The sequence below is a fragment of the Dermochelys coriacea genome, chromosome 3 (assembly GCF_009764565.3).
Source record: "Dermochelys coriacea isolate rDerCor1 chromosome 3, rDerCor1.pri.v4, whole genome shotgun sequence".
NCBI lineage: Eukaryota > Metazoa > Chordata > Testudines > Dermochelyidae > Dermochelys > Dermochelys coriacea.
In genome coordinates, this window is record NC_050070.1 from 174,275,470 (window position 1) to 174,419,648 (window position 144,179).

General features: G+C 42.5%; 1 long non-coding RNA gene across 1 annotated transcript; it reads right to left on the bottom strand.

The window, feature by feature from the left end:
• Nucleotides 1–50,811: 50,811 nt before the first annotated feature.
• On the bottom strand, nt 50,812–99,155 carry LOC122459533. Its single transcript, XR_006280292.1, has 3 exons — nt 98,952–99,155; nt 52,763–52,856; nt 50,812–52,358 (listed from the first exon to the last, which is right to left on the bottom strand). It is a non-coding gene; the product is annotated as an uncharacterized LOC122459533 (long non-coding RNA).
• Between the last annotated feature and the right edge of the window lie 45,024 nt (nt 99,156–144,179).

The following is a 144,179-nucleotide window of genomic DNA, read 5'->3' on the forward strand; positions in this document are numbered from 1 at the left end:
AAAACCCTAGTGAAGACATGGTACAGATAGTCATTACCTCAGCATAGCTAGCTGAGATAAATCCCAGGTTTGGGTATAGATTTGACCTCAACTAGCTACATCAAGATACAAATAAGAAGAGTTATTAGTTAAAACTAAGGAGACAGTGGGCCAGAGAGAGCGCGTGTGCACAAGCACGAGAATGACTCTATAGCCTGTGGTTAGAGCACCTGCCTGAGAGGTGGGAGATGCAGGGTCCAGTCCCTTTGCTCCAATGACTATTTATCCACAGTGAAACAGTTTCAACGGGAGAGAGTGAGGGAGTCCCACATCAGAATATTCCAGATTCCTACTCATCTGAGAGATGGCAGAGACCTGTTCAAATCTCTTCCTCTCATCGGGTGAAGGGGGCACTTGAACCCAGGATCTCTCAAATCCCAGGTAAGTACTCTAACCACTGGGCTAAAAGTTATGAGGGAGATGGTCCTCCTACTCTCCCATACCCAATGACTATCTGTTTTGTGTGAACTAGCCTGGGGTGGGGAGTGATCCAATAGGAATGCTCTAAGCACATCTGATGGATCAGACTGCACATGCAAGTTAGGGTGATGAATGCCTATTCTCCCTGATTGCAATTACTTTGGGGCTTAGCTATAGGGTGACCAGATAGCAAGTATGAAAAATCAGGACCCTTTTTTTTCCCCCAGGGATTGGGTGGGGGAGGATAGTTGCGTATATAAGGCAAAGTTCCTAATATCAGGATGGTCCCAATAATATCAGGACACCTGGTCACTCTACTTAGCCAGGAGATATGCACCCAGATGCTTAGAGTGAGGCAGCAGTGTGTATGCACAGAGGCACAAATTAGATGCTGAGGGAACTTTTAACTGAAAAAATGTAGAAGCTGAGTGCGTTTAGGTGCCTATAGGATTCAGTGAGAGTTTTGTGAGTAGCTGTGGAGCCTAAAACTGGGACTTAGGTGCCTCAACCCACACTTAGGTTTAACCCACACCCTCAACCCACACCTAAGTACCTTTGTGAATCTAGACCTTAATCCTTGCAACACTGAGCAAAGAAATACCTAAACACCTTTAAAAATCTGAGCCTATTTCTCCTTCTGCCTTGACCAACTCGTTTAGCTGTTCTTTAGTCTGTCTCAAAGAACAGCTGGTAGCTGTGCTCTGCATGGCTTGTTTTCTATTAGCTGACCATTGGTTTATGGTAATGGTCTTTTATTAGGAAGAAACCTCCGCCTAATTTGGCCTCCCTCTTTATGCTGTGCAGGATATGAGTCAGTCCCACAGAAGTCACTTGGACTAAATGGGAGTTACTATTATCCTTAAGGGGGATAATTCAGGTCCTACTCTACACGACAGTCTTTTCATTGACTTCAGTGGGGTTTCGATCAGGCCTTATTTTAAGAGCATTCACTTTATAATACTGATACGAGCACAATGGAATCAACAAATATTTATGGCCCATTTGGGGTGATTCTGTTGGAAAATATTTTTTCCAGAAGTTTCAAGAAACCTGTTCAACTTTTTTCTATACTTCTAATGTTCTCCAAAGCCCAAATTTCTCCTGGTTCTGCCATCTCCTATTGAACACATTTAACAGCATGTCAGAGAGAGAGAGACTGCCTTGAAATAAATAACTTTTCCTTGAGAGGAGGGACACTTGGCTGCCCTGCCTAGTTCAAGAGCAGACTTCAACTGAACAAACTATTTGAGTGTTATAAGATAAAGGCTAAATGTAAACAGTGTCCAAAAGGAGCCAAAGTCCTAATGTAAAGAGTTCATTTGTGTTTTAATGAACCGGTTCAGTAAGCAAGAGGACTTGAAAATTCAGAACTCATCCAATAAGCTCACAGTTGAACTGGGGGCTGTTAGCAACTAATCTCATGAGGACTAGCCTGATGGTATCAGTAAAACATAAAGAAACAAATAGGATCTGTGTGTGCATTCCCTGCTCACCAGCCAAGGTCATTTCAGAAGCTTGTGGTACAGAGTTGTTCTCTTTGCTGTTGTTTGCTGTGAATGAGTAAGTCACAGCCATCATTGAATATCACCAGAATTGTGTATATTTCGGGTACACAGAATATTATAATTGAAAGATGACTAGCATCTCACTAAAGACAAAAAATATATGAAAGTCCATTATATTATAATACAGTATCTATAAACACAGCAGTTATACACCAGAGCTATTAGATGCACAGGAAGAAGAATAAAATATATGAAGATAAAAAGTAAACATTGCATTTGGAATGACCTTTCTAATGTGCTCTCGCTCAGCTCTGTAGGCCACCAGCCAAGGCCTACATAACTTTTCTGGCAGCAAGCGGGTAGGAAAAAAATCAAAATCCATTTTTTTCCTTTCTTAAGGAATTCCTTAAGGGCACTATGGAAACAATTCTCACTGGCCTGTCTACCACAGTTAAGAGTCACCTAGCGTCCCTGGCTGCCAGCTATTATAACACTAAGCATAGAGAATCAATATATCCCTTTTCTGCCATGATGTTCAGGGATGTCCCTGAATTCACCTCAAAATATTTCCTCTCTACTCTCCATCCCCCACTGCCCCATACCAAATACTGGAATACTTAAAGTGTAAAGAAACGTCAAGAGACACTACCAAAAAACTGTAATGCTGTACATGGCCTTGCTCTTGTAAACATGTGGGTAATTTTACTCACACAACTCAAGGCAAAGTTTGCATGATCAGGGTCATGCTGACTGTTTCCAATGGTAAAACGCAAAGGGACAGACTGTGACCTTCTTCACAGTGGTGAGTTCTTACTCACAGGAACTGTCTCATTTATTTCAGTGCTGTCAGCCAAGTTCCTAGTGGAGAGGTGTCTACATTACAGAAAACCCTACCACAGCTGAGAATGGTTGTCACTTTTCTTGTAAGACTCATCAGAAAGGCCAAGATTTGAACTGGGGTCCAAAGCATCCACAGAGGATGTAGGAACAATTGGGCCTTTGTGAGTAACCTCCCATTAACACTGTAGGTATGGCAACATTGCAATCAGAGGTGTGACTGCAGCTGTTGTAGACATACCCAAGCTAGATTTGATCTAGCTAGCTCAAACAACAACTATATCGGTGAAACCTCAGCAGCACAGGGTAGCCATTCAAGTACATATCCAGGATCCTGGGTGGACTTGTATCGTTAAAGTCTCATTGACATCTATTCCAAATAAATACATCACAATCAACTTCACTACCATAATTTTAATTACTCTTTAGTGTTTTACATACATATAAAAAAACTAAAATAATTTGCAGTGGTAGATGGGATAGATCATTCCCTTACAAACTGTAAAAGCGCCTATATGTGGTTATTTGTTATATTGCATAGCTTCTCTAGAAAGCAGGAATTATTCTGTAAAGTATGTTGGTATTGTCCAGCACTCTATCACAGATTAGGAAATTTTAGGCCTCAATCTAACAAAACAGGTAGGCCCAGTGGCTTCAGTGGGTTTCAACAACTGAGATTTCACAACAAATGCTTAGGTTTCTAACCCATAACTTTGCAAATTAGACAGACATATTGGTTTGGTAACAATAACAAAGTGAGAGACATAACTTCAAAGCAGATTAGAGTTGCAGAACTGATTGCACTAACAAGCAGACTGGATCAGGTATGTCCCATTAATCTTCAGATTCATCAACTGTCTGTTCTGAGCCGCAGGAATCAACTAAATGGTGACGCACTTCCAATAAATCATCTGCAGAGTGAGTAAAGCAGCAAGATTTTCACTTTATACAAGTTGTTCATTTAATGAAGTGCCTCCAAATTTGGAGATAATTGTTCCTACCAAAAAAGCAATTTTTGCACTCTCCCTTTTATAAACATAAAGGGCAAAATGATTAATTGTGTTGGATTATTTCCACTTACACCAAAATATTGTTGTGCACTAGTTATACTTTGCAGTCATGGATAAAATTTTTCTAAACTATGAAGTTCTGGACGGAACATATTTTAAAACTTTTCTGTGTTGAAACTGTGTCCCAGTTACCTAGGTACCACAGTTTTCTAGATTTATTTTGAAAAGGCTTTTCCCGTATTGATATTGGCCCATTTCTTACCTTCAGGTAATTTATTTGCCCTTTGTTGTTTATGTTTCCACCATAAGGGCTTCTTTCGTTTTCCAAATTACAAAGCAGAAGGACTTTTGGGCCCTGATTCTACAAACATCTATACATGTGAGTAATGCAAGAAAGAAAGAAAGAACTACTTTATATAGACTAATATTTAGGAGAGAGGATCACTAATTTGAAGGTGGGGGAAAGAGAGGAAGGAAAATTCTTTCCATTCTGTCCCACTAAAAAACACATCTCCTGCAATGTTTCAGTGGGAGCTAAAAGTGTGTCCAGAATTTTCCCTTGAAAGCCTATTAATTGCTTTTGAATATTGGCATCTGCATACTGATGAAAATTATAATATAAAATATAATATAACCTATAAATATAAAACTAGGATTTATAGGCCAGTTTTGTAGGTATAAACCCAATCCCTTTCTCTGCCAGAAAAACCACACACAGAAAAAACAAGATAAACCAGCTCTAATCTGCACCTAGTAGCAGCTTCTGAAAACCACATTGTGCGTAAACTATTTGTAATAAGCAGGTACATCTCAGAATCTGCTGATCCCATTTAGATCTCAAGGTCGATTTGTATCAACATATCTGCTGCACACCAATAGTACAGCTTGGGAGACAAGTTCACAGACATATTTTTTCTTTTTCAAACTGAATATTAGATGTAAAACATGTTAACTATGCCCCACTGCATTGGTATTATCTGAAGCCTGTTCACAGTTTATTTCACCGTAACCACAGTGGTGTACACATGACTGTGTGGTTACTGGAGCTGCTGCTAAATACTCAGAATGAAGCAGTTGAAATCCATAAAGCAGAAGAAATGTGTGTTGTGTGTTCAAAATCTTTCATGGCAGCATTTTCTTTTTATCAAGAAAAAAGAAAAAGCCTGTAAAACCAATCCTGAGATCCTTGAGCACGAAAAATTCAGAGTGACGTCAATGAGGACTGGTATATGCGATTGAAAATAGTCTAAGCACCAGAGTAGAAGAGAGAAAGTCTCCAAGCTTCAGAATGTGTTGATAATTGTATAAGTATTAAAGATGAAAAGAAGCCTGGATGCCAAATTTCTGAGGGTCAGATTTCATATCCTGACTTGAGTTGAATAGCACCTTATGTCATTAGTATTTCCATTTAAATCAAGAGGATTACCTGTAGAGTAAGGCATTGCTTATTCTGAGGAAGGGTCTCTCAATCTGGCCCTTAGGGGATTTCATCCATATACTTTAGACAGGAACAGGAACTCTCATATCACGAAGACAGTTTGGCAAAGGATAACTGGGTAGAAAACTAATCAATAAAATGAATTAATAGAAAGAGCTGCCTGCTAAGGTTTTGGCACATATATAATAATTAATTAAGCCCTACTCCTGCATTTCTATTCACTGCACTCTGTGGGAGTTTTGCCTGGGAAGACACTTAGCACTATACTTTAAGATGCAAAGCACTATTACAGGGCCAGATCCTCAGCTGTTTAACTATGCCATTTTATGCCATCTGAGGATTTGGCCCTTTATATGACCCTCAATTATTATAGTTATCTAAAAACATATCATTAACCTTACTAAGGCATGTGGCAGGGGGGTGGGAGGGCAGGGCTGGAGGCAGCTGTGTTGCTGGTTGTGTCAGAGCAACTCTTTACAATGACAATTCATTACTGTTGGCAGTTTATGTGGTCTGCTTTTGCTTAGTCTAGGTTTGAGACTACAGGTAGTTTCAGACTTTTCTATCAGCCTGTTTTGTGAGAGTGACTGCGTCGCTTTCACAGATTGAAACACACACCGTTTACGACTATGAAAGCAAAGATCCATTTCCCCAGCATGTGACAGACTAGAGTAAACATGATCCCCAACTCAGCAGTAGGCAAAAGCCTATCTGAAGAAATGATTAAAGTCACTTCATGGTTTCCTGCAGCTGTCATAAGAGCAGACTCATCCTGTTGTCAGCTGGGCAACTGTCTTTTTCTCTGAGGTCTACAGATAGCAGCTTTCTCTTGAAGCATATTTGCCGCCTGTATACCAGACACATCAGGCATCTTTGCCATCTCAACAGTGTCAGCTCAAATGACTTCCTAAGCAGTTCCTTTTCTGCCAGCTCTAAAAGATTGATTTGTTTGCTCATCCAAACTTACTAAACTAGCTAATTTTGGCAGTGAGTCAGGAAACACACTAGATTTCTTTAATAGCTTCTTCCATGTGAAATCATGTGATGAACAAGCATTAGGCTTGCACAAATCTGCCTGTGTTCATTGGAAAGAAATAACTGTTTCTAGAGTAATGCTAATGGGATCCACAGTGACATGTAGCCCATGAACAGCACTATATTGACCTGTCAACTATTCTTTATGTTTGCTTATCAGAATCCATTCCGTTCTTGTGCTTCCCTTAAATCATACAAACCACAGATGTTAGGGGAGGAGAGGGAGATAGACAGTGACCCCAAAAGGAGCAAATTATCCTTCCACTTTCTATAGATTTGCAGAGGTCTACAAAAACAAATAGTGAGATAAGAGAAGTAATGTGTGTAAAGAAAAAATGGGAGGGCCGATGAAAGTGCGACTATACTCCAGCAAACGGCCACTCATGGCAGACGCACCGCCATAACATCAATTTACACAGAATAGAAAAACCCCTGCTTAGACACAAAGGTCCTTTATTCCATAGAACACTATAAAGGATTGTTAATGCATCTTGGAGTCCATAATCTCAACAATTATATCTGAATACCCAGCCTTTCTTCCTGCCATACAGTACTGTGCTTTGCCTGAGCAATGGGTGAGATTATTTCACTGTACGCCCTATTGAGATAGGTAGGTGGCATACAGTCCACAGATGGAAAATGTGAGAATGTGGTCGGCTTACTTAAAATATAAGCACTGAAAAATTCAGATGTTTTATTAGAAGTTCATTTAAATTTCCCCTTTTGCAAGTCTCTTTCTCTCTCTTTGCCCTGCCTCCTTAATATTCCCTGGCTCCTCCTCCCTATGACAGGTTCCCAGCAACCTGCAAACGCCCACTGCTCCCCTCACGCTCCACCTTTTGAGTTTCCTAACATCTGCACAAATCACCCAGACTTTGACATTAAGTTTCAGGGCCCATCAGCTTTGGCAGCCTTTCAGCAGAGATTGGATTCCAAGCGGAATATAAATATTGCATGCCAGACCACATAAATTTCCATTCAGAATAACACTAGGCCACCATAGAGAGGCCGCCCCAGCCGGCTGCACTACAATTTTAGTAGCAGTGGTACATGTGTATGGGTGAAGCGGGAAGGCTATGCCAACCAACACTGAAACTAAAAGAAAGGTTGGTTCAGATCAAGAATAGGACAGAGGTTCAGACCAGTTCTTATTCTGGTCCCACGTTTAAACGTTTCACTTGCTGTACTGTTAGCTCTATACAGCTGCACCAACACCAATAACAAGCCACAAAAATTGCACGGAATCTAGCAACATTTTCTCAACTAAGTTCTTCAGTCAAGTGAGCTTCATAGCAAGGGGACAAAAGGGGGCTTTAGTAACAAGCTTATTTTGGGTACCTCAGGGCTACTGAAAGAACCATGCTAGCGATGACTTTGCTGCTGCAGTTATTACCTCGCAAAGGATTTCCTTGTTTGCATTGGCTGAAAATATGGAGACACGTCATCAGCTAGTGTAAATGGGCACAACTCCAGCGTACAACCACGTTATAGTCCCGTTTTAACCCGTGTAGGGGTGATAATAATGTTTTAAACCCGTGTCTGGACAAAGAGTTGTGTGCAACACTGTCCTTTTGGAAATGCAAATCAGTTCTAATATTACTGTGCCCATGGTATAGGGCCTGATTACTTCTTACTTGTGCTCTAGTTTTGAATGTTCTTTGGACTCCTGCTGTCATGATTCTGGGCAGAAGGAACTCAAGATCCCTTCAGTTATTTATCAGTGAAATTCTAGAGGAAAATAAATCAAAAAAGGCCTCAAAGGTTAATAGTGTTATGTTAGGGGTTGGGTGAAGTCTCGTGGAAACTGGTGGGTATTACAGCTACCCTTCCTATAAGAAGCAGTTAAGATCCTTTTGGAGCAAGTTAGCTAAAACAATAGGAGCCTGTACTCAAAACTCAGGCAACATGCAAGGCCAGTCAGGAGCTGAGCTATGTGGGGAGAGGGGTTTCACTGGGGGCTGAATACAAACACAGAGGACTGGGTATTGTTTCAGTGTTACTATGTGATAGAGAATAGACACAGCCAGAAACACCAACTAAGCAGACTAAGAAGGCAAGAGAAAGCCAAAGGCATAGAGGTTAACAGCATTTGGGATCAAATACAACATGGTTTTACAAAAGGTAGATCATGCCAGACCAACCTGATCTCTTTCTTTAAGAAGATAACAGATTTTTTAGACAAAGGAAATGCAGTAGATCTAATCTACCTGGATTTCAGTAAGGCATTTGATATAGTTCCACATGGGAAATTATTAGTTAAATTGGAGAAGATGGGGATTAATATGAGACTTTAGAGGTGGATAAGGAACTGGTTAAAGGATAGACTACAACAGGTCATATTGAAGGGTGAATAGTCAGGCTGGAGGGAGATAACTAGTGGAGTTCTTCAGGGATCGGTCTTGGGACCAATCTTATTTAGCATTATTATTACTGACCTTGGCATAAAAAGTGGGAGTGGCTTAATAAAATCTGTGGATGACACAAAGTTGGGAGGCATTGCCAATACGGAGGAGGACTGGAATATCATACAAGAAAATCTGGATGACCTTGAAAATTGGATTAATAGAAATGGGATTCAATTTAATAGTGCAAAGTCTTGCACTTGGGCACTAACAACAAGGTTTTTTTTTGCTATAAAATAGGGATTTATTCCTAGTCATTCCAAATTCTGTGGTGCTTTTTATAAATGTGTTAACCCCAAATTCCAACTCAAATAATTGCATTCTGGTTACCTAAATTCCCCCTTCAGTTTCTCTTAGGAAAGTTATTCTTCATACCTATTCTAAACTGTTGTATAGGGCTTCTCTACACAGTAGAAAACAGTCACCAGAGGATATGAAATAATCTCTGCATATAGCAGACCTGGTTGAAAATCAGAATTTTCATTCTGCAGGAAACACTGATATTTCAACATTTGTTTTCATCCCAAACTGGGACAAGAAGTCAAAAATTCAAATTTTTTCATGGAATGGAAAGTTCTGAAAAATTTCAAATCAGAAATGTTTAAACATTTGGTTTTGCCTAAGCTGCCTCAGTGCCTGATGGGAGTTGTAGTTCAGGTACTTCATACCCCATTCTCCTCTCAGGGCTGGGCTCCCCAACCAGATTATAGTTCCCATGATACATTTTAGTTATGGGACTCCTATGAGGTATTATGGAAGTTCAGCCAGAGATCATGCCACAGTGCATCCTGAGAAGTCATGGCACCTGAACTCCAAATCCCATGAGGCACTGCAGCAGCTCAGGCAGACACAAATTAGTGTCATATTAACTCAAAATGAAACGTTTTGATTTGGTTCAACACACCAACATGTTTCGTTATGAGATAATATGAACCAAAATGAAATATTTCATTTAGATTTTATCAATGGAAATTTGAAAAATATCAGCAAAATCAAATTTTCCCTGTGGAAAATGTTCATTTCGTGGAAACTGCATTTTCCATCAAAAAGTGGACTGTTCCTGACCAGCTCTAGTGCATAGGTAGCCTATTAGTTTGATAAGGGCCTAGTGCTGTGTGATACTGAGCAGCAGAGCCAGATGAATCCATCAGTGGGCCCTCGGCAAAATACACTTACGGACTCATGAACTACAACAAAGAGACATACAATATATTCGCTGTGGCTTAGCTGCCATGCTGTGGATCTGCCTCACTGGCTGCACATCCCAATCCTGCTCAGGGCCCTACTCATCATGATGGGAGTCACAACACAACCACTCAAATTTGGCCTAGGGGCCCCCCTCCATCATGACATGGGTGGGGAGTGGCCAGGCCAAATCTGAATGAGTGACATTGCACTTCCCCATCATGATGAGCAGTGCCACAAGAAGCAGCAAGAGGCGCAGCCAGTCGTGGCAGATCCACAGTATGCCCAGCCCAGCCACGGTGAGTATACTGTGCAGCTGTTTGTTTGCCTATGTATTAATCTGGCCCAGCTGTAGTTTACAATGGCTTCAGAGGAAACTGAGGACACTTAGAGCCAAGATACTTTGAGATGAGAGGCCCCATATAAATACAATATCGTCATCTGTCAGTGCTGTCAAACATCCTAGCTGTTTCTGGTCGTGAATGGGACCTGGATAACTGACGGGGGTTCATTTTGGGTAAGCAATAGTAGTAAATTCAGAGAAACAGTCAGAAGAGAAAGCAAGGATTAGATCTGTCCCTTGAACTGAGGATGAATGCTTGCCATTTGTCACTCGAATTCACAATTCCATTTAGGGATGTGGTTGAATCCCCAGCTGCAGTTAGATTATCATAGAGCAACAGTACCCATGAGTTTTCCAAAATTTAATTGTGTAAGTCATACAGTCTAGACTTAAATAAATAAAATTAATCATGAGATTAAAATAATAAATAGGACAAGTGAGTTCCATTACCTTAAACGTAGATGCCTGGTGGAAAACAAGGCAAAATATTCTATTTCAAAATAATTCCGCTGATGCGTCATATTTTATGTCGTTCTCTTTCTTGCTTCATTAGACGTGGATGAAAATAAGAACTTTGATTCTTAAGCATGAATATCTTTCCTTTTTGCTACCCCCTCCACCAACATTACACCCCTCTCTGACACTCCAATAATCAACGGAGTAGCCACTTTCGATTACACAAACACAAACATGATGACTTTGGGTAGGGAATAAACAATTTTAGCTGATGAACCCTTAAGAAACAAAGATCCTGTTTTCTTTCAACAGTCATTAGTAATAAAGTAAAGGGGGTGACAAATGCAGGAACATATTGCTTTGATTATAAGCTAAATTCTTTCTAAATCAAATGTTTTGCAAAGTTTTCTATGAGCTTGCAGCAGCTCTTTCTGACTCCGGTTTTAACTTGTACAAAGTGTCCACATTTTACTGACGCTACACAGATTCTCCTCCGTATTGGTCACTGTAGTGTAAAGAGTAGAAAATACAACATATTATCAGCCAAAGGGCCTAGAGATCTTGCATACGGAGGGGCTTGTTCCAGGGAAGAATTACTACCACCATCTTCCTTTGCAGTTTACACCAGGAAGGTAGAGTGGCCCAGCTTTGAATTACACAGGAGTACCATATAAGCTCCCGGGGCAAAAAATGTCAAGGGGAGGTACCAAATCAGTGTTCTCCTTACCTGCATTCATCATATCCCCTTCCTGACCACTTCATCAGCTGCATTGACTTCCTATGGCCCCACAGCTGCAAACCCATACCCTCCTGGATTTTCCACTGCCATTGCTCTCTGCCACAGTCCATACCTAAAAAAGTCGGGGTATCCCCAGATGTGAATCTGTATCTGTAAACTATCACCCACAATCATCCCACACACACTGCTCTGCTCCTACACTGTAATACCTATGACTGGATTTAGAATAAATGCTCATAATGAAACCTGGTTTCACCGCTCACCTGAAACTCCTGCCATGTTCACCAAAAGGTGATCTGATCGTCCAATCAGATAAGGCTGAGTTTCCAGTAAATTAGGATAATCTGTGTTTTTAAGCAGAAGCCATGAGAAGCTAAGTGATTTTTACATGGGTTGGATCCCAAGCCAAGCAAAAACCCAGCAGTCTCATCTTTGGCTTTGATTTCAAGGGATTGTGTGAACCCAAAACTCAAAGCAAAACGCAAAAACCCCCAAGCTAAAAGGAGAAAAGGCTTGCTTGGCCCCTTGCTAATTTAGATCACCAAGGTCCACAGTTTTACTCTAGAACCTATAAATCACACTCCCTGTCTATTCATCTCATCAGACCACATCAAGTCACAGCGCCCGTTAAGTTGTTCACCTGCTTGTACATAGGCCCCAATCGAACAAAGCATTTTAGTACATAAGAAATCCCATTTAAATCAGTAATCTTGGGTTTGTTCAAACAAAATCATGGCTAAAAAGAGTGATTGTATTCGTTTCTGGTTAGTGAGACTATCTCCCTGTGGCTGGGTTACATGGTTCATCTTTAAACAGAATGCTACGTCTGAGTGCAATAACAGAAATATTAATTTGCCGTCTGCTATTCTGGACAAAACAGCAACTCTTTGTCTATCGAGTTTCCATTAATAATTTTGCTCCCAGCACATGTGTTTACTGCCCTCTGTTTGATCAGTTTAATGGCCTCTTGTATAAGCTTTCCAAGGCTATTATTACTCTTACTTGGTGTGTGGAAAAGGCAAAGACTCATTAAATGGCCTGTATTCCTAGAGTCAGTTGCCTTTAGGCAGGAGTGCTCCTGATTTTCAACTCTGGCAACAATATCCAGTACTGCAAAAATAGAATAGCTTGCAATTGCAGTGCAGCAGATTGGCTGGCTAACTTAGGCCAAGAGAAATGCAGTTTGTTATTATAACCGCAATGATAGTTGCCTATGCCAGTTCAAATCTCCAGAAGAGGAATTTATATAGATACTGATAACTGGCCAAATAGACTCTACCTTCAGTAATGGTAAACTCATATTATTATTGCAGTTCTGTGTATAATAAAGATGGAAGATCTTTTTAGTAACATACTGGAAATCATTATAGCAACAGTCCAAAAACAATTGCCAGTGGGTAGTGTGCTGTCAACTCCTCTCAGTTCATTGCTTCATCATTTCACATCATTCATGACCAACAAGAATTATTTCTTCTTCCTCAACATTGCAGCAGTTTAGTTTCCATGCTCATTAATGACTGGTGCCTCTTACAGTTACAGTTCCCAGCAAATCCAAAAGTCATAAACCATCCTAACATCTGTGAAATTCTATATTTACCATGACCATGTGGTACTGAACTCTTATTGTATGTTAAATCTGTTAAATCTAGGTTGTGAAATGATACAACATACTTGGCCCTGGAAACACCAGAGACTGATGCAGATGGGATGTCCCATTTGCTAAGAAAACAGAAACAAAATTAATCCTGTATTGGCAGGAGAACAAGCTGGGAAACATAATTAGACTGCAGCCTAATCTGCAAAGTTTAGATTCACGCTTCCCCAAATCTGTGGTTCTGAAGTCCGGTTCAGCTTGGAACCTGATGCAAATTTTGGGACTGTTTAGATCCATAGTTTAGGCACAGACCCCCATCTAAACCTATTAGGTCTTTTCTACCTCTTTAATTCTATGTTTTTGCCAATTATTTCATGTTGTTACAGTGACATTCATTTTTATCATTAACGTTTAATAGACAAGACATTTGAATAAAGGGATGTGTAGATGTCAAAGCATTCAACTACTGTGCCTTCCCTGCCATGTGCTAGCCCATGCTGACCTACCATGCTGAAATCATACTGGGAAGTATCATCTGGCTGGTTCTACCAATGATGTTAGGTGACTTAGCATTTTTCAGCACTGTAGTGTCCTTCTGGAAACAGCATTTTAAAATACAGCAATGATTGCTGTATATGCTCTTTAGGGCAGACAAAGGCAAAAGAATGAAAAATCTCTCTCAACTATGTGTGAGTTATTCATAGCCTCTAGGTTCAGAGATATTTGAATTTCACATTTCTACTTTAAGGTCTCATAATTTTTTACTGTCTAACTGCCTGTGAGAAATATATGTATTATCACCTACAAATGGAGAAATTGGCCATTTTTGCCATGCAAACTCAATTAAATCTCCCACATTTTTGTTTGGTTTAGATTGGACCCCATTGGATGAATTACATTATATCTAGTGCACTATACTCCTCTTTGAGTGCTTTCAGTAGTTTTGTCCGGACGGGCCTGTTCAATTTGTTCCCTGAAACTCCCAACTCTGCCTCAGATGTATTCCTCTCGCAAATTGAGCCAAGTTTATACCCACAAATGGAAGAAGAGTATATTGAATAGACTGAAATGGAAAAAGAGCATAACATATCATTTTTACTCTCTTGAGCCAAACCAGAATAACATGGGGTCTTTAAAAGCAGTGTGCTATTACCTGATTTTGATCACTCAACAACAGTATTCTTCTTTCTGGATCACCAAGGACATTTTAAAAACAATTGCAGCACAAAAGATAGATCAGCACAGAAAGGCAGCTGAGACAAGAAATGTGCCTGTATATCACAAATATCTATCTGTTTCACAATAGTGTAAAAGGCTCCCTTTATGTATACTCTGCCCATTGGCACTAACAATGGATGTAATTGATTTATATATTTATTTAGATTTCATACTTACACAAACTCTACACAAAAGGGACAATAAGAAAAAAGTGCTTTTTTGTTCCATAGACATTCTGTTAGTCATTATACAACGTGACTATGCAGTGCAATGATTCTTTGTCTGCAAGGATTTTACCGAAAGAACTGCCCTAAAACTATAATGGACTGGATGATTATTTAATGTATTTTGGCTAGAAACCTTGACAAGTTAACCTAGCCAGTCCTATGAAACCTCTACTTCCAGACTCAGCTGTGCTCAGGAAGTGCAGTCACATGAAATTTTGAAGTAACTGAACTTATTCAAAACTCAGAACAGGTTCAAGCCAGTTCTTAGTGAATCCAAGCTGGTTTGCTGATTCTTACGAAAAACAAAATTACATTTTAATGGGAGGGAAATAGTAAATTTCAGTATTCATTACAGAGGGACGGTCCAATACTTACTGTGGGGGAAAAGATTTAATTATTTTCATTTATTTTTTAAATAAAATAATCACTTTTCATGAATACAGTTATAATTAAGTCCCTTTATTTTTTGAAAAATTCCTTTCATTTAAAAATGTAACAAAACTATATTTAAAATCCCAAACAATATGCAACACCAAAGGATAAGGGGACAAATTTAGAGGGTATATATGGAGGTAAGTTACAGGTCAAATAGAGCAAATATAAATACATTTATTTTACATGGTAAGGCAGACCTTTTTTACTGCTGTCCTGGCTTTTTAAAAACCAAAAAAAACAAAACAAAACCCTCTTAGTGATTGATTTACCTGCTTCAACCCTGCCCTTCCACCCCACTTTGTGTGTTAAACCAATTTATCATCATTCACACCCACCTACTCTGACCTACTAACTTGTCCTATATACCACACCCTCAGGTGCAGTTACTGAGCAGAGCAGTAGAAATTATTGCACTTTGTGTGCATGTGGTTGCAGATTCACATACCAGCAAGTCTGTTTTAGGAGTGGTGACCATCCTCTTACAATATGACCTCAAGTTGGCCCAGGATGTGTGGCTATAGAAGATACTTGTGTTGAGAAGCACAAGGTTGAAAGCAGAGTGCCTTGTAATGAAGCAGAGGGTATCCAGTAGATCCACCCACTATTATGTGTTATATAACTCACGGTGGAGTGAAAAGGAAGTTGTGAGTATGTATGGTCATCGTTAATGAATGAAAAGAAATGTGCTACCCTGAGGCACACGTTCTTACACATTCACAAAGCAGTTGTTCTGAGGGCATCTTTGACTATAAACTTGTAGGCATTAGTTGCCATTATTACAAAACTAGTATGATTTATTTATTGGTCTGATTTCCCATATGTATATCAGGAATGTGTGTTCACAACAATGTGCAAGCACATGTCAAAAAATCCCCCTTCTTGTCAAAGCATCTCATCTTTTTACAGCAGAAAAAAGGCTAAACAGAGAGGGAGCTATTTTTAGTGTTCCTGAAGGAGTTTCTTCCAAATGTTCACATGCTCTAGGATGAATAAATCACATCTCTGAATGCTCACTTTTGAATAGAGGACAAAATGAATGACTCCAGACTTCAGCCTCACCTATACCCGGTGGAATACTGCATCCTCTGCACCAGAATAATGCATCTGATCAAAAATGGCTTGTTTCTCAGTTAAGGGACATACCACCATAATTTACTATTTCCCTTTAAATATCTGAGACAGAATAAATCTGAGCTGGTGGAGGAAGTGTGCTTTTAAAGTCTAGTCTGATATTGTGTCACCTGTTTCCTGGAGCTTCCTTCCTGTAGATTCAATAGCTAATTTTGCACCATTGTGCTGATGAAGTGGCCAGAGCAAGAGGAGAGGAAAATACCCAAAGGAGTGTTAACAAAAGTTACATAAAATGAGTCAAGAAGTTGATTTTGGTTTCATTGGCTTGCAAACCACTTACACTTCTGCATCCCAAAGGAAAGCAAAGATTGCTTTGTAAATAATAACATTATAATCATTCACATTTTCCATCTATAGAGCACTTCCATTTATCATACTGCTAAAGATCTCAAAGCAATATGTGAAATTAGTGCCAAATTCCCCCTTGTCAGTGGTGGGAGATATAAAGTAAGTCTTCCTGTGTTTACAAAGTTCCCTGGATCCTAGAAGGTTCATCCCAAAGCAGAGCAGGTAAAGGAAAATTCTTACCATCCTCACCCTCCGTTGGGTTTCTTCCTGGAGGGTAACAGGAGTATAGTTTTACAGGAGCTGTACCTGCAGAAAGTGCATTGAATCGGTACACCCCCTGCCACCTTAGTCATGTTCTTCTCAGCCAAGGCAACATTTGGGCTGCACTGCTTCCCATGGCCCCCAATGGGGAGATAAAGGGAAGCTGTGGCTATGACTATCCATGCCCATCTAGCAGGGGGGTTATGCCACCAATAAACCTGAGCTGAATCTATCCCTGAAACTGGTCTCTAGAGAGGGGTTACAGATGAGATTTTTCAAAAGCCTTCAGCCAATAACAAAAGCACTGACTTCAATGGAAGCAGCATTACAGCAGCCCAGGGTGCCTCTGAAAACCCCATCCATTAATTAACTGATATATAACTAAATAGGCGTGCATGCACATACACAGATTAAATGGATCATTTCACCCTCTCCTGAAATCCAGCCACCTCTGGGGGGAAACGTGGCTCCTGATTAACAGCACACCACAACCACAAGCTTCACTGTACACTTTCCTTATGGGAAGTGACATGGGATCTTTAATGACTGAAACAATCAGGTCTTGGTGTTATATCTCATTGAAAAACAGCACCTCCAGCCGCACAGTGACCACTAGCCCATGCTGGGGCATTAATTCAGATGTGCAGTCTTAAAAAGAGTCTTCTATTTCAATAAAGTGATTACAAAACCCAGAAACAGCTGCATCCATTTCTGGGGTACTGTCCCCAGACAACATGAGTCTGTAATCACTAAATTACACATACAGTTAAGACTATGTTGTGAATGTAAAGGAGATGTGCAAACAGAGCTGTGTGATGCAACACATTTTGTGAATAATTCATATCCAGGAACTCCAGTTTCTAAAACACCTGCTTTAGCAAAGACACAAAAAGATGATATTTTTCACTGTTCTTGCCTGTGACGAAAATGTTCTTTGCATAGTTCAGTCTGTGAGTTATGTACATTTTCTCCATTTCACTTTTCTGGTTGAGTTGCCGGAGGGGCTGCTTTGTGAAAACAGGCACTTATACTTTTCATTACAGACTGCATTCTTTCTGTACATGCCAGTGGATGCCTCACTGCTGGTGCAACTAATTAATAAAACTCCTAATAGTATATGGTGCAGGCTCTTTTGTCTGCAAACTAGTGAGCAGACTAGCGCAGGCTTAACCAATTAGCAGAGTTTCCCCCTATGATGCACTCTATATATAAAGTAAAAAGAAAAGGAGTACTTGTGGCACCTTAGAGACTAACAAATTTATTAGAGCATAAGCTTTCGTGAGCTACAGCTCACTTCATCGGATGCATTGCTGTAGCTCATGAAAGCTTATGCTCTAATAAATTTGTTAGTCTCTAAGGTGCCACAAGTACTCCTTTTCTTTTTGCGAATACAGACTAACACGGCTGCTACTATGAAACCTGTCTATATAGAGAGTGTGAATATAATGTAACTAAAATATGCTTCATGCAAAAGGTCTCTTGTAAGGTATCATTACAAAGCTTATAATCTACTGAGTGTGGTCACCCTATTTGTATAAATGTATCACTCTTGTATCTGAAACTAGAAATATGAAATATAACTCTGAGGGCCTATTGTAGTTATGCAAAGTGTGGGCCATTAATGGTGGTTTGGAATCTTGATGGCTCCCATCAACCAGGACAATTGACTGTGGATGGCTCTGTTTGCAGGCAGGCCTTCCTGTGAGTCAGGCTGGGAGGAATGAAGGCTTGGGGTCTCACAGGACATGTGATCATGTCACCTGAACTGGAATCCATCTTTAACCTGGTGCTTTTCCACCGAGAAGGAGGGGTGGGAACCCAGAGAGACAAAGGATTCCTGCCTTAGGCAAAAGATATATAAGTGGGAGAAACAGAACAAGGGAGGCAGCCATCATGAGGAATCCCCTAGCTACCACCTGAGCTGGAACAAGGGCTGTACCAGGGGAAAGGATTGTGCCCAGACCAGGAAGATGTCCCATTCCACTCTGTGAAAGAAACTTATTGAAACATCTCTAAGGGTGAGATTTTATCTGTTTTCAGTTTTTATTACTGTACCAGACAGACTGGAATGTTTTATTTTATTTTGCTTGGTAATTCACTTTGTTCTGTCTGTTACTACTTGGACACTACTTTCTACATTTAATAAAATCACTTTTTACTTATTAATTAACCCAGAGTATGTATTAATACTTGTGGGGGGCATACAGCTGTGCATATCTCTCTATCAATGTTATAGAGGGCAAACAATTTATGAGTTTACCCTGTATAAAGCTTTATACAGGGTAAAACAGATTTATTTAGGGTTTGGACCCCATTGGGAGTTGGGCATCTGAGTGTTAAAGACAGGCACACTTCCGTAAGCTGCTTTCAGTTAACAGCTGTTAGGGGACGTGGTTCAGACTTGGGTCTGGGTTTGCAGCAGGCTAGCGGGTCTGGCTCAAACCAGGCAGGGCACTGAAGTCCTGGACAGGAAAGCAGCAGCAGAAGTAGAATCATAGAATCATAGAATCATAGAATATCAGGGTTGGAAGGGACCCCAGAAGGTCATCTAGTCCAACCCCCTGCTCAAAGCAGGACCAAGTCCCAGTTAAATCATCCTAGCCAGGGCTTTGTCAAGCCTGACCTTAAAAACCTCTAAGGAAGGAGATTCTACCACCTCCCTAGGTAACGCATTCCAGTGTTTCACCACCCTCTTAGTGAAAAAGTTTTTCCTAATATCCAATCTAAACCTCCCCCATTGCAACTTGAGTAATCTTGGCACATCAGGTGGCAGCTCCCAGCGGGTTTCTGTGATCCAACCCGTCACACCCCCATCCAATGGCTAAGTGTGCATCCTGCCCATCCCATCATCCAAGACTTAGTCCAGTGCCCATGCAATATGAAGCCAAAAGCTTTATGAGGTGAGTCTAAAGGCAGCCTCCTTCCCGTTAAGCTGGAAAGAGCTGTACTAAGCTCCTCTCAGCTGGAGGTTGTTCTTTGCATAGCTCACGCGGCATACCAGTACCCATGTGAAATAACAACATTGTTCAATGATTCCATGTGCAATATGCTTGGACAGTTCACCTTCTTGGTGGCGGCATTTGGCATCAGAAATAATTTCTCAGCAGCAGAATATGCACAACAGCACAGGCACCAATGTGTCCCTGCAGTTCTGTGTAGAACTCAGTGTGGGAGATCTTTGTGAGGAAGCGTGGAACACATCAGACAAGGACCCCTGGCTCTGAAGAATGCTCCCCCTCTTCCTGGGATCCCATTGTACACAAGCTGAATGTCTACACTGCACAGTAAGCCCAGCTCTGACTCAGCTTTGAGCCCAAGCAACCTTTCTGTCTACACACAAATCACTCTGACTCAGGTCAGCAAACGCTTAGGACTCAAGTTGTACGATTTGACTAGGTGGTTGGGTCAGAGCCCAAGTCCCAATGTGAGTCAGGTCCAGAAGGTCTCCAGTAGTGCAGTGTGAATGCGCGAGCATGACTGTGAGACTCGGGCCCATCAATCACAAGCCCGGGTTTACAATGAAGTGTGGACGCTCAAGCAGAGGCTTGGAAACACTGAGTTCATGAGCCCAGGTCCCACAGTCCCAAGCTCAGAGTGCGGTGTAGCCATGCCCTCAGAGGTCAAGGATCCATCGGATGCGGAGTGCATGGTTGCATGAGGAAAAGGCAGGACCACAGCACCATCCCTCTCAGGGATATTAGGTGTAAGATAATGTTGCTTCAGCATTCACTTATGATGCTTCTTCCCTCTGCACTACAGATGCTCCCCATGAGACTTTGGGGAACTCACTGAGGACCTATTCCATGCCAGCATCACAGCAAAGGGAGCAGAATGCAAAGGTATTGAGCCTCTGTGCAAATGCCACATCCAGAGCTGTCGATGACCTTATATCCCGATTGCATGATTTTTCTGCACACAATGGACTACCTGTGAATTTAGAGGGTCGAGTCACTTCGTTCAGTGAGTGGTAGGGAATAGGGATAGGAACATCCTTCCACTCCTAAAAGAAACATTTGGAGGAAGGTCCTCAGATTGAAACTCTGTCTGTTTTTATATCCAGAGATGGTTTTCCCCTCACACAGATGCCTACATGACTCATAGAAAGCAACCATTTGTCATTGGGCTTTGAATACAATTCTGTGCAAATATACTGGGCAGGAAGGAAATGTGATAAGATGCAATAGTATATCTCATCCACGCAAGAAAAATAGCAGCCACTCCAACAATGCCTGGTCAATTGCGCTTCGTCTCTAAAAATGTCACTCAACTACCCATGCATGACGTTCACAGTACAAAGAAGTAACTTTGCTAGAATTTGGACAGGCCAGGACATTGAATTCAGAATCAGAATTATACTGATCATGATTTGGCCAGGTCCTGGATTTGACACCTCACATCCCACAGAGGTGGGGGAAGAAGAGATAGGCGTTATAACATTTAATAGACTGTACTTTTGTGGGGTGGGAGCGTTCTCACTGAAACCTTTCAGTGTCTCGGCAGAGTATGTAAACTCTAACATTTAGCTCCTTGTACTCTAATCCTCTTCTTCCTCTACTAGCCCACTCTCCTGACACACACAAAGGACCTCTGCAGTTCCTTTTTTCCTGCCCTACGTTTTGCTCTCTTACTCTGCCCCATCCACTTTTCTAATTTTCTTCTTACTACTTTGCTATATTCTTCCCTTGTTTCCCTCATCTGTTTTCATATTTTAATGGGGCTGGAAAAACTTTCTCTGACTTCCCAGAGAGAGAAATCTCCAACCTCTTCAGCATCGGATGCATGCCTATGTGCTGAATGAGCAGTAGGGGAATGAGGAACGCCTCTACCAGTATGACTGTATATGGAAAAACAGTCAACTCAAAGCAGTAAAAACATCACTAGAGGGTGCAGTAAAAGTCAAGGAATTGATTTTTTTTTCCCTTCTCTCTCTTTTAATATATTCCTGCTTTCAGTTGTTCTTGCTTGTAGAGCTAAAGGGAACTATACTGGAATGCAAGAGAGAAAGTCCTGGGTGACACTTATTACTTTTACTGTGGTGTGGTTACTTCGTTATTCATAATCAAATTTGGAATGTGTACCCACAGGGAGGTGGAAGAAAGAGAGGCCCCTTCTCTAACCAGTTTAGCTGAACCATTTGAAAGCTCAGTTTAACCCATACTTCTAGCTAAAATGGTTTAAACCAAGGACCCCTATGCTCTCACTAAAGTCAATGGGAATTATTTGTAATCTGTACTCATGTCTGGTTGTTAAATGTCAGTAAATTATCATTCATTTTTCACCATCCTCTTTCTAAAGGGGAGTAAATGTTGTCCAGCAAGTACGTTTTGTGCCTGGTTTTGTAAATTATCATAAACACAAACTAGTGGGAATAAGCTGAAAGTGAGTAATTCAGTCTTAGGGGAAATTGGTAGAACTCTGGGCTTCAAAACTGTCTGGACTTCTCCACACTGGCAACCCAAAATGTGTAACTATATTGGCTGGAACTGCTTTTCACTATATTTTGTAATGGTTCCATGAACTTGCTAAAGGCAAAAAAGAGATAGAAAGAGAGAGAGATGCATACAACTCAAGGACTCAGAAAAACTATGCTACTGAACCAAAGCCAGAGGTCCATGGGAATCTTTCCATTGACTTTAGTGTATGCCAAATTAGGCTCTATATTATTATTTATCTAATTGAATTCCATCCCTTCAACAGGAATCATGTATGCTTATCAGAAGGTTCAGACCTCTTTGATGACTGATTCAACTTCAGTATCATTGGAGTGGTGCCGTTTTGTGACTTGGTCTGGAATTTTCAAAGAGACTTGGCTGTTAGGTTCTCAGCAACCAGTGACTTATGATTCCTTTAGGCTCCTTTGAAAAGCCCAGCCTAGGGTTTTAGGGCTGCATTGGTTGTTCTTTTTTCAAAATTTCATAATGAGATTTATTTCTTTAGTTAGAAACCTCACTTGCCTCTCACTCTCCACTCTTGTTACAGAGGTTTTTGCAAAAACTTGTGCAGCACCTCAGGATTAACTCATTTTAATGGGTGAAGGCTCTACATTATAACCAGTTCTTTTACTTTGTTCACTTTAAAGGGCTGTTGAAAGCCTTGCACCACACTTTTATCTCCAGTTTAACATCTCAAACCATGTTTTACTGCATTGCATTCTGGGACTTATGCAAAGAAAGAAACTAATAAAAACCCCAGGGTGAAATCTGTATTATTTTATAACAAAAAGATATTTGAACTCCAGCTGTCTCAGTAAAACTACAGAACACATTTTATTATGCTATTACTATATAGGACTGCAGTTTAGACCTGGCATTATCAAACTACTTTTTAACATAGGCCATGATACTAGCATGGTAATATGGCTGCTCTAATTTAATAAACAATAGCTATATTTTAATATCTATTAGCTATCCATTTCCCCATATACCGATAGAAATCTGTGAGTGAATTCAGTTACTATGATTCCTTAAAACAGAAGATATGCATCCAGTGTAGTATATCTTACATGCTCAAAGTTCAAGGTCAAATCCTTCAGTCTTTACGCAAGAAATTCCCAGTGGCCAAATCCTGAAGTTCCTACTCAAAGCCATACTGTGCCAGCAGTTTTGTGCTTCAAAACTGGTAGCATAATATTGCCCTCAGGCAAACCTCTTTTGAGAACTGTAAGAGTCTATTTGAATGGGAACCTCAGGATTCAGCTTTGTGACTTCAGAGGGAATTTTTCCTGATGAAAGACTGCAGGATTTGTCCCTCAGTGAATAACCAAGACAGAGCATACTACAAGAACTCAAGTTAAATTAAGTCTCTTTGTCCTGCCCTACTTCACATTAAGGGCTCACTCATGCTGTAAAGGCACAGCTCTGAGCAAACTGCGGTGTAAAACTAACTGTGCCTGCAAAAAGGGAGGCCCTCAGCTATTAAAATGTACTTCAGTTTTGTTATAATACAACTGGGATTACATTGATGGAGGAAACAGAAATATCACACCACAACACGACTGACCCCTGGCTTAACATTGCATGCAAGTCAGATGTGCTATTTAGCCACTTTTATTCAACACTGTCTTGCATGTAAAAAACATTCATCCATTCTAAATATATGTTGCATTGCTTGCTCAGTTACCAAGGAGCCATTAGGTTGGACATGAATTTGGAAAGGAGCTGATTCCGAGGTTTGAAATAGCTAGAGAAATTCCATCATATGCTAGAAGCCTTGTCACACTCTTAGCCCTGGTCTACACTAGGAGTTAAGGTTGAATTTAGCAGCGTTAAATCGATTTAACCCAGCACCCGTCCACATGATGAAGCCCTTTTTTTGACTTAAAGGGCTCTTAAAATCGATTTCCTTACTCCACCCCCGACAAGGGGATTAGCGCTGAAATTGGCCTTGCTGGCTCAAATTTGGAGTACTGTGGACACAATTAGACAGTATTGGCCTCCTGGAGCTATCCCAGAGTGCTCCATTGTGACCTCTCTGGACAGCACTCTCAACTCAGATGCACTGGCCAGGTAGACAGGAAAAGGCCCGCAAACTTTTGAATTTCAATTTCCTGTTTGACCAGTGTGGCAAGCTGCAGGTGACCATGCAGAGCTCATCAGCAGAGGTGACCATGATAGAGTCCCAGAATCGCAAAAGAGCTCCAGCATGGACCGAACGGGAAGTATGGGATCTGATTGCTGTATGGGGAGAGGAATCCGTGCTATCAGAACTACATTCCAGTTTTCGAAATGCCAAAACATTTGTCAAAATCTCCCAGGGCATGAAGGACAGAGGCCATAACAGGGACCCAAAGCAATCTGAAACTTAAGGAGCTGAGGCAAGCCTACCAGAAAACCAGAGAGGCAAACGGCCGCTCTGGGTCAGAGCCCAAAACATGCAGCTTCCATGATGAGCTGCATGCCATTTTAGGGGGTTCAGCCACCACTACCCCAGCCGTGTTGTTTGACTCCTTCAATGGAGATGGAGGCAACACAGAAGCAGGTTTTGTGGATGAGGAAGATGATAATGATGATGTTGTAGATAGCTCACAGCAAGCAAGCAGAGAAAACGGTTTTCCCCACAGCCAGGAACTGTTTTTCACCCTGGACCTGTAGCCAGTACCCCCAAACCCACCCAAGGTTGCCTCCCGGACCCGCCAGGTGGAGAAGGGACCTCTGGTGAGTGTACCTTTTAAAATACTATACTTGATTTAAAAGCAAGCATGTTTAATGATTAATTTGCCCTGGCATTTGCAGCTCTCCTGGATGTACTTCCAAAGCCTTTGCAAAAGGTTTCTTGGGAGGGCAGCCTTATTCCATCCACCATGGTAGGACACTTTACCACTCCAGTCCAGTAGCACGTACTTGGGAATCATTGTAGAACAAAGCATTGCAGTGTATGTTTGCTGGCATTCAAACAACATCCGTTCTTTATCTCTCTGTGTTATCCTCAGGAGAGTGGTCACCTGGTTGAAATAGGGTGCTTTTCTTAAGGGGATATTCAGAGGTGCCTGTTCCTGCTGGGCTATTTGCCTGTGGCTAAACAGAAATGTTCCCCGCTGTTAGCCACAGGGAGGGCGGAGGGGCTAGCCACACGCTGTGAGGAGGCAAAATGCAACTTTGGAACAAAAGCACATGTGCTATGTATGTAATATTAACAGCAAGGTTTACCGTGAAAGAGTGTACCCATTGTTCTATAAAATGTGTCTTTTTAAATACCACTGTCCCTTTTTTTTCCTCCACCAGCTGCACGTGTTTCAAGGATCACAGGATCTTGTCCTTCCCAGAGGCTAGCGAAGATTAGAAGGCGAAAAAAATGCACTCGCAATGAAATGTTCTCTGCGCTCATGCTGTCCTCCCACATTGACAGAGCACAGATGAATGTGTGGAGGCAGCCAATGTCAGAGTGCAGGAAAGCACAAAATGACCGGGAGGAGAGGTGGCGGGCTGAAGAGAGTAAGTGGCTGGCTGAAGCTGAAAGGTGGCAGCAGCGTGATGAGAGGAGGCAGGATTCAATGCTGAGGCTGCTGGAGGATCAAACTAATATGCTCCAGAGTATGGCTGAGCTGCAGGAAAGGCAGCAAGAGCACAGACCGCCACTACAGCCCCTATGTAACCAACCACTCTCCTCCCCAGTTTCATAGCCTCCTCACCCAGATGCCCAAGAACGCGGTGGGGGGCCAGCCACTCCACCCCAGAGGATTGTCCAAGCAACAGAAGGCTGGCATTCAATAAGTTTTAAACTTTTAAAGTGCTGTGTGGCCTTGTCCTTCCCTCCGGAAAATAGCCGGAGCCTCGCGAACCAGCTGAGCGGCAGCGAACCAGCGGAGCAGCGGGGACAGCAGAGCAGCTCACAGCAGGAGTTTGCCTGGGACTGGTAAGTATCCGAGTGTGTGTGTTTGCTTGCTGAGGAAGTATCCGAGCGTGTGTTTGCTGGGAGGGAGCCTGAGTGAGTGTCTGATTGGCTGCTAGCCTGCAGGGGGCGGGCATTAGGGTGTCTGTGTGTTTGCGTCAGGGAAGCCTGGCTGTTTAAAAATAGCCAGAGCCTCGCGAACCAGCTGAGCAGCGGGGACAGCAGAGCAGCTCACAGCAGGAGTTTGCCTGGGAGTTCGCCTGGAGTGAGCCCAGTGAGGCTTACATCTTGCCAACGTCTCTGAGGAAGCTCCGTAGTAGGTAGGTGATATGGAAGGGGGGGATTCAGCTGTTGTGACCTGCACTGGATGTGCCATGTTTGTCTTTCTTCCACAGGACAGAAGCGACTTTGTCTGTACAAAGTGCAAGCTGGTCTCCATATTGGAAGAGAAGATTGAAGGTCTGGAGCAACAGGTAACGACCCTGCGTTGTATACGAGAGACTGAGGATTTTCTGGACCAAACTCAGGATAGCCTTCTAGGGGCACAAAGCTCTAAAGATGTAGAGCAGGTTGCACAGAGGAGCCAAGAGGCCAGTGAAGAAGCTTGGCAACATGTGACCTCCAGAAGAGGTAAGCGGAATGTCCGGGTTCCAGTAACACAGACACAGGTAACTAACCGCTTTCATGTTCTCTCCACAGGTACCAATGCGGAGAGTGGACCAGATGATATGTCTGGGGGGAGAAAGCAGAAGGAGACTCCGCTGGTTGGGAGGCATGAGATGCGATGTCCTGAGGTTGGGGGTTCCACGACCACCACTCCCAAGAGGAGAAGGCGGGTGGTGGTGGTCGGGGACTCTCTCCTCCGGGGGACTGAGTCATCTATCTGCCGCCCTGACCGGGAAAACCGAGAAGTCTGCTGCTTGCCAGGGGCTAAGATTCGTGATGTGACGGAGAGACTGCCGAGACTCATCAAGCCCTCGGATCGCTACCCCTTCCTGCTTCTCCACGTGGGCACCAATGATACTGCCAAGAATGACCTTGAGCGGATCACTGCGGACTATGTGGCTCTGGGAAGAAGGATAAAGGAGTTGGAGGCGCAAGTGGTGTTCTCGTCCATCCTCCCCGTGGAAGGAAAAGGCCTGGGTAGGGACCGTCGAATCGTGGAGGTCAACGAATGGCTACGCAGGTGGTGTCGGAGAGAAGGCTTTGGATTCTTTGACCATGGGATGGTGTTCCATGAAGGAGGAGTGCTGGGCAGAGACGGGCTCCATCTTACGAAGAGAGGGAAGAACATCTTTGCCAGCAGGCTGGCTAACCTAGTGAGGAGGGCTTTAAACTAGGTTCACCGGGGGAAGGAGACCAAAGCCCTGAGGTAAGTGGGAAAGCGGGATACCGGGAGGAAGCACAGGCAGGAAGGTCTGTGAGGGGAGGGCTCCTGCCTCATACTGGGAATGAGGGGCGATCAACAGGTTATCTCAAGTGCTTATATACAAATGCACAAAGCCTTGGAAACAAGCAGGGAGAACTGGAGGTCCTGGTGATGTCAAGGAATTATGACGTGATTGGAATAACAGAGACTTGGTGGGATAACTCACATGACTGGAGTACAGTCATGGATGGTTATAAACTGTTCAGGAAGGACAGGCAGGGCAGAAAAGGTGGGGAAGTAGCACTGTATGTAAGGGAGCAGTATGACTGCTCAGAGCTCCGGTACGAAACTGTGGAAAAACCTGAGTGTCTCTGGATTAAGTTTAGAAGTGTGTGCAACAAGAGTGATGTCATGGTGGGAGTCTGCTATAGACCACCGGACCAGGGGGATGAGGTGGATGAGGCTTTCTTCCGGCAACTCACGGAAGCTACTAGATCGCATGCCCTGATTCTCATGGGTGACTTTAATTTTCCTGATATCTGCTGGGAGAGCAATACAGCGGTGCATAGACAATCCAGGAAGTTTTTGGAAAGCGTAGGGGACAATTTCCTGGTGCAAGTGCTAGGGGAGCCAACTAGGGGGAGCGCTTTTCTTGACCTGCTGCTCACAAACCGGGTAGAACTAGTGGGGGAAGCAAAAGTGGATGGGAATCTGGGAGGCAGTGACCATGAGTTGGTTGAGTTCAGGATCCTGACGCAGGGAAGAAAGGTAAGCAGCAGGATACGGACCCTGGACTTCAGGAAAGCAGACTTTGACTCCCTCAGGGAACAGATGGCCAGGATCCCCTGGGGGACTAACATGAAAGGGAAGGGAGTCCAGGAGAGCTGGCTGTATTTCAAGGAATCCCTGTTGAGGTTACAGGGACAAACCATCCCGATGAGTCGAAAGAATAGTAAATATGGCAGGCGACCAGTTTGGCTTAATGGTGAAATCCTAGCGGATCTTAAACATAAAAAAGAAGCTTACAAGAAGTGGAAGCTTGGACATATGACCAGGGAAGAGTATAAAAATATTGCTTCGGCATGTAGGAAAGATATCAGGAGGGCCAAATCGCACCTGGAGCTGCAGCTAGCAAGAGATGTCAAGAGTAACAAGAAGGGTTTCTTCAGGTATGTTAGCAACAAGAAGAAAGCCAAAGAAAGTGTGGGCCCCTTACTGAATGAGGGAGGCAAGCTAGTGACAGAGGATGTGGAAAAAGCTAATGTACTCAATGCTTTTTTTGCCTCTGTTTTCACTAACAAGGTCAGCTCCCAGACTGCTGTGCTGGGCAACACAAAATGGGGAAGAGATGGCCAGCCCTCTGTAGAGATAGAGGTGGTTAGGGACTATTTAGAAAAGCTGGACGTGCACATGTCCATGGGGCCGGACGAATTGCATCCGAGAGTGCTGAAGGAATTGGCGGCTGTGATTGCAGAGCCCTTGGCCATTATCTTTGAAAACTCGTGGCGAACGGGGGAAGTCCCGGATGACTGGAAAAAGGCTAATGTAGTGCCCATCTTTAAAAAAGGGAAGAAGGAGGATCCTGGGAACTACAGGCCGGTCAGCCTCACCTCAGTCCCTGGAAAAATCATGGAGCAGGTCCTCAAAGAATCAATCCTGAAGCACTTAGAGGAGAGGAAAGTGATCAGGAACAGTCAGCATGGATTCACCAAGGGAAGGTCATGCCTGACTAATCTAATCGCCTTTTATGATGAGATTACTGGTTCTGTGGATGAAGGGAAAGCAGTGGATGTATTGTTTCTTGACTTTAGCAAAGCTTTTGACACGGTCTCCCACAGCATTCTTGTCAGCAAGTTAAGGAAGTATGGGCTGGATGAATGCACTATAAGGTGGGTAGAAAGCTGGCTAGATTGTCGGGCTCAACGGGTAGTGATCAATGGCTCCATGTCTAGTTGGCAGCCGGTGTCAAGTGGAGTGCCCCAGGGGTCGGTCCTGGGGCCCGTTTTGTTCAATATCTTCATAAATGATCTGGAGGATGGTGTGGATTGCACTCTCAGCAAATTTGCGGATGATACTAAACTGGGAGGAGTGGTAGATACGCTGGAGGGGAGGGATAGGATACAGAAGGACCTAGAAAAATTGGAGGATTGGGCCAAAAGAAATCTAATGAGGTTCAATAAGGATAAATGCAGGGTCCTGCACTTAGGATGGAAGAATCCAATGCACCGCTACAGACTAGGGACCGAATGGCTCGGCAGCAGTTCTGCGGAAAAGGACCTAGGGGTGACAGTGGACGAGAAGCTGGATATGAGTCAGCAGTGTGCCCTTGTTGCCAAGAAGGCCAATGGCATTTTGGGATGTATAAGTAGGGGCATAGCGAGCAGATCGAGGGACGTGATCGTTCCCCTCTATTCGACACTGGTGAGGCCTCATCTGGAGTACTGTGTCCAGTTTTGGGCCCCACACTACAGGAAGGATGTGGATAAATTGGAAAGAGTACAACGAAGGGCAACGAAAATGATTAGGGGTCTAGAGCACATGACTTATGAGGAGAGGCTGAGGGAGCTGGGATTGTTTAGTCTGCAGAAGAGAAGAATGAGGGGGGATTTGATAGCTGCTTTCAACTACCTGAAAGGGGGTTTCAAAGAGGATGGCTCTAGACTGTTCTCAATGGTAGCAGATGACAGAACGAGGAGTAATGGTCTCAAGTTGCAATGGGGGAGGTTTAGATTGGATATTAGGAAAAACTTTTTCACTAAGAGGGTGGTGAAACACTGGAATGCGTTACCTAGGGAGGTGGTAGAATCTCCTTCCTTAGAGGTTTTTAAGGTCAGGCTTGACAAAGCCCTAGCTGGGATGATTTAACTGGGACTTGGTCCTGCTTTGAGCAGGGGGTTGGACTAGATGACCTTCTGGGGTCCCTTCCAACCCTGATATTCTATGATTCTATGATTCTATGATTCCTCCACCAGCCCTTCTGGTGCTTCTCTCCTCCACCACCCCTCCTGGGCTACCTTGGTAGTTATCCCCCTGTTTGTGTGATGAATTAATAAAGAATGCATGAATGTGAAGCAACAATGACTTTATTGCCTCTGCAAGCGGTGATTGAAGGGAGGAGGGGAGGGTGGTTAGTTTACAGGGAAGTAGAGTGAACCAAGGGGCAGGAGTTTTCATCAAGGAGAAACAAACAGAACTTTCACACCGTAGCCTGGCCAGTCATGAAACTGGTTTTCAAAGCTTCTCTGACGCGCACCGCGCCCTCCTGTGCTCTGCTAACCACCCTGGTGTCTGGCTGTGCGTAACCAGCAGCCAGGCGATTTGCCTCAACCTCCCACCCCGCCATAAACGTCTCCCCCTTACTCTCACAGATATTGTGGAGCACACAGCAAGCAGTAATAACAGTGGAAATATTGATTTCACTGAGGTCTAACTGAGTCAGTAAACTGTGCCATAGCACTTTTAAATGTCCAAATGCACATTCTACCACTATTCTGCACTTGCTCAGCCTGTAGTTGAACAGCTCCTGACTACTGTCCAGGCTGCCTGCGTATGGCTTCATGAGCCATGCCATTAAAGGGTAGGCTGGGTTCCCAAGGATAACTATAGGCATTTCAACATCCCCAACGGTTATTTTCTGGTTTGGGAATAAAGTCCCTTTCTGCAGCTTTTGAAACAGACCAGAGTTCCTGAAGATGCAAGCATCATGTACCTTTCCCGGCCATCCCACGTTGATGTAGGTGACACGTCCCTTGTGATCCACCAGTGCTTGCAGTACTATTGAAAAATACCCCTTGCGGTTTATGTACTCGCTGGCTTGGTGCTCCGGTGCCAAGATAGGGATATGGGTTCCGTCTATGGCCCCACCACAGTTAGGGAATCCCATTGCAGCAAAGCTCCGGAAGTCGATGGTTGCCTTGGTACTGTGGACACACTCCGCCGACTATATGCATTTAGAGCATTTGTGTGGGGACACACACAATCGACTGTATAAAAACGCTTTCTACAAAACTGACTTCTGTAAATTCAACCTAATTTCGTAGTGTAGACATACCCTTAGCTGACAATTCAAAACCCTAGAAGGGAATAATGCAACCTCATTACAATTCTGCTACTGGCCTGATCCTGTCCCCACTGAGGTCAAGGGCTAAATTCTCACTGAAAGGAATGGGATATTGTCGTACTTGGCCAATGCTTTTGAGGTAAGGGCAGATACTTCCCATTGACTTCAGTGAGAGCAAAGGTAGGCCAATGTTGAGCACTTAAGAAAGTCCAACCTTTAAATTTTAACTGAACTGAATGAATAAGTGGAGCTTATTCATAAGCTTGACTCCAAAGCGTGTGGATTCATCACATCTCTACAAATTATAAAGCATCCATTACATGTTATTAACTCTATTTATTGAGCTTAGAAGGCGAGGTAATCTGTCTTTTGTTTCACATAGGAAATCATAAATAAAAAGGTGTCTAGCAGTTAGGAATACTGGGCCAAACCGTGCTGTGACTCACACCTTGTGTAGCCCACTGATGTCCATGGGATTGCATGGGATACAGGAGAGAAGTGGGCCCCAAAACTTGCAAATGAAACAAGCTATATAAGTATTATTGCTAAAGATTAACTATGTTGTTTCAAAGTTGTTATAGCTGTGTTGGTCCCAGGATACTAGAGAACTACGGTGGTTGAAGTAATCTTTTACTGGACCAACTTCTGGTGCTGAAAGAGACATGCTTTTGAGCTACACAGCGCTCTTTGTCAGATCTGGGAAAGATATTCAGAGTGTCACAGGTAAATTACAGATTGTTTAGATTAACTATTAAGATTTGTGACATCTGTTAAAAGACCAGTTGCTGGTTGTAGAATTCCACTTTCTTTATCTCTATGTTCTATGCACCTGCATCCTGGCAATGTAAAGAGCTGTCATTGCTGTTGGTCAAACAGGAGTAAAATAAACTTAAAACAGAGTTTGGTTTTGTGTTTGACCTTTAACGTCTCAGGATTACCCAGCAAAGTGAGGGTTAAAAAGAAATATGAGGCTAGCAATTCCTTTTAGTACAGTAAACCCAATCATTCCTCCCTTCAGATGTCTGCAGTCACGTCCAAGCTGATTGTGCCTGGAGAAAAAGGTGGTGGAAAGTGAATTTATGCTATCTTATGCTAGTCAAAAGAAACTGCAAAGTACAGAGACAATTACAAAAAAAGGTGGAAATTCTGACACACTGCACTTTTCAAACACAAACAATGGGTGGAGGGATCTGGCCCAACTGACTGCTACGTGCACATTCTCATATAACCCTTATCAGCCATTTCCATTTGTAGGTAGCAGGAGCACAAATACCCTGAGGTGTGAGCAGAGTATAGGGCAAACTGAAAACAGGCTGCTAATGTCCATCATGCAGTGAAAAAGGCTCTCTCTGGGGTCTTCAAAAATGTCTTTGTTCCTCTATAACTTGCCTGCATTAGATATTGTAATGGCTTTGTACTTAGTGTTTCTTTGCATTTTTTTTCTTTTCTTAGATCCTCTTTTCCTTTCTCCTTTCCATTCCTCTTCCTGCCTTGCATCACAATAGCCGGTTCTGGATGTGAGTAAAAGTTAGGTCTCAGTGAGTAACACCCATCCTTGCTGCTTTCTCATTCTGCCTCCCTCTGGCATGCTGTATGTATATCCACAATCCTTACAAAATCCTGATTTATAGGGCCCTGTCACAGCGGCAGCTGTTTCACCCTGTGTGTATTAAACATGCACAGCTCTCAGGGCTGCATTTCAAAGGGGTGGGTTCAGAAAATACATTTCTGCCTCTGTAATCTCCCATTCTCATTGGTTGGCATCCATACCACTCATTAAAATCTGCATTTCTAACTAAGTATTTTCTTTTTTGTCTTTAAAAATTCCCCTCAAACCCCTGTATAAATAATGCAGTAACAAAGTTTCTATAAAAGGTCATGGTCTCAGCAGAAACAGCGGACAGGCTCCAGCAACAAGCTGCCTTTTAGCTCCAATTTAAACCACTTAGAACCAAACAGCTTTTAGTTCCAGTATAAAGGACATCTTCCAATTTAAAGGTAATTTACCAAGTAGATGCTGTTAGACTGTCTGGCATCTATTTATATATATATATATATAAATAAATTATAATATATATATATATATATATATATATATATATATATATATATATATATATATTAAAACAGTGTGACAAATAAGGGGTTTTGGCCTTCTGACAGGGAAACTTCCTTAATTAATGCTTTCATTCCTCTCCAGGCCCAGTCCAACCATAAGGTTGGGTCTTCTGTTTTCTCTCAACTCCATCACATAACAATAGTGCTGGAACTTATTTTTTTCATTGCTTTGTCTTTTTTAAAATCAAAATTTGGAATACAATCTGGGTTCAAAGAAATGATAAAAAGTGTCATTTCTTCTGGGCGGGTACTTCATTGTGACTGGTGCCCATTCCCATTTTTGACTAATTCTGCCTGACACTTTGTCCCACTCTTAGGTGAGATTCTTTTCAATGTTTGAAGCAGTTTTGCATTTTGTTACTAACTCCAGAAGAAACCATCCATAAAAAAGCTGTCTCCATAAGAGTGACAGAGATGTTCTTGTCATGTAAGCATTGGGTAATTGCAGAAAGGGCAAGGGAGATGGTCAAACTTTGGATGGAGGGACATCCATAGTAAATTTTGTAGACATTATAGACCAAATTTATCTTGATTTCAATGTGAATTTTCCCTGCTTATGCCAGGGGTGAACATGACCCAGCATCAGCTATCATTGGATTACATTTGCTATCATTGGATTACAAATGTATAAGGCAGGTGGCTCTGTGACACAGGAATTTCGGAAAAGAGAAGTGACAAATGCTATTCTTGCCATGTGCCTCTGGTCAGTGGGAATTTCATAGACCATATACCAGTACTATTTTTCAGTAGTGAAACCATAGATTTAATATAAAGAAGTCTGCCCACATAAGAAGCTTTCATTGATGCCCAGTGTTTTCTTAACTTCTCCATTCAAGTCTATTGGAGGTTTTTGCCATAACAAGGCAGAATGTCACAACAAGTTTACCCATTTTGTTGGGTTTTGGAGTTCTACGAGTGCCAAACTCTGAGATCCTTATTCACTCATACCTTTAAGTTCAGATGTAGTTTGCCATAATAAAGATTACATTGAAGCTGAACTGAAACCTCACACTGAGACTCACTGTTTGGAAATTGTCTCGCATTGTCTAAACTCTGCTGGCAATTTTTTTAACATGCAACCTGCTTGACTTTAGTGGATTGGTATAGGAGGCATATTTCCATGCTGTGTGCCAGAATTTTTGCTAGGAGTTGACTCTCATGATTAATTAGAAAGTCTGGTCTGAAGCTCTGGCTATGAACTGTGGATTTTCTTTATATAGCAAACATAGAACATAAATATATTCTTGTCACTTCCCTGTGTTAGTGGCCTTATGAATTTATGCCTTAATTTGTTTGGCACAATATCTTTACACCATTATTTTCTGCAACTCTTACTATACAGTGCAACTTATACAAGTGTGCGTGTTAGGCAGCATACTGTCTTCAGAGACTGCCCCAAAGTAAAGCTAGTCAAATTTTTTTGTGCTAAACCCTTTTTCACTGAAAAATGCAGATTCAGGTCAACCAAATAATTTGTGAAGCTGCAGGAACTGCAAGAATTAATGAGTCAAGTTTGTCCCTGCCACACAAGCAAAAGTATTCATGAAGCTGAGGCTACATACTTTTGAAATTTGCAGGTTTTCTGATGGTGGTGACACCTTGAAAATTCACATAAAGGCCAGTTTTTAAGCAGAGTGGAGAGTAAATGGCTTTCAAATGGCTTGGCTGTTGGAGTTCCAGGTAACCAAAGAGAATGTTCATTCTCACAGTGCCCATGCCCATATGTACAAAGCCACTCTCATTGCTTCTTTTTGGGTTGCAAAATCTGATAATATAAACTCTTCAATGCAGGGATTAGCTCTTCTTATAAATCTGTATAGTGCCTAGCACATTTCAGATATAATAAATGACAATAGTAACTTGCATCACTTCTACTGCTGTCACTCCCTTAGGTCAATGGAATTTCCATTTACTTCAATTGACTTTGGTCAAACAAGGCCAGCCAGAAGTATATGGTGGATTATGCTATAGCAGATTTCCTGCTTTCGGTGGCCAGTCCACATTAGGTTTCCTCATGTTCTGAACCTAAGAGCCTGAGGAGGTTGGACAGTTTTGTTGTAGCAATCGAAGTGCTCTGTCCTGCTCCTATATTACAACACAGCTCTTTCCGAGCTCCTGCAGTTGAAGCATAAATCAATTACCTCCTGGTTAGTGTTGTCTGATTGAGCACAGAAAGACCTGGGATCACCATTTAAAACAAAAGGGAAAGAAACTGATGCAGTTAGTGATTGGTGACACAAAAGGGTGAGGGGTGCAGGGGGGAGATCAGGTACATTAAGTACAAACAGTCTGATTTGCCTTTCAGAACTCCCTGAGTAATCTATTATGCAATTTGTTCCATTTGTTGCTCTTGATTGCTATACATCTTCAGAAAACAAAGGCTCTCTTCAAACCAGTCAACAGTATCGCAGGGAGTGATATTGGGTTTCGTTTGCTGATGTCAGCAGCATCGCCAAACACTCCTATTATTGGAATGCAGCTGACCATGGACAAAACAGAACAGACAAAAGGCACCAGGGTCCAAGTTTCCTGTTCAGATGAATTTCATTTTAATTTTGTTACTAGCACCATTAAGATATGTTAAGTTAATAAAAGGCTTCCTCCCCCGGCAGGCCATTGCACAGATGAAAAATACTGCCAGAATCAGTACCTACACAGGTTCCAAGTATCAGAGGGGTAACCATGTTAGTCTGGATCTGTAAAAGCGGCAAAGAGTCTTATAGACTAATAGACATATTGGAGCATAAGCTTTCGTGGGTGAATGCCCACTTCATCGGATGCATGTCAGGTTCATCACTCTGCCTGTCTTTATTTTGGAATTATAAAGGGGTCTCTTAAACAAGATATTTTAAGAAATAAAAATGCATATTAAAGTGCTTTAGCTTTTTTCCATCTTGATGCATCCTGGCCAAAAAGTGAGACAGTGAACAGTAAAGAGATACAACGCCCATGATGTGTCTTTTATTTTATTTATGTAGGCTGAGACTTTTGAAGCCACCTAGGTGCACACCTCCCCTTAATTTCAATGGGAATTGGAGGTGGACATTTTCAGAAGCATCTAAAGGGCTTAGAAGACCAAGACACATGGAAAAGCCCACCCTGGGCATCTAAATCCACTAGGCAGCTTTGACTCCACATCATTTGGTAAATTTGGTGCAAGCAAACAATAAATGTTTCAATATGGCTAAATGTAAATGTATACACCTAAGAACAAAGAATGCAGGCCATACTTACAGGATAGGGGATTCTACTCTAGGAAGCAGTGAGTCTGAAAAATATTTGGGGGTTCTGTAGATAATCAGCTCAACATGAGCAAAAACGCTAATATGATACTTAGATACATAAACTGTAGGAGTAAAGAGGTTATTTTATCTCTGTATTTGGCACTGGAGCAGCCGCTGCTGGAATACTGTGTCCAGTTCTGATGCTCACAATTCAGTAAGAGTGTTGGAGATGGTTCAGAGAAGAGCCATGAGAATGATTAAAGGATAAGAAAACATGCCTTATAATGATAGACTCAAGAGGCTCAAATTATTTAGCTTAACAAAGAGAAGGTAAAGAGGTTCTTGATCATAGCCAAAAGTAGCTACATGGAGAACAAATATTTTATAATGGGCTCTTCAGTTTAGCAGAGAATTGTATAACAGGATCCAATGGCTGGAAGTTGAACCTGAAAATTCAGGCTAGAAATAAGGCGTAAATTTTTAACAGTGAGAGTAATTAACCATTGGAACAATTTACCACAGGTCATGGTGGATTCTCCATCACTGACAATTTTTAAATCAGGATTGGATTTCTTTTCTAAAAGATGATCTAGGAATCATTTTGGGGAAGTAGTAGCTTGTGTTATACTGGAGATCAGACTAGATTGTCACAGTGGTCCACTCTGGCCTTGAAATCTATGAAAAAACTCAGCCTTAAGGTCCATATTTACAAAGCCTCTCTCATATGATTTATACCTACATAGGTAGCCCAACTGGCCTACTCAGTTGAAGGATTATCACTCTGAGTAAGGTTTGCAGGATCATGATTTTATTTACATTAACAGTGAAGAAGGAAGCAGTTATTTCATACAGTTGAAGTGGATCTAGAGGGTTTAATAATATTAAGATCCAGTTTAATTTTTTAACTAGAGAGGGGTAATACAAAAGTTTTATTTTAGCTAGCTGGTCAAGATGAAGCTGAAGGGGGAACGAAACTTTAGTGTGCTAGCTAATACATACTAAAACATTAATATTTTATTAGAGCTCGCAGAAAATGGTTTTTATTCCCATGGAAAATTTTAATTTTGACAAACAAATCAAAACCCAAACATTTTTGTCTGAAAACTTTGAATAGAAAATTTCAATTTTCAGTTAAGAAATACTGCCATGGTACCTCATCGGAGTTGTAGTTTGGGTGTCTTGTGCCCCTATTCTCCTCTATCCGTCTGGCTACCTGGCCATATCTCCCATAATGCACCATCGTGTCCCCTCTTATTGATCCATCATGGTGCATCACTAGAGTCCTTGGCTATGGTGGATCATATCCATTTGGGGAACCTGGCCAAGAAAGGAGAATAGCAATTTGGATCATCCAGACTACAACTTCCTATGAGGCACCGTGGTGGTACTTCCAAATAGAAATTTTTTCATCTTTTGACAAAAATATTTCAGATGTTCATGTTTGAGAAAAAGTTGAAATTTTCCACAGGAGGCAGATACTTTTCATGAAAATTTTGTTCAGTCAAAACCCCAAGTTTCCATCAAAACCAGTTTTGATGCAAAAATTTTGACCAGCCCTACTTTTCATTCTAATCGAGACAAACTTTGCAGTACACTTGGCCAAAGTTTTATGAAATGGTCACTGATTTTCAGTGCTTCCACTTTGAAGAGGCCAATATGAGACACCTTAAATAGTCTAATTTTCAGAATGCCAGAGTGCTTCAGCACTCCAGCCGAGTCACACACACAGTCTGTATATGAAACAAAACAGATCCCTTCTGGACTATACAGTACAACAAGGGCCCATCCCAGTACCCATCCATTGTTCAGTGTCGGTAGCCCTCCTCAGGCTCAGTCTTTAAAACTCCCAGCTGTGGTATGGGGCCATACCCCCAGAGCTTCCTCCTTGGAGACACTGTCCTCACCTGCTCTGGGCCTTTCTGGTCCCAACTCTCCATCTGATCCCCTTCTGGAGGTATTGACTGTTCAATATTCAGCCCCTTCTCAACTCCACTTCCCTAGTAGCTGGTGGGAGGAGCCAGGCCCACCCACTACTCCAGGTCCCAGCCCAGGGACCGTATGAATAGCAGCCACATACTTCTGTGTCCCTTTTAATGAGCCACTATGCTGCTATAGTTCCCTGGGCCACTTCCCCGCAGCCCCAGCACCTTCACAAACGTTTCACCCTTATCATAGGGCTGAAGTCTTTTACTCAGCATGAAGTACTCACAGTTCCAATCAAAATCAATGGGAGCTTCAGGTGCAGAATAGTTCTGAACACCAGGCCCAAGGAATAAAACTGACCATCCAAAAATTGAGGAATAAGAACGTAAGAATGTCCACACTGGGTCAGAGCAATAATCCATCTGGTCCAGTATCCTGTCTATGACTGTAGCCAATGCCAGATACCTCAAAGGGAATGAACAGAACGGGACAATTTTGAGAGCTCTAACCCCTGTTGTCTAGTCCCAGCTACTGGCAGTAAGAGGTGTTGGAGCACTTGGAGCTTGGGGCTGCATCCCTGATCAGCTTAGCTAATAGCAATGGATGGACCTAGCCTTCATGAACTTATCTAATTCTTTTTTTAACCCTGTTATACTTTTGACCTTCACAACATCCCATGGCAATGAATTCCCCAGGTTGACTGTGCCTTATGCTTGTTTTAATTCTGCTGCCTATTAATTTCATCAGGTGACCCTTAGTTCCTGTGTTACAAGAAGAGGTAAACAACACAGGCATCCCAACATCAGCAGCCATTTTTGAAAATTTGGCTGCATGACTATAATTTCTTTAATTGAAACACAGAAAACAAGATCATAGTATCTCGATTGGATAATACTCCATTTTCAACATGTTCTATTTTTGTTTCTCGGTTCTTTTTGGGTTGCTTCTCATTCATAGTTTGTTTTGACAACATTAAGAAACAAATCTGCAACTAGTTTCAGAGTAGCAGCCGTGTTAGTCTGTATTCGCAAAAAGAAAAGGAGTACTTGTGGCACCTTAGAGACTAACAAATTTATTAGAGCATAAGCTTTCGTGAGCTACAGCTCACGAAAGCTTATGCTCTAATAAATTTGTTAGTCTCTAAGGTGCCACAAATCTGCAACTAATAAGTTGTATGCTCTGATCACTTTTCTTGCATTCTATATCTCTTACTATCCACCCTTCATCTGTCTTTGTGTTTTATATGGTACAGTACACAATACTGGGACTGTGTACTTCTATGTTTGCAAAATGCCTCGCACAACATGCAATATACAGTCCCAAGCCCAAAGACTGTATATCTTGGCTGTTATTGTTTCTTGTAGGTATTAGGGTGGAAGAGGGTTTTATATTAATTTGTCATTAATTAATAAAATAAAAATCAATAATACTTTTCACTAAAGCATGTGACTATTGAGTATCTCAAAAGGCTCTATAACACTGCTGTGAGAGAGGTAATGATTATCCCAAATTTGAATAACACCAATGACCAAGACACATGGAAAGAGCCACCAAATTTTTCATTTAGAAGCAGCAAACACAAGTCAGCAGATTGCTCCTGCCACAAATGCAAAAGGAGTCTGGATGATGGATCAACAGAATGGGAGCAATAGGAAGAGGAAGAATCTGGCTGAGGGTGGAGATACATTTTTGAGTAAGCCCTGAGATTTTAATGGATCTCAGCCCCATTTAAGCTTTACTCCATCCCTTCCTAGAGAACAGCCCAGGTGCATGAGCAGGGGTTGTGGCTGCTTCACTCAGTGATAAAGAGTTTAAGCAAAATCTAAGCTTGGGAATTAAGAAAGGTAACTCAAAAAAGTCAGATCTCTGGGCCCTCCCATTAACCAAGTGTAAGTGTAAGCCCACTTATAACAATAACAAAGGCCAATGCATGAGCAACCAATTAACACACCAGTTATTCTGGGATCCCAATTCACCCAATCCAAGATAATAGCTTCACAAAAATCAATGTGTTCCCCCCCCACCACCACCACCACGCTAAGACACAGAATCCAGATCCAGACTCAATATTCTCCAACGTTCAGAAGAAGGATCAGACCTGGAGTTTTGGTTCAGCTCATTATTAGAGTTAGGATCATCTGCAAAGTTGGGGGGACAGGAAAAAGGAGAGAGAAGAGGAAGAGAAAGTATTTCTATCCAGCGAAGCTTTCACACCACTGTAAGTCATTACATTGGCTTTCATGAAGTTACACTGGTGTAAAACCAGTGTTAGAGGAGAATCAGGCTCTGACATATTGCTTTGGCCTAGGGGGCAGCTGAAAAGCTCAACAGGGTGCTCAAATCCAAGGTTTAGGTGCAGGCCTAGCTTCAATTTTTGTTTTAATATTAACATTTTATTAAGTTATGGTAAATGCCCTAATATAAGCCATAAACAAAAAAAGTCACAAACAGGCCTGGCTAATTACATCAGTCTTGCCATTTGCTCAGGGCAATTCCGACTCATCTCTAAACTCTGCTCATCTGTTTCTAATACAAGTACATTTCAATTTCCTCCATCAATATCAGGAGCAGCAATGGCACTAGTACTCACCACAGAGTCTGACCCGGGGCAAGTACGAGGGCAGAAAAGTCCTGATGCGCTTAGAACTGGCCTTGGGCCCTCACGGCAAGGAGTCAGGTGGTCAGGGCTGCTGCTCTGACCATATAATATCCGTGGACCGGGGTAGAAAATGCAGAAATCTATATAGATATTCTCATGGATATCATTTCAGTATCTGTTTCTGCTAGCAGTTCTGCAGCACGAACAGCCTGCTAAGCATTCCCCCATTGCAGGAAGCCCTGCCTCAGGCCTCCTGTTTGTTTCACTATTTGATGAGTGCTCGCTCTCTGCAGCTGACAGCCCAGAACCTCTTTCTGCGCTAACAATGTCAAGCCAAAGCCCCATACTGCCACGGCCCGGCTCCTTGTCTCTCTTCTCCCCACTAGCCACAGACTGCTTCCCTTTTTTCCTTTTCAAACAAGAAGTAGAAGTGACGAACAGAAAGTCTTGCACAACTGCATCTACGTGGAAACAGTTTGTTAGCCATATATTTGCTGTGTTCTGTACTGCAGCAGCCTCCCAAACTACAGAGTACAAATAGACAGCTCAATTTCATTCATCCTTTCCCAGTTTCAATTTACTTAGGCCACAGTTTTAAAAAAAAAAAAAATAGATGCCAAAAGTTAGGCTCATATCTTCTTATTTAAGCACTTAAATTAGTGGCCTGATCTTCAAAAGTGTGGAGTCCCCAGTAGCTCCCATTAAAGTCAATAACATTAGTTGAGTGCTCAGCACTTTTGAAATGGAAGTCACTGATTTAGCAGCCTAAATACAGATTGAGATGCCTAACGTTAGGCAACTTTTTTTTGACAAACGTGGCCTTGTTTTCTGCCTCATTGTTGGGTCTGGCACAAGCCTGGCTGATCACAATGTATGCCTCACTGAGGTCAGAATTCAGGTTTAGTGATTCTCAGGTTTAGAGACTCAGGCCAGATGCTTACTGTTCAATGGAACTTTATCCTTAGTAGGGATAGACAAATCAAATAATAAATGTGCTGAATAGCATTACTGTATGCTCAACTGGATGCTATCCAGGTATCATTGGGATAATACTCAGCTCTCAGCTGTTGCCCTTTCCCTGATGCCTGGAATCAAAAGTTACCTTTACACAAATCCCAAAGCTCTCCCTTCGTCCACTACCGCTTGCCTTGATCTGTGTTCCTGCCTGTATATTGCAGATTTTAAGACAATGAAGGCAATGGCTTTATGGACCTTGACAAGGAGTTTTTCCCATGCACGGCTTTTCCAACAGGCAAAGGTGCTTGTGCAAATAAGTGGGCAAAGGAGGCTGGCACTGCTGGCAAAACAAAACTAGGGTCAATCATGGTAAGATAAAAGGCTGCGTAGGTAGGGTGCTAAGTTGTGAAAGGCTTTGAAAGTAAGGGCAAGAAGTTTGCTCTTTGCAGTGGAGGAGGGGAAACCAGTGGCAGGAGTTCAAGAGGAAAAGGGCCGTAGTCACAGCTAGGAGCCAGGAAAGGTGATCTGAGCAGAAGCAATTTGAATAGACTGTGTCCTGCTTTTGGAGTGTTAAGTGAAAATATCACAAGATAATAATGAATCTGATTTTAAGGTAAACAACTCATCTTCCTTCCAGGACTTTGTTTTTCTGTGTGGATATGAGCTCAGACAATAACATTTATTGAGCAGTTAATTGGCAAAGGAAGTCTGGCTCCTTATAGATCTTGGGATTTTCCCCTCCCCTTCTTTTCAGTTAGTGCTTGATAGAAAGCCCAGCAGCAGGCAGAATTCATAGCTCTATCAGTTGCTGTCCCTTTTTGATGTAGAACTAATCATAAATGATGCTTTTGAATCCAGTCAATTACAGCCCTAACATGTTAAAAGGTCTTGGTTTATCCAAAAGTCTATGTCTGGAACCTATGAAGAGGGATATGTGATAGGAGGGGAGGGGAGAGGAGGAGAGAAAAACACAGCCATGCGGTTCTTACACTCTGCATTGTTCTATGCATCACATGGCACAAAGTGCAGTTCCTTTTGTTTCAGGATAAAAAGGATAAAATCCAAGGACCTCAAAAAGGTTTTACATAAAAATTCTGAATTTACCACTCCGGAGGTGTCTAGCCAGTCTCAGCAGGTGTTGTTCAGTGAGTAAGTAAGTGGCAGTGGTTTGTGTAGTATGGAGGTGGGTCCAGGATACAGAAATGTAGAGGTTGGCTGTGTTTCTCTGAGCTGGACATTTCCCTGTGCAGCTAATCAGTACAGCAGAACAGGGTGTTGATGCGTTCCAAGATCTCAGGGGAATCCTCCAGAGAGATCTCCAGGAAAGTTTCCTGGAGGTACTTGGCAATCCTTTGCTGAAGGTTCCTTGGCAGAGCTGCTTTGTTCCTTCCCCCATTGTAGGAAACTTTTCTGCACCATTCGGCAATCACTTGTGCAGGGACCAAAGTGGCACACAAGTGAACAGCGTAAGGACCAAGACACATGTAATAGATGTACCCTCACTTCCCTACTTATCCTCAGCAGCAAGATATCTGCTAGAATGATCCCCGCCTGTGGAAAACTGTGGGAGAATTTTAGAATTTTTTCCCTAGTTGGCTGCACCACAACCCTTGCAGAGTGCTATTTTCCCCATGTAGAGCGCCTCCCTCCCTCCTCCAGCCAACATTCACCATGCTTTGGGTGTTTGCAGAGATGTGTGCTTGCCAAGGGTCAGTGAGAAAGTGGTGGTTATGTTACAAAAGGTGCATCTTACAGAAAGGTTTCAATGCTGTGCGTGAACTTAACAATCATGCTTCTGTGAAATGTTTCTTGTGCTTTTGCACTTGTGCTCTGGCCTTGAGGGACGCCCCACACACAGCTGCAGAGCATCTCCACCAGATAAGAAAGTGCCCAAGATGGAGCAAAGAAGACATGTTCTGGGAGGTACTGCACTCCTCCAATGCAGAGAAAAGGGAACACAAGGAGTGGAGGAAAGCAAAAAGGCAGGACAGAAAAGAAAATCAGGAGTCTGTTAAGGATGCTACTGAGTGGATGATTAAAGTCATGGAGGATCAAAAGCAGATGCTGAAGTCCTTAATAATGCTGCAGTCTGAGCAGATGTGTACCCACCCTCCCCTGAAGCACATTCAGAACTCTTTTCCATGCCCTTCCCCCTCAACTTCACCGGCACATTCCTTTCCACTTTCTGGGACTACTTGGTTTCCCCTTCACTCCACCTCCTTGGACAACTTTCAGAAAGATAGCTAGACCTACACACAGCTCTGAAAGTCTGCCCTTCACAGGCACCTCCTTTCCCACCAAGCATCTCTGTGTATATATCTTTAATCTGCCAAAGGCACATTCCACGGTCATCCAGCATCTACTCAGCCTCTTGTTGAACCGCTCCTTACTGCTGTCCAGGTGTCCCATGTAAGATTTCATGAGCCACAGTTCTAAGGGGTATGCTGGGTCTCCCAGGATCACTATAGGCATTTCAATATTCCCCCACTGTAATCTTCTGGTCTGGAAAGAAAGTTCCAATTGTAGGTTTCTATACAGGCCGGTGTTACTGAAGATGCGTGCGTCATGCACCTTCCCAGACCATCCCATGTTTATGTCAGTGAAATGCCCACAGTGATCCACAAGCGCCTGCAACACTATGGAGAAGTACCCCTTCCTATTGATGTACCCTTGCATTAACACAGCTCCAACAATTGACTTTCTGACTCCAGATTGATTCGCGATCAACCAGTAGCAGTCTGGAGTTGCCAGCTTCCAGACAGTGATTGCCACATGCTTCTCTACCGATAGGGCTGTTCTCATTCTGATGTCCTTGCACCATAGTGCTGGGGAGAGCTCCACACACAGTTCCAGGAAGGTGGCTTTCCACATCCAGAAGTTCTGTAGCCACTGCTCTTCATGCCACACCTGCATGACGATATGATCCCACCATTCAGTACTTCTTTCCAGAGCCCAGAAGCGACGGTCTACCCTGTGCAGCTGCTCTGTGAATGCCAAAAGCAATCTAAAGTTGCTCCTATCCATACTATACCGCATGTCAGGCAACTGAGAGTCTTCTTCAGGTAGGAACTTTGCAATTAACTGCACTGCCATCTGCAATGTGTTAATGACAGTTATCTGAGCATAGGAGAGCAGTGCGGGATCCATCTCTTTTCACAAAGATGCCAGGGTGAACAGCAAATAAGAGCCACCGAAAAATGCTGTGAAAGAAAGTCGGAAGTCCATGGGATGCTGGGACAGAAAGCAATGCATCATGGGACATTGAGCCTGGTCCCAAGATGCACAGTGATCCACTCTGCCTTCCCACAAGACCTAGTGGCAGAAGGCGTCAAGCTGGACTTTGGGATAGCTCACACTGTTGATGCTAGTGTCCCAAGTGTGGATGCTCTCTGCTGACAGAGGGAGGGAGTGTGAACATGCAATACCTATTTTTATTATTGGAGTGTCGACAAACTTTTGTTGACAAAACTCTGTAGTGTAGAGAAGGCCTTAAAGGTGAGGAAAAGACAGTAAGAGGAAGTCAGGAAAGAGGCTCAAAAAGTGAAGTGCTCTATGCAGCGAGAGAGAAAGATTACTTCAGATGCAGATTTTTGAGTGGACGGGAGGGGAGTAAAAAGAATCAGGGAACAGCAAGGGGTCAAAACTAAACTTAAAACAGAAAAGCATCTTCTGTATTCATAGGCTATGTCTACACTTATGGTGGCATGTAAAGTACATACACTTTACTCCCCCCAGCATGGTATAAATAGCGGTGTAGATGGTGAGGCATGGCTTAGGTGAACAGAGTAAAAACACACCTGAACCCTTAGAACAGTGGTCCCCAAACTGTGGGGCATGCCCCCCTAGGGTGGCACAGAGAAATGTTTGGGAGTGCGTGGGGGGCTCAGACCAACCCCCATGTGGGGCAGGGAGAGAGCATCACCTAGCCCTGCTCTGCCCCCAGCTCCACTCCACTCTGGCCCAGCCCCAGCCGCAGCTCCAGCCCCGTCTTCCAGGTGGGTGCAGACAGCTCCCATTACAGGCAAGGGGGGGCGCAACAGACAAAGTTTGGGGACCACTGCCTTATATACAAAACTCTCTACACGCCCAAGCTCTGCCTCCCACATCTAACTGCTATTTTTAGCAGTTTGTGTTCTGTGGCCTCCCTCTTGCCAGAGCCTTTCATTGCCACCACAGTGTGGACACAACTTGCCTTTCACTGCAGCATGTAGCTAGCTACATGTCCCAGCATAATGCCACCAGCATAGACAAAGCCATAAAGTCAGACAACACTCCATATTCAGGGGTAAAATTAGAGGAATCTAGAAATGTTTCTTCATCCCATGTCCCCCAGGTTAACATCCAGCCATGTGCAGACTGGCCCTATGAATTTGTAAATAGTGTGTGCTGTGGTAGTATGGAACTGTCTGGAATATTGGAGTTAATATATGAGACCTATTGAGCCTGATTCTCTTCTCACTTGTATCACTTCTGCACCAGGGTAACTCTCGTGACTTCAGTTGAGTAACTCCAGATTTACAGCAGGGTAAATAAGGGGGAAGTCATTTTTGAAAATAAAATAATGCCTTCTTTTTGTTTTGTAATCAAAGTGAAGCAGAGAACCTCAGCTCACTGGGGAATTGCGGTTCTTAGTGAGAATCCATTGGTCTGGTCTTATGCGTCACACAGTGTTACCAGTAGCCTCTAGCTCTTTATTAGCCTCTCTTTCTCATGCATTCCAGGATTTAGCTTTGCAGCTCTCAGTGAAGTTTGCTCTACACTTTGTAATCACATCCATGCGTTCACTCATATGCACACAAATCTGGAAAGGTCAAAGGTCACAGATGTTTTGTTAAATACGTGGAACCCATGACTTTCATGAGATCTGGGTCACAAATCTAGCCTTACAGATGATGTACTGAGAAATGCATACATCCTGCATATGGTATATTTCACATTTACCTAATTTAAACATGATTCAGGTTTACTCATTTTCACACAGCACATCTCATCTAGAGTGGCTGGCTCTCAAAATGTTGATTTACATGATTAAAAATGCAATTAACATTACAGTAGATTCCCTATTTTAAGAATACCTGTAAGGCTAATTACTTCAAAATGGTAAATGCCAAAACTTTAATGGAAATTCTAATTGCATGCAGAGAACTAAATAACAGTGTACATTAAATGCTGATTATTCATTAAAATAATCTAAAATGATTGTCATTGACAGAAATTTTAAGTGTGAAAGTGCACAAGATGAAAAATACCAAGCATGTGCATTGTTCCATATTGATCTACATGATACAAGTCTATAGTTTGGAGTGGGAGGGAAATGCTTGCTGTTTATAAAAATCTCTATACAGAAGGAATGCAGGGTGGAGCTACTTTGCTCAGTTCCTCAATCTAACAATGGAAAACATTGCCCAAGAAGGCCTAGCCTGCTTTGGAACACTCTACGAATGACAAAAAGCCTCAGGCTCCCCTGATTTCACCTAAAAGCTTATCATCATGACTTCTCCTCTTCATCAATACCCGGATGACGGCTTTAAAAAAAAAAAAAAAAAAACGACAACACAAACTCTTGTCACTAGGACTTCAAAAAGTTTTATACAGGCAGGTGCAATGCACTATACCCTAGGTTACTAGACTCCACAAGCAAGTCACTGAATACATGACCAATGCAGAACATACAGTCTCACAAGGGAAGAAGAAAGGAGAAACAGACCAGCAAATACTATTATTATTTGTATTATGGTAGTATCTAGGGGACCCATTCACAGATGAGGACCCCACTGTGTTAGGTGCTGTACAAACACAGAACAAGAAGACAGCCCCTGCCTCAAAAAACCTCACAGTTTAACCCTGCTAAGCATAACAAACCTTTATTCATCTCAGCTTCCCTGAATGACAATAAAATAGAAGTGGGCTTCTGCTAAATGCAGATATGAGAGCTTCAGAAATGCTCCCTGCATCCAAACTATTGCACTTTAATAAGCATTTTCCTCTGCTGCAAACACAATTTAGACTACTGGGCTCACCACCACCTTTCCTATAATACTAGATCACAATCTGTGTTTCTCTCCTCCAGTGCAACGTGTTACTCAAACATCACACTGCACACATAGATCTACAGAGCTCATTTAAGTAAAGTTGCTCTCATGACACATAGTACACCCAAGAAGTTGGGTATACCATCAGAACAATCTTTCAGCTGACTTTTGGATGGGATATAAAATCAAGATCTTTCTGACCACTCGTGGTCATTCAAAATACCGAGATACAGTGTTAAACTCTCTGTTCTAGCCAAATTCCTACTCAGCTAATCACATTCCACAACCCTAACTTCTTCGCACTTGCAATTGGATTCTATATCCAGATTCACTTCTTGCCCTAAACTGTTGTGTGGTCCACTCCATGAGGTGGATACATTTCACCAATGAGGCAAGGTGATCTCATTACTTAGAAAAAGAAAGTTCAACATTTTCAAACATATGTGCCTTTAAGCACCTACATCTATATGCAAGTACTGAAAATGTCCTGATCCTCAAGAGTGGTGAGCCACCACAGCTTTCTTTGGAGCCTCTCAAGATGAGGTTTGCCATCAGGCTGTGGTCCTTCATTTGTAGTTATGCAAGCTATAATAAGGGTCTCTCATTCCTTGGTGTAAAGTGATTCCTGGAGACACCAGGTAGTAGTGTTTTCCTCCATGAGCACCACTGCACTGGTGACCAAGTGGACAACATATGTTTGTGGTGCTATTTGCGTCCTTGTTTGCTTTCCTCTGAAGTGACGAGGTGGGTGAGGTCATATCTTTTATTGGACAAACTTCTGTTGGTCCAACAAAAGATATGACCTCACCCATCTAGTCTCGCTACATCCTGGGACCAACACGGCTACAGCAACACTCCATTCCTCTGAAATGTCACATACTGCCCATTGCCACAGGCAAAATACTAGGCCTTGATGGACCAATAGTCCAAGCTGACATTCTCAAGCATTTACATGTCACATTGCAGAAGCAGACGAGGCTGCACTCAGAGAAGGGGTAAAATGGGGCCAAGTTAGCTTATCCCTACCCCCAGCACTTCCCCAGACCCAGAACTGGGCTAGACATTCCACCCCCACAACTCTAGGGAAATTAGGAACCCAGTGATGCTTCCTGCCCCCTCTCCCTCCCACCCCTGCCATGTGGCTTTGGGGAAAAACTGCAGAGAAGAGCCAGCCAGAGACTCCAGCCAGTAGAAGCATTGGCAGATGTAGCCAAAGCAGGGACCTTTGGACAGTCAGAGAACTTCTTACAGTTTTTAGTGGACTTTCTCTGCCCTGTACTAATTGGCTCTTTGCGACAACCCTCCCTCACAATCTTGTCACCTCAGCCCAGTCAGCCTCCCTCCATACTTGCCTCATTTACCCTTTCCTTGCCTGCCTTGTTCCCTTCTCTTCCCTTTTCTTTCCATGCTACTGATCCCCTCCTAACTAACCCCCCCTCCCAAAAAAGTCATGGAGCTAATGTGACATTTTTTGCCATTCCATTGTTCATTCCGCTTGTGAATTCTGCTCTTTGCCCCACCCTGGGTCTGTCTGGTCTATTTAGAGTATAAACTCTTCAGGACAGGGATCATCTACTATCCTGGGTTTGTACAGTCCTTAGCACAATGGGGACTCATTCCTGGTTGATCCCTAAACCTGATCTTGTGAGGTGCTGATAGTCATCTGTTAACAGTACACTGAACTTAACAGGAACTGAGGGCCCTCAGCACTCCTCTGAATCAGGCCCCATAGGATTTTTTAGCTATTAATGACCATTGGCTCAGGCTATGAAGTTTGAATTTCCAAGTTCAGAGGTGCTTGCAGAATTCAGTATCCTGATTTCTGGTCCTGATTCTCTAATGCCATAATGCTAGCACAAAGGAGCTGTATAGGTGGCTTAATTGTCTGCCTAGGAATTCCCCCAGTATAAGGGGAATCCCCTAGAGGAAGTGAACTGGGGTAGCAACACAATGTAACCTTCCTTCTAGAAGGCATGACGGGGAGGAAATGGACCATGGCTGGAGCACTACTGCAAAACCATAGGCAAAAGTTAGAGCAACCCTGAGCTGCCTTAACTTGTCCTGGGGGCTGAACCCAGACTATTCACAGCACAGAGATCGTGTAAAGCTGGCTGATCATGCATGTGCACTCACACACACTTTTTAGCATTGAGGAGCTAAGCCAGAACAGAGATTAGAGTCCTAGCTTATCAGCAAGTCAGGTTTCAGTCACTGAGCTCGGGCCTGGATCCAAATCTCACATTTCCCCAAAGTTGGAGGGGTCGAGACGTGGATCTGGTATGCCAGTCATAACCATCTAATTTCCTACAAAGGCTTAATCATTTTCAGCTGTGGTCAGCAGGGGGTCTCAAGCTGGATCCCCTTGTTATAAGGGGGAAAGGAGGCTGGCAGGGTATTTTCTGCGAATGCTCCCAGTCTCCAGAAATTGTTGGAAGCTGGGGTAAACTTCCTAGACAAAGGGAGTAGGTGGCTGGCTGTCTGAGTTCCTGTGGCACTGATTTTAATGCTGCTGAAACGTAATTTAATTGTATGAGTAATTACATTATGGAGACAAGAGGCTTGGATAGGCATCTTTATTATTTTAAATCTAAATAAATACATAAAATAAATAAATTTTCCTTGAGAGATTATGTAGGAGGAGGATCTGGTGTGAACAGAAAAGAAGGTACTATCTTTAAATGAAAACAGAGAGGCCTGAATTTAAACTGTTCTGTGTATAAAATGAGTATAACCCTTGTACACCTGTATGCTCTAAGGGGGGGGAAGAAGGGGTTTTCAGAGTAGCAGTAAGATCAATGGGATGAATTTTAGAAAATAAAAATGTGGACTGAATGTCAAAAAAGCCTGTTAGTTTAGAGGATTGTCTCCTAAGGGAGTGAGTTGAGATATTTTTAATCCAAACTAGATGAAAAGCAAGGGGGAAAAAAAAAAACATTATGAGACTCCTACACCAGCAGGGGAATGATCTAGTAAATCAGTTCCATCTCAGACTTTGAATATTCAAGAGTACAGATGCGGGGATTATTACAGAAAATATGCACTGGAAACACTGATTTTTCCTCTTGCCAGTAACCAAAACAGGAGACAAGAGTCTCAGTGGGTCACATGTACCAGCCCCATCTCCTGATTGTCACCAATATGTCAGCTCAATCTTTTTGTTTCTCCTTGCATTTCCTACGAATGTCAGAAGGCTCGCTTGGCTCTGTATCTTTCCATTTTAAAGGTTCAAGTCAGCAGCGCGTGCTTTTCAGTCCATCTGTCTGCAGACTAAACACTCACCCCAAATGCTAATGCAACTTGCTTAAACTCCAACCGTTCCATGGAGCCAGAAAAAAAAAAAAAAAAAAAAGAGTCCTTCCCAAAGAGTGCGTCTCCAAAGAGGTGAAAAGTGCCCTTGCTGCTCTGTGAAGAAACTTCAGGGCCACTCTTTAAACTTTAGGGTTTTATTAGTGCCTTTGTCAGCATTGTGTGTGTGTGTGTGTGTTTTGGTTTGTTTTTAAATGGTGGCTGTGAATTCATCTGTGACAGAGTCAAAACAGGAAATTAACACCCTGTAGTAGCAAAACCTCAGAGGAAGCAGCAGTGGGGTAGAGGAGGCCTAGGATGGACAAAGACTCATAAACATAACATCATCCATAAAAGTAACACTTTTTTCAGGCATAGGAAGGATACTAAGTAATACTGGCCACAGTATGCACTTGTAATAAAAAAAAAAAAAAAGCATGGGGCCAGGGGTGAGGGGAAAGCATTTTTAAGGCAGCTATTTTACCGAGCATTTAACATACAACAATATTGTTCAAAGGCAGGAATATCATTCAAGGTTAGGAATTATAAGAACCCTACTTGCACACAAGACCTATGCTTCCACTTAACATGGGGCTAGGGCTTGAAATAATGGGTTTCACCTGCCTCCCAGCTTCCTTGAATTAGTCTTCCTACCACCATATTTTTTTCTTGTGTGTAACCAACTTTTCTGCAGGCCTCTGGGTGGATTTCTACGGTGCCAGGGGAGTATATGCCTAACACAGGTCTGACCTTTGGTTCTTTCGATGTATATGGGGCTGTTTCTGTGTCAACACTTCAGAAGCCAAACTACGTTGGAGGGATCCTTCATTCATTTGGAATCCAAACAAGGTAATTTCAGAGAGTGGTGGAGACTAGTAAAGCCAGCAGATCATGCAAGAACCTGAGTGGTCTAAAATACAAAGCATCTGTGGCCTAATTGTAAGAAAAGACAAGTATCCACAATTCCCACTGAAGTCAATAGGAGGTGCTTAGCTCTCTGAAAATAAATCAGGCCACTAACACTGATAGGGTTGGATCCCTCAGCTGTCTGAACTCTACCTGTATTGCCTTTAGATATAGATAAAAGCAATGAGGAGGGAGGTAGCAGAATGGCTCTGACAGTTGCGTGAACTGTGGTGGGGAAATATTGGCAGTATGTCATAAGTGGTGTCTATGGTAATCCCTGTGATTTTGAAAGGTGGAGGTTATGTCATGAATGTGAAGTATATTTTGTACCATCTATTTCTGCAATGCATGTCCTATAAAGTATCAATTAAAAGCCACAACTGGCACCATTTAATCTACCATAAAGAAGTGTGTCCTTCTCTTTACCTCACAGTGCCTTTCATTTCACTCAAACTACTCTCAGCAGCAGACCAGTAGTAAAACAGTCTTCATCCTATTGACTTAAATGAAAGACAAGCCTCTGAAGATTTAGAGATTCATAGGACAATAGGAACTGGTGTTCTGAATCAGATCAGTGGCCCATTCTCTTACAGTGGTCAATAGCAAAAGCTTCAGAGCAAGGTGCAAATTTTTGAAATATCTGCCCAGAATGAGAGTTTCTTCCTAATCCTAGACAGTTAGGATTAATTTTTTGAAAAAGGATAATTAGTGCTCAAATGCCATCAAAATTAAATGGCATTTCTGTGCCTAACTCCCTTAGGACCCTGTAACAATCCCAGCCTCAGTGCTTGACTCATGCCCCAAAGAATGAGGGGTATATATTTTTATCTAATATAACTCAGCCACTTGAGATCTTATCCAAACTATCTGTGCCTGCAATACTGGGCTAGAAATCTCATGAGAACAGGTTTTTTGTAGAGTTTCCAGTACATTTTAATTCAACTCAAACTAGAAATACCACTATACCCAATGTACTTTAGAGCACCCAGGGGACTACCCTAAATTATTCAGGCTGGTGAATGATTGTTGGTAGTGCATTCCTATGCCAGCAGCTGCAGATGAGGGGGTTGACCTATCTATGTTGACACTACACCACCAGTAGACTGCCCTATGCTAGGGGAATCCCAAGCTATGGAGGTCTGTCTGCATCCTGTGAACCACCAGAGCAGCAGAAAGGAACTGAATCACAGCTCAAAATCTGGCCCTTAATTTGAGAGAGTGTGTGTAGGAAGTGGGCCTTGTTTTAGCTAACTCAGCACTGTATTTTCATTCCTAATTAACACATGGCAAGTTACAAAATTAGAGTAATTCAACTCAGACATTTTTATGTGGAATGTTTGGAAAACCCTGGTAACATCCAAAGAACAGAGGAGAGGAACACTAGATTTATACCACTTTAGGAATCTAAAAATATTGGATTTGAAATAACTTTTTTATGCACAGAATTAAATTCTAGAGATCAGCCCTAGCTAGATATGGTCTAGATCCAACCAGCCTAGAACTTAGGGCTTTAGTTGAGGACCTTTTCTAGCAAATACTGCTATGAAAAATAAAGAGAAATAAAGCAAAATACAGAACCAATAGTAGAATGTTCCTCTAGCAAACAGGAAATGAAGAAACACCAAGCACATTACACAGAGTTTATACAGTAACAACTCTACACAGTCAGTTCTGATCAGATGTTAGTGAGCCGATTTAGTTCTAAGTAGGATGTTGTTCAGATGACAGTCTGTATCAGCTTCACCACTGAACCTTTCTGTCTTTAAATGAATGTCTTTCCATCATAAAGGCTGATATGGGACAAGAATACAGAGTGAAAAAACATATGATGAGATCATACCACTATTAAAGCCAAATCCTCTCTCACGCTGTGTCGTTGCAAGAGGCTAATTTGAGGCTGCCAAGACTTCTGGTGGGGCATATTAAATAAAAATCTATATACACTTTTCCACAGCCCTTTCCATGTTATTCTGACATGGGGATCATTTTCTTGACAGAGGCTATAGCTCGCTCTCTCTCTTTATAATTAACAGCTCCTAATAAAAAACCTCTCAAATATTTTGTTGAACAGGGAGGCAAACTCCCATTTCCAATGTATTTCATAACTAGGACTTTCAAATTCTTTTTGTTTATGGGGAAATTAAAAGCCAGAACACACACCATCCTGAATCTCCTCTCATTTATAGCAGTGGATGTCAGGATGTAAATGGAGCTACAGCAGAGTAAAAGCAGTTTGAGTGAGGGGGTTATCAGGTTTGAATCAGAGCTAATAGGAAAATGGGGAGTGGGGAGGGCCATGGAAAGTTTCACCTTTTTTTCTTTGCAGTTTTTTGGCAAAATGCTGAAAATCAAAAAGTTTGCAAGATTTTTAATTTTTTGACAAAAAGTAGAAAATTTTTGAGGAAAGACGACACTTTCTCTGAATATTTTTATTTAGTCAAAAATCAAATTCTGTTTTGACAGAAAATTTTCAACCAAGTCCAGTCCCTATGTAGCCAGCTCAGCAAAGCTCACACAATCCCATTATTGTTTCCTTAAGGGCACAATGGGGCACCAACATGGTTGAGACCTGTAGGCACTATCGCAATATAAATTTTTATTAATAATAATTAGTAGTAGTATAACTGACTAGAAGAATATACACATTCAAAATATTAGTTTGGTGAGGAACTTTCATTCAGCCTACGTGCTTCTAATTATAAATAGATTGCAGTCAGGGCTAATCAGCTAGTGTTCATATAAAGCACTACATACTCAGCGTTTGTCTATACAAAGAAGTTGCACCAGTTTAACTGAAAACAGCTTAGTTAAACCAGTGTAGTTTTGTGTCTGGACTCTAATATTGGTTTAAACATTGCAAACTAAACCAATGTAAGCCAGGTTTAAACTGATGTAAAAGAGAACCCACACATGTAATTGTACTGGTTTAATTAAACTGCTACAAACTCACACCTTGACTTAAATTGATGCATCTTTGTATGTAAACCAAACATCACCTTGAACCTGATTCTCCATAGTCTTGCATTTTGTGTAGTAATTTACACCTGTACAAAGTTAGTCTAAAAAACATCTATTTTGATTTGGGAGGCCAGACCCTCCTCCCTGATTTTAATAGAGTAACATCAATTTGCACTAGCTGAAAATCTTATCCATAGTGCTTTATATTCTGTTTGCACAGGTGTAAATTGCTAATTAAGTCATCTAATCACTAGATGAAGGCTGCCTTTGCAGTAAATCTTCATTGAAGTTTGAGAACAATAACTTCTGTTATTTGAGAACAAAAAAGTTGTCTTAGAGGAATCTGAATCAAGATATTGGTGATCCAGATAAAGGAAAGATGATGGTTATCTCAATAAAGAGTACCAGATATCCTAGAGGAAGCTAAGAAATTTCCTCTGATAACTAAAGACACCAGTGGAGGAAAAATTAATGATGATGAATCTTTTAAGGGACCTGGGATGAAAATGAAAGACTGGAGCAACACCAATATGGTGATTCTTAGGCTATGTCTACACTACTGCCAGATTGATGATCCAGCAACTGATGCACCCGGGGTCGATTTAGCGAGTCTGGTGAATACCCGCTAAACCAACCGCAGATTGCTCTCCGGTCAACTCTGGTACTCCACCCCAAACGAGAAGAGTAAGGTAAGTTGATGGGAGAGTGTCTCCCGTCGACCCAGGGCAGTGTAGACACCACAGTAAGTCAACTTAAGCTACCTTGACTGCAACTACATTATTCACATAGCTGGAGTTGCCTAACTTAGGTCGACTTACTGTGGCAGTATAGCCATCGCCTTAGAGAGAGTTTTCTGGTGCCAACCACAAGTCAAGGGAGAATTAGAGACCAAACACAATTTGTACCAGTAGTGTAAACAGGCTTTGATATTCCCTGAATGTAAGGCTTCTTTAATGGAAGTCTTTTTTTAGATGGAGGCCTTCTGCACTGCATTAGAAAGTCTCCATTTAAGCAGAAGCATACTTCCAACTTCAAAACTAGCAGGATTTATGAGGCAGACTTTAAACAAAGTAGACAAGAAGAAGATGGGGGACTTCAGCACAAATTAAATAAATTTGGAGTGTAATTCCCACATAGCAGAAGAGGAAATTGTTTTGAAATAAAAAATGAAGATCTAGAATAGGATGAGTGCACTAAAATGTCTTTGCACAAATACAAGAAAAGTGGGAAACTAGCAAGAACCAGATGCAATACTAAATGAGGGAGTATGTGATCTAGTGGACATAGCTAAACCATGGTGGGATGATTCCCACAACTGAATGTCTATAATGAAGAATATAATTTATATACAAGAGACAGCAATGGAAAAAACTAGTGGAGTGTTGGTAGTATATCTCAAGAACAAGCATAGTGCCTGCAGACTGTAAAGCTCCAGTTCAAAAATGAATATAATGGGGCTAAATTTCTTTGCGTAAAGGATGTGAATGAACAGTCAACGGGGTCATCTGCTATAGGCCACCAGGATCAGAGAAGAGCAAGACAACCAATTCTTGGAATATTAAAAATACACATAGATAATTTTAACCATCCAGCTATTTGGTCTTTCAACTCCATCTTTTATAATTCTATTAAAAGACCCCTGGACAGGAGAAGGTAATGATATAACAATTATAAAAAAAAAGATGAGAATGTACACAAAAATACCATTTTCACAAAACCCAAATTTTATTCCCAAAGGAATGAGCTCAGGGATAAGGAAGGATGAACCAGTTCAGAAACTCCACCCTCGAATGAACCTCCGCCCTCTTCTGAAATGCAACATTTCTGAAGTTCTGTAAACTATTTTTTCCATGCGCTTGTGGATTTAAAATAAAGCTGGAAGAAGAAGTGCAGATATACCACAAAGAAGCTGTTCCTGCAGTGTTTCTAGCTTGGGTGGAAGTACAAACACCCAGAAGTCTCCTGAGAAAGTCTTTTGTCATGAGATTTCTGGCCCAACTTTGCAGACTTGGATAGCTTAGATTCATAGATACTAAGGTCAGAAGGGACCATTCTGATCATCTAGTCCGACCTCCTGCACAACGCAGGCCACAGAATCTAACCCACCCACTCCTATGAAAAACTTCACCCATGTCTGAGCTATTGAAGTCCTTAAATCATGGTTTAAAGACTTCAAGGAGCAGAGAAGCCTCCCTCAAGTCAACCATGTCCCATGCTACAGAGGAAGGCGAAAAACCTCCAGGGCCTCTCCAATCTGTCCTGGAGGAAAATTCCTTCCCGACCCCAAATATGGCAATCAGCTAAACCCTGAGCATATGGGCAAGATTCACCAGCCAGATACCCAGGAAAGAATTTTCTATAGTAACTCAGATCCCATCCATCTAATATCCCATCTCAGGGGATTTGGCCTATTTACCCTGAATATTTAAAGATCAATTACTTACCAAAATCCCATTATCCCATCATACCATCTCCTCCATAAACTTATCGAGTAGAATCTTAAAACCAGATAGATCTTTTGCCCCCACTGCTTCCCTTGGAAGGCTATTCCAAAACTTCACTCCTCTGATGGTTAAAAACCTTCATCTGATTTCAAGTCTAAACTTCCTGGTGGCCAGTTTATACCCATTTGTTCTTGTGTCCACATTGGTGCTGAGCTTAAATAATTCCTCTCCCTCTCCTGTATTTATCCCTTTAATATATTTATAGAGAGCAATCATATCTCCCCTCAACCTTCTTTTAGTTAGGCTAAACAAGCCAAGCTCCTTAAGTCTCCTTTCATAAGACAAGTTTTCCATTCCTCGGATCATCCTAGTAGCCCTTCTCTGTACCTGCTCCAGTTTGAATTCATCCTTTTTAAACATGGGAGACCAGAACTGCACACAGTATTCTAGGTGAGGTCTCACCAGTGCCTTGTATAACGGTACTAAAACCTCCTTATCCCTACTGGAAATGCCTCTCCTGATGCATCCCAAAACCACATTAGCTTTTTTCACAGCCATATCACATTGGCAGCTCATAGTCATCCTATGATCAACCAATACTCCAAGGTCCTTCTCCTCTTCCGTTACTTCTAATTGATGCGTCCCCAACTTATAACTAAAATTGTTGTTATTAATCCCTAAATGCATAACCTTACACTTCTCACTATTAAATTTCATCCTATTACTATTACTCCAGTTTACAAGGTCATCCAGATCCTCCTGTATAATATCCCGATCCTTCTCGAATTGGCAATACCTCCCAGCTTTGTATCAATATGAACATGAAAAGGTGGATAAGGAATTGGTTAAAGGGGAGACTGCAACGGGTCCTACTGAAAGGCAAACTGTCAGGTTGGAGGGAGGTTACCAGTGGAGTTCCTCAGGGATCAGTTTTGGGACCAATCTTATTTAATCTTTTTATTACTGACCTTGGCACAAAAAGTGGGAGTGTGCTAATAAAGTTTGCAGATGATACAAAGCTGGGAGTTGCCAATTCGAGAAGGATCGGGATATTATACAGGAGGATCTGGATGACCTTGTAAACTGGAGTAATAGTAATAGGATGAAATTTAATAGTGAGAAGTGTAAGGTTATGCATTTAGGGATTAACAGCTAGAACCAGGTACAATGAGTCCTGATCTCAGCTGAGACCTCTAGTATTCAGCTGTACCTACAGTGGCAAAATCAGGACCTATAGTGGTAGGACCTATAGTAGTGCTCCATTAGTAGTAGCAACAATAGAAGCTGGAGTGCAGAAAGAGGGCAGGCATTTTCATCACTGCTAGTCATAAAAATCAGTCATCCCCTGTCTTCTCTACAGCTTCCACTGTTTCTACCAAGGTAGTATTTTCCCCAATGTAGACGAGTCCACTTGTTCTAGACTAAAACAGAGAAAGTGAATGGATCTAAGATCAAAGAGTGAGTCCCCACTCTTCACTCTGCCTGAGACCTGGGGTCTGGATATGAAGAGTCTCCTAGCACTTTCAGAACCCCCATCATTCACTCAACTTGGGTTCCCAGCAGGAAACTGAGATGGGGGTCAAGATTGTCTCTCAGCTCAAAATCTGTAGAGGGGATGAAGATGGTCACCCACTGCCACTCCCAGCTCTGGAGGCCGGGGTGAAGATCATCTGTGGTGTCCTTTCTGCTCAGGAGAGGTGAAGAGCCTTATAGAAAGCCCCCATGCCTGACACCCGACGGAAAGAGCAAATACAAGGGAGCTACCAAAGTGTCAGGGTGTTTGAGCTGCACATTTTTGTTTGGCCCATCAAAATTCTACTGTAATTCCCTTTGATTTACCAAAGCCATTGGGCTATCATATAGCTCTATGCTAAACCTAGACAGCTCTGAGAAACAGAGGGCATTCATGGAAGAATGTTGTGAGCCATACAAAATATACTGTCCAGACCACTTCTGCCATCTACCTGGCCTAGGGGGGAAGGAGACAAAAAGGAGGGTTTACATGGCCTAGGAGGAGAAGCAAAGGACTTGGTTCATGTGAGGAAAAGTGTGTGACGGGGTTGGGCCTGCCTGTGTTTTGGGCTTGTCAGATTATGTTGCCTGGCCATGTGGTACCCATGAATCCTGCCCTGTTTATCTGAACCTTTTTCAGTTGGCCCACATCTACTCAATAATACAAATTGCTGTACAGCACAGGAGTTCATTAGACAACTGTAAGAGCTCAAAACATTCCACGGAGGAGTGGCTTCATTTTATGGCAAAAATCTTAGCGTCTTTTCTAGTTTGTTGAGGATAGATGTGACAAAGGTTTAACAACAGTTCAGCTTCCCCCTTTCCTTTCCACAGGCACTCAGGGAAAGGACTATACATTGGCTGCTTGGATGACAGAAGACAGAGAATGCCTTTGGAAAGGTCAAGCTCCTGTCCAGGGTCATAGGGCTAGGTTGTTTGTTTGTTATTATTATTTATTTGTGTTACAGCAGTATCTAGAGGTCTCAGCTGAGATCAGGACTCATTGTACCTGGTTCTAGCTGTTAAACTTAGTTAGCCTTAAATCTAGAGAAGATAATCAGGCTATTGTTGCTTCTTAATGCCTTTTACAAAGCTTTTGCATAGCCGATACCTTTGCCAAAATAGCACCTCGCTGTAGTTCTCCAACTCTGTAATAAAAAACATGAAGAATCTGTCTGGCCACTAACAGTGTTCTCATAAGGGGATTTTCAACCTAGTTATATACAAGCATCTTCTAAGAGGTTTAAACCACAAAACTTTTACTGAAGTATTAAAGGAACTGTGCAGGACTTTCTAAAAACATTTGTGCAGAGGCATTAATAGCAGCCTAGGGAAACTCCCCTATATTAATAGCCCTTGTTGTCACTGCCCAGCTGTGTGAGGCCTCTGAGGGAGTAATTAACGTATTCTTCTATGTTATTTGGTTTGAATGTGGTGGTTTTACGAAAGAGATCTTGATAAGTGGGAAAGTCAAAAAGCAAGCTAATAAAGAGTGGCTGTGTTTACAAATACAACACCAGAACCGAAGGACTGTGCTGTATGAAGGATTGCCCTATATCAACATACACATTTGTATCAAAGAGGCAACCCATGCTGTGCACTAAGATCTATAGCACAGGATCAAATTTCTCCCCTTTCCAGCTATGCACAGTTTCTGCACCAAGACTATTTCTATGTTTCATTGACTGCATTCTAATCAGCACTCAGACCCAACCCTAGACCTCAGCACTTTGTAAAATTAAACTGCTTGGTCTGGCTAGAAAAAAAAAAGTCACAAGTCTGAATCCTTGAAGGACAGTTGTAACAAGTGAGAATTGTCTAATCTTTTTGAACTATTGTGATCAGTTTGAATAGCTGCCTACCTCAATAGTCCTGGTATCCCCCAGAGGCTTCAGTAAGGGGTTTTTCTTTTTCTTTCAATTGCCTGTTATCAGATAAAGTTGGGCTCATGAGTGACCAAAGCTAGCTAAGTTTTAGAACGTGCAGCTAAAGAATCAATATCCAGGATACACCGGGTTATAGAAGTTTTAAGAACAATGATTGATGGGAAAGATTTGAATTAGTTATTGTTTCTTTTCAATGTGTGAATTAAAATGAATATTGCTACCAAACTGTCTCCAGTTTTTCCTGACACTTGATTATTCTGAGCTTGCTGGAAATGTTTTTAGTTTATTAACAAGCACCAGGACTGCACAGGGAATAGAAGAAAACAAGAAAACCTCATACAGAGCACATGGGAGATTATGAAATATGTTATCTATTTTGCTTCACTTCAGAGACAGACATTCACAATAAAGTTAATGCTGAACTCCCTGAGAAATTGTATGCTAGCAAATCTCTTGACAGTAAAGTTCTTGACAGTTCCCAGGACTTTTCAAACATAACACTTGGCTGTCTTTAAAAAATGCAACTGTTTTTGACAGTTTGCTGCTTACTGATGCTGTCTGCTTGTACCTGGCACTGGAATGGAACACAACAGTGCACTGTGTAAGTGTCATCACCAAGGCTTTAGTGATCTGCTTGGAATTCCTTCACTTTTTTCTTCTTATAAAAATGAGTTAGAAGAAACAATCTCTTTGCAAAAGAAACTAGGGATTTTGGGTGCTGAACTTGAGACAACCTAAAAGGGCCTTATTTTCACAGGCTTGGTGCTCAGAACTCACTGAAAATCAAGCAACTTTAAGGTGTCTCCAGCAGACATTCCAAACCCGTGGAAAAAAACGCAGAAATTGGGCCTTTTTTGTTGTGTGGCTTAATTGGCTTGTTGGCTATTTTTTGGATTGTAGCTTGCTGCTTCTTTTTTTTTTTTTTTTTTGATCAGCTCACAGCAAGCAGCGGCAAGGGGGTGGGGAGGAGTCAGGGATGCACAGTGGGCCCACTACAGTCCCAGACTGATTGCCGGCAGGATCTAGTCACATAGAGTCTTGGGGTTCTTAGGGACTGGCTTGTTTTGGCCTTGTTTTGAAATGGGATTAGCTTGATTTTTGGCTTATTGTGAAAGTCGGGGTGTTTGTTTACCATGTGAAAGTTGGCAACTGTGATCTCCAGTTAGGCATCCAAAATCACTAGTAACTTTTGAAAACATAGGCCTAAACTTTCACTAGCAGCTCAGTCTCTGTTTTAAAAAGCACATGGGGCAGATTTTCAAAAGAGTTCAGTACCCAAAATTGGTGTCATAGTGGGGGCTGTTGAGTGCAGAGCACTTTTGAAAATGTGCCCCTATTTAGATACTAAGGGTATATCTACACAGCAATTAAACACCCATGGCTGGTCCAGGGCAGCTGACTCAGCTTCATGGGGCTCGGGCTATGAGGCTGTAAAACTGCTGTATAGATGTTCATGCTTGGGCTAGAGCCAGAGCTCTGGGACCCCGAGAGGGGTCTACACAGCAATTTTTGCCTCACAGCCTGAGCTCCACTAGCCTGAAACAGCTGACCCAAGCCAGCCTCAGCTGTGCTGTGGGTTTCTTATTCCAGTGTAGACATACCCTAAATGGGATATGAGCTATTTTTAAAATCTGGCCCTGATGGTGATTGCTGAGCACTTGAAAATCTGGCCTGTAGTTCCCTCTTACTTACACCAGTATAAAATAAGTTGCAAAAGTGTAAAATGGGTATAGATCACATGAGACTCAGGCTCATGGTCCACTGAGGAACAGTTTCATTCCATTAACTATTCTTTTAGACAGGCTCATTTTAGGGAAGGGCAAACTGGCCTTTAGACTGGGGTGATTCTCATTCCACTCTGATTTTCCCTATTCCTAATTTTAGTTAGAATGAAAGAGACTAGAAGCCAGAGTCTGATCATAGATTTACTTCAGTGTATATGAATCCAGAGTATGGCCTTTATTACAGGTGGGGTTGATAGCATCACCTTTATGAAGGTTGCTCAACCCTTCCCATAAGACCCATTTGGCTACTGTATAAGCCCTTGGGGGTGGGGATGGGGGTGGGGGAAAATCTGTTTCACATGCTCATTACAGACTTCTTAAATATTAGCAGCTAAAATCTCCAGATTCCATCCTCACTGAGCATGCTCCCAGCCTCTCCTTGCTCCTGATGCTGACCAGACTGTGCCTGTCGCAGCTCCTCGGGGTCACGGACCATGATCTAGCTTACAGTATGGGGGCAATGGTGCTTCTGGCTGCTTTGGGACAGGATGGGGCTGGGCACTGGAACTAAGAACAGGCAGACGGCCTCTCCTGTGCCCTAAATGACACCCCATCCCATCCCCAGGATGTCCAAATACCATAGAGGAGGAAGATACCTGACTTGAATGCAAATGGGGAAAAGCTGGGTCTCAGGGGTGGGGGGGAAAGAGTGGGAATGGGTGGGGAGAGGAAGACTAGGAATGAGGGAGGAGACTGGAACCCAGGGAAGAGACTGGGACTAGGAGGGAAACTGAGAGGAAAGCTGTGAGTGAGTAAAAGACATAAAGGGTAAAGAGACTGGGACAAAGGGGAGAGGACACTGAAACTGGCTGAGAAGCATGGGGAGGGATACTGGGACTGAGGATGAGGAACATGCATGGGGATGGCTGGAAAAGGGAAATGGGGACAGGGAGATGGAGGACTGAGAATGGCTGAGCAAGGAGACTGGGACTGGGGGGATTGGCTAGGTGAGGAGAAAGGGACTGGGAGGAGGAGTAAGGGATGGGAAAGAGACAGGACAGGAACAGGAACAAGTTGCAGGAAAAACTTTTTGGGAATGAACAGAAGAGCCTGTGCCCTCTAGAGAACACTCCTCTTCAGAGCCTGGAAAGCAACACAAGTTGCTGAGTCCTGTCATTCTTCTGCTGCCAGCCATTGGCAAATTGTCCCATCCCCCTTTAGTGGTGGTCCACACAGAGAACAACAACCTGTTACTCCATTAGCTCAAGTGGCAGAGGTCTATAGGTTTCAGCCCTGTGGGGGGTCAATTTGATGCCACATGATAGAATGTTTGTTTTCATTCTACTTTTATAAAAGCTAGGAAATTGCATAAGAAAAACCCAACATTAAATAACATTATTATGCATGCATCTGAAGAAGTGGGTATTCACCCATGAAAACTTATGCTCCAATAGTCTGTTAGTCTATAAGGTGCCACAGGACTCTTTGCCGCTTTTACAGATCCAGATTAACACGGCTACCTCTCTGATTATTAAGATTGCAAAGTCAAGCACTCAGAAGTTAGGAAGTGTTAGAATTAAGGTTGCTGTATAACCTTAGTTCAGTCCCCTTTTATGTATGCATTATGATACTGTTTTTAATTGCATAATCCAATTATTTTTTCCACATAACCACTATTTTATTCAATGCACACAGTGGTTTTGCTCAGGGGTGAATCAGTGTAATGCAGTGAAGGGGACTGTTGTCTATAGAACCACTTCCTCACTTGTTACAGAGGTTGGAAGTGAATTTTGTAGTGAATTATGCAGGGGACTGCCAGAAGAGAAAGGAAAGTCTGATAGTTCAGGCAATTGAATGCCATCCTACAGAATTAGATTCTATCCCTGCCTATGCCACAGTGTTCCCATGTGATGCTGGGTAAGTCACTTAAATCAAAATTTTCACAGATGCTCACTAGCTGCACGCTCAACTTGAGACAACTGTTGTTTGACTGGCAGAAGTGCTATGCACTTAGCTACAACTGAAGTCAATGTGAGCTGTGCTTTGAACATGTAAAGTACTATAAAATGCTACATTCTTTGGGGAGAAAAATCAGGTCATAGCTACCTCAAATTTAGCACCTAAAATTAGTGTACACTTTTGACAATTTTCAGAGTAGTAGCCATGTTAGTCTGTATTCGCAAAAAGAAAAGGAGTACTTGTGGCACCTTAGAGATTAACAAATTTATTAGAGCATAAGCTTTCGTGAGCTACAGCTCACTTCATCGGATGTGTGCCTCAGTTCTCCACCTGTAAAAATGGAGATACCACCAGTGCTTAATTTGTGCCAGGCCTTGCCAGGGCTGAGCCCCGGCACCTCTAAGTTTTGCAGTTCATAGCCTCTGCACTTGTTGCATCAGTTATGAATGTAAAAAAATTGCTTGAGCCCGGCACCTCTTTTGTTACAAATTAAGCACTGGCTACCACCATGCCCTTTGGGCTGGTCATGTTCCTCAAATGTCTGACAATCAACTGCAGGTCATGTTCTCACAACTGACCCATGGCCAACGGATGGGCAAAAAAAAGAGCTTTAAAGACATCGTCAAAGCCAACATGAACAAGTGCAATATTAACAAACTCATGGGAAACCCAAACCCTCAACTGACCAAAATGGAAAAGGACCTTGTGGCAAATACCTTGTGGTATTTCGAGATCCAACAAAGACAACAGGAAACAGAGAAAAGAACATGCCGCAGCCCGACTCAACAATCCAGATCCACTCCTTCCACTGGGAAATGTCTGCCCCAATTGTGCAAGATCTGTGAATCCCAGATTGGTCTCATTAGCCACCTGCAGATCCACCAGCAATAACTGGCCATCATACAATGGAAGACAATCATCCTTGAACTCTGAGGGATTACCGATCATCTTTTAGAAAGACATCCAATCTTGATTTAAAGAGTTTACGTGATGGAGAATCCTCTGCCTCCCTAGGTGGAGTTGTCCAATGGCTAATTACCCTCACTGTTGAAAATTTGCACCTTATTTGTAGTCTGAATTTCTCTAGTTTCAACTTTCAGCCACTGGATCTTGAAATTTACATATTGTCACACACAGCAAGCCAATGGCAGAGTTAAGACAAGAACCCAGGTCTCCTATCACCTGGATCACACTGCCTAACATTCACACGTGTAAAGAGGGGTGTAAAACATTACCTATGGTGTGGGTGAATGGTAGGTACATGGAAGTAAAGCATCAGGCTCACAGAACAAAATGTAAAATGCAATCTTATAGTCTAGAATGCATTTGCAAAGACCTAGTGGGGCTGAATCTTCCCTTGTTTACACCAGTGTAGATCTAGAGTAACTCCCCTGACACAAGTGATGTAAAACCAGTACAAGTGGAAAAAAATCAGGCTCTTTATTTTATAGTACATATATTTTGTTTCCTAATTATAGCATTAAACACCCATCAAAGCAAGTAGCTGAATAGAAATAGGTTTAAGAACAGTTTGCATGTGACCTACCAAGATCTTGGTGAACAGGATAAAGAAGAAAAAATTCTCACTTGAAATCAGTGCTGATTTTACCCAGCAAAGGAACTCAAGATGAGTCTTTTATTTTTAAAAAAACGCAGCCATAATCATGAGATTGCATAACAAGCTTTTAAAGGGAAAATTCTGCTGCTCTGCAGATAACTGCAGTCATATAGTTGCCATGCAGGAAGAGATGCATGAAAAGCAAAAGGACAAAAACAAAAGGCCTGTTTACAGTCAAAGCTCAGCTCAGAAAGCAGGGGGGAAAAAAGCCCCAGAAAGCACGCTGAACCTGGGACGTAGGTGGCTTCCGTGTGTGGTTTCACACTTTTGATGCAATAGGCAGATGTTATGATGCTCTCTGTGCTTAGCGTTTGCCATTCACGCCACAGTCACACTCAGAGAAGCAGAATGTACAATACAAGCATACAGTGGTTTTTCCACACACTGGGTCCCAAAGTGCTGTTAGAGGATTAAACTATACAAGGTGGTGGAGCACACATGATATAAATGACAAAACCCAGCAGTGTAAAGGCTTGAATAGTGAATAAGTAAAAGCATTCAACCCTAGGGCTGATGAGAGAGGGAAAGAGAAATTAAAAGGTGGCTAGGCAGGGGAAAAAATATTTGGGGAGTGATTAAAAACTGCATTTTCTTTGTGCCAAAAGTGAATTACAGCCATGGTACCCAACCCTGCAGTCAAGGTTTCTTGTCTACACACCACCCATCTGGTGTTGGTTCTGCTTTTCCATTCAGCTCTGTTCGTTTTATTTTTACCTCATCTTTCCAACCAGCTGTTTCTCTATTTCATCCACTCCCTGCCTCCTGTCTGACACTGAAGGTGTGAGCAATTTGGGGCAAGAACTGATTTCATTACTTCTTTGTACAGCACCTAACACCATGGGCCCTGGTTATTGATTGGGGTTTTTAGGTTCTGCAGTAATAAAAAAAACAGTGGTAAACGTTGCAGGTTTGGATCCTTGCTTTGATGTATATAAGGGCCTGACCATATCCCACTTATTTGAACAGGAGTTTTGCCATACACTGCAGTGGATGCACGTTAAGGCCCATTAACCACAAACAATGAGACCTGTTCTCAGTTTACTAGCTTCCTGTTCTTGCTCTAGGTTTCTTCTCAAACCAGCTTTTGGTGGTGACACCAGTTTGGCTTAAATTGGTGAGAGAGTGTGCAGCTAGGGTCTCAAGATTGTGAACTGGGCTCTCACTGGTGTTCAATCTTTACTCATTCCCAGCTAAAAAATAAATGTCCACTGATAATAGCTGTATTCTCTAGGGGCTGCCATGCTTGAGGGGTTGTCTGGATTTGGATTTTGTCTCTATTTTAATTAACTTCTATCTTTTTAAAAGACAGCCAAATAAAAAAATATTATTGTTGTTTTGTGACTAGGGTGACCAGATAGCAGGTGTGAACCTGGGCGTGGGAGGTAACAGGCCCCTATATAAGACAAAGCTCCATATCGGGACTGTCCCTATAAAATTGGGACATCTGGTCACCCTATCTGTGGTGCTCCAAATGCTTCTGCTGGGAAGAGGGGTATATTGCTTGGAATTGCAATTATATATACCTAAAATCAAGGTTGCAATTCTAGTTTTCAAATGAGCAATTTTTTAAATAAAGAGGTGGGAAGATAATCCCACAGAGAAGAACCAGGACTAGCTATGCTTGGTATGTCACAGAAGACTGTGCTAGGACCTGGGGAGGCGGCGGGGGGTGGGAGGAAATCACACCAGGCTAGATTCTCATCTCACTTACTCATTGGTGCAAAGAGATAATTGCATGAACAAAATGTACTATCAAGTATGCAAAAAGGGTGTTTGTGTGTATACATATATACTAACCCAATCATTGCAATAACACAGTGTTAAATAATTTCACTCTTTTTCACCAGTAACTTCTGTGCAGCCATTGGTCTGTGTTAAGTTTGGAAGAGCTAATAGAAGTTTTTCTGGTACTTTTCTACCCCAGTTTGTAAAAACCCTGGCATATGAATGCTTTATTAGCACTTTCATTCCCAATGCTACACATGGGATATGGATATGGAACACAGTTCTTCTGTTCCCCCTCACCACTGTGCTCAAGCCAACAGAACTCTTTGGACCCATGTAGATTAAAAACTGCACTCTTATTTCTTCTGAGACACAAGCTTCTCCAGAAAAGCTTGGGCATCACTGCATGAGTCTGATCAACATTTCTGTCACCCAGACCAATTGGAAGGCTTATATTTTCCACTGTGCTACTCCTGCTGGAACTAGGCTTTTGGGCAACACACCAGTTACTCTTTTCTTTCTTCCTGAAAAGTAACACACATTACTTATTTATTTTAGAAGTCCTGTCCTGAGTATGTCCAGTGATTTGATGGAAGTCAGGGGACCTAATACCACCACAGTTTCACACACTCCATGTAACCTAACATATGCACACAGTGACAAAGTTCCTCCTCTGCCTTAATGGGTCCTGCACTTATTGGCGGATTTGCTCACCTCAGAGGTTCACGGCAGCCCTCAGCTTGGCCACTTTCATGGCTCAAATTTGCCATTCACTCACTTAGCCTCGTCACTGGCCATCATGGGGAAAAGGAAGAAGAACAATTCCCTGCAGTCTCTTCTGATCCACCTAGTGGCTCGGGGAACAGGCCAGAGACCTTCCCGTCTGGTGGAACCCACAGTACAGTTCAACTCCTCCAGTATCAAGCAGGGCCCTGTGGATTACAGCTGTCTACAGTGGCTCCTGTAACAGCTGTGTGACAGCTAAAACTCTCTGGGCTACTTCCCCATGGTCTCCTCCCAACACCTGCTTTATTCTCACCACAGGACCTTCCTCCTGATGTCTGATAATGCTTGTACTTCTCAGTCTTCCAGTAGTACGCCTTCTCACGCTCAGCTTCTTGGTCCTCTTGCTCCCAGCACCCTGCACGCATACCACAAACTGAAGTGAGGTCCTTTTTAAACTCAGGTGCCCTGATTTGCCAGCCTGCCCTAATTGATTCTAGCAGCTTCTTAATTGGCTCCAGGTGTCCTAATTAGCCTGCTTGCCTGAATTGTTTACAGAAAGTTCCTGATTGTTCTGGAACCTTCCCTGTTACCTTACCTAGGGAAAAGGGACCTACTTAATCTGAGGCTAATATATCTGCCTTTTGGCTAATAGCCATTGATGGACCTATTCTTTATCTCTTTTTTCACTGAACCCAGTTATACTTTTGGCCATCAACATCTCATGGCAATGAGTTCCACAGTTTAACTTAAAGAAAAGGAGTACTTGTGGCACCTTAGAGACTAACAAATTTATTAGAGCATAAGCTTTCGTGAGCTACAGCTGACTTCATCGGATGCATTTGGTGGAAAAAACAGAGGAGAGATTTATATACACACACAGAGAACATGAAACAATGGGTTTATCATACACACTGTAAGGAGAGTGATCACTTAAGATAAGCCATCACCAGCAGCAGGGGGGGAAAGGAGGAAAACCTTTCATGGTGACAAGCAAGGTAGGCTAATTCCAGCAGTTAACAAGAATATCAGAGGAACAGTGTGGGGTGGGGTGGGGTGAGGGGGAAGAAATTCCATGGGGAAATAGTTTTACTTTGTGTAATGACTCATCCATTCCCAGTCTCTATTCAAGCCTAAGTTAATTGTATCCAGTTTGCAAATTAATTCCAATTCAGGAGTCTCTCGTTGGAGTCTGTTTTTGAAGCTTTTTTGTTGAAGGATAGCCACTCTTAGGTCTGTAATCGAGTGACCAGAGAGATTGAAGTGTTCTCCAACTGGTTTTTGAATGTTATAATTCTTGACGTCTGATTTGTGTCCATTCATTCTTTTACGTAGAGACTGTCCAGTTTGGCCAATGTACGTGGCAGAGGGGCATTGCTGACACATGATGGCATATATCACATTGGTAGATGCGCAGGTGAACGAGCCTCTGATAGTGTGGCTGATGTGATTAGGCCCTATGATGGTATCCCCTGAATAGATATGTGGACAGAGTTGGCAACAGGCTTTGTTGCAAGGATAGGTTCCTGGGTTAGTGGTTCTGTTGTGTGGTGTGTGGTTGCTGGTGAGTATTTGCTTCAGATTGGGGGGCTGTCTGTAAGCAAGGACTGGTCTGTCTCCCAAGATCTGTGAGAGTGATGGGTCGTCCTTCAGGATAGATTGTAGATCCTTGATGATGCGTTGGAGAGGTTTTAGTTGGAGGCTGAAGGTGATGGCTAGTGGCGTTCTGTTATTTTCTTTGTTGGGCCTGTCCTGTAGTAGGTGACTTCTGGGTACTCTTCTGGCTCTGTCAATCTGTTTCTTCACTTCAGCAGGTGGGTATTGTAGTTGTAGGAATGCATGATAGAGATCTTGTAGGTGTTTGTCTCTGTCTGACGGGGTGGAGCAAATGTGGTTATATCGTAGAGCTTGGCTGTAGACAATGGATCGAGTGGTATGATCTGGATGAAAGCTAGAGGCATGTAGGTAGGAATAGCGGTCAGTAGGTTTCCGATATAGGGTGGTGTTTATGTGACCATCGCTTATTAGCACCGTAGTGTCCAGGAAGTAGATCTCTTGTGTGGACTGGTCCAGGCTGAGGTTGATGGTGGGATGGAAATTGTTGAAATCATGGTGGAATTCCTCAAGAGCTTAACAGTTTAACTTGCCATTGTGTGGGAAAAGTACTTCCCCTTGTTTGTATTAAACCTGATGCCTATTAAAAAAAAGAAATCACTCTCCTGTAGCCATTTGGCCTGACCCTGTCACAACTCTTATATGAGCCAGACCATGTAGGCAAAGTTTTCTATTCTGAAATGTCATAGTGGTATCTCCTAGCCTTATACACAAGCACTGTAAGAGACAGGTTTATATAATGGGGTACTTATAAGCATCCCACTGCCTCTATGTCCTTCAGTCATTACAGGACATGGAACATTGTGTCCTTATTTTAAAAACCACCACAGGATTTTACAGTTGCGGTCTAAAAACACAATAGTTTCTAATCATGTCACTGCAGTGATTTGGACCAGTTCTGTTTACTACTGTAGTATTTTAAAAGTGGCTCTTGCTACCATCTACAGCTGTCTACAAGCCTCATTATTTTATATGTAGGTCAACACTTCAGAATTCTAAACTGAGGCATGGTTGGGCAGATTGGCATACACTCAAGCATTAAATGCACCTAATAATAATTTGTGAGGAAAAAGTAAAAAATGTTCCAAGATATTAATGATTTGTGTATGTTTATTAAAAATAAATGGTAGCTATTAAGAAGAGCCACCAGTTGTAATTGCCATAATTTAATGTATGCTTATTTAAGACTTGCACACATTTTCAGAAAATTAAAAGAAAATAAGCAATATAATGAACTAAATAATCTGAGACTCAGAGATCACTGAGCACTGATTTAAAATAACTAGCTCTAATAATATCTAGCTCTTATATAGCACCTTTTATCCATAGATCTCAGAGCGCCTGTGATGGGGCAGCTGCCCCTCACTGGTGTGTAAGGGGTTAAAGCCTCCCTGGGGAGGCTGTGCAGGAGGCAGTCAATAAGGAAAAGGCTTGTAATGCCAGCCAATTAGAGGAAGGTTTATTGGAGGAGCCAATTAGGGCCAGGCTGTTCCATATCATAGGCGCCAACCCAGTGGGTGCTCTGGAGCTGTAGCACCCATGGGAAAAATTGGCAGGTGCTCTGCACCCACCGGCAGCCAAGCTCCCTGCCCTTCCCCGCCCCCCCCACCCCACCTTGACTCCTCCCCTGAGCGTGCTGCGTCCCCGCTTCTCCTCCCAGCACTTGCCGCCACAAAACAGCTGTTTCATGGCATAACAAGCTCTGGGAGGGAGGGGGGAGGAGCGGGAATGCGGCGCAATCAGGGGAGGAGATGGGGAAGAGGAAGGGCCAGGGCGGGGATTTGGGGAAGGGGTTGGAATGGTGGTGGGGCAGGGTCAATCACCCACCAGCACCAGCAGAAGAGGGAGCAGAGCAGGGGAAGTCACTCCCTGAGTCTGAGGGAGGAGGACTGGCTGCTTGGAGGGCTGGAACACCATGGACAGAGCAGTGCTAGGCAGTGTCAGCAGAGTAGGAGCTCCAGGCTGATGGCTGCCTGACTGAGGCCCTGATACAAGGGCAGAGGAGGTGCTGGGACTGCGGGGAAGTGGCCCAGGGAAAGAGAGAGCAGAGTTGGAGGGGGGCAGTACATGGCTGCTGGCTATAGGGTCCCTGGGTTGGGGTCCAGAGTAGCAAGTGGGCCCAGGCTCCCTAGCCCCCACTTGCCACTGAGGGAAGTGGTCAGTGCATGGACTGCACTCTGCCACTGAGATGAGTGGCTAGAACTGGGACTGAAGATTGACACTGAGGCAAGTGGTTGGTCTGAAGACTGCCAGTCCCCCGGAATAGGGGGAAAGAAGTGTGCGGGGCACAGCCAGAGGGAATCCAGAAGAGGACGATGTGGTCCAGGGAGTGACGCAGGTCCTGGATGCAGAGAGGGAGTGACAATGGGCGTGACACCACCTGAAGAGGGCGCACTGGCAACCCCAAGCTAATTCCCAGGACGGCCAGCAGGAGGCACCATGGTAGTGAGTCGAGCTCTGTCACAGCGCCTTACAAAGAAGGTAAGCATCATTATCCAATTTTACAGGTGAGGAAATGAATGGAGAGTGGTGAAGTGAGTTACCTAAGGTCCTCCAGCAATCCAGTGGAAGAGCTGGGATTAGAACATAGGTGTCCTGAGGGCTCCAGGCCTCCCTTATATAAAATATTTATCTTAAAAAGTTCAAATATGTGACTGGCATAGGCTACCCACCTAGACTGGCAGTGACCAGATGAGCGTTAGCTAATGAGACTCAAGAGGAGGAACGTATTCTGGGTTTGCTTTTCAATTCTAAATTCCATAATTAAGGCGAGATTCTCAATTGGTGTTTAAATAGATTTAACTCCATTGAAGTCAGTGGAACTTCTTCAATTTACACCACCTGAAGATGTGAGTCTAGACATTTTCCTAACAAAAAAGGTTAATAATGGATCAAAGTCCGCTCTCAGCTACACCTCGTGAAGTCAGCGGGAAATAAAAAGATAAGACCTGCCATACTGGGTAAGATGATGGTCCATCTTGCCCAGTATCCTGTCTCTGACAGTGGTTCTGTACCAGAGCTTCAGGCATAGTGAACAGACCAGGGCAATTCTCGTGATCCACCCTTGTCTCCTTCTTCCAGCTTCTGGCAGTCAGAGGTTTAGGGTCACCCTGAGCCTGGGGATGCATCCCTGATTATCTTGGCTAATCACCATTCATGGGACTATTCTCCATGGACTTATTCAATTCATTTTTGATCCTGATTATATTTTTGGCTAGCACAACATCCAGTGGCAACAAATTTCAGAGGTTGTTTGTACATTGCATGAAAAAGTACTTCTTTTTTTATTAAAACTGCAATAACATTTCTCTATTCACTTTTTCCACACCATTCATGAATGTACAGTAACTCCTCACTTAAAGTCATCCTGGTTAACATTGTTTCGTTGTTACGTTCCTGATCAATTAGGGAACATGCTTGTTTAAAGTTGCGCAATGCTTCCTTATAACATCGTTTGGCAGCCGCCTGCTTTGTCCACTGCTTGCAGGAAGAGCATCCTGTTGCAGCTAGCTGGTGGGGCTTGGAACTAGGGTGGACCGGCAGCCTACCCCCACCGCCATCAGCTCCCCATTCCCCTAAGTTCCCTGTGTGGCAGCCACCCAGCAGGCTCTCAATTGCCAGCAGTTCAGCTTGTCCCTCCCCCACACTGCCATGTGCTGCTCCTGCCCTCTGCCTTGGAGCTGTTCCCAGGAGCCTCCTGCTTGCTGTAGGAGGGGGGAGAAGAAGGGGGCTAATGTCAGGGTGTCCCCTCCCCCTTGCTCTTGCACCCTGCTTACCCCATCTCCATAGAGCGAGGGGGGGGGACACATGACAGGGCTCAGGACAGAGGGAGCTTCCTGGCAGCAAAGCTGCGATCTCAGCTTGCTGATTAACTTAACAAGGCAGTGTACTTGAGAGTGGGTCAGTGTACTGAAAGGGGAAATACACATCTCTCTCTCTTTCTCTCACACACAGGGTGTGTGTCTCTGTCTCTGTCTGCCATGCTGTCTCCCCTCCCTCCATTCCTGCAGCCTTGTAGAGTGTGAGGCTACATTAACAACGAGTTAACCCCTTGAGGGCTCAGCCGAGTGCTAGTTCATCATTTAGCGGTAAGGCATCCCCTGGGAAATATCCCACCCTCTGACTCCACCACTTCAACCAAGCTGCACAATCATCATCACTGTGTAAGTATTAAATTGTTTGTTTAAAACTTATACTCTGTGTGTGTGTGTGTGTGTGTGTGTGTGTGTGTGTGTGTGTGTGTGTGTGTGTGTGTGTATATATAGTCTTTTGTCTGGCAAAAAAAAATATTTCCCTAGAACCTCCCCATTTACATTAATTTTATGGGGAAACTGGATTTGGTTAATATCGTTGTACTTAAAGTCGCATTTTTCAGGATCAGAACTACAACCTTAAGCGAGGAGTTCCTGTACAGACCTCTCTTATATTTGCCCTCAATAGTCCCTTTCCTAAGATGAACAGCCCTCATCTTTTTAGTCTCTCTTCTAATGGGAGCCATTCCATATCCTGGGTCATCTTTGTCACCCTTCTCTGAACCTTTTCCAGTTCTACTGTCTCCTTTTAGAGATGGACACAGTATTCAAGGTGTGGGTGCACCATGGATTTATGGAGTGGCATTCTGATATTTTCTATTCCTTGCCTAATAATTCCTAACATACTGTGGATAGTTCTCTGAAGACCTCTGCTCAATGCACAGCAGTGTCTCCAAGATCTCTTTCTTGAGCAGTAACAGCTAATTTAGAACCAATCGTTGTATGTGTATAGTTGGGGTTATTGTTTCCTAGTGTGCATTACTTTGCATTTATCAACATTGAATTTCATCTGCCATTTTGTTGTCCAGTCACCCAGTTTTGTGAGATTCCCCCTGTAACTCCTCGCTTTAGACTTAACGATCTTGAACAATTTTGTATCATCTGCCAACTTTGATACTTCTGTATTTACCCCCTTTTCCAGATCATTAATTAATATGTTGAACAGCACAGGCCCCAGTACAGATCCTTGGTGGACCCTGCTGTTCACCTCTCTCCTTTGTGAAAATTGACCATATATTCCTATCCTTTGTTTCCTTTCTTTCAAGCAGTTACTGATCCATGAGAGGACAACCCTTCTTATCCCATGGCTTAGTTTCCTTAAGAGCCTTTGGTGAGGGACTTTGTCAAAGGCTTTCTGAAAATTCAAAATACGCTTTGGACTGGATCACCTTATCCACATGCTTGTTGACTCCCTCAAAGAATTCTAATAGATTGGTGAAACATGACTTTCCTTTACAAAAACCATATTGATGCTTCCCCAACAAATCATGTTTATCTTATAATTTTGTTCTTTATAATAGCTTCTATCAATTTTCTCAGTACTGAAGTTAGGTTCACTGACCTGTAATTGCCAAAACTGCCTCCGGAGACCTTTTTAAAAATTGGCATTACATTAGCTACCTTCCAGTCATCTGGTACAAAGGCTGGTTTCACTGATAGAAGTTCTTCAGTTTCATGTTTGAATTCCTTCAGATCTCTGGGTGAATATCATCTGGACTGCATACTAGAGGAAAATTTGACATAATGGGTAAGCAGTCAAATTAAATAGCTTTTATTTAAAAAAAATTTTTTTTTCATTTCCTTTCCTCTTTATTTTGCAGCTGAAAAACATCCCTTGTGTGCACCTGCCTACCTACCTCCTGCTAGTCGAAGAACAATTCTTGGGTAAAATCAGTACTGCATTGTCATCTGAATGTGAACAGATTTCCCAGCAGGAACCTTTTGTTGACATCTAGGGAAAGGTCAACAAGTGAGCACAACTGAACAGAGTGTACCACTGATTCGGCATCACTTTAAAGTAGAAATAGACCCAAACTGAACACCCCTAAGTTTTGAGTTCAGGAAGGTATTCAAAACCTGAACACAGCGCAGGTTCTGATTACAGAGTGGACCAAGCTAAATCTTTTGGTCTGACCATCCCTGAACTCGGAAGTGTTGAAATCTGTATCAGGAGCAGAATTTTGCTCTTTGGGCCCATCTCTACTTAAACAGTTTCTCCTGACTTATAGTATCAGCAATTCATATCAATTAGCCTGACATTTATAAATTATTCCTCACCTGGCCCCAAAAATCTAACTAGTGTCAAGCAGAACTGGGAGTGAGAAGAGGGCTTATGTTGGTATCACAATTCTGGTTTCCTCTCGCCACTCCAAAAAGAAAGGAGTTTTCAGCACAGAAACCAAATGTGCACGTTGCTTTTCTCCTCAAATCAAATGCAGTGATCTGTAAAGGTACTGACTGCAGCTCCCTGCACTGTTCCTGCCCTACAGAATACTCTTCAACTTCTCCAATCAGAGTCCATCCTGAGTAGTAGATTTATCAATGGAAGAAATTCAGTGTCTGTTTTATTATTGAATAGCTAATAGCCATGATTGCATGGGGTCACATTCAAACATTCTTTTCTCCAGGGTCCTAGGAAGTGTCTAAAAGCAAAGCAAAAAGAAAAAGAGTACTTGTGGCACCTTAGAGACTAACAAATTTATTAGAGCATAAGCTTTCGTGAGCTACAGCTCACTTCATCGGATGGATCCGATGAAGTGAGCTGTAGCTCACGAAAGCTTATGCTCTAATAAATTTGTTAGTCTCTAAGGTGCCACAAGTACTCCTTTTCTTTTTGTGAATACAGACTAACACGGCTGCTACTCTGAAACCTGTCATAAAGCAAAGCAGTAACCTAACCAGATTTTGCAAGGTGATGTCTTGCAACAGTCTTTTCAAACTGCCAGAACTCCATCATCAAGGATTGGTGGTATCCCTAAATCTTCTTATGTCAAGCCAAGTGCATGTGGTGATAAAACAGTCAAAGACAGCTTGACCTAGACAGCCCACAGATGCAGGTTTTGTTTCAGCTATCAATCAAGATCTGCAGCATTGAAACTGGCCTTGGATCATCATCCCAGCAGACCAGAGTGGAAACCCTGTGTTCAATAGAAGAGTACTGGATGTTTCTCTCTGTGGCACCCACTGCTGGTTAATTTAGAGACTGGAACTGACATTAGATCGAAAGAGAAGGATACGCAGAGCAGGTTCTTCATTAGATGTGATTGCAGTGATCAGTTACTGGAAGAGGCAGATGTGTGTGAAGAGCTTGAAAAAAATATTTTGCCCATTTAATAGAGTTTTTATTTAATCTTCCTTTGTCACCTGTTAGTATCTGAGTACCTCATAACCTCCATGTACCCTCACAACAGCCCTGTGAAGTGGGGAAGTATAACTACCCCCATTTTACAGATGTGGAAACTGAAGCACAGAAAGGCTAAGAGACTTGTTCAAAGTCACACAAGAAGTGTGTGACAGGGCCAGGAATAGGAGCCAGATCTCAGATTTCTAGTTGAATGCTTTAATGAAAAGACAGTCTTCTTTCGCTTATTTGTACGTTGTGTAATTAGCCACATAGCTTACCAAACTGGGGGATACATATGCAAATATGTATTCACACAAGTGTTTGTGTGGCCCTTATAAAAGCTCTCTGGAGCTTGTATCATCCCATCACTTAATATAAACAGCTAATTATGAATAGCAAATAATCAAAACAATAGTTACAGCAAATAGTTTGCAATCTACCCATAGAATAAAATATATTCCCATTCATCATTCACCTAATCTGAATAATGAACAAATATGTTAAAATCAAAGTAATCTTGCAGATAATTTGCAAACTGAAAAAAGGACTACATTCTTCCTACAATTTTTTCATTACAAATAGTTCATCCAGCTCCAATCGTGAGTTCTAGTATCAGCTCTGCCACAGACTTACTGTGAGACTTTGGAGAAGTCACTTGGACCAGATTTTTTAAGGTATTTAGGCACCTGAAGATTCAAACAGGCACCTAGTGAGATTTCCAAAAGGGAGTTAGACACCTAGGCGCTAGTTACATATCCACTAGGTTCATATCTGCAGCTGAAGGTGCCTAAATATATTTAAAAATCTGGCCCTTCATCTCTTTGCCTCAGGACCCCATCTCTACAATGAGGATTATCATACTTCCCTACCGCCCCAGGGTGTTGTGGGAATTAATTAGTCAATGTTTGTAAAGTGCTCTGAGCATGTACTGTAAAGCTGCTACTCAAGTTCTAAGTATTCAGCAGGTCTAGGTTTGCTCAGAAATTCTTGAGCCTTAGAAAAACTCTCAAGGAACCTGATCTGAGTTTCGACTGTCAGAAAACCTGAAACCAGCTGAGATTTGCCTGGTCTCAGGTTTCTCTGAGCATTGAGCACAGCTCTAATAGTGATCCCTTCTGATTTATGCTCTCTTTTCTTCAGTCTTCAATCTGCTTTCTAACTGCTGCTAGACATGAAAAGACAGTCTTCTGCTTTTGCCCTAAGCTAGAATATTGGTTGCTCAATTCCCCCTCGCCCCCTTGGTCCCGCACACAGTTATATATGTATTTAAACTAAGTTCAGAGACACTTATTTAGGAAATGTAAATACAATAGTTTTCTTATCATATGCTAGGCAAAACTCCCTTAATCTCCCTGGTACAGAAAAATACTGGTGCTAGATTTACAAAACACATTACCAACATTTCTATCTGCACTCAACACTGTAATTCAAAACCAAATTCTGAATAGAATTTACATCATCCCAAACTGTTCAACATGTGTAAATCGGATGGGAACTCCTGCAGAAGGAGTAGTGCTTCCACTGGAGATTTCAATCATATTAGGAGGGACTGGGCCATTGTTGGGATATGCTAAGAACATAAGAATGGCCATAATAGGTAAGACCAGTAGTTCATCTAGCTCAGTATGCTGTCTTCTGACAGTGGCCAATGTCAATGCTTCAGAGGGAGTGAACAGAACAGGGCAATTTAATCAAATGATCCATCATTGTGGATGACACTAAACTGGGGGGAGAGGTAGATACGCTGGAGGGTAGGGATAGGGTCCAGCATGACCTAGACAAATTGGAGGATTGGACTAAAAGAAATCTGATGTGGGTCGACAAGGACAAGTGCAGAGTCCTGTACTTAGGACAGAAGAATCCCATGCTACAGGCTGGGGACTGACTGGGTAAGCCATAGTTCTGCAGAAAAGGACCTAGGGATTACAGCGGACAAGATGCTGGATATGAGTCAACAGTGTGCCCTTGTTGCCAAGAAGGCTAATAGCATATTGGGCTGCATTAGTAGGAGCATTGCCAGCAGATCAAGGGAAGTGATTATTCCCCTCTATTCGGCACTGGTGTGGCAACATATGGAGTATTGCGTCCAGTCTTGGGCCCCCCACTACAGAAAGGATGTGACCAAATTGGAGAGAGTCCAGCGGAGGACAACAAAAATGATTAGGGGGCTGGGGCACATGACTTATGAGGCGAGGCTGAGGGAACTGGGATTGTTTAGTCTGCAGAAGAGAAGAGTGAGGGGGGATTTGATTGCAGCCATCAACTACCTGAAGGGGGGTTCCAAAGAGGATGGAGCTAGGCTGTTCTCAGTTGACAGAACAAGGAATAATGGTCTCAAGTTGCAGCGGAGGAGGTCTAGGTTGAATATTAGCGAAAACTATTTCACTAGGAGGGTGGTGAAGCACTAGAATGGGTTACCTAGGTAGAGGAATCTCCATCCTTAGAGGTTTTTAAGGCCCAGCTTGACAAAGTCCTGGCTGGGATGATTTAGTAGGGGTTAGTCCTACTTTGAGCAGGGGGTTGGACTAGATGGCCTCCTGAGGTCTCTTCCAACCCTAATATTCTGTCATCCAATCCCAGCTTCTGTAAGTCAGAGGTTTAGGGACACCCAGAACATGGGGTTGCATCCCTGCCCATCTTGGCTAATAGCCACTGATGGACCTATCCTCCCAGAATTTCTCTAATCTGTTTTTCAATCCAGTTACACATTTGGCCTTCACAACATCCCCTGGCAACAAGTTCCACAGGTTGATTTTGCCTTGTGTAAAGTAGTATTTCCTTTGATTTGTTTTAAACCTGTTTCCTATTAATTTCACTGGGTGAACCCTGGTTCTTATCTTATGCGAAGGGGGAAATTACACTTCCTTATTCACTTTCTCCGCACCAGTCATGATTTTATAAACCTCTGTCATACCCCCCCTTAGTCGTCTCTTTTCCAAGCTGAAAAGTCCCAGTCACTTTCCTCTCTCCTTATATGGAAGCTGTTCCATACCCCTCATCGTTTTTGTTGCCCTTCTCTCTACCTTGTCCATCCCTAATATATCATTTTTGTGATGGGGCAACCAGAACTCTATGCAATATTCAAGGTATGGGCATACTATGGATTTATATAGTGGCAGATAATAAGAGTGAATATTATAGTATCTCTGTCCTACTGGTTCCTAACATTCTGTTAACTTTTTTGACTGCCACTGTACATTGAGAGGACGTTTTCAGAGAATTATCCACAGAGACTCCAAAGTCACTTTCCTGAGTGGCAACAGCTAATTTAGATCTCATCATTTGGTATCTATAGTTGGGATTATGTTTTCCCATGTGCATTACTTTGCATTTATCAACATTGAATTTCATCTGCCACTTTGTTGCCCAATCACCCAGTTTTGTGAGATCCCCTTGTAACTCTGGGGACTCCACTATCTTGAGTGATTTTGTACCATCCGCAAATGTTGCCACCTCCGTTTACCCCTTTTTCCAGATCATTGATGAATATGTTGAACAGCACTAGTCTCCGTGCAGACCCCTGGGAGACACCAGCATTTACAGCTCTCCATTGTGAAAATGGAGCATTTATTCTTACCAGAGGCGGATTACTGTTTTGTGGGATCCTGGGCCAGAGCAAGTGGGGGCCCCTCCCCCACCACTTCCGCCTGCAGTGTCTCCCCACACACACACATTCCTGGGGAAATGGGGATCCAGGCTCAGGGGCTTGCCCTACGCTCCCCCATCCCCATCCCAGGAAGCAGTCCTGCTCTAGAGCAGGGTTGAGACGCCGGGGGCTTTCAGGCAGAGTGCCGGGCGGGCGGAGAGAGTCAGGGCATGGGGGTGCCCATTTTTCTGGGGCCCCCCAATTGGCTGGGGGCCCTGGGCATGGGCCCACTGGCTAATCCGCCACTGATTCTTACCCTTTATTTCCACTCTTTTAACCAGTTACTGATCCATGAGAGGACCTTCCCTGTTATCCCATGACTGCTTACTTGCTTAAAAGCCTTTGGTGAGGGATCTTGTCAAAGGCTTCCTGAAAGTCCAAGTACACTTTGATGGTTTGGAGACAAAGGTTTTTCTGCACTGTTCTATTTAATGTGAGCTTTTCTTTAGAGGATAAACTTCTCAAAGGCAAAGGAGATCATGCTTCCAGGTTCCACAGATACAGTTCCTTCTACATACATCTTTAATCCTTGTGCCTGTTTCCCTGGCACCAACCACCATTGTCCCTGGACCTGCAGAAGGCATTCAAATGAGCTATTTAGGCACATAAGCCAATCTGAGCAGCAAAGCATGGAACTGAGTGTTATCTCTGAGCTGGGCCCATGGAACATGGTTCCCAGAATGATGGTGATCCTGCACAGAATGCAGGCTATGCTTACACAAAGTAACAATGCTATCTATAGTAAGGCATATATTGACATCTGAGTTTCAGTCCAGAAACCGCGCTTGTATCTCTCTCCATTTACATTAGTGCAGCCTTTGAAAATCAGAGTCAAGAAGGTGAACTTTTCTTTAAATGATATCAAACAATATAATACAACCAGCTTGATACTACTTTATGGCTTTTAAAAGAAATAATGCATCATGTATAATCAAAAACGATGAGATAAGGTGTTCTTGTGAATAGACTTACAGATATACGCAGACTATGGGCTTAGTTTTCAGCGGTGCTGGGCACCAACAGCTGCCATTGGTTGATCAGGCCTTATGTATATAGGTTTCAGAGTAGCAGCCGTGTTAGTCTGTATTCGCAAAAAGAAAAGGAGTACCGGTGGCACCTTAGAGACTAATAAATTTGTTAGTCTCTAAGGTGCCACCGGTACTCCTTTTCTTATGTATATAGTTACTCTAGCCCTTGATTTTGTGCTTATAATCTGGTCCTAATCCAAAACCCATCAAAGTCAATGGGAACCTTTCAGGAGTTGATTCAAGCCTTTTGTGCGCACAATTACTTGTTGATGGAATTTTGCACCTGCATTTGAGAGTTAAACTCAGTGTATATCATTTTGATTTCTAACTAGATGACCGCACCTACAAATCAGGGACTTAGGCTTTGTCTACATTACACAGCTTTTATCAACATGGCCGTGTCGCTAAAAGTCGGGCAGTGTAAACGCTTTTTGTCAGCACTTTTCCAGCAAAATAATTCCATCCCCTACAAGCAGAGTTCACGCTGTCAACAGGAGAGTGCTTCTGCCAACAACACGGGCATTCACACAGGCACTTGCCACAGCAAAACTTTTGTCTTTCGGCGGGAGGGGGGCTTTTTTAAGCATCTGTGAACGACAGAAGTTTTGTCGTTCAATTGGCAGTGCAGATAAAGTCTTAGAGATCTCAATGAACTCAGCTGTGCCCCAAAATAATGGGAAATCCAATTCACAAGTGAAAAACTAAGGCCATCTTCTCAAAATGATCCCACACTGCACCCTGTAATTAATATATGCATTTCACTTACACTTTTCTGTTGTGCATAAATATGCAAGAAATAGAACAGAGAGAAGTCTGGTATTTTACAATAGAAGACAGAGCATACACAAAGTGGTACACTAGCTTAGAAAGCTTCACAGATCAGATGGGTATCCTATTCCTTGTGATTTATTGTTAGACCAATTCAAATATACACCAAAATTTTGTTTTCAGGAGTTAATTTGCTCCTGCTGCTTATTCCTTAGCTGATGTCATTCTTAGCATCAAAATTTCCAAAGCAACCAATCATGCTGGCACTAATTAAACACAATGGGCCTGATTCTGACCTCATTTATGTCAGTGTAAAATGGGATTAAGTCTGCTGACATAAAAAAGTAACACAGTGCAAGTTACGTCTCAGGCCCTACGCTATGGCCAAGGTTTTTAAAAGTAATTAAAAATTATTCATGTCTCCATTTTTTTAGTGCTGAACTTGAGCCACCTTAAATTGGCCTGGTCTTCAGACAAGGCCATGCACTCATCATCTGAAAATCAACCCCTTTTAGGTTTCTTGAGTTGGGCATCCAAAAATCAAGGCAACCAAAATCAGTAGTCACTTTTTTAAATCTACACCATATACGATTACAAGCAAAGAACAGCCAGCTTGGACACCTAATACTGAATCCTCTGAACAACAGAGTTTATGGACCTCATTCTGACCTTCCTACCAGAGTTTCTCATGTTCACACAAGTATAGGTAAGATTATTCATAGATGTTTAAGGCAATTAAGATCATCCAATTTGATTGCTTAAATAGCACAAGCCGTACAACTTCACCTGATAGTTCATACCTCAAGATCAAGAACAGGACCTGTTTTCATGCAAATATTTCTATGGAGAAAAACTGAAGAGAACACAAAATTGTAAAACACATCTGACTAGAATGTTCTTTAAACTTTCCCATGAAGTATCAGAGATTCTTTAAGATAATATAAAAAGGTCAGGTTTCAGAGTAGCAGCCGTGTTAGTCTGTATTCGCAAAAAGAAAAGGAGTACTTGTGGCACCTTAGAGACTAACAAATTTATTAGAGCATAAGCTTTCGTGAGATACAGCTGTTCCGATGAAGTGAGCTGTAGCTCACGAAAGCTTATGCTCTAATAAATTTGTTAGTCTCTAAGGTGCCACAAGTACTCCTTTTCTTTTTATAAAAAGGTCAGTGACTCTTTATTATCATTCCCTAGCAATAGGTTCTAGTCTACAGATGAACAGCTCTTGATTGGGGTGAGGAGGGGGAGAGATATGTGCACACCCTGCAAATCCCAACAGAACACCTCTACTACAGTTAGCAAGCTGTTTCATCATGTATTATAGACTGATTGTGCTTCTATTCAAGTGCTACCACACAAAAAAAATAATCAAGTATGGTAGAAGGAATGTAGAGCTCTCAGCAGAGGGAGGTATTGACACAGTGTATAACTCCAGGATGGGGAAATCACTGACTTGACTGTTTCAGTGCTTTGATGTAGTCAGGAGCTATATTCTTATCCACCTCCTCCTGTCTGCATTAATAAATAAATAAATAAGCAAGCTCTTGAAACAACTTTGCTGCTGTTTGCCTGCCTGCTTGAAGATGTTTGGTTTATATTACACTGGCAGTGAAAAGCAGGAAAAAAATGAGAGGGGAAAGGAAATAGAGATGTAAACTTTAAGGCCTTTGGTCACCAAAAATAGGCAGAGTAGCAGAAACTTGCCTAGTGTCCATGCTGCCAGTGCAACAGCAAAGGGCAAAGTTACATAATATTTTCCACATTTATTTCAAGCAGGGCTACTAGCCAGCTTAATATAGTTCTTGGGAAAGCAGGGGAAGGCAGTATGATTCTCTATGTTTTGCTATAAGATGAGGGAGAAATTCAAATGTATTGTAAAGAAATGTGTGTAATTACAGCTCACCCAACAGTCTTTGCTTTCACCTCCTTCGTAATTTACTTTTAACAGGCTACAGACAGCAGCCGCAGCAGAATCCGGATTGGATAGTGTTTCGCCTTCTACCTCCCGGTGTAAAAATGCTAGCTTTTAAAACCCATCTTTTCTTCTTCTTCTTCTCCTTTTTTACAGTGCTGACCTCTACCAATTTGGAAAACATTTACCCTTCAGAAACCTATCTATCATATATATGCAAAACATGTACAATAAAAGAAAGATGCTTGAAAAGGGGGCATCAGGATCTGTTTCAATTAGTGCAGCAAGGAGACTCTCTTTTGTCCAAAAATAGAAATTCTGAGGAAAAAAGGTTTACACAAATTTAGTAGACAAATGTTTTCACGTTTTGTTTTTTAATTTAATAAAAACTGCTTGTTTAAATTAGAAATGAGCTGAAATCTCAGATGTCCATCTGAACTTTGCCATAATTCTGAGTTACTTTGATCTAGGATTAGGGTGACCTAACATCCCATGTTTTAAGGGACACCAGTCATTTGCTGTCTAATTTCCTGTGACCCATACCCAATATGGAGTTACTACAAAGGATATGATAAAAAAAAAAGTATGCTTTTCTGAAGTAAATGTGCAAAGGATTAAATGTTTGATTTTGTACTATGAGTAAAGCATTATCTGGGGATGTCCCATGGAACTACAGTATTTTTCATAGTGTTATCCTTTATTTCCTTGAAATGTAGCTGGTCACTGGTAAGTTGGACTTACCTGTACATCTAGTTTAGATTTGATCATTGCATTTCAGGACTGCATCAGAATCAGCAGCAGGTGACACTGACTAGAAGAATGAATACAAACATAAAAGAAATCACTGGCCAAAGTGAAGGACGTAAAAATGGGAAAAAAGAGCAAAGTCAAACATTGAAAGAAAACCTTTTGTGTAATAAAACTAAGGTGTTAGTAGTAAAATACAAGAAAATATATATTCATACATTCATTTCCTGTGCATCCTACCTCACCTTCCTACCCCTCTGCCAAGGACCACACATCATCTGGCCCTCTTGGCATATCTGAATGGGAACTATTAGAAAAATGAGCTCAGACCACCAAAAGTCAGACTGAAACCTTTCTATCTAACATAGGGATTTCTAATGCATCAGTCAACATAGCATCCAAGTATCAATACCATATCATTTACCACTCAAACTAAACCTCCAAAGGGGACTACTCAGTACATAATGTTAAATAAACAAAGACAAAAGAATGCCAGCTGAACTCCAGCGTTTGTCATAATGTTAATCTGAGAAGTGAAGATTCTTTTAAACCAGTGCAGAGTTAAAACTCAAGCCCAGTTCATAAAACAAGGTGGCGATATAAAGTGAAGTGTAAGGTATACACTTGATTGTGTGGGTTTTGTAATGTCTGTGCAGTTCACTCTGATCCTCCAGACCACACACTCTCCTTTAAGTGTCAGTCTCACCAGTGGTTTACAGCTGTAGTTTATTGACCTTGTTTCAGTGAACTATTTTAATACTCCCATAAGGTAGTATTAATAGTGTAAAAAGAAAAGGAGTACTTGTGGCACCTTAGAGACTAACAAATTTATTTGAGCATAAGCTTTCGTGAGCTACAGCTCACTTCATCGGATGCATTTGGTGGAAAATACAGAGGGGAGATTATATATCAATTGATATATATATATAGATATAGATATAGATATAAAATATATATCAATCTCCCCTCTGTATTTTCCACCAAATGCATCCGATGAAGTGAGCTGTAGCTCACAAAAGCTTATGCTCAAATAAATTTTTTAGTCTCTAAGGTGCCACAAGTACTCCTTTTCTTTTTGCGAATACAGACTAACATGGCTGCTACTCTGAAACCTGTCATTAATAGCGTAGTTGCTTAAAAGTTGATTTTCCTCTCCAGAGCCAAGCTTCGTGGCAACCACTCAAATGTTATCTGAGGTGAGGTTTTCCCATTTCCACTTCCAAAATTTTCAGTCCCAGCATAGGGAGATTTCACTAGGGACAAAACAGTGAATTTCCTTTCATTTGTCCCAAGGAAAAGTTTTGTCTCCTTTTTTCCTGCAAAAAGGAACTTAATTTTAAAATAGAAAGTTAACATAAATGGATTAACAATGGTCAGTTGTGACCAAACAAAGACAAACTTTGGAAGACAGAATAAATATCCTGTTCATAAGCAACAAACTATCTGTAATACAATAAACAAGGTGATTATGTTCCACCACACAACTGTTACTGTGCAGTCTTCATTGCTGTTTGGTGAGTGATGTAATTGGATATTTAAGGATTAAACATTAAGAGTGACAAGAAGGAGGAAAGGAAAAGAGAAAGGAAAGCTGAGGGAGAGAGAAGAGGAAGACAGAAGAAGTGGATAAATGAAAATAAGGGTGTTTGAGGAGAGGGGTTGTTTTGGCAGCCCTGGAAGGATATTTATAGATTCATAGATACTAAGGTCAGAAGGGACCATTCTGATCATCTAGTCCGACTTCCTGCACAACACAGGCCACAGAATCTCACCCACCCACTCCTACGAAAAACCTCACCTATGTCCGAACTATTGAAGTCCTCAAATCGTGCTTTAAAGAATTCAAGGAGCAGAGAATCCTCCCTCAAGTGACCCGTGCCCAATGCTACAGAGGAAGGCGAAAAACCTCCAGGGCCTCTTCCAATCTGCCCTGAAGGAAAATTCCTTCCCGACCCCAAATATGGCAATCAGCTAAACCCTGAGCATATGGGCAAGATTCACCAGCCAGATACTACAGAAAATTCTTTCCTGGGTAACTCAGATCCCATCCATCTAATATCCCATCTCAGGGGATTAGGCCTATGTACCCTGAATATTTAAAGATCAATTAATTACCAAAATCACATTATCCCATCATACCATCTCCTCCATAAACTTATCGAGTAGAATCTTAAAGCCAGATAGATCTTTTGCCCCCACTGCTTCCCTTGGAAGGCTATTCCAAAACTTCACTCCTCTGATGGTTAGAAACCTTCCTCTAATTTCAAGTCTAAACTTCCTGGTGGCCAGTTTATACCCATTTGTTCTTGTGTCCACATTGGTGTTGAGCTTAAATAATTCCTCTCCTTCTCCTGTATTTATCCCTCTGATATATTTATAGAGAGCAATCATATCTCCCCTCAACCTTCTTTTAGTTAGGCTAAACAAGCCAAGCTCCTTAAGTCTCCTTTCATAAGACAAGTTTTCCATTCCTTGGATCATCCTAGTAGCCCTTCTCTGTACCTGCTCCAGTTTGAATTCATCCTTTTTAAACATGGGAGACCAGAACTGCACACAGTAGTCCAGGTGAGGTCTCACCAGTGCCTTGCTTTAGACTAGATAGATCAGCGTGAGGAAAAAAGGCTATTAATGAATGATTGTGAAGTACTAGGATTATGAGAATCACATACGTACCTAGATAGAGAAAGGGACATTTGTGGTTAAAATACACTTTGTAGCAGCTCCCAAGGGATTGAAGAATTCATCTCAACAAGGGTTCCAGAGATAACTCAAAAAAGTCTCACGTAAACAGGCAAATGTCTTTACCTATGTTGTTAGCAACCTTACCAGAAGTGGGGGAAAATATCAAATCTCACTATTTATGCTCTGTGTTTAGAATTTTCATTTCTCACTGTTTAGGTAATGAAACTCAGCAAAGACTATTCCACTGTTTTATATAGTCATTTTCATTGCCTGTTTCTCAGTGCGCTAATGTTTGGGTTTCCAACACTGCTGGGGAATGTCTATTTCTTTAAATATAACTGTTTTCATTAGTGTGTTGTTGTCATGGTGGGTTTTTGTTTTGCTTTGTTTGTTTGTTTGTTTGTTTGTTTTGCTTTTTTAATTGTGGAAACATTTAGTGCTGAAAGCTATTATAAAATTTAACTTATGGGTCAAATTTAAGTAAATAGTGTCTTTAATTATTTCCCAGATGACTGTTGACAGTACCTCCTGCCTTCATTTATTGAAAGAAAAATGACCTTGGCCTTCCCAATGGTGTGGGAAAGGTCTTTTAAAGGGTGCACCTTGGTACTCAGGTTGTGTTTCTATTATACATATTGTTATTGTTATATCATAATCTTGTTATAACAATTAAAACTTACACAGCACCACAGATGTGCATGATACTTTAACAGCGATAAAATTGATAGACCCAAGAAGCTCCTAATTTACAGAACCAACCCGACCAATTGGTAAGGGCCCTCAACTTCCATTGAAAAAGGGAGATGAGAGTACTCAGAGTCTTTCAGGCAACACAGAGTGTGTGTGTGTGTATACATACTCTTTGATATACTGGAATAGGGGTGACTTCAGCTAGGCCTAATAGACGTTGATAGGCCAACAGCGTGAAGGAGAAAGTAATAAGTTAATAAGCAAGATTATAGATTCCCTGACAGAAGAGATCAAGGTGTGCATGATAGGGATGCTCAGAGGTCACAGCCAGGACCAAGGTATGTGCAGTAGGGATGTTCAGGAGTTTTGATGCCTCCAGCATTTTGTATAATGTACTTAGTTTATATCAAAAGACCTTGCAGGAGTCTAACAATATCTGTTTAAGGTTTTGTTATGGGGTAAGCAAAAAGAGGGTACTGGGGATGAGTGACACGGGACAAGCTCCCCAAGGGACTTAGGTGTCTAAAGCCCAGTTTTAGGTGCTATTGTTATCCCCAAAACACCAGCTCAGCTGCCACCTAATCTTGTAGGTTCCTAAACTCACTCAGCACCTTTATTTTGCTGAAAAAGTTCCCTACATACCTAAGTTTCTGCCTCTGGGCATTCACTCTTCTGTCTCAGGCAGGCATCCAGATGCCAGTTTCATGCGTAAGTCCCAGCATGATCCTCAGACCAAGTGAAGACAGGCATTCCTCTGCCTATTTCATCTGCAAGGCCCAATCCAGCAAGTATGCTGGGCACACTAACTCCAGGCACAGAGGGCAGAAGAAAGGATGAGGCAGCCATAGCAGCAGCCTAGCTCCTAAACTATGGGCAACACCAGTTCAATTTTCCCCTCTGCCTGATGTGGAGAAGGGATTTGAACAGGGGCTGCCCACCTCTTAGGATAGAGCCCTAACCACTGCACTATTGATCTTCTGATGTGGGGATCCCTCAATGTCATCTGTTGAAGCTGTTCCACTTTGTATTAAATATTAATCAGGCCAGAAAGAGAGGGAACGTATTAGAAAAAGGTGATAAGTTAGGCCACCACCTCGTCCTTAGCCATTTTGTGTGCACTTAGGCATGTACTGTCATTCTTGCAAGTAACCGCCTGGGCACCCTTCCAGGAGAGCAGTTCCTCACTGTGGATCACAACCACACATGTACATCTCCCTCCCCAGCTTGGATTTAGGCATTGAACTCTCTGAGGGAGTGGGGCTTAGGAAACACCTCTCTCATTGGCATCTCCTATTGGCTAGTTCACCTAGCATGCTGGATTTGTGGATCCGAGTCTTAGATGCCCATCTCCCTCATGCATTGTACAGGGAGCCTAAGTCCCTAACCCAGAGTTTGTGGATTCCTAGGCATCAGGGCACTGAAAAGTTAGACACGGCAACACTCTGCATTGCCATGCCTTAGTCCCTTTGTGGATCTGGGCCGTGGTCTTTTTCACTCCTGGCATGATGGAAGGCGAGTGCCCTGCCTCTGTACTATGCTTCTAGCCCGAGCAAGCTCAGGAAGCAAGAGACTTGGACCGGTCAGACTCATTAAAGACCACTCCCATCTAACTGAGAAAAAGAGCAGAATCCACTATGGGCAGTGATCAGATGTTTGCTGTAGAAATATGACAGATAGATACTATCAGGTTAGCTCAGTATCTCAGAACAACAAATGTATGTTCCTGAGGCTACATTAAAGAACAAAACAGGGTAGGAACATTGACAAATATTTCATGTTATTATAGATGACTAAATTTAGTTTATTAAACTTTCCTAGACTTTTCTTCATGCTCCGGCCACAACTTTCAATACCCAATTCACTTTCAGATGCACACATTTTAGTTTTCATTAAAAAATATAGTAAAGTCAGTAAATGTTTTATACTCACTTTGTTTTGCTCTTTTTTAAATTGAGAATCAAGAGTTAAAGAAAGTGCTATTGAAAGTTGCATCCACGTCGCCAGTCTCAGTTTCAAAACCATTTTTTTAATTTTAACCATAATATGTTTATTGTGGTAGATAGCAATCCTCCAGTCACCATAAAACATACCATAAAGACATCGCCACGTGCCTTAGAAATCAGCAGCTTTTATTTATGCCGACCCTCCGTAAAAAGCAAAGGCTCATTACAAAACCTCTTTCACTGTGTTTAGGTTGAAGAATTTTAGCTTGAACTTAATTTTGCAGCATCCAGAATTTTGCAGCACCTGTGCATTTGGTCTGTCCTCACAGAAGTTATCAACAGCCAGCCATTCTTCTGCTAGCATTTTTAACTGAAAGCAGACACAGATCTACCTCTCAACTGTCTCTCATTTTCAGGACTGGCATTCATTTTGCTCACAAAGCCTACACATATTCAGTTTACCATCAATTTTATTGTTGTGAATTATTTCCATTGGAAATGAAAGAGCATGAAATTGATCACATAGAAAGAGTCGTTGTAGCCATGTTGTTCCCAGGATATTAGGGAGACAAGGTGGGTGAGGTAATATCTTCTATTAGACCAGCATCTGTTGATGAAAGAGTTTTCAAGCCACATAGAGCTTTCGTTCTGTAGCTCCAAAGCTTGTCTCTTTCACCAACAGAAGTTGTTCCGATAAAAGATATTACCTCACCCACCTTGTCTTTCTTATAGAAGGAATAAATCCCAATATCATTTTAAATGTCCTGCATGAATAATTATTCTGTGTCCTCCACTTTGGGTCTTTGTCACTCTTTCTATGGGAGATCCTGACCAAAGGGGTGGTCAGCCAACTTGCTGAAAAGTAGATTGGTAAGGAAACTACCTTGAACACAAAGGCAGTAGCTTGTTTTATTAAGTCTTAGCCTCTAGAAAACATTTTTTTTATTTGCTTTTAACCATTTCTAACTCAAACCTTTATACTTGAACTCACTTAAAATCTTGTTGCCTTTTGTTAGGAAACTTGTTTTAACTTTTAATCTAAGCCAACCCAGTGTTCAGTTTGATTTAAAGTGAATGTCAACTCCATTTAATGTGGCAAGCTGCTGAATACTGTATCTTTAAAGGAACAAGCAAAGCTTAATATCTCCCTGAATGGCCCAGTAGAGCCCTAGACATTGCAGAGCACACAACTTTGGGAAAATCTAGGACTCAGGGGTGTTGGGGTCCTCTTGCTAGGTGTAACTGAGGCCAGAGTGTGGCACTGGTATAACAAGCAGGCTGCTGGAATCAGAATTGCTGCACCAGAGCTGCTTAACACTGACACACCATGCATGCTTGTATGCTGGCTGGAAGCATCCAGACAAGAGAGCTAAGCAGCAGAGGCACTCAGGGTTACAGGGCAGGCAGTGACACAACCTCTAACTGGTCTGGATTGTACCCCAGAACACAATGATGGCCTATGAGGATGGGTATCTCAGGAGTAAAACTGCACTAAAGATGGAATCATATTTTCAGTTTCAGATTGTGACAGCGTTGTAGTCAGGTTCTCTGACTCGGTTCTTATTATGATTAAGATGAGTGGTAACAGGCACAAGTAGGAGTACAGAATAATGCTGTGTACAAATTAAACACAGAGGACCCGATTTTCCTGTCACTTTCATGATTTACATCAGTGTGTCAGCAGAGCCACAGTGTGATGTTGGCTGCATTACACCACAGTAGAACTAGTGCAAATGAGAGGAGAATCAGGTGCCCAATATCTAGTGGATGTTACAGCCAGAGACAGAAGGTGTCAAAATAGGGCAAAGTGCAAAAAAAAAGAGCAAAACCCAACAGCGTCTCAGGAGTAGTCAATAGCACACTTCCAATATATTAATTGTCCAGCTTGTGGAGGTCCAATTTCCACCCACCTAAACCCCTACTCACAGATCCAGTTAGACTCAGTGGTATTAAGAGTGGCTCTTACCCTGTCTGCTCCAGTCCAGAGAAAGCTGCACCATCTACTTCTGTTCTGATCTAGAGCTACCTAGTCCACTGTGAAGTTGGCTGTGTGCCTCCACCACACCCCGCAACAGGTGAAGTCATCTCCAACCATCACTGCGAGTTCCATCAGGCCTTGCTGTATCTAATGACCCTGCTGGACCAATGAACTCTGCTAATTCCTTCACATTCTCTGAGTGAGGAAGCCAGAGCAAAATAAAACCCATGGATAGAGTCCCTCAGACAGAACCCTCTGTGCTTTCCTTATTGAGCTTGAATCCTATTTCCAAACCAGAGTTCACTGCCTGTAGAGTCAGAGGAACTCACTCACTCCAGGGAATATCCTGCTCAAGTCCTAGGCCCTTTCATGAGTACAGTCACACTAACAATTTATTATTATCATTTATACCAGGAATGGCCAACCTGAGCCTGAGAAGGAGCCAGAATTTACCAATGTACATTGCCAAAGAGCCACAGTAATACGTCAGCAGCCCCCCGATCAGCTCCCTACCCCGCTCCCAGCGCCTCCCACCCACCAGCAGCCCCACCAATCAGCGCCTCCCCTCCCTCCCGATCAGCTGTTTCATGGCGTTAAGGAGGCTCTGGGGGTAGGGGGGAGGAGGAGGAACGAGGGCACTGCAGGCTCAGGGGAGGAGGCAGGAAGGGGTGGAGTGGGGGCAGGGCCTGTGGCAGAGCCAGGGGCTGAGCAGTGAGCACCCCCTGGCACATTGGAAAGTTGGCACCTGTAGCTGCAGCCCCAGAGTTGGTGACTGTACAAGGAGCAGCATATTAACTTCTGAAGAGCCGCATGTGGCTCCGGAACCACAGGTTGGCCATCCCTGATTTATACTATCAAAACAGACAAATTCCAACTAAAGCAACAAAACACTGTGAGTAAACAACATAATAATATATGTACATGCAGCTGCCTAGAGCTAGCTTTTGCCTTATATAGGGAGCACAGACTTCCATCCCTCTCAGCCTTCTAGCTCTGTGGCTTCCACATACATACAGATATATCATTTTCCCTGAGCATATATATAGCTCTGCTAAGATACCTGATGGTCTTGTCCTCTAGACCTTTACAGAAAGCCAGCATTGTGGCAAAGTACTGAAATCCCTATAACTTTAGAAAACAGCAAGGGGATGAGGCAGGAAAAGGTCTGCAGAAGACATAACTCTTGTAGAGCAAAAGCTAACCAGAAAGAAATGCTGGGAAGGAAATGCACACCTGACAGAGAATGCTATGTCCTCATCAGAACCTGTGGGCAGCAATTCCTTTGTACGTGGAGTCAGGCCCCTTGGAGAACAGCTATTATACATTGAGGTGGTGACTGAAATAAGTGTATTTCAGTTTGCATATACTCAACTCAGCTACAGAGATGAAGCAATCGTAGATGCTAATCATGCAATGTGCTTTAAGTGTGCTACAGATGAAGCCTCAGGTGCTAATGGAACATAATGTACTCTAGAGCTAATCATCACATGCTGCCATTGGCTGTCTGCAGGTATCAGATGGAAACATCATACCACAGCTCAACCAAAGTTGCACCCATTCTTTCACAGCAACAGACATTTATGGCTCACAATCAGCATCAGTTATGTCCCCCAATCAAAGAACAGGAGTGTGATCATCTTCCTGCACTTGCGAAGTGCCTTATCTAGAAAGCATGCTTTGTTGTGGGTCCTGTAAGGCAACCTTAATTCTGGCATTTCCTAACTTTGCAACCTTAATAATGTTCTTTTAATGTAGGGGGTTTTGTGTGTAATTTCCTAGGCTTTTAAAAAAAGCAAACTAAAAAAAACAGAAATTCCATCACATGGTATCATACTGACACTCTCACAGTTCACTAGCAGCGTTGGTACCTTTAGATCTATCACACAGGCTTCTGCCACTTCAGCTAACAGAGTAACTGATAGCAGTGGAGGGTCCACAGCCTCTATGTGGACCAGCACTAGATGGGAGTAAGACACTTTGCCTGTGAGTTTCACAGATATCGGCTGACAACAGAGGAATGGTGAGACCCAGAAATCCTGGGTTCTAGTCTGGATTCTGGAGGGGACTGTGCTCTTGTGGACACAAACTTCTGCCTGTTCCCCCCAATGTTGATTCCTTCTGCCTATCTTTTCCAACCTGTCCCTGTTCGAATCCTGCCTCTTCCCCACCCCTGGCTTTCTCATTCCAGTCCCAGTATCTTTGCCCAGCCAGTCCTGGTCTTCCTACCTCCCAGACCCACTTTCTCCATTGTTCCCAATCTTCTTACCCTCCCAGTCCCCACCTATAGCTCTGACTCCTTGTCTTCACTCTCTTTTCTAGCCTAACCAAGACTTTCCCACTCCAGGCTCCTTGCCTGATTTGTGTCTCTTCCCGCTCCCAGCCTCCTGTACCCAGCCCCTGCCCCCATCTACATTTCCATCCCCACTGGCTCACAGTCCCAATCTCCTGCCCTGGACTCCTCTTTGGTCTCAGCATCACACACACACATACACCCGTATGTAACTACTTGTCTGAGTCTCTTTGTTTAACCAGTCTCAGTTCTCCCCTGTGCCCAGAAATGTCTCCCTTCCTCCTACCCTCATCCTCAATGGTTTCCAGTCCCAGTCTCCCTTTCTGGCTCCTTGTCAGATCTCAGTATCCCCCATCGACTGGCTCCAGCCACACCCTGGCTAAGCTTCCCAACAGAGAGTCTGGGCAGTGCACTGTGAAGCTCTTGTTGTTATACACAGACAGTTGGAGCCAGACCCAGAATAAAGCAGATTTTTTGCAAGCACAGAGTGATGACTGAACACCACATGGTCTCAGGAGTAGCAAAGGAACTAGGAAAAGATACTCAGTGGTAGAATTGAGCAGTTAAAAGCCCCACCAGAATTTCAACTGTGGAAATGTGGAAAGCGAGTAGATGTTTAAACATCATTTCTTGTTGCACCTGCAAGCAAAAAGGAAGACATCCAGAAGATAGCCTTTTCTCTGACAATAGCCAGTTCTGAAGCACTGGATGTGTTTAACAGATTTCAGTTAACTCAGACAGGAGTCCGGCAATGTAACTGTATTACAGAAATTTGAGCAGTACTACACTCCACATAAAAATGAGACAAATTAGAGAGATGTTTTTAAATAGAGCGTACAAAAAGAAGGTAAAACCACAGAACAGTGTGCGACTGATCTGAGGCTGAAAAGCCAATCTTGCTCTTTTGAGAGGCCATCAGAGTCCCTGATAAGACACGAGATTGTGATTGGCATCTGGAATAAAAAACTCAGTCTACTGGACAATTCAGAATTAACCCTTGACAAAGCATTTAGAATTTGTCAAGCAAAGGAACTCCCCCAGTCCAGAATGAAGCTTATGAAGGGTGGAATGTGCTCTGACATTGTGAACATAAATGAGAATCCAAAATGCTATAAGAAAAGAGATCTGAAGCAGAAAGGCTCAAAGCTGGAGTCCAACAAAAAACAGCAAATGGGCCTGCAAACACCACAAGTCAAGACAATGCCCAGCACATAGGAAAAGATGCAAGAAATGCAATGGATTACATCACTTTGCAAAAGTTTGTAAGCACCAGAAGAGTGTGCACAGCTTGAACAAAAAGCGTGATGAGAGTACTACTAGCTGAGATCAGTTCTTCATCGGAGCACTGGACAACGTTGCAACAGAAGATGATTGGACTATTAATCTGAATGCAAATGGGATGTTTATTACTTTTAAGTTGGACACAGGTGCACAATCCAAGGAGTTGCCAGACACAGAGTTATTAGTGTGAATGGGAAAACCACAGATATTGGAGGGTAACTGAGTAAAACCCAGGGCTTTCAGTGGTGAGGTTATGCCCTCTAAAGGCATATGTGAACTAAAGATATGGGTAAATGACAACTTGGAAAAGATACAATTTGTAATAGTACCAGGGAAGAGTTCACCCATTACTGAGTGAAAAGCATGTCAAGCCCTTGGTCTCATCAAGAGGGTTCACTCTTTGGAGAGACAAGGGTGAAAACAATTGAGGACGAGTCTGAGGACATCTTCCAGAGGATAGGGGAGCTCTCAGAGCATGGAACAGAGCTGAAAGAGCACAACCAAAATGCATGTCTCCCAAGGAAAATTCCCCTCACTCTACAGCAGAGGCTGGTACGGGAGCTAGAGAGGTTCCTTATTCTGGGAATCATAGAGAGCAGAGAAGAACCAGCAGAGTTGGTACTTTCAGTCATTGTAGGAAAAAAGACATAATCCTTCACTTATGTAAAAAAGGAATATTTTCCATGACGTACAAGGGGAGAAATTCTGGGGGATATGGCTGATGTCAAAATATTTTTCTATGGAAGATACATCACATTTGTGCACATTCAATACCCCCTTGGGAGATACTGTTTCCATAGATTGCCACTGGGGTTATGTTCAGCACCCAAGGTGTTTCATTGGAATACAATACATTTGAGGGTATAGAGGGTACTAAGGATTACTTGGGTGACATTCTGATGTGGGGAAAAACAGTAGAAGAGCATTGCCAGACGATCCACCAAGCAACCTTGAAAGAACCAGAACTGCTGGCCTAAAGCAAAAGGAACAAATTTCTGTTTAACAGAAGTAACGTTCCTGTGAGGCAGGTTAACACATCACAGTGAATAGACAGATTACAGGAAGGTTGAGGCCATCATCCACAAGCCTGCCCCAACAGACAAGGAAAGGGTGAAAAGATTCCTTGGAGCGTTGAACGAATTAGGGAAGTTTGTGCCTAACCTAGCCACCCAAACCAAATCTGAGAGAACTATACTGCAAACATGTCCAATGGACATGTGATGCCAATCTTAATAAGGAGTCTCAGAACCACGGAGTTAATTAAAGAGACCCTAGTCCTGAGGTACTGTGACGGTAAGAGCAAAACTAAGTTGCCCACAGATACCTCCAATGAGAGTATTGGTAAAATCCTCTTACAACAGTAATGTTCAAAACTGGAGACCAATGGCTTCTGAGTCACAGGTGCTAACAAAAACTAAGTGTCAATGTGCTCAAACCGAGAAGGGGGCTTTGGCCTTAGTCCCAGGGTGTAAAACATTTCATGTCTTTATTAATGGGAGGCCTGTGTTAGCTGAAACTGACCATAAACCACTTACTGCCCAAAAGGGTCTGGCCAACCCCAAACTCCCCAAGTAATGAGGGGTGAGGGGTTCAGCTATAAATGAGAGCACAGAACAGACAGGCTCCCTGCTTTAAGTTCAGGTGCCTGACTCAGCCTGTAGCAGCCTTGAGCTACAATTGCAGGGAAGGCCCCAGGCTAGAGAATACTCAACACAGAGAGAATCTTTGGAGATTTTAACTGTGATGCTCTAGCTGGTCTCTACAGAGCATGTGTGAACTGAGATTTTTCAAAGTCTTATAACTTGGCCAAATTTGGGGTAATTTTCACAAGGATGGCAAAAGGCACATCCCTGATGCAGTGACTGTCCCTGTCCCAATTCATGGGGACACTAAAGCTTCTTAAAGAAAAGGTTGCCAGAATTTTTTAACATGGAGAAAACACATTTTTTTTTAACTAGTCTCATCCATGGAACTGACTGAACCATTTTAGCTGAAATTTTCTGAAAACAAAGCAGTCTGAAGCAGACATCTGACATGGAAAATTCTAGCCCCAGTAGTTAAGGTCTGGCAAAGTTATAAGCAGCTGAAAACAAGGTCTTATAATGGGAAATGTCAGGCAACCTTAATAATAGCACCGCCTATAATGTCTCTCTCACACACACACACACACACACACGCACACACACAAATACTACTTCCTGTATAGAGAATGGCTATACATATATATACATGAGAATAGCCACCTCTTCAGTAATAAGAAAGGGAAAAGTAAGAAAATTCATAACAAAAAGAAACTGAGAATACTTACCATCTGGAAGAGAGGGCGAGGCAGTAAGCAGAAGCCAGCTCCAAAATGGCTACTTTACAGCTGCAGTTGCATATCTAAACGGCCAGCCCCAGAAAATACAAGCAAAGCGTACTGAGAAAAAGTTCTTCTAAGAAGGTCCACTCTACACTAAGCGTTAGTAGTGACCAGGATTTGATCAAGGAAGGTGCTCCTACAGAGGGGGCTACATTTGTGTTGTGGTTATCACCAAGGGCCAGATTTTTACAATTAAGTGTCACAAAATGACTTGTTAGGTTCTGAGCACTGTCAAAAATCGGTCTCTTACATAGGTGCCTAAATGGGAGCTGGGCTCTTAGAAAATCTGGCCCTGAGTTCATTTGAAAAATCTATCCTGCATTTTAATATATGTATATGAGAGACAGAGACAGGTAGGAAACAACATGCTCAAGTGGTAAGGATCTGGCTGAATGAGTTTGCAAAGTCTGTAATGCTCACAGATGGCAAAGGCACACATGTGTAAGGCAGGTCACTTCAAAGGAATGCAAAGCTTTATACCACTTCATACCATGCATTCTATACACATCAGCTATTTAAGAAAACATCATTTTAGAAATGTCTGCATTTAAAAAAAAAATGGACTGTACTGTGTCCTTTTTACCTGTGCAGCCAGGATCTCTTACTACCATGCCCTGAGATCCTGTATTTCTGAGGGAGAGTGAAAATATAACTAATACATTTTAAAAACTTTAATTTTTACCTTATAATAGCTTTTCTATTGTAACCTTTCTGCCAGGTGGTGTTGAGCTCAAAACAAAATGGGCTCAAGCCCCCACTCATAAATCTGAGAAAACTAAACACAACACCTGGGCTCCTCTCCCCACTTAGGAGCACTGAATCTATGTCTAGTCTGGGGGTGGAGGAAGCTTTTATCAGGGGACAGGGAACTGGGAAATCACAGCTACAATGACTCAAAGAATGTAAACAATAAGTAAACACCCACATCAGAGTATCTGGGTCATTGTCCTTTGCCTCAGTTTCCCACCTTGCAGTGTGAAAGTCCATGGAGGAATGTCCCTCTATCACACCACTCCTTCTTTCCCCCACTGCACCCCACTCACGATTTGTTGTCCAAGAACAGCAAAGTCACAAAATCCAGCTGTGCATTGAGGTGAGTTCACTCTCAGACCCAGGGGGTGGGGAGAGGTGAGTCCTGTCCTCTGCTGCCAGTCATTGTTGCTGCCTCTGTCACTGCTGTGTCCTTGCTCCAGTCCAGTCCTACAGCATTACAACGACCCACCACAGCTATTAGTAATCACAGCTTTAGTTAGGATGCCATGTCTGGCAGTTCCACCATCTAGCCCAGTTCTTAGTGATTTCACAGGTAGTGAGGAACCTCATTGTTACTACCTCCTCTATATTGTATTTCACTAGAACAGTACCTGCCCATGAGACCTAAGGCTCAACCCATAAACCAGCTTATCAATGACTTCAGCTCTAGTGATCACTGAAAAAAGACAAGGAGTCTCAAATGAGTCTGGTCTGGTCAGCTTTCTCTTTAGCTTCATCTCTACCCCACCCTTAACTTTACTTCACTTCCTCCCGTTTACCGAGTGAAGTTAAAGTTAGAGTGAGCCCCTCAATTAGGGCACATTAAGTCCAGTTCTGCCACCCTTAGTCATTCAATATGAGTAACAACATTTCATTACCCCTGTATCCAAGACTTAAGTGAATTTTTATCCCAAACTGCCAGAATTGATCACTTTGAAAAAATAGGCATGGCTATTGATCATCTAGACAAAGTAGGTGTGTCTATGCAAATAGAGTCTGCTCCTCAGGTGTTTTTCCCCAGATGGCAGGAGAGAGTTTATTCAGACCACTGGCTTACATGATACCTTAAGGAGTTATAATCTTAACATCTGATACCTTGAGACATTCTTTGGCTAGAAGCCAATGTTATGTGTCTCACTGGAAAGCTGGGAATCTCTCCTTTCTATTGGAAAAAGCTCTGTCATTTCTAATCCTGCAAGTTCCTGAGAGACCAGCCCTGAAATCTGTCACTGGTCTAGACTCGAGTAAAGTGCATCCAGGGCACTGGACCAGTGTAGTTTAGGTAGGAACACTTCTCTGGCAGATGTATTTAGAGAATAAATGGCAGATGACTGTTTAGAATTTGGAATGTTTGAAATAGTCTCAGGGCACATGTATTAGTGGGCAGAGTGAAAGTGAGGCAGTCAAAGGTGCATGATAAATATAAGTTATGGCCCTGCAATCTATTATATGGATATTACCAATGCATAAGTGCCTGGTATAAATAGATTAGCTTGTCAGCAACAGGATATATAAACTTACACCCAAACACAAACTGTACAGGTTTTAAGCTATGCCCAAAACTGAAGGACATTTAGGCAGGCTTCACAATAGCTGGAGCTATAATGGGAGTTCTGTCAGATTCTTCGTGGGGCTCTGGAAGAGTGGCATGTTCTTACACCTTTTGAAGGGTGTGAGTTGGTCTTGCCCACACTCTACCCTTCTCTTCCCTTTTCAGATGGCTACGTCAACATGCAGACCTATGGATGTCATTTGGGCTTTTGAGTGCTCAATAGCTCTGAGAAACCAGACTCCAAGGTCACAGCCTCCACTCCCAAGCCCCTGTGTGCCTCTCCCTTGTGCAAAAATGCAAGGACAGGGAGTTTCTTTGCATCCTCTCCCTCCACCCCACCTCTCATACATTCACATAGAACCAGACACAGGCTGACCTTATATCTCTAAATGTGTTTTGTTGACTTAGTACATTCATAGTACAAATTGCATATATCTGTAAATATGCAATGCCATAAAAAGCTTGTTCTCAGCCCTTTTTCTGGAATGAAAAAAAATGTTGAAGATGCCTTGACTGATAACATTTAGAAGTTTTATCTGTTGCTTTGCGCAAATCATGATTTGTTAAGTCTTGTGACATGCACTGAACAGCAAGTCGGCAGGATGCTGAAAGATATGCTCAGCATCAAAAATTTCCCTTGATGAATGTGGAGCAGTAGGAAGCCAGAAATTAAGCAAACAAGATGCTCAAAAATATTTTGCATTTAACAATTAAAAATACTCAAAGCCCCAAAAGATTTTGCTTTTCCAGGGCACATTTTGTCTTTGGAGATACTCTGCAGCATCTCAATTGTATTTCATTCTTAAACATTCTGTAGGCATTGTATTCCAGCCAGATACAATTTGACTCATTATTCATATCACCATAGCAGTTTTCTGTGGCTCTCTGGTAGCAAGCTGACAAGGAGAAATGAGGCACTTGCCCAGAGTGGAAGTCACAAAATTAACACGCGTATTTTGGCATTAAAAATGTCTTTGCAGAGTGTTCACCCTTAAAATCTGACAGGCAATTTTCCCATTGTATCTATTTCCAAAAGGCCCAGTTCTGTAAGGTGCTGAGTACCTCCTGCAAAGTGATTAGCACCCTCATCTGCGTTGATATGAACAGGAGTTGCAGTTGCTTAGCAACCATTAGGATGGGACCCAAGTCAGTTTTTAGGACTTCTGACCACCCTAAGTAGGTGCCTACCAAATTCATGGTCCATTTTGATAAATTTCATGATCAAAGGATCTTTAAAAGCTTAAATGTCATGGTTTTAAGTATTTAAATCTGAAATTTCATGATGTTATATCCGTGGGGGTCCCAATTGAAAAGAAGGTTGTGGGGGTGGACAGAAGGCTACTTGGGGGGGTGCGGTATTGCCACTCTTATTTCTGTGCTGCTGCAGCCCTAACCATAAAGTATTTGCTTTTCTTACTACAGACCAGAGTTTCAGTGCCTCTGTAAAACAGGCAGCTAACAGGAGCTTAGAACTATCACTGGCCAAAGGGAGACTGGCTCCCTTTTGATCCTGTAGTTCCATCCTATTCTCAATAGATACTTGTAGCACTCTCATCTGCTGTAGAATCAGAGTGCCTTACGCTAGTGCATTAGCAACATGACTAATCTGTTATGTATGGTTTATTCTCTCTCTTGTCATCTCCTCAGGGAGGGAATCACATGTGCAGTGGATTGTAAGGTTGGTTTGCATTTGTTTGGGGTGGGGGCTCTTACATATACTCTGATACATGTTTATCTGAAGAGAAAGAAAAGTCAAGAAGTGCTCCTTGCATTGGTGCAGAAGGTGGTGAGTCCTTAGTTTCTGGTGCTTAGTTCCTGGGTGAGTTCATTCCATAGTCTCTTACTGATCCCTGGCCTTGACTATATATTGACCAAGAAATTTGGACCTTGACAAAAAAAATTGACCACCCCTAAATTATAGTATGTCTCTTATGTCTCTTTAGACACTGCAAAGTATAATTTAGAGATGGGGCCAGGCCAAACCAAAAACCCAGTTGCAAAGACCCCTAGATTTTTAGGAAACTTGGACCTCCATCCATATCTAGAATAAAGTTATGGCAGCTGGGTGCTAATCTCTGGATCCAGAGGCAATGCCTCATGCCACGACAAAGGTAGGTATTGTACTAGAATCCACTGAGTTTCCATTTCTAGTATTTATAAATTGAATCAGTCCTGGTTTCTGATAGCCCATGCACTAGCCATATTCTCTGTGAGTACACTCATTTGAAAATGATGTGTGTGAATCCCTTTTTCTCGGATTCCCATAACAGCAGGGTGATATGACCTGCTGCTCTGCAAAAACCAATGGGGTGTTTGCCCAAGCTTGAAATACTCTGTTCTCCAGCTACAAGGTCTCTATGTTGTGAAATCAGGAGTAATTGCATCCTTCTGTGCCAACAACCGAAGCAGTAGAGCTCGAACGTGGTGGTGAGCACCAAGCCATTAGCGCTGATTGGCGTTTTCCATTTTTAAAATAAAAACATTAGGCAAGTTATTTTTTTAAAGTACTATGCTTTTGGGCAGTGAGCAGAAGCTTTTGATGAGGTCTCAGACACAGCCAGGAATCCTGACAATAACACATTGTAGTGAAATAAACACTTTTGGTTCTACAGACCCAAAATAATTTGAATGGAAGTATCTTGAGGAAGGTCCATAACTTCCTGCTTTCTAAGGGGAACCATTGTCTAGTGAAACCGTAGGGTCTGGGAGCAAGGATCTCTTGACTTTATTCCTCAGTCTTCCACTAACATTCTGTGTCCACATACAAATGAGTCAGAATCCCAGATGCAGGCAGACTTCTGTGCCTATTGAAGTCCATAGGGCACCATAGGGGGCTCAAAGATCCAGCCTCATAGATCAGGACTTCAGCTGTAATCTCCTCAGAGTAGGGATCTGTCATTTTTTATTTGCCGGTAGAATGCCACGTACCCCAATGTACAGTAAATAAATAACAGCAGCATCTACAAAACTCTAGAGCTTAAGCTAGCTATAAAATCATCCCATAAAAATCCTCCACTGCCTCCAGTAAACATACAGAATGGATAACCGCGGGGACTCGATCCAATGAGCGACTGAGCACCTTCACCTCCCATTCGGTTAAACAGCTTCAATGGCAGGGAAGGGTGTTCAGCACCTCAAAGGGTCAGGCTCTTGGAAACATGACAAACCTTTGTTTTGTTACTATAATAAAAAAATGAAGAATTATTCAAGGTAAACAGTCATGACTAGCATCAGTGATATACAAGCACAGACTGTGTGGAACCTGAAAGATGGAGAGTGTTAGAGGGATTGATTGATTCATTGATTGATTGATTTACAGTGGCTTCCATTTTTGTGGGTGTGAGTGGTATTATTTAGACATTTGGAGCCAGATGTTCAAATGACCCCCCACTACCTAGTTGTGCCCGCAAATCAGGCAAACACCCAAATCCTAACATTTTCACCTGAAATTAATTGAGAGTTCAAAACCACAGCCTTAAAAATAGAGAACAGGCCAAGCACCCTTTCAAAATTTAGCCCAGAAGGTTCCCTCTTCGAAACCCCCCTTATCTGATGTTAAGTGAGACCAAATTTAGTAAGACTTTCTTCTGTATTGTGTTTGAATAGACGGCCTTAACTGGCACCACATGTTGAGAATGAGTGAGAACCTCTTATGCAGCACTTTGTTTAAATGCTCGCAGTACCCAGGCTGACTTCTAGTGATTTCTCCTCTTCCCCTGTTGCCCTCCCTATTATCCTTTTCACTTGTAAGCCAAAGCGCTGCCCAAATCTTTGGTAGCGCATTATTCAATTATTTGGGAGATTCTCAGCTATTGTTTGTAAAAGTTCATTTCATGTAGGGGAAATCCATTGCTCTCCCCACTCCACCTAATCACCGTTCACACCCCGTCCTCTGCACAGATTGTGGAGTAGTTACTCCACATGCTGCCTGTCTATATATCCCCCACAGTTCCAGATAGATATTTTATTCCTTTTCGTATCCTGTCCTAACAGGTTGTGTTGCTGCACACTGTTTACCAGTGACCGCATCCCACCTGGTAGGTTTGAAGAATTTCTCCCAGGGTCAGTAAGTGATTCTGGTTTGATGTATCTTTTATACGTAATTTAACTTTGTGGATAAAAGGCCAGGTGCTCATTTGGTGTAAATTGGCAGAAAATCTGGCCCAAAAATTATATACGAAAACAAAAATGATAACAATCCATGTCTGGGATGGTGGGGGAGAGTTAAAAAATACTCCCAACAAATGTGAGGAATTGCACAATGCTTCATAAAATCAGACCAGCAGAATAAACACTGCACTTTCCCAGAGGACTTTACCCTGTCCCAGCATTCTTCATTGTAGTACGTAACATATAATGCTGAATGTCCACCTTCTTCAATCCCGGGAACAAACAGCATTCTAAATCTGCTCTGGTAATCTGCTAGGAGTCAATACATTTCACACCATAGTTTTATATAATACACAATTACAAATGAATTAAAGATGTGCAACTTCTGCGGTGCCCACAAAAATTTTTCGGAAAGCTCCTCAGCTTCAAAGCTTTATGAACTTCTCACTTATTTGTAGCCTAGCCAGAGCAACATAACATTGTTCCCTTTCTAAATTGAGTACATCAGGAAGGGTGGGCAATGATACCCAGGGCTACAGCCTCTACTGGTGTACAGCAGTACACTTCCATTGACCTCAGTGGAACCCTGCAGACTTCCTCAGCTGATGATATGGCCCATAGCATGTACAGGAATTCACTTTGTACAGAGAGGGTGTATGGAAAACAATTCCATTCATGGTACAGGAAAACACCAGTGGATGTTGAAGCAGCATGGATCCGCTTCTCTGCCCCCACTAATGACAAACGATTTGGGACTAAAAACGTTCTCCCCCCCTTCCACACTTTTATTCTGGTTCTATAAAGCTTTCCTCTTTGAAAGATGGTGTCTGCATAGCTCTCGCAGGAAGCTCAGACCTTTGTCTGACAGTTGCACGCTAGAGGATCCAAAAGATTGTTTTCCCCCTCTCAGTACTGATCCAGCTACAGTAATGGTGTGGCAGACTCAGCTGGCTAACTTGGGTTGAAAGCCAGTGTCTCTTCCCCCCCTCCCACAACATGCACACACATACTCACTGTAACTTTGGATAACTCAGGAAGCTGACATCATCTCCTACCCTATTCTATTTTTTCCCTAATACAAGCCCATAGGACGACAAAACAAACCCACTGTGTGAAGCATTGTTGCGGTAGCAGAGGGTTGGGGAAGGGAAGCTCAGATTTTTCTCCAAATACTTTTCAGACCTTGATTTTATAAATCCACAACAGCTCATATCTGAGGGGTTGCTCAGGACAAACGTGTTTTTAAAAGCAACCCACGATTTCTTTATATTGTTCTGCCTTGAGAATTATAGCTACAAGTACTGTCGTGGAGCTCTGTTGACTCCTTGCAGGCAAAGATGTCTGGGAGACAAATTAACTGAGGCTCCATTTTCTGAGCAGATTAATTATACATAAAGCACACACCTGGTTTAAGTGATGCATCCAAGTATCCATTTCAAGTAGGGAAATGGGAAGGCAAAGATATATGGAGTGAACATGAATGTATTTTACAAATTAGAGACCATTTAAAAATCCTGCCTCATAACTGTATTTCTATGGACTCTGTATTTAATCAGTTGTGCAGTCAGGAGCTCCAGAGACATGGTTGTTTGAGAGATTACTGTTGCAAGCAGCTGAAAGCAGGAGGGTGGTTTTCCATTAAAACATACATCTGCTGGCTATTTGTAGAGGATCCTTCCTCAACAGAAATGCAGGCAATTATCATGGAGACAGGGCCAGTTCAAGCAAATTCCCTGCCTCGCCCCCATCTCCCCAAAACAATGTCAGTTATAGGGGCCTCCCCTCTTCCAGCTGCAACCTTGAGGTTCCATTTGCATCCTTATCTCCAATCTCTTAGCCATGCCAGCCGAGGGTGATTGAAGGGAGTATAACCAATAGGCCTGATTCTCCAAAGCTTTGCATCTCCAGCAGATATTTATATTGGTGTGAAGTGAGTGCAAAATGCAGCCAGATCCAACTGGTAGCATTTTATACCCATTTTGCTCTTGTGTAATGACCGCCTAAGGGTCTAGTCTCTGCTGCCCACACCAATATGTCCAAAACTTCGGTTGATTTGTTTATGCAGAGAATTGGGGGGAAGAGAGAATGGAGGTTTCCTCTTAAGCAGCAGTGGATGAAATCTGTGCTGTGTCCCAGCCAGGACAATGACACCCTGAATCACTACAAGGATCCAGTTATTGCCCCCAGAGCTCTGTCAGCATAAAGCAGCTTCCACTACCCAGTACTGGGGCGATTTCAACTTGTTCCTGATAACTAGGGCCACCAAACACCTGGTAGCATCCTAGGGTTATAGGTCTAGCTCCTCACCTGAGCCAGCACTGTCCTGGGAGCTCCATTCAGAAGAAGATGGAATCTTACAGGGTATTTTTTTAATGAAAATAAACAGCATTGCCCAGCCCTTGGACTTCTTATTCCTTTTCTTTTATTTATTTTAGAAATATATAGCATCCAGGGTTTCAGGCTCTCATATGTGTATGGTCCTGTGACTCATTCACCTCATCAGCTCAGTTCCCCTCCCCACCTTCAGAGCTGCAGTAGCACTGATTCCTCATGCACAGTATGCTTATAACACTATGGATACATGAGGCTTAAATGCCGTCTTCTCCAGATGTCCATATTACACCGAGACCTTTTTAGAGATTTTATTTAGGTTGGACCAAACCCAACAGTCCAGAAGGAAATAACCAAAGGAAGTCAATGACTGAGACAGGCCAAGGAGGCTAGAAGGAAGGGCATGGGAAAGACAAGGAAAGGAAAAATAGTAAGGGACTACAGAGAGAAAAATCAGAAGGGAGATTGCAGCAGGGGATGAGAGGCAAAGGACTGGTGAGAATGGGCACTGGAAATCAGGGGGGCAAAAAGGAAAGATGTTCTCTCATAATACATCACAACCACACACTCCCATAATGCAACTGCCTTCCATCAACTTGATGGAAGACCATGGTGCATCATGGGAAATGTAGTCCAAACAAGAAGTCTGGTCTATTGAGAAAAATGGAAATATGAGACAGCCAAATTACAACTCCCATGAGCCACCAAAGCAGGATTTCTTAAGTGAAATATTTCAGTTTTCAAACAAAATATTTCACTTTTTTGCCAAAGCCTCAATATTTTCTACAGGAAAAAGTACATTTTCTAACCAGCTCTGCTACTGAAGTGTTGAGATTTTTTTATTTTTGTTTCTAGAAATCTATTTAGTACATACAATCCCTCCCTTCTGCTTCAATTTTTTGAGGCCCCATAGTCCCTTCTCCTCCACAGCCATCTTTATGGAGCCATATCTGCAGGCAGAAAGAGCAGGCCAGGATGCCTCTTCACGGAGATCATTCCAAGATTCAGTTGCTAAAGGCTTGAAAAAAATAGTGCGCCTTTCACCTTCACCCTGGAACCCAAGCTCATCTGATCTCAGTAGAAAAATGTGATGAATCTCACTCTGCATTCAGACTCCATGAGCAAATAGTCCCACTGGAGTGGTATTGAGAAGAATACATAGCTCTGAACAGGTGCCACAAGCATTCTCCTTATTGTGACATGGCTGTCAGGGAGATAAAGTGCAAATTTTCTATATTCTGAATGGCATATTACTGGGAGGTAGTGTAGTCTAGTGGCTACAGCACTGGACCAGGGCTCAGGCGACCTGGGTTTTATTCCCATCTCGGCTGCTGGCCTGCTGGGCAGCTTTTGGCAAGTCACTTCACCTCTGCACCTCAGTTATAATTTGTAAAGTGCTTGGAGCTCCTCAGCTGAAAAGTATTATATAAAAGTTAGGTTTTATTATCTTACATATTATGCTATGATATAGAAATGGAAAAGACCTATTTGTTATTCAGTCCATCTCTAATTGGTCCCTTTCAGTACATATTCTGGTGCTTTGTCCACTCAAGTGTCAACAGTTCCAAGAAACAGGGTTTCCTCCACTTCCCATGGTAAATAATTCCCAAGCCTCAATGTCCCCTTTCTAAGGTCAGGTCTACACTATGGTAGGGATCAACACTCTGAGATCGATCCACCGGTGGTCAATTTGGCGTGTCTAGTAAAGACCCACCAAATCAACTGCAGTTGGCTCTCCAATCAACCCCTCCACTCTACCTCTGACGAGAAGTATAAGATAAGTCGACAGAAGATTTTCTCCCGTCAACCCCCTGCGGTGTAGACCCCATGTTAATTTGACCTAAGGTATGTCGACTCCCAGCTACGTTATTCATGTAGCTGGAGTTGCGTAGTGTAGGTTGACTTACCTTGGTAGTGTAGACATAGCCTTAGATTCATCCTATTAGGGCTAGTTACACTCTGCATCCCTTCCATGTTCCACACACAGAAATCCTTCTTCCTCCTTGGTGCTAATGGTCTTCAGATACCACTTTTGGGATCTTATGCTGCTCGCCCTTAGATCAATCTTTCCAACCCTCTGGATCATTTTTGTTGCTCTTTTAAGAATTCCCTTGCGTGTGCTAATATCTTTCAGGTGCTGTCAAGGTTCCTTCCCCACTCTGAATGCTAGGGTACAGATGTGGGGACCTGCATGAAAACCTCCTAAGCTTACTTTTACCAGCTTAGGTTAAAACTTCCCCAAGGTACAAACTATTTTACCCTTTGCCCTTGGACTTTTGCTGCAACCACCAACCGTCTAACACTGGTATTATTATTATTAGGAAAGAGCTCGTTTGGAAACGCCTTTCCCCCCAGAATCCTCCCAAATATTACCCCCTTTTTTCTGGGGAAGGTTTGATAAAAATCCTCACCAATTTGCATAGGTGACCACAGACCCAACCCTTGGATCTTAAGAACAATGGAAAAAGCATTCCGTTTCTTAAAAGAAAAATTTTAATAGAAGAAAAAGTAAAAAAGAATCACCTCTGTAAAATCAGGATGGTAAATACCTTGCAGGGTAATTAGATTCAGAACATAGAGAATCCCTCTAGGCAAAACCTTGAGTTACAAAAAGACACAAAAACAGGAATATCCATTCCAAGCACAGCTTATTTTCTCAGCCATTTAAACAAACAGAATCTAACGCATATCTAGCTAGATTACTTACTAAGTTCTAAGACTCCATTCCTGTTCTGTCCCCGGCAAAAGATACAGACAGACAGACCCAGACCCTTTGTTTCTCCCCCACTTTGAAAGTATCTAGTCTCCTCATTGGTCATTGTGGTCAGGTGCCAGCGAGGTTATCCTAGCTTCTTAACCTTTTACAGGTGAAAGGATTTTTCCTCTGGCCAGGAGAGATTTTAAAGGTTTTAACCTTTAAAAGATTTTAACCTTCCCTTTATATTTATGACAGGTGCTTTTCATCCATATATCTTGAAGAGCTTTGAACTGAATACAACACTTCAGGGAAAGCAAGTAGGCCTGATTCTGACCCCCACTTTAACCAGTTTTACACTCCTATGATTCAATTGAGTTCTGTTACTCCTGATTTACAACAGTCTAACCAAGAGAATGTTTCCTATTTGAAGTGGACTGCTGTACCTACCATACAGGAAGACTGTGTGGGTTTATTCTCTATAAAGCACTTGGTGACTTTCTAGATAACAAGTGCTATATATGTCCAAATGTTGTTATTATACATTGCATTTGGCTGCTGTGGAAGCAGTTGTGATATGATCAATTTGCCATTTGGACTCTAGCCACAAGATTTTGTAGGCGGAGCTGTTGGGCAGTCAGGGGGTGGAGGGGCAAAGTAACAGAAGATTCCTGCCAGTACAAACAGATTTTATAATTAATAGAAGTGGCAAAGAAAAGTATTAAAAGCAGATGCAAGGGAAATTAACCTATGTTTTAATGAAGCTACCCTTGCACATTTTCCCTAGGATGAAAGCCCCTCTTTAAGGGCAGTCAAGCTTTTTCAGAAACAATATAACTGTTTCACAGCGTGTAGAATAACCTTTCTCCTGACTTTTCCCCCCTTTCCATATGCCAGTCCCATTTGACAGAGCTGTGCAGACCACAGGGCTAATGTTTAGAACATAAAGAGAAATTCATCTGGGATGAAAGGAGGTTATCCACGGCTCTGTTTCCTGTGCCTTTCACCCCAACCCCCCATCTTAATATCAAATGTCTATGGAGTTTTTAGAGGAGATTGGGGGTATATTCTGATTAAGCTTTTTTATTATTACCTGAATTTCAGCCAAAAAAAATCACTAACCACAATGTTCATAAAATGTAGTCCCAGATCCAATTAATACTGCTCACTGTGGCACTAAAACCAAAGCTAAAAGTAAAAGAAACATAATGTTTGTTAATGCACATGAGGTCTCTTTATTGCTTTGTACAGCCCAAGAAGGAATTTCCTGTGTGTGAAGCCAAATGCTGAGTGCTCAAAAATGTCCTCCCAGCTTTGTACAATGCAACAAATAGACCTGTTCAACATACTCATTTATTTTTAGACTAGAAAAAATGTGCTCTGTGTGTGCAAATGTGTATAACAGAGAGGTGCATATGTTATGGAAAACTCTCAGGATAAAAATCAGCCATTAGGATTTAGGTAAATAGCCATACACAAAGAGACCTTGAAAGGACCCTTACAAGAAGATCCTGTCGTAACCAAAATTCTGCTACCTGCCTTCATTTGTCAATAGCACAAGCAGAAGCACAAAAAGGTAGATTTATATACTGTCTAAAATGCAGATTGATTTGATTGATTTTAACTGACTCAATCTGGTAAATCTATATTTAGGAACTGCAACATCACAGTCTACAGTGTCAAGAGTCAGACCTATTGGAGCTCTTAGTACATGGTCTCCTGACATGACAGACTAATGGCTGGTTCGGAGCTGCTAGGCTTTATTGTGTCAAGGGTTACTGAAAGGCTTTTTAGTTTTCACTTTACTGATGTAACAGTTAGACGCACATCTGAGCAGCTGATGTGTCAATGCAGCTAACATCTTTATGATGGGGAGAGGAAGTTAGTACTCATGCAGAAATTGGTTTCCTAAATAAGATAATTTGTTCTTTTCCATTTTATTTAGCTGTTGAAACAAAGGCCCTGTTCTACACACACTCACCCACATATGAGTTAGTCTTACTGGATTCAAGGGGACAGCTCATGTGCATGATTGTTTACAGGATCAGGGGCTAAACAAAGATATAAACCCCTAAGTCAAGCTTGGTGGCATAACTGAGCATGAGAGAGACCTGTGGGCAGTTTCCAGTCTTTACACCTGATCCAGCCAAAGCAGACCACATACACTGAAGTCCAAGAGCTACAAAGGACTTCTCCTCAGCTGGAAGGATAACAATGATAGATTGAGGGCCAAGATGTGTGTTAGGAGGGAAAACCTGGAATTCATTTGAGTAGCAATAGGTACATGGCAGGCCCACAGAGGAAAAATAAAACCATTTGAATTTTGAAAGTGCAGAGTGTGTCTGAAACTGAACCCACTAATATTTATTTTGTTTTAAAATCAACTTGTTTGGGGTTTTGGTGGGTGGGGAATAAGGTTGGTTTTTAGTTTGTTTTACATGTCAGGGGGAAGGAAGCAGACCGGTGCTGCAGCCTGAAGTCAGTTATCACGTTGTCTCCTATGCTAGTTTTGATATGCTCAAATTATACATGTGATTTGGGGTGGACCAATGGTTTAACACTAAGCTGGCACATATACAGTAAGAGCCTGATCCTGAAAGATAAACAGCACCTTCAACTCCCACGGCACACGAATGAAATTGAAAAAGCTCAGCACCTCACAAGATAAAGCTCTAAAGGCCCAAGTCAGCTCCTATTGAAATCAACAATGCCACAACAACAACTATGTAGGTGAAACCACGCTCTCAAATGAACTCACACAGGAAAATGATAAAAGACAAAAACACCCTGCCACCTGTGGGTGTACACTTTTCACAATGCGATCACTCACTAGCAAGACTTGAAAGCTCAAATGTTCAGGGAGTGTGAACATAACTGCCCCCCATTTTGGCCAAACTGAATTCTGCTAAAAAAAACCTCAGTTATTTAGAACAGTGTGCAAAATTGGTCAAGCTCTGTTCACTTATGAGGCTATAGATCATATATCTACAGATTCTCCAGCCACTAGCTGTGTCCTTTCATAATGCTAATTTCTTAATGAGACAGAGGATGGAAAGTTCAGGGATAGAAAGATCTAATTCTTTGTAGAGGGAATCACATTAGTGATATACATACAACTTTATACACAGCATAGTTTCTGAGACCAGAAGGTATCATTTTGATTATATAGTCTGACCTCCTGTATAACACAGGCTTTCCCAAAATAAATAAGGGAAGTACTAATCCAATCAAGCAAGAGAAGCAATGCTATATAACTTATTTGACAAATCACAACTAAGCAACAGAATTTAGAATAGGCATGATCAATCCACAAAGTAAAAAGCTTTCAAAGAGATACTGGTAAAATCAATTCAAGTTATAAATAAATTTCCAAGTATTGCAATCTGATGGCAGATACTCCACAGTCAAAAAAAAGCTAAATTCTTTGGATACTTTGTCACAGACTGTCCAGTGAGCTCTATCAGCTGGCTAGTTTACTGGAGATGGAGGGGCACAGGAAGATGAGTAGATTCACACTGCAAGTAGAAGTACACTAGATTTGTTTGCAAGGGCTCATGCAAATTTTTTCAGTTGGGATCTTTGTAAAGTCACACACTTCTCCCTGAGTTTTGCTTCAGGTATGTGTTCAAATGATCCCAAAATCTCAAAGCAAACACTAATCTGAAACCTGCAAATGTCAAGCTCATTGTGTTATCTGAAACAGGGGGAGTTTCAGGTTCCACTGTAATCACTGAGCTCTAGAATGTATTCTCCCTAAATTAATACACACATACATGAATGGGCAAGATACCAGGAGGAAGAGATTGACTTGCTCAGCTCAAAATCCCCTCAAAAAGTTTAGAGGTTTATCTAAAATACCTGAACATCTTGCAGCTGCACATCTGAGCTGGAAATCTCAAGGAGTAGGTGCCTCAAGAGATTTTCAGCAGTTCTGACTTTGCCCTGGTAGCAAGCTAGAAAAACACTGACTAAGGCTATGTCTACATGAACACTTTTGTCGGCAAAACTTTTGTCGGTCAAGGGTGTGAAAAAAACACTCCCTGACTGACATAAGTTTCACTGACAAAAGCACCTGTGTGGACAGCCCCATGTCAGTGGGAGACGCTCTCCTGCCAACATAGCTACCGCACTCGCTGGGGGTGGTTTAATTATGCTGATGGGAGAGCTCTCTCCTGTTGGCACAGAGCGGCTACACAGGAGACCTTACAGCAGCGCGGCTGCAGTGGTACAGTGTTGCTGCTGTAAGATCCATAGTGTAGACACAGGCTAAATGAGCAGGGTTTTCCCAAGGTTAAGGCACTGGAGTGGAAGTGAGGAGAGAGGTTTTAGTCCCAGCCCCATAATTATCTCTGTATGGTCGTGGCCATGACATTTAACCTTTCCCTGCTTCCATTCATCAAACGAATATAATGATACTTACCCACTTCTGTAAATCAATTTGAGATCCTCAGACAAAAAACACTACATTTTCCATCTATTATATATATTATATCACAGAACCTAAAAAGTGTTTAGTTCAAAAAAGCATGAGTAAAGACTCAGATCATTTCATTTTACCCAAACTAGCTCCCTTATCCCTAGGGAACAAATTCTAGATATTCATTTATTTTCCCCCAAAGTTAACACTACAGGTGCACTTGAAATGGTATTTGCATCTTTTAACCACCATCTGTGTCATTTACAAGAGTTTTTGATAACACTGCTGCAAGCTTCCACTCCCATCCCCATGGAAACTGGCATTGAACTGCCAAAAACGGGATAGGGTGCTTTAAACTAATCACTGTTTCAAAACAGGAAGGCTCTTTTTTTTATGATCCGTTTCCATGGGATCGGAAGCATTGCCGGCCTCCCAATTGTTTGAAATCTTGTCAATTGCACAGGCACAGGCTGAGCCATTGCAAATACCATTTTTCCACCACATGTCTAAAGAATCACAGGTTTCAGAGTAGCAGCCGTGTTAGTCTGTATTCGCAAAAAGAAAAGGAGTACTTGTGGCACCTTAGAGACTAACAAATTTATTAGAGCATAAGCTTTCGTGAGCTACAGCTCACTTCATCGGATGCAGTGAGCTGTAGCTCACGAAAGCTTATGCTCTAATAAATTTGTTAGTCTCTAAGGTGCCACAAGTACTCCTTTTCTTTTTATGTCTAAAGAAGTTCGGAATTGTGGGCCTGATTCTTCTCTCATGTACCTGGGTGTAAATCAGCAATAAGTCAGCTGAAGTCAGTATTACACCAGTGTAAAATCAGCATAGAGGAGAATCAGACCATATGTGTTGACGTTGGAGGAAGATTTTTTTTTTTAAATGGAGGGAGGAAAAGAAAGAAGGGATTATTACTTTCACTTACAACTTTTACCCACATTGTTATAAAAGTAAGAAATACAGATCATTCAGTCGCCTTATTATGTGTTTGAAGGCAAGAGTCAGGAATCTGAAACGAGGTACCCATGGTGTGCACCTGTCTGAATAACCACTTGCCTGGTCAATGCATATCTACTGGAATAATAGGAGAGTGTTAGTTATTTCCAGTGAATAAAGGAGGGACTGGGAGTTGGGATATTGAGGCTTGATTCATGTATCTGACACTGATCTGAAGAAGAGCTCTGTATAAGGTCAAAAAGCTTGTCTGTTTCACCAACAGAAGTTGGTCCAAGAAAAGATATCACCTCTTGTCTCACTGACTTGTTTTGTGACTTCAGGAAAGTTACTTAACCCATCTGTTATTCAGCTTCCCATCTGCAAAAGAAAACTAATAGTTGTGTTGCTTACTTCATATGAAATCCTCAGATTGGAAGTGCAAAGTATTATTATGCAACTCAGATAGGGAACTGCAAAGTATTATTGTTGTGCAACTCATATCACCTCATGAGGTAAGAAGTTCTACCAAATCAGAAGAGATAATTCCTTTGACAAACACTTCAGACCAAATCCCAAAGTCCTCACTCAATTTTTAGTTCAGCCCTTCATAAGGAAAATTCCCTAGCAGAGAATATTTCCTGCAAAATGACTTCAGGCATGGCATGGGCGGTGGGTGAACACGTAGTTGGAGAAGACTAGTCCCTGGCCCATCCCCCTCTGCCTGAGGCCCTGCCCCACCTTTTCCTCTCCTTCCCCCGCCCCCCTCCAGAGACCAGCACACACACACACACCCGCATGATCAGAGGACCCCAATCCCAGCTCACCAGGCGGGCGGCGCAGCCAGAGCACCCCCAGCCCTGGATTGCCAGGCAGGCAGCAAGGCCAGAGTACCCTCAGCCCTGGAGTGCTAGGCGGGTGGCATGGTCCCAGTGCTGGGTGGAGGGGTGGCAAGGTATGGTCCCAGCCCCAGTGCCCTCATCCCCGGGACTTGTTCGCACCAGCCCCAGCCTGCCTGCCCCCCAGCCTCTTGGCCACAGAAAAGTGGGAAGGGAACTGGAAGCAGGCAGGAGGGGATCTGGAGGTGGAGCATGGGTGGGGCCACACCAGGCTGTTTGGGGAGGCACAACCTTCCCCTGCCTATGCTACCCGCTGCCCGTGGGTCTTGGCCTTTTCTTTTGGTATTAAACAGCTAGACATAGTTCTCTTACGGTATTTCAAACAGCCACATTAAGATGATATGCAGTAGCCTATATAGGAGTATACAATTGCCTCTAATCTTTTCAGAACATCAGGTTCTGTGTATCTGTAATTATTCAAACTGCTAATAAGACAACCAAACATGACCACAACCATGCATGTAAATTCTGATTGTTCCCAAATGTAAGCAGCATAAGGAAAAGTCAAAATTTGCTTAAATATTTGACAAGGAAAATATTACAGTGATAAATATGAATTACAGTGATAAGTACAAATTTTAAGATTAACCTGAATAAATATTTATTCATTTGGATTCTTCATTCTCATAATGATGGTTATTTCAGTGTATGGCGTTGCCGTTAAAACAAGTGATGACTCATAAATATGTGAAAATGTATCTAAGTATATGAGGGTATGAATAGGAGTACTTGTGGCATCTTAGAAACTAACAAATTTATTTGAGCATAAGCTTTCGTGAGCTACAGCTCACTTCATCGGATGCATTCAGGAAAGCTTATGCTCAAATAAATTTGTTAGTCTCTAAGGTGCCACAAGTACTCCTTTTCTTTTTGCGAATACAGACTAACACGGCTGCTACTCTGAAACATGAGGGTATGAGCTTTCCACAACAAGTCTGCACTGTCTTTATTGCAATGCCTGAAGGAGAAGGAGGTTTGAAAGTAATAAAACTGGTGACAAGCTGCAGGTTATGGGGATTGATTCCTTCCTGAAGGAAACTCAGAAGGAAAAAATTAGAGCTCTGCATGTATAATCCACTGGTCAGTGGGTCTTACATGTCCCTTCTGTGCCCAATCCACAGAGAGGATGTGAGCCGATTACTGCTCTCAGCTTGAGAGGCCAGCTGCATAGCTCAAGCTGCCAGATTCACATTTTAAGCTGTGGTGTTCCTGATTTTGGCCAAGATGGCAGCCATCACAACCCTGGCTAAAAAGAAAGGGAGAAGCTGAGAATTTGGGTCCAAACGATTTAGGGTCCAAACAAACAGGATGCTGAGAGTTTCATAAGAGGATGAGCATCCTCAGCTTCCACTGTTGTAAACTGGAACAACACCTCCCAGAATCAGACCAGGGAGTTCCTGGGGGGAGGTGGTAGTTACAGGCTTGATATTCAAAAGTGTTGAGCACCTGCAACTCCAGTTGAAATCACTAGGCACTGTAGTACCTTAGAAAAGAAAACCACAGACCCACATATTTTCTCATAGGGGATGTCTTCAAGGCAAAAAAAGGTCTAACTCGTGTTAGCTAACCTGTATTAGCTAACTCAGTTTAACACAGCAGTGAAGACACTGCAACTCTGCTTTCAACTTGAGCCACTAACCCAAGTTAAAAGCTGAGTTGCTCTGTCTTCACTGCTATTTTAATCCACATTAGCAATATGCCGTTTTTTCCCAGTGTAAACATACCCCCAGTGAGAAATCATTTCACAAGCCTCATCTACAGTCGGAAGTGGATCTGTGTTTGACAGCAAGTGTCAAATATGGCTCCCATCTGATCCGCTCACAACAGGCATTGAAAGTAGTTTGTTCTCTGAGTATAAACATGGTTACCAGTCTCAAAAAACTGTTGTATGAAAGTTGAGTCTTATTAGGACTAAGATGTTAGAAAAGATGTTGACCATGGTGTTTTACAATGGGTAAGAAACAATAAGTTAAACATTGTGAGAAGCTATGCTTAGGGTGAGTGAATAATGACTAGTCACTCTCTTCCCCAGCCCATGTTCTTCTCCCATCCTCTCTTCTAGGTGTTCTTTCACATGTCCCAACTTGGCTTGGAACTTCCTTCCTGACCCAATCCACCATGCCTCCACACCTATGCCTACATGTCCCTGCTTACGGCATTCCATATAGATGGTCCATTCACCTTGGCTCAGGCTAGAAAAAACATTAACAAAATTAGACACCAGAAAATCTTACCCAAAACAAAATCCCACACAGAAATCCTGGAAGTGAGTAAAACATATTGAATGCCACTGTTTAATCACACTGCATTTTGTGTCCTCTCATCTCTGACCTTGCCTTCAAATGTTGTCGGTTTACATGACAAGCTCTTTAGGGCAGGGGCCTGTTTGTAAGGTGCTATGCATACCATTTCTGATATATAAATAATAAATGTCCGGAAAAATAGCCTCCTTGTACCTCCCCTATCAGTTTGATTAACTGGTAAACAAAATGAAAATATAGACAATTTTATCTTGGCTATATTTAAAAATGGATCAATACTGGAGTCTTTTACTCTTCTTTTGAGTTGTCCTTCTGATGAAAATCATATTGACTTCAATTGGACTTTTATTCCAGGATTTGGCCCCATAAGACTATCCCTTTACAATTGACGGTGTTTGTCTGTATCCTCTCAGCAAGGATTCTGGCATCTGGCTTTTCTGGGTCTCTTTGATGTGGGTCTTTTTGTACAATGTGAGAAATATTTGACATTGTTTTTTATTAACCAGTAATCAATATACATCAATGTCTTGCTCACCTGTTCATTCTAGGAGACAGTTTCTGTCATTCCCATCGACTTGAATGGGAACCTTTTACATGCCTTCCTGAGTGTGGTATTTTGTTTTGTTTTTCTTCTCCAAAAACCAAATTAAAAAAAAGACACACAGGGGAAAATAAATTGTAACTAAATAACAAAAAAAAAAGGGCTGTTTTGGGCCATGTTTCCTGTCATCATAAAGAAGAAATTGGATGAATAGTGAAAAGGAAAGGCTCTCTGTAATTGGAATCCTGCTGTTTTATGCAGGCCTGCACATCTGGAAGAGGGAGGAGGGGGAATAAGAAACAGAGAAGTAGAAAATGCTCAAGTCGCCTCAGAGGAGAAAACTGTGGAGTCAGGAAAGCACACTGTCTGGTTTCTTAAGTTACAGAGAAAGTGAGCACTCAGCAAAGAAAAAGCTCAGCAATGCCACCTTTCTCACCACATCCCCTCAGTTCAGAAACCATCTTGCCTCTTTTAAGCTGCCCCTCAACCTCCTATGTTAGTTACTTTCTATAGAGGTATATGCTGCTCTTTTTCTCTACCAACCCCAACAAAAACAACAGCAGCGCTTCTGTGGCTAGGTGGCTTTCTTCCAGCCAACCTGCTAGTTACAGATTAATAAGAATAGGTCTGAGACTACAGAGCAAGCCAGAAAGACAAACACACTCATTCACCTGTTTGGTAAAGAAGTGCATTTGTTTTTTTTTAAAGAATCTATGAATGCTTTTTCTAACATTGACATTGAAAAACAAGTTATGGAAGTGTCATTAGTAAGAAGCAAATCCTGTCCCTTGGCAAGGACCATGGAGGACGCTAGCCTAGCACAGCCACTATGATGTCATGAGGAAAGGATTTGGAGACCTCGCCCAAATGGCCTCACCCACTGGGCTTTGGAACTCTGTGGCAGCTTCTACTTTATCTCAGCCCCAGGTAACTTGGGGAACAGGAGCAGTGCTGGTTTATCTGCAGCTATGCAGATCACAACCTATTCTCCCCCCATGAATTGGTAGTGCACGAGCCCAGAGGTTGCATCTCTGCTGCCTCTCCACAGTCTATGTAGGACTTCTTCTCTCTTCTACCTCTCCAAAGAGTCCTCAGCACAGCCTAGCCACCTGGTAGTGGAGTCCAAGACAATGGCAACAGATACAGTCTGTAGAATATATACCATTGTATATCAGGAACAAATTATAAGAGAACACTGGCATTCAAGTTGGAGTCCTAAACAAAGAGGTTACAGTATGTTGGACCTACACTGTAAGGAAGTATTGTATACCTCAAGCACTATTATTCATGTTACCATTATTTTGTCATCCCAGTCTTATTCAGCGACCCAGTTACAGCCTCAAATTCCATTACATAGAGTAATTATGTTCAATCTTCAATGTAAAAAGCTGAATTAGCTCTCAAGTTACATTACAGAAAGCAAGTCATTCTTAGAAGTTTCTCAACTGAATCGCAGGCAATTAAAACATCTAAGAGTATTCCAGTTAATTTTCTTTAACAGGAGGAAGTCTTGGAGGTAGGTAAAGTAATTTCCTTTGCAGAGGTCCGGTGAATACATATTATATTATATGAATAATATATTGTTTGATTTAAAACATCTGAAGAACCAGTATAGTCTGTCACAAGCTGGTTCTAATGGCAATACAGCACAGGAGTGACAAAGTGCTATCAATGGGCCAAATGCAACCCATGCAATGCTACCATGAAGCATGCAACATTTCTGACTAATACAAGGAGCCCCCAGCACAGGAGACTTAACCTTATTCTGAGCACAAGGCTGCTTGGATCATGATAGAGCATTGCTGGGACCCACAGTGTCCCCAGGATGCACCCCTATGGCTACATCTACAATGCACACTCCTTATGGTGGCATGATGAGTACATACACTGCACTACCCCCTAGCCCAGGTATAAATAACAATATATAGACATTAAGGCACTGCTTAGGTGAGCAGACTAAATACATGCCTGAACCATTAGGGTATGTGCCCTACATGGCTCTCTACATGCCCAAACAGTGCCTCCCACATCTACACTACTATTGTTAGCAGTGTAGTGTCCTATTGCCTCCTTGAAGGGAAAAGCTCTAGCAGTGGGGAAGGGCTCCCACAGGGGAAGGAAGCGAGAAAAGGCTCTGGCAGCTCCCCTCTGCCTCCCCACAGACAGAGCCTTTCACTGCCATGTGTAGCTGCAGTGTGGACACAGCCTCCTTTTCACTGCCATGTGTAGCTACACATACCCCTACATGCCGCTATCACCATGGTGTGCAGTATAGACGTACCCTATCATGAAGATCAGGGGAAAGTTAGGTATGTTCGTCCGTGGTCAACTGGGTAAAGTCTAGGCACCTCAAATAGAGAACACAGACCTTTTAACCAAATCATCTCTCCATCACTAATGCTACTGCAGCAGTACATTTATCAATTCAATACTGGAAGATTTTGCAACTAAAAACCCTTTTGGATCCTGATGTTTTCTCATATCTATGTTATAAATGCCAATCCATCAGCCTCTTTGGTGCAGCAGGAATCTCACTAATTCTGATTGTACAGCCCTGCCATCAGCACCATAAAGTGAGAAACAGTAAACCCTGTTCTACCTGATTGTTTTAAATACATTTAGAGAACAAGATAGCTTGGAAACATGGCGTGTGGGTTGGCTTGGGATTTGAGCTAGGTTTTGATTTCTTCTCCTCCCTACCCCCTCTTCTGATTAATGGCATACTTGAAAACAAAATGCAGGTTCCAATCTGAAAACAAAAACTTTGCTTTGCATTAATGTTTGCTCAGACAGGACTGACTCACTCTCTTATTTTGCTACACTGGCTAAGCTGGGTGCTTTCAACATAAAAATATAAAGTGACTTTGCACAACCCTGGCAGGCCAACTAGACAAAACATTCTTTGTGTTCTGTGGAACCCAGAACACTACATACAATAAATATTTGAGTTGAAGGTGTGGGGCTGATATGCTTGTATTCACTATCGCTATTTTATACTGCTGGTTTTCTTAGTTTACAACCTCCCTTGTGGCATGGTAAAGTCATCCAGACAGTTGCTTGGCAAGAGGCAGTGCAAAGCACTAACCTGCTCCATAACATACACATTGCATCAGATGATTGCCACCTCAGACACTCTGATAAAAATTTCACTACATTTTTAGTAGCTGAAGTAGAATATGTAATGCATTACAGTGGCTTCCCAGACTCTCTTCGAATTCCAGTACCCATTATCGTCACCTTTAACTTCACCTGGGGTAAGGGCTTACCATTCAGAAAGCAGCACACTCCACTTGTTTGGAAATTAAGGACCAGATTCTGCCACACATAATTATGTTCAGTAGTACAGTACTGAAATGGTCCTTTACTACCAGTAGAATAATGTACTACTCAACATAAGTAAGTATGGCGGAATCTGGCCCTCCATTAAAAGCTTAGAGGAATTAATTCCCTTATGTAGTATAGAACAAAGTTAAATATTAATTAGATTCTGCCACTGTGACTCAAGTCATACTTTACTCCAAGAGTCCTCCAAGTGTGAGCTGTATGGGGTTAATTGAGAAGTAAGGTACTTTTTCATGTGAGTAAAGCTGACAGAATTTGCCCACATGATTTAATCCTATTCTTTTTAAACTATCACACAAAACTGTCTCCCATCATGTCAATCTTGCTACCATTCAATTAGATGTCAGGAACAGCAAAGGAGCTTCAAAATCTGCCTCCTCTCGTTCATGCCTGTACAAATTATAAACATTACTGAAATCTTACTGGGAACTAAATACTGAAGAATGGTATGTTATAACACATCCAAATATAAACTAATACTGCTTTTGGCTTTCTAGCACTCATCTGTCCCACAAAGAGTCCAAACACAAGTAACTTTAAGAAACAACGTTATTTAGTTTCCTTTTGCAATTTGCAGTTTCATCACAAAATATAACAGTTTTCTAAAACTCAAGACCATGTGGACATCTGAATCAGACCCTTAGAATTTTCAGCCACAGTGCAAGGGATGTTCCAATTATAACTCTCGTGGATCTGAACCCTTAGAAGGCAAGCAAACACAGCCAGGCAAACGTACTCTTGGACTGACATGTACAGCATATAGGCCACAATGGGTGCATCTACACAGTGAGTGGCAGCTCATTGTAGTGAGTCTCAGAATCCAGGTCAACAGACCAGGGCTTGTGGAGCTCATTCTAATGTATTAAACATAGCTGTGTAGACACGGCAGCTAGGTGAAGCTCAGGCCCTGCAGTCTACCCGCAATATCTGCTCAGCTATTTTTAATGCAGTAATTAAGCCCGTGAGTGCAAGTCTATTGACCCAAGCTCTGAGGCTCGCTGTCACAGGCTGTGATTTGCTGTGTTGCTCTACCCACTAAGTCCTTCCCCAGCAAGCCTCACACTGACTTGGCTGAATTTTGTTTGAATAAGGACTATAGAAATTGTCCCTGTTAAGGACGAGTGAATCAAGCAAGTTAAAAGTGAACCCAAAATTTGGGCCAAAACTCAAATATTTTTGGAAATTCAAATAATTTGGTTAACTTAGGGGATTTATTTATTCTTTTACTTTGAGTCTCTGCCCATTCCAGTTCCCACTTGGAATGAAACAACCACTAAGAATTCTGAGCTAGACAGTAGCCAGAGCATGAAAAAACTTAAGAAGATTTTAAGTGTAATTAACCATTAGAACAATTTTCCTGGGCACATAATGGATTCTCCATCACTTGAAGCCTTTAAATCAAGGCTGAATATGTTTTTAAGAGACATATATGCTATAGCTCAAATGGACACCATAGGCTTATTGCATAATTACTGGATAAGGTTCTATGGCCTCTATTAAGTCAAGGAGGTCAAACTTGATGATCGTAGTAGTGCCCTGTGGCCTTAAAATCTGTAAATTTGAAAGAGGAATTGGACATTTATATGTGTAACAAGAATATCTAGAGTTACAACATTTAACGTTAACCAAAAGAGTTTTGGAAGACAAATAAAACCATGTTTCAGAACTCGAGCCAAATTCTACCTATTAGAGCAGTGTTTCCCAAACTTGAAATGCTGCTTGTGCAGGTAAAGCGCCTGGCGGGCCCGGCTGGTTTGTTTACCTGCCACGTCCATAGGTTTGGCTGATCGCAACTCCCACTGGCCGCGGTTCGCTGTGCCTGGCCAATGGAGGCTGCGGGAAGCGGCGGCCAGTACATCCCTCAGCCCGCGCCGCTTCCCGCAGCCCCCATTGGCCAGGCCCAGTGAACCACAGTGAGTGGGAGCCGCGATCGGCCGAACCTGTGCATGCAGCAGGTAAACAAACCAGCCCAGCCCACCAGGGGCTTTCCCTGAACAAGCAGCATCCCAAGTTTGGGAAACACTGTATTAGAGATTAGGAGGAGACATTATAGGAGGCTAATAACTCCATGTCTGCCCTCTGTGGGGACTGTTTACTTTCTTCTGAAGTGTCTGGTGCTGTCACTGTCAGATACAAGGTACTGGACAAGTTGCAACGCAGTATGGCAATTCCTCTGGGCAGCTACACAGGGACACAAGACCTCCTGCCCCATATAGCATACCTCTGCATAGGCCCCCTGAACCTTGAGTGTGGTGCCCAGGGTGAGAGGTGCTGCACACCCACTTACTGCCAGCACGGCAAATGGATGGGGAGCAGCAAATAATGCATGGAGCCTTGGCTCTGTTCCCCATCTCCAATACTCACAGCATGCCAGCCACCAGAGCCAAACCAGTGCGGGAGGCAGAGGGGGCAGTTATTTGTTGGTATAACCCAGCATCAAATTACTATGCCCCTGGTGCAAGTAAAATGTGCAGTGGGACCTGTCCTCAGGATACAATCTAGCCCTCCATTTGGCTGCTCAGGTTGACACATCCCCATAGCAGCGTCCAAAGGATTAAAGGAGGCTGTACTTTTAAGTCCCCCATATAAGTGTGTATTTCTTGATAGTTACAAATAGAAAGACTTGTCTCAGAATAAAAAGACCAAGACAGTTCTCCCCACTACCATCACCAGCTCCCAGAGACACATATGGCTCCAGCATTTCTGCAAGTGGCTGTTGCATGATCTAGATACCAAGATGAGAAAAGGTATTTGTCTTCCCAGCAAGCTCAACAGGCAGCTAACTTTGCATTGCCTCTCGGGAGCTATGAGGGTGGTGGGGGGATTGATTAGTTGTTTATGGCTTTGAGAACAAACTTTCATTCTCCTTTCTTAAATTGTTAGCTCTTCAAAGCAGGAACCATGTCTTAATAAATATTTGGACAGTGCGTAGCACAAAGCAGCGCCAATCATGAATGGGATCTCTGGGCACCACTACGACCCAAAGAAGAAGAATTCAAAGAATGGGAGACATAACATGGGGCAATTTTGTAATACAGACATAGAACGCTGCACTGTACTGCCCTCCGTCCATCCACACAACTCCCATTGACATCAATGAGAGTTCCAAACAAGGATTAAGAACAAGGAATGACCCAAATTCCAATCTGTTTGGCTCCCTCAAAGAGACAGCCTGGACTAGACAAATGAGCATGGGATTAAGAGTCAGAACCTCCTGAGATTTAATCCCAGCTCTTTTGACCTGATTCGCTGCAACATCAGGCAACTCGCTGTTTCAAGCACATTGAGGATTAATGATTCTATAGAGCTATTGTAAAAAGTGTCAACATTACTGTGGTTCTAAGAGCAGCATATTAATTACACAGAGAACCAATGAGTATGTCTACACTACATCTGGGAGTGAGCTACCCAGCACAGGTCCACAGACTATGTTACCAGGGTTCAGGCTAGCATGCTAAAAATAACTGTGTGTAAATTGTGACTCAGGCTGGAGTTCAGGTTCTCAAGCATTACTAAGCAGTGCAAATCCTTCTAACATGTAGTACCACATTACAGAATAATTATCATAGCTCCTTAGTCAGGTTTCTGGAACTAAGCTAGTGGATTCTGTCCATTTTAAAGCAAACTTTGTCTTGCAGTACCTGGTTCTTTTATTTTGCCAGGGCTAATATATATCAATTTAGATGAGTCACTGAATGTAGGTCCTTTATTTCCAGAGCTGGCCTTATAAATGTGCAGGGTCCCAGCTTCTGAGGAGGTTATCAGTGGTCTTCTACTCAAGAAGAAGAACATAAGAAACAGCCATCCTGGGTCAGACCAAAGGTCGATCTAGCCCAGTATCCTGTCTTCCAACAGTGGCTAATGCCTAGTGCCTCAGAGGGAATGAACAGAAGAAGAGTTCTATATAAGCTCAAAAGCTTGTCTCTCACGGACAGAAGTTGGTCCAATAAAAGATATTACCTCACCCACCTTGCAGTTGCCTCTCTAATATCCTGGAACCAACAAGGCTACACACCACCATATTCTACTCAAGGAAGACTGCTGGAGTGCAGTATCTTTCAGTGTTTCCTTCTCCTCCCCGCCTCCCGCCCTCCTGCCTAAATGCCAGTGAGGTGATCAAGATCAGAGGGTTTGTAAGTACAATGCCAACACACTACACTGTACCAGCTGGGTTTCAGGAACCCAAGAAGAGTTCATGAGTCCCAATATTTATTTACACCAGTGAAGAAAATCACAAGGATTTATTAACTATATATTTGTATTGCTGTAGAATCTATGGGTCCCAATCAGACACCAGGGCCCCATTTGCTAGGTACTGCATGAACACAGAAGCCCTGGGAAGCTTACAGTCAAAGACAAGCTATGGATAACAGCACATAACCATAGTATAGCATAAGCATGACACCAAAGGGGTTAGCATCTTGAGGTTAAGGCAGTGGACTAGGACTTAGAAAACCTGGGTTCAAGTTCCATCTCTGACTACTTTTCATATGTACCCTTAGTCAAGCCATTTAATCTCTCTGTGCATTAGTTCCCCTCAGTAAGATAAGTATTATACTTTTCTCCCACTCTTTCCCTGCTTTGTCCGTTTAGACTGTTAACCCTTTGCAGCAGGAATTGTCAGTGCCTTGCATAACTGGGCCCTGATTTCAACTGGGACCTCTAGGCAGTATTGTAATACCAGCAATAATATCTGCTGTGCCTGGAACAAGATTAATTTAAAATAACAGGATATAGACTGTGTAGTGACCATATGTGTTTTTGCTAAAATGAACTATATATTTTCTAGCCTTCCAGCATTATACTGATCATCTCATGAGAGGAAAGAAAATGTTTAAATGTTATGGGCATTCATAAAACCAACTCTATTGTTTAGGGCACTTTCTATTACGAATATGAAATTAAAAAAAAGTCACTTTGCAGCAGCATTTGAAAAGAATGTAATGAACAATGAAAGGCAGCAACAGGAGTGGAGTTTGCCAAAGTACAGTGGTTGGCACTGTTTGGATAGCCTGTGTATGCATTATGAAAACAGAATTTAGTAGGCAAAGGCAATTAAAATTTAAGCCAGACTCTTTGCTGGTTTAAATTAGTCATGCCAGTTTACACAAGCTGAGGATCTGGCCCTTAAAGTAATTTACACTGCTGCTGTATTATCTATTAGTGTCTATTCTCCTCTCCTGCAGACAAGCGGCTTGAAAGGAAGCGTCCCATGGAGTCTAAGCCAAAATCCACAAGGCATATCTCATCACACTTCCTCATCACATCCCCTCTGCCTCTGACCTATGGCCCTTTCCTTCCATAATCTTCTGCTGTCCCGATACCGCCTACTGCATAAGCATGGTTACCTACTTCCTCCAGAAACAAACTTTACCCAGTAACCATAGCCATAATTTACCTAGTCAGGAAAAAGATACAAAACAACTGTCCATTGTGAAAAAATGAGAACTCAGTTCCCAGTCATTGACCCCATCTCCACTGACACCAGGGTGGTGATTTTTCTTATCTGAGGAAACATGACCGTGTGTGAGAAGATTACGGGCTGGAATATTGCCGTCATATTGGGTAATGCCGCCCCTACAACCCGGAATCACAGAATTGGAGAATAGATCTGACAGGATTTTATTGACACAGACTTTTTATAGCTCCAGTTAAAAGATCCCCAGATACCCATTCTGCTTTCAGATGGCTCATTTGGAAGAACACTTAGTACAAAGGAATTGCTAAATCGTGGTTAGTGAAAGTATGTTTTGCACTGAAGGGGGCTTTTCCAAAGATCCCAAGAGACATCAATGCAGCACATCTTGCTACCTGAATGTTCTCATGTATCAGCTGAGTACCAGCATCCCACAAATAAAGTGAATAAATAGTAAATAATTCATCCCAGCTGTATGGGATGAGATTTGTCAGAACCAATTCACAAAGAAAGGATGTGTGCTCTCCATAAATACAGAAGATTCTCCACACTGTAACACAACTTTAGGCATTGTGGAATGCGAACCAAGACTCCTATGTTATTTCTTGGCTTTGTGTCTGACTTACTTCATAGCCTTAAGGAAAGTCAGGGCTTGTCTACACTTGAAACACTACAGCAGCATGGCTGCACCACGGTAGCACAGCAGTGTAGACACTCACTACAGTGATAGAAGGAGTTCTCCCAGTGGCACGGTTAATCTACCTGCCTGAGAAGAAGTAGGTAGGTTGACAGAAGTTGGCCTAGCACTGTCTGCACCAGGGGTTAGGTTGACTTAACTACATCACTCAAAGGTGTGTATTTTCACACTCCTGAGCAACGTAGTTGGGTCTACTTAACTTTTGAATGTAGACCTGACCTTAGATACAGCAATATGGGTTTAGGTACCTAAGTAAAAGGCAGCTTGCTTTTTAGAGGTCCTGAGCACCCACAGCTCCCACTGAAGTGAAGAGGAGAATTTCTAGTGTAAAAACCATAGGGAAGAGTTTTTCTAGTCTTCTTTATACTTCTATAAAAATCAAAGTTCCCCTCCCGGTCTTTTAAGAGGAAGGCTGATCCTGTTGTTAACAAACTCCCAAGATTTTGTCTCAGTTCCTGGCTTTACTCTGTGTGCTCTTTAACAAGTGTCTCTTCAACTCATTTCCCCATCTTTAAAATGGGAACAGTACCCACTCTTTCTTTGTCTTGTCAAATTAGACTAAGTTCTTGAGAGCAGCAACTCTCTCTTATGATTTACACATACATACTAGTCCTTTTGCACCTCAGACCTGCATCGAGGGCCCGTAAAAGCCCTCCCCATCCATCCAGGGAAAGTTCCTTCAGTGCAGGTACCACAGAATAAAGATGTAAAGCTGCCTCCTGAGGACCTTGTCATAGGCCTCCACATAGCAGAATAAGGACCTGATCTCAGCTGGACCTTCTAGGTCAGGGGTGGGCACCACGCAGCTCGGCCCCACTCCAGGCAGGGAGCTGGGTCAGGGGCTGCACCAGTGGCTCGGCCCTGCTCTGGCGCGCCAGCCAGGGAGCTGGGTCGGGGGCTGGACCACACGGCTCGGCTGGGGCGCAGGGTCAGCAGCCGCATCACACAACTCGGCCCTGCTCCAGCGTTGCAGCTGGGGCGCTGGGTCGGGGCTGCATGATGCAGCTCCTGGAAGTCACGGCATGGCCCCGCTCCAGCTCCTACATACTTCAATGGGAGCTGCAGGGGCAGTGCCTGTGGATGGGGCAGGGTGCAGAACTGCCTGGCCACGCCTCTGCATAGGAGCGGGAGAAGGTACATGGCACTGCTTCCGGGAGCTGCTTGATGTAAGCACCGCTGAGAGCCTGCACCCCCTGAGCCTCTCCCCATGCCCCAACCCCCTGCCCCAGCCCTGATCCCCCTCCCGCTCTCTAAACCTTCTTGATATCAGCCTGGAGCACCCTCCTGCACCCCAAACCTCTCATCCCCAGCCCCACCCCTGAGCTCGCACCCCCTCCCACACCCCAATTTTGTGAGCATTCATGGTCCGCCATACAATTTCTATTTCCCAATGTGATCCTCAGGCCAAAAAGTTTGCCCACCCCTGTCCTAGGTGCCATTTGTGATGCACTCTATATAATTTTTTATAAAAATATGCTAATGGATGTTAATATAATGTAACTGGAATATGCTTCATGCAAAAGGTCTCTTGTAAGGTATCATTCTATGATTCTATGATTCTATGATTACAAAGCTTATAATCTACTGAGTGTGGTCATCCTATTTGTATAAGTGTATCACTCTTGTATCTGAAACTAGAAATATAAAATATAACTCTAAGAGCCTACTGTAATTATACAAAGTGTGGGCCATTAATGGTGGTTTGGAATCTTGATGGCTCCCATTAACCAGGACAATTGTCTGTAGATGGCTCTGTTTCACTTGTAAGTCTTCCAGTATACGTGTGTGCTGGCAAGTGGGTAATGAAGTCTTACAGTGACATGTGATCATATCACCTGAACTGGAATCCATCTTTAACCTAGTGCTTTCCATTGAGAAGGAGGGGGTGGGAACCCAGAGAGGGACAAAGGATTCCCGCCTTATGCAAAAGATATATAAGTGGATGGAACAGAACAAAGAGTGGCAGCCATCATGAGGAATCCCCTAGCTACCACTTGAGCTGGAACAAGGGCTGTACCAGGGGAAAGGATTGTGCCCAGACTAGGAAGATGTCCAGTCTGTGAAAGAAACTTATTGAACTTCTCTAAGGGTGAGATTTTATCTGTATTCAGTTTTATTACCGTACTAGACATAGACTTGCGTGTTTTATTTTATTTTGCCTGGTAGTTCACTTTGTTCTGTCTGTTCCTACTTGGAACCACTTAAATCCTACTTTCTGTATTTAAAAAAAATCACTTTTTACTTATGTATTAATACTTGGGGGGCAAACAGCTGTGCATATCTCTCTATCAGTGTTATAGAGAGCAAACAATTTATGAGTTTACCCTGTAAAAGCTTTATACAGGGTAAAACAGATTTATTTAGGGTTTAGACCCCACTGGGGTGGGGCATCTGAGTGTTAAAGACAGGAACACTTCTGTAAGCTGCTTTCATTTAAGCCTACAGCTGTTAGGGGACGTGGTTCAGACCTGAGTCTGGGCTTCCAGCAGGCTAGTGGGTCTGGCTCAAACCAGGCAGCGCACTGAAGTCCTAAGCTGACAGGGCAGAAAGCAGGATCAGAAGTAGTCTTGGCACATCAGTTGGCTACCCTCAGGGGGTTTCTGTGATCCAAACCATCACACTATTGTAATCCAAATAACAATGCCACCTTTAATTTAGATGTGCTTTGAGATCCTCAGATGAAGAATACAGCAAAGAATTTCAGTGGTTAGTAGTGTCAGCAACTATAGTTAAAGTTGCATAATAGTTTCCATTATAGCCCCTTGTGTTCATAACTTTCCAAAACATTTATTGTTGAGGCTGAATTTCTCTATGCTTGACCTCTGCTTGAAGGTTAAAAAAAAAACTTGCTGAAAATGTGAACAAAATCCCTACAGCTGTTTTTGTGCTGTGGGACAGTGGGAAACAAACACATACACACACTTTTCCCATTGTAATGCATTTCTAACCACACTTGTTTTTGAGCAGGGCTACAACAGAAACAGCTGAAGTTTGAAATGTGAAACTCAGCATGGGCATTGTTTTTAATAAGGGGTGCATGCAAGGCTGTGTTAGGGGAAGGCAGATTTTTTTTAAAAGTTATAATTGAGTGAAAAGTCCCTTCTCACAATGCTCAGAAGCATCTGCTATGATTTTAACAGGGCTTAGTGAAGCCATCCCTTTCTGACATCACTACGGTTTTTCTCTGCCCAAACTGGGGCATTCACGGGATTCAGCTGAGGCTGCTGCTATGACTATTTGCATGACGGAGATTTTCACAGAGATATTTATGCACTTAGCCTTGTTCAATGCTGCAAAGTGCTGAGCATCTTCTGTTGCCTCCCACTGAACTCAGTGGAGCAAGTGAGCATGCAGCTGTTAGCAGAACTGGCCCCATTATCAGGACAGAGCTGAAGAGCAAAATTATGTTTCAGCTAAATCACTTTCACTGTTGTTTCCTACAGGGTTCTAGCACAGTTTTGACAGGGTTCCAGTCAGAGTCCCTTGGTAGGCCTGAGGCTGTAGAAGGGGCATCCCCCTCCACACCCATCTTCAGTTTGTAGTACACCAGGACCACTGGTGCCAATTGAGATCCCCATTTGATCAACCCTGGTAGGTAGTTGGGGGTCATTGCCCCTGTTAAGTAAACATTTTAGGTAAAGTTGCCGCTTCCACGTATTGTGTCCATCACATTGCTTCTATGTCCATATCAAAATACCTTATCATAAGTCTATGTGAGTCTTGTTGGTCTTTAGAATAAGGCAGCTAACCAAAAGGAGTACTAATTAGAGATAGTTATGAGCTGTAAGGTTTGGCTCTAGTTATGGATTACCCCAGAAGGTGGGGATATTTGAATCAGGTATCTTGATTAGGCCTATCTCTACTGCTAAGGTACCATCTACTTTAAGGAACTAGGGCAGAAAAGAACTGAAAATGCACATTCTTGTCTCACACTTATAAGCTGTGTTTTATTTCAGATCACAATAAATTGTCTTCTCAGCCCCAGTGAATCCCGCGCGCCAGACCTTCAACTAGTGGAAACTGGCATAGCTCCATGGTTACCAGTTTATAACAGTTGAAGACTGGGTCCATTTTCTGCTTTTCTTTAGAATTAGCATGGAGTTGAAATGAAGTAGACATCCCTTTCTTAACAGGCTTTTCTTCGGGGGGGCAGCTATTTTTGTCTGAAAACTTAAATTCATTAAACTCATAAGAAGGAACGTCATCTTGATGCCCCATTGACCACAGCCTTTTGGATCACTCAGCAGGAGCTGCAAAGGGTATTGAGAAATGTGCAGGCTCTTGTAAGAATTGTATTTTGGAAGACAAATAGCTCACGGTGACTCAAGTTTAAAAAAATAACTAGCCCAGTACAATGGGATGTTTACACTATTTTAGTTTCCTTTTTAATATCAATCCAGGCCTCATTTCTCTTATTAAAATACCAGTATGTACATCATAGGTTATCATTCTAAACAGGTACTGTACATACCACACATGCAACTCTCTGGAAGTGTCCCAAAGAAGAAAAATATCAATAGTAAAGATACAGCCCAGCTCTAGAAAGCTGTTAAGATTCCTTTTTTATCTGAAGTGCATCTTTCCTAAGCTCACCCAAACAGTATCTTAGGACTTGTCTACACAGTGCATTAGGCCATACCAAAGAGGTACAAATTCTAGTGCCCATGTGGACCTGCTGGCACACATTTAACGTTCCTTAGTGCATGTTATTATAGTCCTATTTGAAACAGTACTACATTAATGTGCACTAGGGAACTTTTAATGCGCGTCAGCAGTGTCCACACAGGCCTCTTAGTGCATGATGTGCTAACACCCACTAGAATAACACCCTCTGGCATAGACTAATACCCCATGTTGACAAGCTCTCAGTGTTCTTTTATTGGTGAACCTCTTGTATGTCTTTATATGCCATTGACAGCACAATGCATTGCAATGCAGAGACCTAGCCTCTCAGCCATTAGGTCTCTCCCATAGCCTGTGAGAGTGAAACTTAAGTGCATGTTGGAACTGAAGTGCAGGTCTCTGAGGAACAGCTGTGCATCTAATCTATGTTAGCGTACAGCTGCTGACTTTTGTATATCACTCGGGAACGTGCACGTCCGGCTGCTTGTGTTGGTGGTGTGTAGGCTCACACAAGTGGTTGCACTGATGGAAACTGAGGTGCATCACACATAGGTATCCTAGCGTGCCTCCTGCTGCCATCTGGTGCAATGCTTTGTGGGACATTTTCACAGTGCTTTCTGGGTTACCTGGACAAATTGCAGGTATTTCTGGCAAGTAGGGGTCAAGTTCAAACAATGCCACTTTCTCTATTCCATAATGCTTGTTCCAACACACAATTTTTTCGCACCTTTTTAAAACTACCACAGTGCTATGCATGTGCCTGCAGAGCTGAGCACATTCCGAATGACTATTTGCTAATACTGGATGTATGATTCTTCTGTATTTGCATAATTTGAATGAGCACTACTACAAATGGGAATGCAATGAGGAAGAGGAGGAAATGTTTAAACACAATAACTAGATGCTGATGGACACAGCGAATAAAAATGCCAGATTGCAGCTGGCTTTCACAAAGCAGCTCCACATGGTGGATTGCTATGTCAGGGTCCAAGAAATGAGCACTGATTTGGGGGATCACATCATAATGCACGTTTGGGATAACAAGCAATGGCTGCAGAACTTTCGGCTGGAAAAGGCCACATTCTTAGATCTGCATGCCAAGCTCACCTCAGCCCTCCAGCACAGGGACCAAGAATGAAAGCCGGGCTGACAGTGGAAAAGCAAATGGCTACCACACTTTGTAAACTTGCAATGCTGGATTGCTATTGGTCAATCTGTTAGGAATTGGAAAATCCACAGTGGGGGTCATCGTCATCCAATTGGGCAAGGCCATGCTGAGAGTTACAGTCCTGTGCAGCAATGTGCAGGAAATGGTGGATGGATTTGCAGCAATGGGATTCCCAAAGTGCGTGGGGTGATAGTCAGCATGCATGTCCCTATGTTGATATCACTCCAGTGAGTACACAAACAGAAAAGAATATTTTTCCATGGTTAGGCAAACGCTAGTGGATCACAGGGGTGCTTCTCTGACATCAGTGTGGGCTGGCCAGAGAAGGTGCATGACACTTGCATCTCTAAGAACACAGGTCTTTTCCATGCTAAGAGGTGACCCATATTATAAACACCCAAATAAAAACCCAACTAAACAACATTTATGTTTATGTATTACAAACATATTGCAACGTTTTGGTCACATTAGAAAACATCTGATGAAGTGAGCTGTAGCTCACGAAAGCTTATGCTCAAAGAAATTTTTTAGTCTCTAAAGTGCCACAAGTACTCTTTTTCTTTTTATGTAGTGCACTATGACTGACCCTGTGGTTTTCACAGGCCAATACAGGTGTACCTCAGGTTCTCCTTGTTTTCCCTTGGCATGGAATGAGGATATAGGAAGCAGTGACTGTGGAACTTTCCATGGATTAGAAAGGCAGCTGAGTCCGGGGTCTTTGAACATATAGGTTGATAATGTACTGGAACAAGTTTTTTGCCTGAGCAAACCCATGATGTCCTGGTGCACTTACGAATGTACCTTTCAAGCTTTTTGCCTCTCCTGTAGCAACTGCTCTCTCCATTCTTGGTCTTTTTCCATGGTCACAGTCATCTGGCCCCTCCAAGCCCTGTGTTCACAATCAGTGGCTGCAGAGGACTGTGGGATAACACGGGACATATCCCCCCAATTCTGCTTCTTTCTCCTCCAGATCAGGGTCAGACATTCAGCAGGCATGGAAGGGGCACATCTCAAGGCCTACACACCAGAGGCTGGTGATTAAAATACAGAAATGCACCATTAGATTTACAGTCACAATGAAAACGGAAAGATAAGTCTCAAAACTCCTGTCCATTATTCCCATAAATACCTTCAATAAGAAATGTTAATTGTCACTTTAGCTTTGGAGTGTCTTGTTACAGCACTGCTCTTACATCTCAAGACATGGTGAGTATGGCCTGGTGGGGAGGAGGAACGAATGTCTGTTGCACGGAATATGTAGGTCCTGGGGCCCTGGGTATGAGTACAGGAAAAGTGCAGTGAATATTGCCAATATTTTCACAGGTGGTGGTAATTTTGGCTGATATCTCACTCCTGAGGGTGACACAGGAACAAAGAACCCAGCAGCTGGTGGCATCCCAAAGTTCCCTTGGTCATTGTGCTGCTAGTCTGTGTACTGCAATGGTGCCTGTCATCACAGAGCATCATGGGAATGTGTCCTACCATGGGGGAAGAAACGAGGCTGCCATCCCTTAAAACGTCCAGAAGAGGATTACAATGTACCTCAATGAAAGTTTTACCAAGATCTCTCAAGAGGATAAAAGCGACATCTCTATTCAGATAAAAGAAAAGTACTCTGCATGCCCCTCCCCTTGTTTGGGGAGGTGGTGTTATTGTGTCGTTGTAACAGCGTGAAACAAATTTAGGTGTAGACACATTAACAACTAGGTCAACACAAGTCAGCTTCTTAGGTTGGCCTACCCTTGTAGTATGCCCCAGGCCTGAGAAAGTCCCGAAGGAGGTATCTAAAATGCAATGTACCCCTTTCAGTGAGTGAGCGTGTCCAAGTTCAGATACTAAGATGATGAACACAGAATAAAAACCTATACAAAACAGAATAGAATAGTCTACATGGGAAAATCAACTGTCACAGCTATAGTAGAATAACTGTGGACATTATTCTAAAATAAGAGTTAGCTTTTCTCCAGAATGTACTTATTCTATTTCCAAAACAGAGTAATTATTCTGGAATAGAGTCACTTATATTCTGAAAGTGTCCACATCTGGGAATTATCCCATAATAATGTTGTTGCTGGAAAAAAAACGTTGTTGCTGCAAAAAAGCTTCTCATGTCATGTTGATCAGCAAAGCTCTGGATCTCCATGGCCTTTGCTTGCCACCACTGATTCTTGATGTCATTCACTTCCTTTGAACTTCAACTTTAAGCCGATGATAAGTCTCTCGTTTTTTCTGGTTAGAGGATTCATTTTGCCAAGTGCAAAATGTGCTTCTCTTCTGATGAATAAGTGCTAGATTTCCTCATTCTCACCAAACAAATCCTGTTGGTGGTGAATGGAGCATCCAATTGATTCAGCACGTGTTTGAATATCATTGATGTTGTCAGGTAGGTCAGAGAGCCTCTCAATGAGGCATTGCTGAAAGGTCTCATGACAAGCATGATTTGGAGTGTCCTGATGTTAAATCACTTCTGTTTTCCTTTTGGTCGTTTACAGTGTTGTGGTGCAAGCCACATGTTCACGACTGAGCTGATCAAACAATGGTCTGTCCAGCAGTCATCCGCACCTCTCCTGGCTCATGTAATATGGATATCAATACGATCACAGACTCTGATGATGACAGTCAAAAAGATTGCCAGAACGTGGGAGTTTCCAGATGGTCTTATATTTGTCCCTGTGTCTAACGATGGAATTTGTGATAACCACCTGGTCTTTAGTTTCTGTGGCCACAGTCCAGAAAAAATAGAAAAAATGCCATCTCAGAATATAGCCATCATAACCTCATATTTTTCTTTTCAGTTCAGGGGGGCAGGGGAAGATACTTGTCAAATTGGCTTTCTGGGGGGCGGGGGAAGATACTTGGATTTATTTCCCCTCTTTTCCACAATATGCATAACAGGCTACCTCTCCTAAATCCAAAATCAGTATTCTCTTCTTCCAAGTCATTATGAAATGCTTCCCTTCATAGGCACCAACTCCATGGGTGCTTTGGTGCTGGAGCACCCATACAAAAAATAGTAGATGCTCAGCACCTACCGGCAGGCCCCCCCAATCAGCTTCTCCCTCTACCCCCAGTGTCTCCCGCCTGCCAGCAGCCCCATCAATCAGCTCCTCCCTCTCCCTCCTAGTGCCTCTGGCCCACCACGGATCAGCTGTTCAGCAGTGTACAAAAGGCGCTGCAGGGGGAGTGGGAGGAGCGTGGATGAGATGGGGCAGGGACGGGAAGGGGGTGGGAAGAGGTGGGGTCGGGGTCGGAGCATGGGGAAGGAGCTTGGGGTGGAGCTGGGGTCAAGTACCCCCCAGCTACTTAGAAAAACAGCTCCTCTGCTTCCCTTGATAGTTGCCTGAGTCTGGCTCCTGAGCGTCCTTGTAGGAATTTAAGACCTAGACAGAAGCCAAAGAATGCTGGAGTCAGGTCAGCACAAACCTATGGTAACCAGCATTTTTGTTCTAATCAGAACAGTTTTAGGAGTAGAGCTAGGCAGAAAAGAGTTCTCCCATCATGGGGAAACTTCCAAACTTTGAAAAATTTTCCTGTCCCAAATTGGAATGAAAAATGAAAGATCTCAAAAGTTTGAGAACTGACAATCTGAAAAAAGAATTCCATTTGGGTCAATAGAACTCTTTCCTTTCAGTACTGACCTTTTTAAAAAAATATTGCTTTATTATAATTACTTAAATTTCAAAACAAAATAATTTTGAACTGAAAAAAGTGAATTTTGTTTTGAAACTATCAATTTTGACAATTTGAACATTAAAAAACTTGCCTGCAAACAGTTGCATTTTTGATGAACTGGCATTTTTCAATTGGGACTTTTCAATTGGCACTTCACTTTCAGTACATTAACATAGATCAGCTCTGGGAATAGGCATAGTGCCATTACTGCCTCATATAGAGTAAAGAAGAGCATTGCAAGTAAATGCCTTTATTCTGGCATTGCTTGTCAACATTGCTTTCCTCCTTTAAACTATGAAAATCTTTTTTTTTTCCAACAATAGAAGTCCAGAGTTTCTATTTTATTCTAGTGATGAATAAATTAAGTTTAGACACATGACATTTTTCAGCGTGGCACCTCCTTATAGTGTGTGTTCAATCAAGAACTCAATCCTGCATGTAATTGTACTCAAAAGGAACTAAACTTTCATTTTTTTAAGCAAATGACTTCTCTGGCTCACATGGTTGGAAAGAAAGCCATGGAGTGAAATTTGAACTGATGTAGTGATGTCTGCCTATGTCAGCAGACAGCATGAAAATGGTGTCAAAGTGTTCATGCTGAAATCTGATGATAATTTAAATGTCAACATTAATAATTCCTCTACTCATCAGTTTAGCAGAACCATCAAGCTGTTCTGCTGATTTGTCAATTTGGACATAAAAGGTAGATATCGGCAAAGAGGCAGGCAGTTATTGCCAAGGGTTGCTGAGATGGGGCACAAGGAATTCGAACTCCTCTCCCCTCAAGTTTAGAGTCACCTCTGCCCAAGTCCGAAAAGAAGAGTTAAATAAGAGGTGCGTTCCTTCCTAGTATCAAGAGCCATAGCAGCCTTTGGGATTCCAACCACCAACGCCAACACCATGAGAGACATAGTCCCAGCAGCCGTTTACCCAGCTGCACAGATCTCCCCCCACAGCTCCTACAGTGCATTTACTCATGGTCAGTGCAAAAATATTGGTGGCACAACAGAAATTAGGATTTGGGACATTGCAAAATAAATTGAATTTAGTATCTAAAGCAGTACATTACAGAGAGAATGCTCTATGGATTGGACTGTACTACAGGGGAATGAACTGCATACATCCGGGTTCCCTGCCACATTATTAAGGTCTAATATGCCACTTAGAACACTTGTCCACGGTTGTAAATATTGTTACTGTGGCACACCACGGGCTGCTTCTCTATATGTAATAAGATGTGGGAACAGGCCATATAATGTACTGCAAAAAAATTTTACTACTGTAATATACCATATTCTCCTCTCACTTCAGCAGCTTTAAATCTTTGCAAAGCCAGAGACTTCAACAGTGTTATTCTTCATTTAGTGCCAGGGGAGCTTTCCCTATTGACTTCTGTGGGAGCTAGATTGGGCCCTTAAACTGATGTAAACTAGAGCAAAATCAAACCCATGCCTCTACCTCCCTGGACAAGGAGCATTGCAAGAGTCAGGAGCTCAGCCAAGAGGTGAGAAAAGGAGGTATTATGAAGCTTTCCCTCTGGAGACCGAGGAGTGGTGCTGATGGCTCTGTACAGAGTCCAATTACATTCCCCTTGCTCAGAAGGGTTGCACTCACAATATATGGCCTCAAGAGTGGAGCACTGAAGGGGAGAAAATGGACATGTCCTCAACTCTTTGGCAGGAGCAATGAAGACCTCTCTCTCCCCCAGAGACAGTGTAATATGTGGTTACTGCATGGACCCTAGTTTATCTGCTACTGCTCAGCAAAAAAGGATGGGGTAAAAAGGTGTAGTTTGAATTACACAGTCCACGTCAGATCCGTGTCCTGTGCTTGGACAGAGGTAGAAAAAAAAGAGGTAGCAGCAACATCTGCTTTTTCATTCTTTGTCTAGATTCACTGGCTCTCAGCTGGGGTTCAGATTCAACTGTGCCAGCAACTCATGAGATTTTGAACACAACGGAAATCTAATTAAATCCGCTTCTCCCACAAAATTGTCACCATTTTGGACTGAAACCTTGCAACATCAGTTATTCTGCTCTGATAAATTTCTTCTGGTTCTGAATCCAATCTAAAATCAAAATTCTAGGTTGCGTTTTGATCTAGAGAGAGTACAATATGAACATACACACACACACACACACACACACACACACACACACACACACACCATTTTAATTCAAAAGATTTCAGGTACAAAATTCCAGATTTAGTCCAGCTCTAATAACATGCCATCATACTTTAAAGGATGTATTACTGTAACATTAAATGATAGGCAAACATTTCCCAGGGTTACTTTAATCTGTAGGTTGATGTAATTTCTGTGAACAGTCTGTATATGTTTGCCATGGGAAATGTTTTCCTACTGGTTTCAATACAATAATCTTAGTCAAACAATGCATTAGAATAGTAGATTCCTAGAAACATATGCACATGTAATATTTGCTCATTTGCATGGATATGCTAAGAATAGTTATACAGAGATTCCTTGTGCAGAATGGACTTGGAACTAATTCTGAAGTTGTGCCCATTCTTAGTGTCTTCAGAAACATAACTGAGTCTTAGAACCATGGGAATTTTTTAAAAACAGGATTTTAAAGTACACCCCAACTGCAGAGCTGAGGTTTTTATTACACAAAACTTTTTTTTTAATAATCAGAAGGGGAACAAAAAATACTTGGGAAATTTGTGCATATTGTATTACACTCCTTACTTGGAAAAGAGAAAGAGAAGGTGTACTCTTCGAATCAAGAGCAGAGGCTTCTTCCATTTTCACTGCCTAAAATCACACCTGTTCTCAGATCTTTGGATTCTGATTTTCTTCTCACACTGTGAGAATCAGGAATTAAGACAATGGAATCTGTAACAGGTTCTTAAGTTTCTGGTATCGCTACCTCAGCTTCCTCATTGGTACCTCCTGGCATTTGACCGTGGAGGCTGTCTCCTTCTAAAAGTAAGGTAATTTGTGCCTCAGTTTCTCTTCTGGTACAGTAGTTTGGCCATTCAGCCAAACCATAAAGTCCCTCATTTCCAGGGCAATGTAAAAAGCCAAACAAGACAATATTTCAGCCCTACTGAGGCAGGGTTTCCTCAATAGTCCTTCATTCCTCCCAGGGGTACAGCTTTCACCCTACGCACAGGGATGCTCAGTAATGATAGTAGTTTGCCCTCCACAGGCTAAACAGTTTCTACCATTGTCTTCCCCTGGCTTTCTAGTTCACTCTGTCTACCTGGCCTTATCCTCGTCTCAGGAAACCCTGGTCATGGGCCCACAAACAAGATGCTAGCGCTACACTACCATCCCAAGCCTTTGCCCATGGCCTCTTGCATCACTCACACACCAGGATCTTTCTGCAACCTGCTTAAATGTATGGGTTTGCAGGGTTCCACCCAAGCCTTCCACCTAATGGACAATGCCTCACACAATTTAAACCTCCCTAGGATTCCCGTCTCTTCCCAGAACCATTTCCATAGCCTCTCCTGAGATGCTTGCCTCCCACCCCACACATTGATCAAGAGGACCTCATTCCTGGTCTGCTTGTTGAGCAAGAACTTGCTCTATATTAGTCCCAGCTCACAGTCATATCATTACTGGACTACATTTCCAATCAGCCCTTCTAGACTAAATCCCACAGAATGCCCTGGTTCTCTGCTAAATTCATTCAAATTAGGGCATACTTGGCCTTTAGCCAAAGACCACATACACCTTTATAGAGTTAGACGTGTAAAATCATTGCAAAGACTTGGAGAAACAGGCACAATGGTTTAGTTATTGATTTCTAGCACACATGAAACTGGTGACATGTAGTTGCTTATTGGCTGTATATCCAAGGACTATTTTGTACTTTACACTTTTGAAGAAGAAAAGAAAGAATACAAAAAATTTGTAACAGTCATGTCACAAGTGCACTAATCAAGAGGAGTCATAGGTAAGACCGCCACAAAACTCTTGTTATTGCCTCCTTATACCAATGCATATGGAGCCTGACCCAAAGCCCATGCTTCACAATATGGCAGTAGTAAGGGTGCTGCAGCAATTGAACCTCAAACTTTCCTTCGTGAAAATATTGAAAGCCTAAATTCTCTATGTGTCCACACAACAAACAGAACATGCAGGTAGTGCAAGCTTCCCCACACTCTCCTTCTATTGTGGCTCAACAATGAACTTGAAGGACCATGACTGTGGGTGAGACCATAGTCTGGTCTCTAGATCCATTCAAATTCTTGACCTTTCTTTATTTTTAGAGGAAGGGCAGTGGAATGTTTGGGGCAGAGGGACTTTTGTTTGGTTGGTTGGGTTTTTTTAAGTTATGTGACTTTTAAAAACAGGTATGTTTCAGCCAAATCAGCACAGACTGAGGCCTGCACATATTCCTGAAATCGAAAGTATTGTATGAGTACTTGTATTTGACTATAGCCTCAATGTGACAAAAAGACTTTTGATGATGAAGCCAATGTGACAGAATGGTTTTAAAAAAGAGAGAGAGAGAGAAGAAAATATGTAAAAGATTTAAGGATAGACAGGAGCAACTATCTTTTCAGCATCCAGCTTGAATATCTTTTTTCAGTCATGCTTTCTCAATATGAAGAAGAACAGTCGTAAAACAAGATTACCACTTCATTAGAATCTGCCCAAGTCATAGATTCATAGAGTTTAAGGTCAGAAGGGAGCATCTGATCATCTATTCCAATCTATTATATAACATAGGCCATAGAATTTCACCCAGTTCCTGTCAGTCAACCAGGATTAGGACAGTCTAGCCTTGTGGCCAGAGTGGGCAGCAGACCTCGTGGCCGGCGGCTGGGGTTAGAGCTGTAGTCAGTCATCGGGAGCCAAGGCCAAGCATAAAACTGGAAGGCTGAAACTGAGTACCAGAGCCAAAGGTCGAATCAGTGTGTGTAGTCAAGAACCAGAGCCGAGGGTCAAACCAGAGGTCAGGAACTGGAGTGAGCATGGTAGCAGGTAAGCAGGGCCGGCTCTACCTTTTTGGCTGTCCCAACCGGCGAAGGAAAATGCCACTTAAGAGGGAAGTGGAGGAGCTGCCGCAGGCGTGCTGCAGAACAGGAACTGGGAGGAGGGGCTGCCGCACGCGTGCCGCCGAAGAGGGAAGCAGAGGAGCTGCCACCGGCGTGCCGCTGAAAGCTGCCACAGTGCCGCCCTTTCCTGATTGCCGCTCCAGGCATCTGCTTGCTAGGCTGGTGCCTAGAACCGGCCTTGCAGGTAAGGAAACGTCCAAGGCAGGGGCAGTGCAGAGGCAAGGCTGGGTGCCAGGCCGGAGCAGCAGGAACAAGGTAACACGGGCAGCAGGCTCAATGGTGAGCATGAATGTTGAGAAGCCAGGAAGCTCCTGCTGCTGCTGGCTGGCTTAAGAGCCAAGCTGCTGGCTTCTGCAGCCAATCAAGTTGTGTGGCTAATCAGGCAGCCTGCTGCAGGCCCTGATTCCTGACAGTTACACCTACACTGAGCCCAGTAACTTGTGTTTGAGTAAAACATATCTTCCAGAAAGGCAGCCAGTCTTCGTCTGAAGACCTCAAGTGATAAAGAATCCACTACTTCCCTTGGTAGTTCGTTCCAATGGCTAATCACAACTATTACTAGTAGTTAATGAATGAGTATTACGCCAATCAAAAGTGACAACATTTTACAAAAATAACTTATGGACAAATATGTGAGATCAAAAATATATTGAGCAAGCCTGTAAAGCTTCACATTTTGATGCTCTGGATAATAACAGTACATACTTACATCCTTTTCTATGGT